The sequence below is a fragment of the Passer domesticus genome, chromosome 1, assembly GCF_036417665.1.
Source record: "Passer domesticus isolate bPasDom1 chromosome 1, bPasDom1.hap1, whole genome shotgun sequence".
In the NCBI taxonomy this organism is placed as follows: Eukaryota; Metazoa; Chordata; class Aves; order Passeriformes; family Passeridae; genus Passer; species Passer domesticus.
In genome coordinates, this window is record NC_087474.1 from 48,572,897 (window position 1) to 48,691,717 (window position 118,821).

The window sequence follows — 118,821 nt, forward strand, 5'->3', positions numbered from 1 at the left end:
CAAGTCCACAGGGTCTGCTACATATCTGATCTTTTTGATCAAAATGATCAGAAGGAGCTGTTGGTGCATTTAGCATGCTCAGCAGTGTTATGCATCAAGCAGAGTTCTGGTCAGATATCCTGTGATGTGTTGCGTTGTCTATTCTGGCCACATCCTAAGACTTGGGAGTTCTACTAAAAATGTTCATTGTGGGTTTTCCCATTTCTCCTTCATTTTTGTTGGCAGACCTGCTTCTCAAGAGTTCTGTGTCACAGAAGAAGGGCTGGTAAATGCAGCAGTCCTTCAGCATTCAACAGGCCCAAATTACAACACCTAAAATATCCAAGAATCCAGATTAAAGCTGGCAGGTGGATATGGAGAGCATGTGGGGGCATTGGTGCTCATCCTCTGCTGCACTCCATGGACTCAGTGCATTGCTCTTCTCAGGCTGTCAGCAGTGACCCTGTACTTCTGCCACCTTCAGATGACCAGACACAGCAAAAGGACTGGGCTGGGTCAGCCCTTAATGTGTCAGGAGGTGTGTGGAGAACTGCACGTCAGTGAAGTGATGGATCATGTGCAGAAGTTATTCCTGCTTGTGGCTGGTAGCCAGCATTGTTTAAGTTCACTGCAGTAGGAGGGAACACACTCTCACTTAACAAGGTGTATAGGAGAGACAGAGAAGTTGTGTACTCAAAAGTAGAGGGGCTAGAAATGAATGTCAGCACATTTCACAGAGATGTATGATGGATTCATAGCCCATACAAGCCAGGAGTATCATCTAGACACAGATAACTAACTCACTGTTATCCAAAGTCACCCTGTATTAGGCAGCAACTGCTATACAACCGAAGAGTCCAAAGACCAAACAGGATGCATCAAAATAAGAATACTTTTCTCAACTCTGTTTTGGGAATGAAGTATGTAGGGATTGCTTCTGCATCAATATAAAACTTTCTTCTGACTTTAAACTGAAAACCTCAAAACTTTAGTATTTTAAACTCAACAAAAATCACTGGACAGCAAAAATTTCCATTAAGCAAAATGTTCAGAATAGATACTGAATTCACAGTGTCTTATACTGTGCCTGATACGTTTTTCATGTGCTGTCTTTAGAACAATTTTTACTTTGTGAAAGCAAAGAGCAAAGCTGACATTTGGTCATATGTAACCGGTTATAATGCCAGTATTTAAGGTCATTTGTTGTATTTCTCAGAAGAGCAATCAGAAAAATTATGTGAGGAGTCTGATCACTATAAAAAAGATTAGCAAGTTGAGTGATGCCTTAGGAGAGTTCATTATTTTGAATGCAGCTCATGGGAAAAAAATCCAATAAAGTTATCAGGTACTATATGCTAAAGTACTTAACTTCATATCCACCCACTAGCAAAACATGAGCCTCCCCACCTTAAATTTCAGGTTGGACTTTGTATGCCATACACAAGCCTTAGAGCAAGAGATGTTTTAAATAAATAATGTTTTGTTGTTTGTGTATACAGTGCTCCTTTGCTGAGATCTGTGTACTTACTGGGCAGATCATAAAGCAAGAAAAAAAATAGCCCCTTAACAATAAACAGTACAAGGTAAAAAACTCACCTTATTTGTCCCCAAACTTGAAGGACCGTGTAACCACATACCTTTATGTCTAGAGGTTAGTCAAGGGCAGCAGGTGTGGGTGTGGGGAATATCCAGTGTTTCACAAGGCAAAATAACAGATATAGATGTATCTTGAGAAGTTTATCCTGATTTTAAAAACTCAGTTACAGTGTACTTGAAGCTGTACCCATGTACTGTTTGCAACAGATACCAGTCAAAACACAAGACTCTGAATAGGACAAAGAAAAGAAACATGGAATTATTTTGAATAATAATTAGTTTGAATAATAACTTTTTTCCTACATGTTCTATCTACTCTATTCCATACAATAAAGCATCTATTATTGATAATGATCTTGTCAACCCTTGGAGGGGGAAAAAAGGCAAAATTTCCTCTTTCACAGTGCTTATGCAGGTCCACAAGACCTGGTTGTGCTTTGCTTCTGTTATACCATCAGGGACAGTGGTCATGGTGGGATAGGCTGGTTTGTTGCAGCAGCTTCTGTGGTCACACTCTGTCAAGCGTGAAATAGTTTGCATCCCATGAGGGACACCTGTCACACAGGCCTTGGGACTTCTACCTTTTGCAAGAAGCAGGTACTTAGATCAGAAAAGCTGCCATTATTTCACCCTCCCTACAAACACCCCATCTCCTCGAGGCAGTAGTTTTTTTGGTATTATCAATGACTTGTCTGCATAAGGGTAATATTTGAAAAATCAAATGAAGGTAAGAGACTGAATGGGCACATTTGCTGTGATGCTCCTGTGTTTTATTACAGTCTTCTGTTGTGGTCAGGAGAGTCAAAGCTCTGGTAACAGCTGGGCAAGCTAATGACAGAGAACTGAAATCAGAGAACTAAAGCTCTTGCTCACTATCTGCATTCAGAATATATGGGCTGAACCCAGACCAGTAGCTGAATCTGCAACTGCTTGCCTGGGCTCCCCTGGGGTGGTTATTTTCAGTGACAGCAAATTTTCTATCTTGTTACTGAGAACAAATCTGCAACCCTGATATATGGTGTTTGTGTTACTTAAAATATGAAAATTCTAAAAGGGGTGGGAACCAAGTCTATGCTAAAGACAAAAAACAGGTGTCTCAAATGCTTTTCCTCCCAAGTTCTGTCTTGGACTTCACAAAAATAAAAAGACAAATCAAAACTGCAGTGTTCCTTCTCATCTGCATTCTGACAAATGAGCATCTGTCAAAAGCAGTGGGCTGTGTGGGGAGGGGAAAAAAGTGTTGGACAGTTTAAAGCCACATGAGCTCTGTGGGATATGCATAGAGAGGTGGAAGCCATTTTGTAGTAGAGCTCTTTGAGTGAAAGGGAATCTGTGGTATTGCCCTTTTCATTTCATAGAAACACAAGTCACAGAACAAAAAATGCCTGCCCTCTACATGGGAAGCTCTTGTAAACCCCAAGGGAAGGTTGTGAATGTGTTCTGTGGGATGTGTAGTTCTCTTCCTGAGAATAATCAGTGCAGATGTAAATGGAGCTTCCAAATAAATGCACTGCATGCATTTAACTCATTTGCTGAAATCTAGGGCTGAAGACAGAGTAGCTTTATTTTACAACTTACTGGTTTATGGAGCAAACTGGATACCAGGATATATATTCTTTTCCTACAGTCACTGAAATCAAAATAATTATTAAAAAAATAAAACAGTGATCACTGGGACATGAGCAGCCCTTTCGATCTGTGAGGATGCTTGTTTCAAGTCTGTTGTTACAGAGACATGTAAGAGGAACAAAGGAACAACTAACCTTGAAATACTCATCCAGCTCTCATCCTTGCTGGACCAAAGATCAGTTTGTTTACACTAGCAGATCTGTGTCATAACAGCCCTCTTCAAGGGGGCTGTTAAATACTCTTCAGTATTTATATGCTGCTTGGAGGAGAATAATCTCTCAGAATCACTAAGGCAGCAGTCCCAATTCTTGTCTGCTTTCCTGGGCAGTGTCAGCTGTGGGTGTTTGTTTCTCATCCCACATTTACAGTTCCTCTGCTATTATTCTGTATCATTGTATGTTGGGGAGATGATTCTGCCTCCACTCCACTCTGGTGAGACCCCACCTCCAGTGCTGCATTCAGCTCTGGGTTCCCCAGCACAGGAAGGACATGGACCTGTTGGAGCGAGTCCAGAGGAGGCCACCAAGATGATCAGAGAGATGGAGCACCTCTCCTGTGAGGAAAGGCTGAGAGAATTTGGTTTGTTCAGTCTGAAAAAGAGATGGCTTAAGGATTACCTTACTGCAGCCTTCCAGTACCTGAAGGGAACCCACAAGAAAGACACAGAGAGACATTTGAGTATGTAGTGACGGGACAAGAGGGAATGGATTCAAACTTGAGAGTAGATTTAGATTAGATAGTAGAAAGAAATTCTTTGCAATGAGAGTAGTGAGATGCTGGAACAGGTTGCTCAGAGAAATTGTTGCTGCCCTGTTCTGGAAGTGTTCAAGATCAGGCTGTATGGGACTTGGAACAACCTGGTCCAGTGAAAGGTGTCCCTGCCCATAGTACATGATCTCTGTGATCCCTTCCACCCCAACCCATTCTATGATTCTAATCTTTGCTTTTTGTTTGCATTGTTTGATGTTAAGTAAATAGAGTAAATTAAGGAATAATTGTCTGAGATGCTATTTAAAAATCCCCAACCAATTATGCTTATTTGAAGCTTTTTTGGCTGCTACATATTATTATCATTTTAATATTAAATAATTCCTTTTTGTTTCCCAGAATCTTGCTCTCTGATGTCCTGATTTTTATAGCTTGTGTATTGCCACAATATTGTAATACATTTTAGAAGTATCTATTTATAGAATGAGCTGGTATTTAAAAACAAAAAAAAACCAGAACAAAAAAAAAACCCCATAAACAAAAAAAACCCCACCAAAAAAAAAAAAACCCCAACAACAACAACAAAAAAACTCAAACAAAATAACAAAACCACCAATGAACTACTACTATTTGTCAGTAGTCCTTCCTATTTCAAGCAGAATGGGTGCCCTCTGCAGGTAACTATTTTCAGATGAGGATTTTGGATGTGTGCCTCCTATTACTTCTGAGTGTCAAGGTCTTTCCAGTACCAACCTGTACTGTGTGGTTTTGTGTGTTTTAAAATTGATATTGCAATCCTGGCTGCAAATTCCAGCAAACAAATGGCACTGAGTGCACCAAGCAGCTGGTTTGCACCTAAATATGATTTTTCCGTAAAGTGTGGGTGTGAGGAGTGGTATTGGGTTGGTGCTGGAGTAAATATTTTTCCTGCAATTTGACAGTGTTTTCATCGTTAGGTTGGGGTTTTTTTTAATCTTTGTTCATGGCAAGAAGTTAACTTATAGGTTGCAGTCTGCCTGCCAGCAGAGTGAAATGAACGGGCAAAAAGGCTGCAGTTTAAACACTGCTGAGAAGACATCTTTCTCCCTGAGAGAGAACTTTGTGTATTCCACCTTTTTTCTTTTTCTCTGCAGTCAGTCGTGCCTATGCAGGTTACAGTGCTCAAGGTCTCTGGACTGTGTGAAGAGGGAGCCAAGTGCAGTGAAACAGCCCTTTCCCTGGCTCTGTAACACAGGGTTTGCTTAGTGACACTCCAGGATGGTGTGGGGGGACAGGAGGAAAGAAACAGGGATGCTGGTGAGGTCTGAGCTGCACTTATGCCACATTGGTAGTAGAAAAGTCCTGCAGCTGGGCAGGAGCAGGAGCACAGTGAGTCTGGGGAGCAGGAGAGCATGTGGGGAGCAGCCAAAGCCATTGGCTACCTGCCTCTCCTGGAGGGAGGGACAACTTGCTGGCAGCAGCCCAACATAAGGGTCTGGGAGCAACCCAACAGCAACTGCAATCTGAATTTGCATGTTTGTTTTCTCTTTCCTATCTCCCATCACTGCAGCGACCATCTCTTAGCTGAACACAATGCTTCACCTCACCCCAAAATGCTTTTCTGGCACAGCCAGCCTGAACATTATCACCACCACCAGTATCCCACCAGTAACAACAGCTACCTGCGGTAAGTGAAGAATGGGGGTGACTTTTAATCATCATCATCATAATAATTATAATGCTATAATGCACAGCAATGCAGACTGTACGTGCAATCATTGCTAATCCACAAGTTGAAGCCTTCAAATAGAGCTGGTGATTTGAAAGTAATTGGAGCAGCAGAGTCAATATGGTGGAGGCTTACTTTGCTGTAGCCCTACAATTTTCACAAGCCATGTCACTGTATGTGCATGCTGCTAATAGTGTTAGGAATGTTTTACTGCTTAATATGATATTCACAGATGTGGTTGGTTGGTTGGTTGGTTGGTTGGGTTTTTCTAATTACATTTGCAGTCTGTAGATAAAATTCCGTTCATATGAAATAACACAGACTTAGAAATATCTTGATGTCTCATATCTACTTTGATTATTTGCTGGAGCTCAATTATCTGCAGGACCAGGTTTTGGGCTGCTTGTCGTATCAGTGCAGCTAAATGCTTTCCATTGAAATTCTCATGCAATATACAGCTTATTGCATCAGCATATTCCCGTGAGCTACGAACCTACTTAACCTCTGCATGATTGAAATATTATTTGTGTACAGTATTCAAATTTTCTTATAATTAAAAAAATGATTGTGCTTTGACAAGAGCTAGGCTCATAGATTACAGATAATCTTAATGTTAATTAAGTTTCAATTTATTATGTGGTTCATTCTTTGTATTAAACATTAGCTTATTACTTTTTGGCTAAATACAATGTACATAAACATGACAGTGTTTAATCATTTATCTTGAAGTGGCTTTTTCTATATTGGTAGCCTTACAACTACTGCTGAATCACAGCATTACTAGTTCTCCTGCAGAATTGTTGAGTAGCATGTTTTTATTAGAAATGTCTTAAGTTCTAGATTTTAAAACAAACAAACCAGCCAAAAAGAAACTCAAAGGAATTGAGGCTGTGTTTGGGTTCCAAGGTCTGAAACTAACGAAACTGCAGTAGAGTTTTATAAAATCACTCCATCTCAGTACAAAGGTAAGAGTGATTTGATATTTAGATTGGCTAACACAAATAGAGAGCAAACACAGTGCTGTTTATATTGACTCAAGCAATAAAGCAGAAATGAAGGACGGGTGCTCGAGTTCTCTGATGCAACCTTGTTTACAAGTGACATGCATGGCTCCAGCACAAAAGGAAGAAAATCACAAGAGAAAGTGAGGGTGGAAAGTGTCCACTCACTCCTCCAGTCTTCCCTTCTTCAGCCTCTGTTCAGCCACAAGGAGGTTGGTCCCCTCACAGCTTTTTTCAGGGCTTGTTTTCACGATGTCCTTGCCTTTCCTCTCCTCGCCTTTGCTCCTTATATTTGTTTCTATTTTCCCACCCTTATCTAAAAATATTCCATTTGAGTCCCTCTGAAGTTGCTCTTCCCACACATTTTTGAGCAGCTGCCTTTAGGTTTGGATGGCAGCCTGCATCTGTGTTTTGGTATTGAAATGCAGCGTAGGGGGACCCTTCCACCATCAATTACGGGCTGCGTACAGGAGCTGATCTCTAATGAAATTGCCCCTCAAGGCCAACTACCTTGAGGAGAAAGAACACAAACCAGTTCGGGCACGAGGCTTCAGTCTGGTCTGAATCACTGAGTTGCTTGGCTCTGTCCTCAGTCTACCTTTAGTGAAACAGCACACCTCAGTCCCACACCTGGACATCAGTAAGGCTGGTAGAGAAGCAATCAACCTCAGGGGAGGATGCCAGCAGCAGTGATAAGCAGATGGAGAGGCATGTCCCAGGATCCCCACATCCCAGCAGAACTGTACTTGGAATGCTTTTTGTTTTTGCAAAAGCAAAATTGCATTGGCAAAATCAGACTTCCACTGCCTGCGCTTTCTCTCCATCACATCGTGTCTCCAATTCCAGTCACTGGCTCTGCAGAAGTGGAATGGCAGGGCCACAGGCAGTGTTGTCTCTGACAGGTTAGACTTGTGGATCTGGCTTGCTCAGAAGCAGTTTGTGTGCATTGCTGATCCTCAGCTGCGGATCTCAGAATGGCACTGATCAAGGAACCTGCCCCAAAGAAACACATCACAAGCCTGTACTTTAAAAACAGCAAAAACCAAACAACGCACACCTCTACAGGAAACTTGTTGTCAATGAGCCAGGGATACAAATAATGCTGAAGAAAAAATACCTTCCCTTTAATATTCATGTTTTAACAGAAAAAGGGCATTTTGTGTCCTAAAATACGTGAAGATAACATCTCCAGAAATATTATCAGTCACTTTGTTTATCACAGACAAGCTACACCCAACTTTTAAAGACTGGAATGCAAGAGGATGGGTTTCACTCTGTCCACTCAGGATACCTTCAGGAATGACTGGAATTTAGGTCACAAGAAAACAATTCCCAGTATAAAAATCAGCAATTTATGATCTCATAACTGTTATGTAGCTATGTTGGCATAGGTCTAGCAAGCAGAGAAACCAGTTTTGCTATGCATAAATCAAACTGCATGTGGCCTCTCTGGTCTTATATCCTGTCAGAAGTAGAAAGTGCACTACTTTTAGTTTCCCACAAACCTTCTTACTTACAAAAATGGGGTTTTGTGTTATTTCTGCTGCCTGGGTATTGTTGTCATCTTGTCAGGCTTAAAAGAGGAATTTTGCCTGTCGTAATTTCAGTTCTTCTCACTCAAAGCTGTAACATAGTAGCTAGTGCCTATGTTAGTGGCCTTGAGCCAAGGCCATGAGCCCTTGCCTTCTTAATAAATTTCACTTTTTCTAAGCTTCCCCTTATATGCAAATGAACTGCCCAGATAGGCAGAGAATTCTAACAGCAATTACAGCAGGAAAAACACCAGTACTTTTTTTTTTTTTTTGAGAAGATGGCAGTCATTTTAATTTGCAAACTGCCTTTGAAGATCATAAATTATGGTCTGTGTACCTCTCTTTGAGGATCCCATATGAACATTTTGAACAACAGCTAGTATTTTGTTCACCATTAATGAAGGTAGGGCCTTCCTGCCTTTATCTTTTGCAAAACGTGTGCAATTGTACTTGAAGCATGTTACTGTAGGATCAAAATACATTTTACAGTCTTAATACTGTTCTGTAGTTTGTTCTCCAGACATAATACTTTAATGAAGTGTTTCCTAAAATTATGTAAGTATTCTCTGAATTTTTTAATATGAAGGGATTTTTTTTGAGAGTAGAGAGGGGCCTTCATCAGTATCCATCAATATCTGAAGAGAGGGCGTCAAGAGGACAGAGCCAGGTTTTTGGTGCTGCCAAGCAAAGGGATGAAAAAGGTAATAGGCAGAAACTGATGCACGGCAAGTTCCACCTAAATATGAGAAAGAACTTCTTTACTGTGTGGGTGACCAGGCACTGGAACAGATTGCCCACAGAGGCTGTGGAAATCTCCCTCACTGGAGATATTCAGGAACCACCTGGATGCAATCCTGTGCCATGTGCTCCAGGGTGACCATGCCTGAGCAGGGAGGTTGCATCAGATGACCCAGGGTGGTCCCTTCCAACCTGACCCTTGTTTCTGGAGGATCCCTTCCAGCTCAGAATATGCAGTGATTCTGTGGGGTTTGGCTGTTTTTCTGGGAAGGCTCCTCGGTGTTCTCTGGAAAAACCAACCATGCAGTGGTTTGGGTTGGGAAAGGGCCTTTAAGCTCATCTCCTTCCAGCCTCCCCAGCCATGGGCGGGGACACCTAACACCGGGCGCCCCTGCTCAGGGCAGTCAGGGCCCCGGAGGTCCCTGGGGCGATGCGGCCCGGGGCGGGCAGCCGCCATCCCAGCGCCGCTCCCGCCCCGGCCCCGCCGCTTCCGGGGCGCGCTCCCGCCATGCCGCGGGGCTGGGGAGGAGCGCAGCGGGCGCTCGCCCGTCACGCTGACGTCACCTGGCGTGAGGAAGTGCCTCCTCATTGGCCGGGCTTCCCCCTCACCCCTCCGCGCCTGCCCCTGATTGGCCGTGCTGGCGGGGCCGAGCCAATCGGCGGCGCCGATCGCGGGCAGGCGCCGCCCCGGCAGGCGCTCGGGGGTGGAAGCCGCCGCCATGTTGTCGTGAGCGGCGGCGGCGGCGCTGCGGGACGCGCCGGAGCGGCGGGCGCGAGCCCCCGGGGCGGCCGTGACCTCCGGCGGCGGCGGCTCCTCCCCGGCGGGCGCCCGCGGTGCTGCTGCTGCTGCTGCCGCCGCAGCCTCCCCCTGCGAATGATGCGGCGGGAGGCGCCGCTGGGCTGGGTCGGAGCTCGGGCGGCGGCAGAAGCGGCGGCGCTGGGCAGTGTCCGGTCGCAGGAGGAGGCGGTGGCCGCCCGGTCCCCAGCGCCCCGCGGCGGCCGGGCGGGCGCAGGATGCTGAGAGCGACCCCGCGCCCTGGTCGCGCCGCGAGGGAAGGGCCCCGCCGGGGCTGAGCGCGGAGTCGCGCCGGTGCCCCCGCCCCGCACGTGCTTTCCCCTCTCCCCCGTCTCCCGCAGCCCCCTCGCCTCCCCGGCGGCGCCGGGGCCGAGCGGCTCCGCCCCGTTCGGCTCCTCCCGCGGCGGGAGCGCGGCGGGGCCGGCGGAACATGGCGTGGGTGCTGAAGATGGATGAAGTGATCGAGTCCGGGCTGGTGCACGACTTCGACGCCAGCCTCTCGGGCATCGGGCAGGAGCTGGGAGCCGGTGCCTACAGCATGAGGTAACCCGCCCCGCAGCTCATCCCCGGCGCTGCGCGCCGCGGCCCCGCCGGCCTGCTCGGGCCGCGCAGCCCTGCCCGTGCCGCTGGGCAGGCTGAGGCTGCGCGGCAAGGAGTTTCTCCTTTTTCCCCCACTTTTTTTTTTTTTTTTTAATTTAATTCTGAAAGCTTTTCCCGAGGCGTGGGCGCGTGTCGGAGGGGCTCCCGCCCTGCCCTCCTGTGCCGCTGGCAGGTGGTGGCTCGGGAAGGGCGGGCAGCTGCCCGCGCTGAGGTGCTGTTCCCTTTCTATGCGGAATTCCTGCCCTAAAACTGGTATTTCGCTGTGCCTTCGGGGTGTAACCGGACCCCGCTTTCCAAACTGTGGTCATCTTACACTCGGTACTTCTTTCGTGATAAACAATAGGTGTTTCCTGCCAGGTTTAAAAATGTTCTTTCTCGACCAGGTAGACGTTGAGTGGTAGTATGGTTGTTGTATTTTATTCAGTCTGTTTATTCTGTATTTCTTTGTAGCGATGGGTTTTTTTCTATGTAGGGTGTCCTTAGCGATGGGTTTTTTTTTTCCTTGCTGTGTAGCTCTCTGTTCGTAGTCAACTTGGCGGTTTCCTTACCTTTTGATTGTTTTCCAGGTTTTACAAAGTTACTGTTTAAGTAGCATTTGGATGCGCGTTTTCGAAACTAAGTTAAAACTGTACTTGTTTGAGTAAATATCAGCTTGCTCATGGGCAGAATGTGCGGATTCCTGAGTGACGACTTAGTGTGAAAAAGAGAAACTGTTTTGGAGGCAACGACAGACATTTTAAGTCCAAGGTTTTCGACAGGGTTTGTTGGTGTTGAAGGATTTTCTGGAGAAGTAAAACGCTTGCGTTTGATAGTTTTGATGGCCTGGCCTTTGTAAAAGGCACATTCTGTCTCAGGGGAAACTGAAGCTTGCAGGTGACCACAAGCTTCATCCATTGTGTGTGCTTTAAGGCAGTACTTCCCAGGTAAAATGTTTGGAAGTAGTGTCTTTGCTGGAAGTTACAGAAAAGGGCTTCTGCTGGATAGAAATGAGGATAGTTCTGATAGTATTTGGTATTGCGAGTTTAGTGGGTTTATGGTGGGACATGTGTTTGATGGGGGGTTTGTTCTGTGTGGGGTTTGGGTTGTGTGTTGGTTGGTTGGTTTTTTGTTATTTTGAGGTTTTTTAAAAATTAAAAATAACGTTGAGAACTTGCCAGTTCAGAGAACAAAGTGATTCATTTCTATAGATGAGAACATTCCTGATTTTATATTCAGCTTTTCTGGATTTTATCCCACTTCTGTCCCCTTTCTGTCTTTGCAAACCTTCAGACATTCATCCATGAAGTGGTGTGCCAGTTTCTGTGGGCTGCTGTGCCTGATTGTTGCCTGGATGGGTTCTAAGAGCAGACCCCAATGGAAAATGCGTGTGCTCATGTTCAAGAACTGCTCTTCTCTGTCTTAATTCAGTTCTTTCTAGGATCTCCTATGATTAAAAGTTCTGCATTTTGACTGTTAGGTTTTTTATATTTTCCTGTGTTTTCATAACTTCATTTCTCATCCCAGTAATGCATTTACTTCAGATTCTAGGAACTGTAAGAATTATCATCCTTATTGTTGTGGGATAGATTGGTTTTTTTCTGGGCAAATCATCCTGTTATGGTGGCTGGCTTTTTGTTACATATACCTGCCTATTGGGACATTTTGAATTACCACAGAAAGAGTTGTAGCCATTAAAAACAGCACTTAAGAAGTAATACTGTATAGTCTAAGCTGTATATTAGTCTTGAATCTTGTTACACACTTAGTCTGCAGAGTATTTTTGGAAAAGATACAGAGTAGTGGTAGTATTTGTAGCTTAGGTTATGGACCCTATAGTTAAAGGAGTCACCTAATTGCCATTAGTGTTTGTTGGGCTCAGTGATTCTCAGCACGTGTGTCAGTTATTCTGTGTAGTGGTTAGATTTCTACTTCAGAGAAATTATGGCCTGTCAAGTGATGTGAGAGGGGAAAACCAAGAGAAGTGGCAAAGCACGAACAGGAAGGATGCTGCTCTGTCACTGTTCAGTGTGCCACTAGAAGTTAGTTGCTTGTTGCTTTCCAACAAGAAAAAACAAAAAAGAAGAAGAAAATTAAATATTGCCTAGAGGATAGTCCTCGGAGAACTCAAGGTATATGCCCCCTTGATTTTGTTAGGAAGATCTGCATGTAATTCCTTTAACTGTTGGGGTTGTATATAAAGGAGTTGATACTTCCTGGAAGTGATGTCAGTGCCCTTAGTCAGAATTTGTGGCATTACTGCTGTGTTTATTCTTCCTGAGAAAGTTGCACATGTTCATTGCTCATCAGTCCATTATAAGATTTTTGTTAGAAGGCAGCTAGGTGCCTCCTAAATTTCAGTTTCCCTGTGGATTCACACAGTTTTAAATAGTTTTCAAAATTTCCACATAAAGTCTCAAAACCCGTTTTTTCTGGTTGCTGTTCTAGCACCTTCTCATGCAATAAGAAACTGCCTGTAATTGCACAATTCAATTTAATTCAACTGATAGTAACAGTTGTCAGATGTGTCAAATAACACCTGTACCAAAACCCATATAAAAACATTGTACCCTTCAGTGATGCTGAGTTTTGAGTTAATTTAAGGGAGTTAATGTCCATTGATAATGGCACCCATCATGTTTTCTTATGAATCCCTCATAATATCTGTTATAACACAAAAGTAGTTGTGTATGTTTGAGGTTCACTCATGGTTGCTATGAACTGCAAACAAATGAAGGTTATTTAAAGACAAGTTTTAAAGAACTGTCATCTTTCTAGCAGAATTCCATTTTTTAATCAATCAATTATTTCATTATTAAATTACTATACATTGGGTTCATTGAGCATTAATAGACAGACAAGTACCTTGATGACTAATTTTTTATGTGTAATTTGAAAGCTTTGTATATGGATTTATTTAAATGCTTGCAGTTCCAGTGGTGTTTGTAGTGGTACAATGCAACCCTGTCATGGGGAACTTGAACATTTTTTCAAGAGTAGCTGTTTTGGTACATATTTGTAGGTTAAAACCTGAAGTGTATCAAACTAAATAAAAAAGAATGACTTCTGGTTCTGAAATGGAAAAGTCTGTACAAAAGACTATATGAAAATACATCCAGAAGAATGGGATGTATTTGGAGATCAAGTCAGTTTGACTCTGCTGCATCTCCCAAACTCTCAAGTGTCTTTGGAGAACGCAGCTGTCTTCTGCCTTGGTTGAAAAGAGGGAAAGCCTAATGCAGTCTTCAGTCTCGTCTCCTCACTGTGGTGTGGGGAGCCTTGGCTGCTGGGGGGACTTTGTGTGCCAGCCTCTCCAGCACAGTTCAGGCTGAAGTAACTCCAGGATTGTCAGTCAGGAGTTGGGGGAACATTGTCTTGCAACTCAGAGCTCACTTTTCAGGAGAGCTGTTCTCTTCCAACAGCTTTTGGGTCCATGACAGCCATTTTGGCTTCTGATAAACATGATTGGGTCATGCTGGTTACTGCCTTAACTTCATAGCTGCTGTGCAAAACCAAAAAGTAGTTATCTCATTCAGGCCCTGGTTTTGGCTGCTGTTACATTATGACAGACAAATTGCTGTTGATGTTTCCCCTAATGTCTCCCACTCTTTTGAGACTCTACTGCTGGTTATATTGGATTTTTGAAAGAGGAATGTTTGTTGATGGTATCGTGATTTTTTTTCTCTTCTTTTTTAGATGTACAAAGTGTTTTCTGCAGAGGACATTATAAAACTTCTGTTTTGGTGGTCTGTTCTATTTTTTATGCATTGCACTGTAAAAAAATAATTTCCACTCACATATAGACTCTAAAATGAAATGTCAAGTACTGATTAGATTTGGAGCTGGATTCTTTGTGCAAGCACACAAATAAGTAAATACCTGTGAGGAAATAGGCATTTGAAGGAAAAGTGTATCCATAAACCTAAGCTTCCTTGTTCTATTAGCACAGACAAAACATGTTGAAAGATAAACCTCATATTCTAGATCATTGACATTGGCTTGAGTTTTTTTGTTGTTGTTTTCTTCCAAGTTGTGTGTGTGAATACATTACAAAAAGTCAGGGGCCAGTTTAATTTTTAAGGATAAGACTTCAAAGTGCAAAACTGTCTTCTCTGTTCCCTTGTCACCGCTCATGTTGGATGGACATAGCAGATTGAGAGCAGGGCAGCAGGTCTGCCTCCATGTGCTCTTCAGGCATTCTCCTAGGTAGGAGCCATCTGTACTGGAGCCTGCTGCACATCAGGGTGGCTGCCTGACCTCCCTGTGTTGGAGGAGTTGATTTGTTGTGGTGAACATTGTTACTTCTTTTCCTTAGAAGGAAGGACGCAGGCTTTGTTGTTGGCATTTTCTTGTTTCTTTGATTGGTGGTTTCTTGTATTTTGTGCCGGACTCCCCTTAAATTGAAGCCTTTCTCCATCTGAGTTTCTGTGTGATGGTCTGTGGGATTCCCAGGAACAGCATTACATTTGCACTTGTTTCTCGTGTGTTGGATTTCTTGGACAGCTGCTGCAGAGAAGATTGTTTCCCAGAAATTAATTCCACGGGTCTTTCCCCCCGTTAAACTTGCTTTTGTGGACATAGGGGAAGTGTTAGGAAGTACCAGGTTTCCCATTGCCTTATATTTTCCTGTGCCTTGCTCATACCTCTGAACCTCAGAGCCTGGCCTTGAGATCATAACTCTTAATTCAAAGACTGCTTGAGAAAAATGTTTCTTAAAGGTATTTGTCCTCATAAAAAAACATGCTTTAAAGTTTCAAAAGGCCTGTTCAAAAGGCCTTGGGATGCCTTAGTACTCACACCCAAAAGTATACAATCCAGAAGATAGATAAGGCAGATGATTGATAGAACATCAGTTTGAATTTTGTTGACATAGTAGTTCCTGTTCTTGTAAGGACAGGAAGTTCTTCATTTGTTTTTTGACCCTATTATTATTATTAGGGAGGGGGTTTTTTGTATGTGTGTGTTAGGGGTTTTTTTTTAAATGCTTTGGACAATATGTGGAAAGAAGGTTTTAAATTTTTTAAGAAAGGTGATTGAAGGCTTACAAACACATTTCACAAGCATGGGGGGATAAAATAGATTTTTCTTGGTCTTTTTGTACTATGCTCATGTAGAGTACATGACACAGGACTTCTCACATGTGGTGCATCCCACTGGATGCTTTAGTTCAAGTGGTAGTGTTCACCTTGTTTCCTCTTCTAAGCCTTCCTGCTTTTCTATGGTGATGCTTCATGTATGCACCTCTGTAGCATAAGTAGCTAAGACTTGTTTTGGAGGATGGGTTTGCTGCCTGCACTTGGGGTGTAATGAAGACTGTTTCTGTTGGGGTTTTTCCTGGGTAAATTTTCCTCCTCCCTATAGGAAGAGAAGAATGCCTTTCATTTGAATGCTTTAGATAGCACATGCTGAGGAACTGAGATAAGACTTTTCTTACTAGAGCTAATAGTTTCAAAAACTTGGTCTCAGAGTTCCTTCCATCAGGAGAGAAAACCCTGCTAGATGTACTTTCTCGAAGGATGTCAGAAAATATAACAAAAGATGCTACTTGTCCTTGCAAAGGCTACTACTCACCCATGCAGCAGCTTGCTTGCAGTTCTAAAGTTCAGTAATGAGACAAGTGAAGTCTCATGAGAGTAAAGACAAATCATGTCTTTACTCATGAAGTAAAGACAAATGAGTCTTTACTTCACAAGATCGAAAGTTAATAATGGCAAAAAAGGAACAGAATCAGTCTCTTCAAGCTCTCTGTTCTCCTGTAGTCTGAAATAATTTCAACAGTAGCTATTTTGGAACACTTGGCTTTTCCTCCATCTGGGCTGCTCTGCCAGTGGGCACTTCAGTTTAGTAAGAGGTTCTTTGCTGTGTGAAATAACTTAAGCCAAGCTGTCACTACAAGTCCCTGTTTCTAATCTGTGCTGGCCTAGCAAAAACAAGATTTCACCAGGTGAGTAGGAAAATGACTAAAGGATGCCTACATTAGTATATGTAAGCATGGAGGCTGCCAGGGATCGGCTGTGGGCAGATGATTTGTTCTGCTGGGACATTGGCTCATTGTAATGGGGGTCTGGGAGGAAAAAGGCTGGAACTGACAGGGCTAATCTGATCTCTGTATTGTGTTTGTGGGATGTCTTTATGGGTGTTTTTTTTTATTGTTTCTTGTTGTTGGGTGTCAAAATAGTATAAGATTAGAGGTGGTAAAAAGACTGATTTAGCATCTCCATAGTTTCTGGTAAAGTTACTAATGCAATAGCATATGTTATATGCAGTTTATCATCTTTAGTTTAAGTAAAGCGCACTACTAAAAATATTAAGTTTCTGTTTCCCATTGTGAGAAAAGTCTTTGCATCTTTTCTTCACCTGTGCTGCAGTTAATTTTATTTTGTAGAAAATGCTTGTCACTATGAAATGTAGCTAGCCCCTATTTAAACTGATCCTTCAGGTCTTATTTTGAAATACTTTACTCCTACCTTATTGACGGTTTTAATTGCAGCTTTAATCTGTTTTTAGATGGGGAAACAGTGTATGTTGAAATGCAAAAAAACACCAATATTTCATTCTTTGAAACTGAATGAATCAAAATATTATTGAAATTATATTTATTTAAAGATGGTCTAGGAAGGAGTTTACATTGCACTGGCTTGTCTTTTTCTTTGGAATGTACTAGTACCCAGAAGAGTTTTATAGGAAAAATCTGCCTTGTGATATCTTCTGGAGTATATTTTAGAATGGTGACATTTAAGAATGAACATTGTGCTTTCTTTACAGCTAAATTGTGGGGTTGTAGAGCTGGATGTCTTTATTTTTCCTTCTTCTTCTGCAGTGGCAGTTAGTCATTATGCTTTGTAAGTATTAGAAAAAGCTGGTTTAAAGCTGCCTAAATTGGTGTATTTGTAGGCTTCCAATGCCATGTCTCATAGCTAATTCATTAACCATATCACACTTTCTTAAGCCAGATCAGCTACATTTTAAACTTCGAATTGTGAGTAGAAAATGAAGGCTTTAAAGATATTTTTCATGAATACACAAAAGACTTCTCTTTAATCTTGTGTGTTATGTGAAGGCAAGTGCTGCAGAACTTAGTCAAGAATTGTTTCTGCAACGGAGAATTACAGGTAATTTATTTGGTGAGATACTTCTCGTGCCTTGGTTGTTGGACTTTGACTCGTGTGTGTGTTTTAAACATTGCCATTGTTTCCATGTTCTTGCCATTTTAAAGTTCCTCCTCATAATGGCACTTGTGTTTTGGGTGCTGAAGTTTGTGGCAAGCATGGGTTCCTGGTGTAGCACTCCTGTCTTGGGACGGTGCTTCCCTCTGCTTGTCACTGTCACTGCACTCCCTCTTGTGTTGGGCTGCTCGTGCTGCCCTCCTGGTGACATCAGGGCTTGAAGCAGCTCCTTGTTTCTTCTGAGTCATCCTCAAGGAGCACCCACCTATCTATGGATTTTGCTGTCCTTACACGGATCCTTGGCTCTGTATGAGAGAACTCTTTTAAGGGTGTCCACTTCTCTGAAGTGGTTATTTCACATACTCCTTTGTAACTTACGTAATTCTCCTCTGGCCTACAGTTTGAGGAGGTGGTGTCAGAAGTAGCTCGGACACGGTTCAGTAGGCTTGTAATGCTTTTTTGGACAGTGTACTGCCTTGTCCTGCTTACATCAGTCTTTGTAGCATCTCCTGTGGTTTCTTCTTAGTGGAAGGAAACTTCTATGTGTTTTTTTTTTTGGTCTCTTTTTGGGGAGACATGGTATAGACAAATTTCTTAGACTTTTTCACCCTTCATAAATATTTTCTTGTCAATAAAATGTCTTCCAAGTAGCCCGGGGAGTAATATTCCTAACAGAATGTGGCACTTGCTCTGAAAAAAAGTTGGGGTGCCCCACCTGCACTGTGCATATCTAAGACTTAAGCAGACCAAATCTTACATTCTAAGCCTATGTGACACGAAAATATTGACTGTCATTTCATTTCTTGAATTTATTCTGATATACATTTTTTGATTCTTCAGATATGAGCTGGAATTCAAGAGCAATTAATAGAGTTTTCTTTAAATAGAGCAGGCTCTTGCAGACATTAGGAACAGTAAAAAAACAGTTTTACTTCAAAAATTTTAGTGTACAACCTGCAAATAGTAGTGCAATACAGGCATTTGTAACTGTTTACAAAATATATTGAGCACATGTTTGTGATCAGTGCCAGAGATACATACAAGCTACATGTTGGTTAAAAACCAAATGAACAGGTGAGATGGTGTGGAGACACTAATTCACATTAGAAACATTTTTAAAGAAAGTTGCATGGATATGCAGATGATGTCATCCTGAATGAAAATTCAGTGCAAGAAAAACTCCTAAAAATGTAATTTATGAAGGAAGATTATTACCAATACAGATTATTGATTTCTGTAGAAAGCAGAAGATGTGTTTGCTGGTTGTGGTGAAGCTGTGTCTCTTACCACAGCTTGTGGACAGCATGGATTGCTTTTTATTCTCTAGAAATGTAGCATTTCCAAAGTTTTTCTGGTGGTTATGCATCATAGATAAATGAAGTGAGTCCTGGCATAAACTTTATATAGCTTATGTTTTGTAAATATGCTGCTGCTTAATCATTCTTGAGCTAATCAGTGTGCCAAAGCCTAAGAAGAGCTTCAGGATGCCAACAGAATTAATAGCTTAGACATAATGGCACTAAATGAGGAGAGAGATACTTTCACAGTGTAGGTAACTTACTTTGGGAAATATATTGTTTCAAAGAAGATATTGAAAGCCTTGCTTTCATTTGCAGGTTTATTAGGCAAGTGTGGCTGTGTTGATAGGTGAAAAGTTAAGAGAAAACTTAATTTAAGTGGTGATGGAAACAAAGATTAGATTTTCCAAGGATCAGCAGAGCTGTTTGTGTGCTTAAGTCCCATGGTATTGTTTATGTATCCTAGCCTAAAGGTCTGCTGGAAAATGTTTTTGATGCTGCTCATATAGATTTTGGTAATAAAAGGAGTAACAAAAGTCTGTATGTATTTCATTGTGGGGTTTTTTAAGTCACAAATAACTTTGTTGGCCCTGTTTTGGTTGAAGTTAAAGAAAAAATCTTAAAGTTGTCTGTTTTTTTTTCTTTTCAGTGATGTTTTGGCGCTGCCTATTTTCAAACAGGAAGATTCCAGCCTTCCACAAGAAAATGAGACCAAACATCCACCTTTCCAGTATGTTATGTGTGCTGCAACATCTCCAGCAGTAAAATTATATGATGAAACTCTCACATACTTGAATCAAGGTCAGTATACATGTGTGAATGCAGCTTGTGGTGCAAGTCTGAAACTGGAGTGGTATTTCATGTTTTGATACACGTGTGTCTATATCCAAAATAAATGCATGTCAGAAATGAGGTTGTGGACATTGAGGTTGTAAGGATGCTTTACTAGTAGTCCTTTTTGTCCAATTTGTGGGCTCACAGCTATAATATAGTGTTTCTTTCCCTTTGGATTCTGGTGGGATTTCTTCCTTTGTTGGTTTGGTTTTTTGTTTTTTTTCCTGTTGTGTGTTGCCTCTCTTCATCCCCCAATAAAATCAAGCAGAGCTTTTAGGAGACAAATTTCAGGCAGTAATAGCTGAAAATTCAGGTCTAATTTGGCATTTATGTTTAAATTTGATTGAAAAGAACAAGTTAATTTGATGTATGCATGAGGTACACACAGACAGCCCTTAAAAGTCATAATAAATGTTAAAATGTCAGTCCCTGAGGTGTTGCATAAAAGGAACCACTGTAATTGCTCTGAAATTAGCCAGACATGTCTGTCCAGAACTGTATTATATTTAAACAGTTACCTTTGTAGTTCGTATACATTTACCAGAAATTAACTAGATAAATACTTCATGTGAACCAGGGTGGGTTTTTTTCTTCTTTTTTCCTGGATTTTAGTTTGCATGAAATTTTTTTTTTTTTTCCTAGAGAGACCACTGACTGCTGGGTAGAATAATCTGAATGTAGTCATTGCCATATGATAAAATCTTTCTCTGAGAAAGTTCACATTGAAAATTACATTGGTATCCTAAGTTTAGTCAGCTAGTATTCTGAAATCAAATCGTTTATAATTTGTTTTGGACCATATCAATGGCTTCATACCCTCCCACCTCTTCTTCCCCCTCCTCTGGCTCTAAAGCCCTAGGATCTCCAATCCTTTATCTAGTTCAGCTTTCTTTGTCTTGTGGATTTTGATTCTAAATCTTAATAGACTGTGATGGAATATTTAACGTGATTAGATGTTCAACTGAAGCTTATTCTAGAAGTTCAGATTCTGGAGCTTCCAGCTTCATCCATCCTTCAGATGGCTGGTTGGTCAGGGGTTTACAGGGTTCTTACTGTGAAATCTGTTAAATGGAGCTATTGGAAACATACTGGAGTTGTGGGACGATGTTTTGGGTTGGCTGCTGCTCAGCTAGATGTATCTGGAATAGCAGAAGTGGTATGGAAGAGAATTTTAAAAGGGAAGCATTCTTTGGGTTGGTTTACACAGTGCAGCAAAGCTTGGAGTTCTGTGGAAGCAAGTAACTGCTTGGGAGAGATGGGATCCAGCTTGGAAAGGGCAGTGGAGGTATCTTAGCCAGCTTGTGGCTGACCTGGTAAAGAGGGCTTTGGAGTAGGAACAGTGAGGAAGGGAGTGACTGACAGCAGCACTGTGGGGGAGTGATGGCCATGGTTGATAAGCAAAGAGTGTGTAAGGGAACACAGCATCAACTAAAAGGGGCATAAACAGGGTCATCTCCTCCATTTGGATATGAGCAAGTAAGTGCCTGTAGAGCATCATTCCAAGGAAACACCAAAGCCCTTTGTGGAGAGTCAGCATGGTGAGGTGCCTCTGAAGTGCACACACATCAGTAGTGCAAGCAGCATAGGAAGTAAGCATGAGGATTTATGAGATCTGTGTGATCTTGGGATCACAGTGACAGTGTGGGGATATTGGCTCTTAAGGAAAGGCAGAGCAAGAGATAAGGGAGGGGAGGTTAAGCATTGTGTGGGAGAACAGCTGGAATGTCTGGGGTTCTGCCTAGGAATATGTGATGTTCCAATTGAGAGCTTATGGATCAGGACTGTAGATGGATTATGTCATATGGATGACATTGTAGTGAGTATCTGCTGTAGGCCACCTGACCAGGATGAACAAGTAGATGAGATGTTTTTTGAAGAGCTGGAAGTAGCCTCACATACACAGGCCATGGTCCTTGTAGGAGGACCTCAAGTACCCTGATGTCTCCTGCAGGGACAGTGCAGCAGGGTGTGACTGGAAGGCACTGATTGACAGCTTCCTGATCCAAGTGGTAGAGGATGGCTCTGCTATACCTCATGGAACAGGGAAAGGCTCATTGGGGTTGTGAGTATCAAGGTCAGTCAGGCTTGTTTGCCTTAAGATGGTGGACTTTATGATCCTGAGAGGAAGAAGCAAAGCAGAAGATCAAGATCACATCTTTGAACTTCAGGAGAGTAGAGTCCCCTGGGATAAAGCCCTGGAGGGGAGAGGGGCCCAAGATAGCTGGTTAACTTTCAAGGATTAACTCCTCCAGACTCAAGTGCAGCAAATCCTAATGAACAATAAGTGAGGCAAAAGTGCAGGAAGCTGGCATGGGTAAGCAAGGGAACTCAAATACCAAAGATAGGCATACAGCATATGGAAGCAGGGACAGGTAACCTGAGAGGAGTACAGAGATACTGTCCAAGACTGCAGGGGTGCAATCAGAAAAGCCAAAGCCCAGCTGGAACTGGTGAAAAATGTAAAAAGCAAGATGGTCTTGTGTAAGTATGTAAATAGCAAGAGGAAGACAATTGAAGTGGATCCCCTGCTGAACAGGACATTGGCCATGGTGACACAGGCCACTGGAAAGGCTGAAGTACTGAATGCCTTCTTGGACTCAGTCCTTTCCGGTCTAGGAATCCAAGGCCTTAGAGATGAAGGGAAAGTTCTGAAGCAAGGAATATGTACCCTTGGTGAAAGAAGAACAGGTCAGGGAATACTTAAGCAAACTGAACATACATAGATCCACGGATCCTGATGGGATGCACCCACAAGTGCTGAGGGCAATGGCCTGTGTCACTGTGAGGCCACCATTAATAGTCTTTGAATGATCTTGGTGACTAGGAGAGGTGTCTAGAGACTATATCAAAGTTAATGTTGCTCTAATCTTCAAAAAGGAGGACCCAGTACACTACAGGCTTCCTGGGAAAGTGATGGAGCAGTGTTTCCTGGTAGCCATTTCCTGGTACATAAAGGACAAGATCATCAGGAGTAGGCAGCACAGATTTCTCAAGGGGTTGTCATGCTTGACCAGCTTGATAGACTTCTGTGCTGAACTGGGTGGCATGTTAGACAAGGAGAGGGTGGTAGGCATTGTTTACAAGTGATTTCCTTCAGTAAGGCTTTTGCTGGTTTCTCCCATGTGGTCTTTACCAAGAAGCTTATGAAGTATGGTCTCAATGAGCATCCTTTGGGATACTCAGAATAAGCCAGGTTTAGTGATGGGCAATTGGCTGTAGGTGGCCTTGCCTTGAGCAGGGGAATTGCCAAAGATGACCTCCAGAAGTCTCTTCCAAACTTGAACATTCTGGGATTTTTGTGAATGAAGCTGCCACAAGTTCAGTGTGAATTTAGTTCACACTGGATTCACTTACTGTCCATAGACTGTATCACTATGTTCTTCTGGCTGTTCTCTGGGAAAGAACAGAGAAAGTAGTGTATATAGGGATGTGTGTATAGTCTATAGGGATGACAGAAATCAGTGCTGTAGTGCTTTTTACACTTTCACAGTGGCTACATGTCCAAAACTCCAAAATGGAATGTATTTATTCCTCTGTCTTGAAAATTTCCAGAGCTGTTTTTACATTTTCAAGTCTCGTATTCTTTGATTTTTACCTTTATCAAATCTACTGTCTTAATACTATTTTGTACCTATAAAAGGCTAGCCATACTTCTTGAAGAAACAATTAGAATTTTTTTCTTCACCCACCTCCCTACTCACCCCACCCAAAAAATGTTGAGAAAGAACAGAGAAATATTTGAGAAAGTTTATTAAAATTGCCAGATCCAAGAAATGCTGACTTTAAATATAGTTGAACTTAAGTGTTATAGCTGTTTGAGTAGAATAACACTAGTAATTGTAGCAAAAGTTTCCTCCTGTTAAATATAGGAGGAGGAATTATATATTATTTACTCAGCTGCGCTAGGTGAACATTTATTTCATATGGATTTATGTCATCAATGACTGTATCAATGTTCACATGCTGCTTGGGTAAGGAAAGCCTGTACATGTGTAGAGTATATACATAAATATGCTTATTGTGTTTGAGAAAAAATAAAAACCCTGAAACAGTCCATAGTTGGAAGTAACATCAGTCTGTGAAAAGTGAAAGGAGATGAAGAAGTTATCTCCTCATTCACAGGGTTATTGCCTTGTAGGGCATGTCAGAAGGTCTTAAATGTGTTATACATGGGACCATAAAGGTAGCCTGAAGGGCAGTGTGGGTGATGATTTTACTGCATTTCATCTTAGCGAAGATGTTGAAATTTATTTTGTCCCATATTTTAGTTAGGGAAATATGATTATGCAAATGAATATGTGCTCACTCTGGAAGGAAAAAACAATCCTTGTGATTAAATAAATTGCTACAAGCTTTGCTTTTGAAGCACAACAGTTTATCATATTCACTGGAAAGATAGGTTTGCTTATACTGTTGATATAAACAGTAACTGTCTCTTTTAAAGGTCTATTTCTGAAATCATACAAAGACAACAGGTATATGGACAAAATTAAACATGGGAGAATAGTACTTATGTTTTGGAAAAAGTATGAAAACTCTACAAGAGTTTGTTTTGGAAGACCAGTTAATGGTTCTCAGTATGTTGCCATTCAGTATTTTTTAAAAAAAGAAAGGAATTCAGCCTTGAAATGTTTTGTTTTCAGAAAAAAAAAAAGAAGCAAGTAGTTACACTTGACACAAAATTAAATAATTAAACTTTGAAAATGTCTCTGGTTTTAAGGGGAACAAAAATGTCACTTTGTTTTGTTAATATGTATGGTGTGAAGTGCACGTTGTTATCTGGGTCTCTCAAACTCAAGTTTCAGGTACTGGTATTCTCGTGTCCTGTGAGCCAAAAGTTAATCTAAATGCTTTAAATACAAAATAACCTTGTGCTTTTGCTCTTTTAACCATGCAAATTTTTTTTCTTTAAAGGTCAGTCCTATGAGATCCGGATGCTAGATAATCGGAAAGCTGGAGACATACCAGAGATCAATGGAAAACTGGTGAAGGTGAATTTAAGTTCAATAGATAGTGTTACTAACAAACCTGAGACTGTGTATTCTATGGATTTTTTTTTTTAATGCTGTCACTAGGTATTGGTCAGAATATGTGGACCAGTGATGTTTACAAATAAAAATGTATGAATATAAGTACCCAATGCACACTTGTGTGCGCTGTAGACCTAAGTATTTATGCAAAGCTTAAGGTAGTTGTCTGTGGATTTATGTATCCAGTGTCTTCTGAACCATCACATTGTCCATTTCAAGTGATTAGGAGAGGTGAGAGGAAGGTAGGGGATCATTTAGATAAAAGTGGAGGTATTGTGATCATGTTTTTGAGTGCTACAGAAAACATGTGGAGTCAACCCGTGGGTTTTGCAGTAGTGGTATATTGGAGATAGATTCATAGGAGAATGGATCTCTAATTCTGCTGCTTGTTGAACAGTTTGTTCCACAGCTGAGCCCCTTTCCTCAGTTCCAGATTTGTCTCCTTGTGCTTCAGTGGTAGTAGAAGGTACTGTTGGTGGTATTTTATAAAGGATGAAAATGAGGCAAACTGAAAAATTAACCAATTTGGAGTGCAAATTATTAAAAGAACTGATGGAGGGGTTTGGATTTTTCTTCTAAGCACCTGATGATTATTGATTTTATTGAATTCTAAAAAAAAAATCTTATTCAGGTATTAGGAAGTAAGGGGAAAACTTCAATTAAAGTCACTTTGAAAGTGGTGCTGATAAATGCACCAGAACAGTGTGCCTGTGGGAGGCTACATCTTTACCTGCCAGCTTTGGGCTGTGTAATTTATGATATTTGGCTTGCTTATATAGTCCTAGGCCTTGTTCTTATTTGTCTGTGGGATGCTTGTTTAGAGATTATTTCAGGAAGAGTTAAGCATGAGCATAAAAGTGGGATTTGAGTTCTGTAATTAAACCTTTTACATCTTGGCACGGCGACTTGCTGTAATAAAAGCATATGGACTGTTTTGCCCCCTTAGGTGCTATTTCCTTGTGGCCTTGGGTGTCTCTCTTCTGTAATTTTCTAGCTTTGTGTGTGGGTGATGAGTCATTTAGTAGGTACAATAGGGCAAAGCAGTGTAAAAGTTTAGAAAAGTCAATTTTACCATAGCAAGGTATTGTTATGCTGCATCAATGAATTTTCCATTTTGCACAATTAAATATTGGAATCTAGTATTTTACCAAAGAAATAATTTCATGGAGGTGAAGGTGGCTACAGATATTTCCAAGTTCCAAACATGCCAGTTTGAAGTGCAGAAGGAATGGTGTGTTTGTGTGTGTGCGTTTGTTTGTACACATGCACACACATTTGCTGCCCATTATCTTTGAAATAAACCCAAGGAAGTGCAATCCATCTTGAAGAGGCACTCCATTTAAAAGTTTCAGCTTCTGTTAATACAAGGAAGACTGTAGAATAATGGAAAAAATATGCAAATCTGTCTTTATTCTGTTTGTTGGGTAACAGTCAATATATACAGTATTTTTCCAGCCTCATTGTAACAAATTGCTTTATATGTGCATTCATTTAGCAGTACCAAAATTGCCCACAAAAATAGGTATTGTTAGAGAATTGCTTCTAGTCGAATAAAATTAATCATATTGTAGTTGTTCTGGATGAATATTTCATCTAGAGTAGTTGAGAAAATGTGGAACTTTTTAATTCTATTAAGTAAAATCATAGAGTTTTTGTAAATATCTTAATAGTACTAGGGAGGGAATTTTCTATTTTATTTCTTAAAATGTGCTGTACAAGTTTACAGAATTCCCAGTGAAAGAATAATCAAGTAATATTCACCACTTTTCTTAATAAATGAAATCTTTGGTGTTTGCTTTCTAAAATAATTTGGTGCTGCCAACACAGTGTTGATACTGTGCTGCCAGTGTTTCTCAGTTCACTGTATGTAATTCATAGTGACCTTTTGAGTATCCAACCAGATGTAATTCTCCCTTTCATTTTTACCACATTTTCAAGTAAGTCCTGCTGCTCAGTTCTATTTCTGTGTTCTGGAATATTTTGGGACACTGATGCTTGCCAAATTTTTTCTGTAAATAATGTAGTTTTTAGCACTGTGGCTATTTTGGGATGGTTTAGTACTTCTGTGTGTAGTGACTCTGGCTTATCACAGGCTTGTTTTCCTCTTTGTTAGAGCATTATAAGAGTTGTGTTCCACGACAGAAGGTTGCAGTACACAGAGCACCAGCAGCTAGAAGGTTGGAAGTGGAACCGCCCTGGGGACAGACTGCTCGACTTAGGTATAAGTGTTACTGTTTGTTGACACTGTATAGAATTCAATTTCCAAATTTAAATTGATCACATTCACATTGATGCTCAGGCTGATGAAAAAGGACCAGATTTCTGGATGATGCTTTATTATAGTGTGTGTTTTGAATATAAACGTTCTTACCACTTCTACATTCTTTTCAAATTTTAAGTGCTATAAAAGTAAGATGGCAATTCTGCAGCCATACACATTTAATATCCTTTCTGATTTTGATTGCTAATTGTTGCAGTGATTAGGAGAACACAGACAGCAGTAACTTTCTCTGTTAGACTGCGAAAACGATACCAACATGGTTTGTGTACTTTGTGTAACTTGATCATTTTTGGTGCATAACCTCAGGGGCAGCAGCAGGGGAGGAGAATGAAAAAGCACCCAAAACCTTGAGCACTTTACATGTTGAATCTACTAAGATTCTTTGTATCAGTCTTAAGAAACTGGTCAAGCCACCAAAGCCCACATTTTTCCATCCTACCTTGTGTATGGTGATGTAAATCTTATATTACAATTTATTTATAGTGTTTACTTGCTGTTTACTTTTCTGAAATATATGCTGCTTATTTTAATAGATATTCCAATGTCTGTTGGAGTCATTGATATCAAGACAAATCCAAGCCAACTCAATGCAGTTGAATTTTTATGGGATCCAACAAAATGTACATCTGCTTTTATTCAGGTTTGAAACTTTATTTGACTGGATGTCTGTGTTTGGTGCCTTTCAAGTCACAAACAGCAGTATACTTGAACTACAAAGCTTCTTGGTTTAGTGAGATGGCCATTAAATACCATCTTGGTGAAAAAACATGGGTTCGTACATCTATTAGAGTCCCTAGTAAGGCTTTTCTATTTAATTTGGGTTTATAGAAAAAATTTTTTAAAAAGCTTTTAAACAACTCTTTGAAGAAAGCTGTCATAGTTAAAATATTTAGTTGTATGAAGTATAACAATTAACTTACATTCCTTTCTGTAACTCTTACTACTGCTTTCAGCAGAAGCTTGGCTTAAGATTTCAAAATTAAAAGTATTGTCCTACAAGAAAAGGGTTTTAAATCAGGCACTCAAAAGATGTTTCTTACTATGTCAGTAGGCTTTCTTGTAGGAATTCTATTATTTGTGTATTTGATATGCAGAGCAAATGAGCATGCTTTCTTTGGAAATTATTTAGACTAAATGTTTATGTTCACATTGCTTACTTTTGTCTCAGACCTGATTTCATTGTAAAAAAGTATGGCTGTGAAGTTTCAGGTAGCAAAGCTTCTTCCTCTGGCTGTCAAAATAGGTTAAATTCTATATTGTCAGGAAATTAACTGTGAGCTAGATAAAGATACTTCTTTTGGTAAGAGTTTCATCATTGTTAAAATGTAGTCTTCTTGAAGAACTGTGAGATAAATTAGGGAATAGTTTTGTTTATACATTTCCTTACAAAAGATGATAACAGACTGAAAATGGAACTGATATTATGCCACTATAGTTGGGTTGTTCTACAGCTCACTTAAAATTCCATAAGGAAGCAAAATAAATTTGGAGCACTGTCCAGTGAGATTATTCCTAATTCCTTCTATTGCCCCAATTTTCTCCCTAGATACCCTTAAGGGGTCTTTATAGCTTATAAACATAGTGTTCACTCTGATGTAGCAGCTGAAGCAATTACACCCTGATTAAAAGATCTCTGGACTTTAAAAGGAGTTGGGCGTATTTGAAAATACTCTGAGGTGAGGGTGCATGACATGAAAAACTCTTCCAGTCAGTGACCTTTTATAGCTTTGCTATATTTTTTACAAGAAACTGTTTATGTGATGTAGGTAACATATAATAAAGTTCATGGCTGAAATGCTTCTGAGGGTCCTTTTTATTTGGTCATTGTTTCTTTTCAGGTACATTGTATCAGCACTGAATTTACACCTCGTAAACATGGAGGAGAGAAAGGAGTTCCTTTTAGGATTCAGGTTGACACCTTTAAACAGACGGAAAATGGAGAATATACAGATCATCTGCATTCAGCCAGTTGTCAAATCAAAGTTTTTAAGGTAACATTAGAAAACAGATCCTTAAGTCTCTAATTTTCATAAAGATATGGGAAATGGTTTCATTACTGTTTGTAATGGTTCATGTCTGAGATCAGATTTCAGTTATAAAGCCATTTCCCAGTTGTGCTTATGTTCACATAACTGTTCATTTTTAGCCCAAAGGAGCAGACAGAAAGCAGAAAACAGACAGAGAAAAGATGGAAAAGCGAACTGCACATGAAAAAGAGAAGTATCAGCCTTCATATGACACCACAGTTCTTACAGAGGTAACAATAAAATTGCATTTGCTGACTGAGGAGAATATACATAGATACAGCACATTACTGAGCTGCAGTCTTGGAAGGGTTGGGGAAGAATTATTTCTGCATAGAGATAAACTTTTTATTTGACAGACTTGTCCAGCAAGCAGCAACGTTCAGTTTTAAGATTTTGTTTAGTAAACTTGGATTTGGATACTCAATGGATGCTGTATTAAAACACACTTTAGATTAAACACTGTTTGACTGACTGTACTGAATCCTTGAGCAAGACTTGATACAGATTTCAAAATCTTGCAGCTGAAAAGCCAAAAAACCAAATCAACGAGGGGGGACTCTTAAAGTTTATTTACCAAATTTGAGCTTCAAAGTCTGTTTTTCAGAGATTACTGAATTGAAGGCCAGAGCCTCATTAGGTTTTTTATTTAAACATCAGTGAGTTCTATGCAGTTTTCTAAATATTTCAGAAGTTTTTTAAAGGCTTTTAGATCTTTCCTCACTGTATAATGAAAAGAAATTGATCCACATCTTTGGTGTTTGTCCAGATGAGGCTTGAGCCTATAATTGAAGATGCAGTTGAACATGAGCAGAAAAAGTCCAGCAAGCGGACTTTGCCAGCAGACTACGGTGATTCTCTGGCAAAGCGAGGCAGTGTAAGGGACTTCTGCTTACCTTTTGATTATGCAAGATACCTTGTGCAGTGTTAGATATAGGAGAAACTTCCATTTTGTAAAGTAAAAATACTTTGATTGCTGTGTCTTAACTTAATTCACTTCTCTGTATCTCAATTACTCCATGTTTGTTTTCAGCAAAGGAATCCTTCCTAAATCTAACACTTAAACTGTTGCAGAGGGACTGTGTAACTTGAGTCAAGAGCTTTCAGTTTATATGACTTGAAATGAAATAGCATTTTGCTTTGTTATACATGTGTAATTAGTGGAAGTAGGAACAGTTGCATTTAGTGGTTTGTTCCTATTTCTACTTATATTCAGTAGAAGTTTTCATGTACATCAGTATTTTTAAAAAGCCATGTTGTGTTACAGATGATTGTTAGTGATTATTCCTTTAGCCATCTACATACTGTGCTCCAAGCAGGTTTAATGCAGTTCAGAAGAGTCAGCTCATCTTCATGATCTGTGTTATGTTACCCTATCTGTGCACCTCAGAGGGAATCTGGCATATCCTGTGCCCTCCCTGACATATATCCCGTGCAGTCATCCTGCCAAGGGTTAGCATTTTAGATTTCTTAAATGTTATTCCTTAAGGAGGAACAATTCTGCATCTTTCATTTGGCAAGTTGATAAGGTGACTGTGGAAGGCCATGGTTTGACTGTTCTTTGAACACAATACTGTGCTGAAACTCTTTACCAATAGTGCTTAAGCAGGATTTGGCTGGTATTTATGATCTGTGAAAGTGATGTGTAAAGTTTTACATTTTGGTTATAAAATACTTCAGTATATGCTTCTTGTTGTTTATAACCCATGTAGCTGGATGGGAAGGAACAAGCAATATTAGTCAGATGGGTTCTTTGGAGGATATTTGGATTTTCTGTTTTGTGCACCCAAAACTATTGTACGCACTGAGCTGTCTGAATTTACCTTCTAATGTTCTTGGCTGTTGGGTTTTTTTGGTTTTTGTTCTTTCTTTTAAGGTGCACCTTTATGATTCTTTGGCAGTGCATTCTTTTACTTGTTCCAGCTGGCCCTGGAGGAGAGGCAGGAGAAAACAGACTTTTATCACTTTTGCTTATAAAGCATCTTCTGAAGCTTGTCCTTGGAGGGATTTCTGTGTTTTTCTCATGCAGTTACAAATATTTCATTGAATGATTGTTGCTTATAGGAAGAATAACAGAGAAAGGTATTTTTAAACAGATTAAGACAAATCCATTGTCCAGAGCCAGACAAACTGTAGCTAAATCCTAACTAGAAGTTGTCTAACCTTTCTTTAATAATATCTTGGAATACTAAGATTCTATGAATTACCTTAATTCTACATTTCCTTAATTGTAGTGAAGAAGAGCTTAGATAGAACAGTACTGGACTTCTGTTGTCTTACCCAAAGTACACAAAGGATAATGACCCCCAGGCTGTTTTGAATAGGAGCTATGTACAGCTTCTCAGTTCTCTTAATAGTGCAGTTCACTATTCCTGTTTCTCATTTGCCTGTAATAAAATGCTGCCTTGAGATAATTTGGTCAGTTTGTTGAGACCATTTTGAATTTTATCCACACTGGATGAAATCTTTTCAGCATCACTAATTTGCTATTGTTTGCAGATTTCAACACATGCTAATTCCATCATTACAATGTTTTTTATCATTAGCAAAATTATTAGAAATCACCAAGCCCATAAAAAATGCCAAGAAACAGTATTTTTTCTGTATTCCTAGAAAAGCCTTGGTTATTGCTATGCACTCAGTACTGGTTTTAGAAGGTGAATGTAAAAGGTGAATGTTTCCTTGATGTAGAAAAGGAGTATCTGATCTACATCTTGAAGGCCAATCACTGACCTTTTTCTTTTGTCACCAGACATGCTTATTTTTGTGGGCCCTGTAGATATGGACAGGGATGATAAATGTTTCTAGTTAAAGCAGTTCTGTCCTTGCAAATCTGTCTTCCTAAATGTGGCCATCAGAAGCTTTGGCTGTTTCCAGACTTCCTCAGACGTGCAGATCAAGTGTTCTGTATTGTGCAGTGCTGTTGTCACAGAGGTGCTGAGACACAAGAAGTGAAGACTATGTTGAAGTATGACATAGACACTGTTTCACATGTTATGTGTTTCTATATGATGGATCTTTTTATTTCTCATTTCCTGTACGAACTGTAGCTCTATTACAGAAAAAAACCAAACTGGAATTGCTTGGAATGTATTTTTACTAGATGCAGTCAAGACTTAGTCAGTGCTGCTTACTAGTTGCCCAGAAATAGTACTCGGTTAGCTTTTTTGAATTTTGAAATTAATGTTGATCCTGTCTATAATTCTTTGATTTTAAAGCTGTGAATTCTTATCTTCCTGCTACACCTAACCTAACCTTTCATTAATTGCTTTTTGCATCTCATTTTGTATTTTGGCTTTTTTTTTTATTTCACCCCTCTAAGATTCTAGTGTTCGATTTGTTAGAAATTACAATTTTTTGCTGCTTTTTTTTTCCTCCTATGTGATTATTTCCAGCACAGTCACAATTGGATTTGGACAGATTGATTTCTTACTGTGCTTCCTTCAGAAAACATTGAATCTGTTTTCTTTCGAATTTAATTCTTATAGCTTTCTAACATAATGTGAGGAATTTGGTGGAGCTTCCTTTGAGTGTTCGTTCTGCTCTTCTGTCCTTTCAAAGAACCAGAGGGTTTTTTCCTAGCTACCATCACCCATCTTTCCCTTATCACTTATTTTCATAAGAATGCCATCCAGATAAGCTTTTCCATTACTTCTCTGAATTCACTGGATGTATCAAACTTCAGTGCATTCACTGCAGGTCTGCAGTGTTTCTCTCAGTGTTGTCCAAACAGGACACAGCTAGACTGCTCGTTAGACTCTTCACACTATGGAGCATTAACTTCTTCTGTAGGTATAAAAGGCTACAAATTTAACCTTGCCTTCTGGACCTCAGAGTGGATGTTTATGTACATGTTACCTTCATTCTGGGGCCACTTTATGAAGGAGGCACTTTGTTTTCCTCTCTCTTTGTATGTAAAAGTTAGTTCTTATCTAATGAAAAAGAAAACTGTGGGGATTTTTTTTCCTCTTTCTCCTGTTTTGAATTTATAAAAGCAGGAAGATTTGTGTTTTAGTAGTTAGGCCTTTGCCCTTCTTTCTGTCTGCAGTATTTTGGTTGATTTTCATAGTACTGTGTTTTATATGTCACAAGCTTGAATATATAAAATACAAATTGATTAAACTTGGTCAAATGGTAATTTTTTTGCAGATAGAGTTGATTATAGAGCACCTGGAAGTTAAAAGACTTCCACGTATAGACCTTGAAATAAACTGGAATGTTAAATAGTAGAAATGAAAGATTGCTCCATACCGTGTATAAGAAAATTGATGCTTTATTCTCTAAGGGGTGCTGTGTGTCCAAGTAGAAGTCTAAATTGGAGAGCAAATTAGACTTACTGTATTTTGGTTTTGTATTTTGTTTTCATGTTTATTTGGTCTTTGAATATAGTATAAAGTTCTTTGTCAAGGTTCAGCTTTACTCTCTTGTAAGGCATGAATTTGGGCAGATTCCAGTATATTTGAGGTAGGAAGGGATAGTACATTAAACCATGGCTTAGAATAACTTGAGATTTTGCAATTTCTCTGCAATTAGGAATGTTCCGAGTTTAAATCCTAAATGACTGATAAGTCATACTTAGAAAGATCTTTTAAATTTCTTTTTAACTCAGTAAAGCTTCATTCATGGCCTTTACAGAAGGCGGTTAGACATCTGAAACCAGAATAGTTTTTTCCTGAATTAATGCCCATTTGGAAATAAGACATAGTTTCTGCAGTATAGTGCGATCAGGAGTATTGTATCAGTGTGCTAGTAATGGAGAGCATTTAGTCTTGAGACCTCAAATACATGATCTTGGTAAATTCATCAGTATATATTAATTGCTTTTTAGAGGTAAGACACAGTGCCAACCTTCTTTCTGTTCTGTGATGGCGCTTTACAGGGTTGAATGCTTCCTTGTGACAGGGTGACATTTTCTCCTAGGTTTGTGTTACTGGTCAGGGACTTCTGTATTAGTATCATTAACTTCCTGAATGTCCTTTGGTTAACTCAGTTTTGGCTTAGGAATGTAAGAAATATCCTGATGGATCAGTCCACAAGGACAAAGTCATGATCCGTCCCTGACAGTGACAATAGCAGATGCTTTTTCAGGGAAGCAGGGCTGCTTTCTGTGATCCATTCCACTTGTAGCCCTCACCCCCTCAATCCAGAATCATCATGCTGGATGTTAGAAAACAAAACACATCCTTGCTTAGTCTTTGTAGTGTTAATGGATTTGGGTCTGCCAGGCATTTGCTTAATCCAGTTTGTGAAGTGCAGGACATTTGTGCATGAGAGTGATTCCAAAAGCATAATCAGTTCAGGCTGCTTGCTAGAAGACTTTCTTGTTCCTTGAACCTTTCAGAATTAAGTATCTCGGTGCTCAAATGCTCCTTTTCCCCTCCCCAACCTGTAAGACACAAACAAGGCGAGCAGAGGCAATAGATGTGTTGCAATAGTATTACTTACTATTTATTTTTTGGTTTTAACCAGCCTATTGAGTCTCAGTGGATAGTTAGTGGTGCTTTTGCTGGAATAGGAGACAAGGCAGGAAACCATGTTTATGGGAGAAGAAAGGCTACTTGCTTTGGGTTGGGATTTTTTTTTTTCTGAATACTTCAGACTAAATGTTTTCTGCATACTGCAAATGTGCTTCTTCCTGGATTTAAACCCAGAGCTTCGTTGTGATGAAGTTCAGCTGGGATTGAAGGACAGAAACACCGGCTGCAGTAGCTACCTTGGGAATGGCTCAAAAGGTGTTCTCTGGCACCAGTGCATTCTTCTCTGCCCCTGAATGTAAATATATGGTGGCTAGAATCTTGTATTGGAACGGTTGCCAAGGATGTGGAACTTGCATCTTGGCTTAAACATCTTGGCTTAAAATTTAGGAGGAGAATGTCACAAAATTAAAGAATTTTAATTGCACTTTTAAAATATTTCAGAAGAACAAGGTTAATGTTACTATGTTGCGCTTTTATTTTAAAATTACAGCTTTGTACCACATATTTAGGGAATGAAGGCTACTGTAAACTACCTGATGTAACATCTTTAAGGTTAACATTAAATCAGCCTGAGAAGAGAGACAACAGGTGGGAATGAATGTATAGATTTGGAGGAGGAATGTGTCACCCTACCAGGTTATAGAGGAGCATGTGTGGGGACACTGTAGCCCAAAGGGTGGCTTTGACCATGTAATCAGACTGTGGACTCTGTGGTGAACAAAAATGCTAAATCTCAGACAGATAAAGCAAGTTCCTAAGTTTTAAGCTATTTGCATGCAAGACAAATTTATTTTAATTCCATGTGCCATTCTGGGGAACTTGCCATCTGATGCTGAGAAGTGAAGAATGGGGTCCAGCACAGAAATGGTTATCTCTCTTACAGAGGGTGGCAGCTGGTATTGCCCTTATTTACTGTTTCCCCCAGATAAAGGAAAGATTTTTCAACACAAAATTGTTGAAACAACTTTCTGTTGGTATTAAGTCACAGTTGTTCCCCTCCACCCTGTTCTACAAGGCTGTGATATAAATCTGGAAATTTCTTACAAGGTATTTAGCTGGTACATGATAAGTATGTCAGAAATCTTTGTTGTCTGAACAGACATTGTCTTAGCTTACCTGATCATGGGCTGCTTGCTTGTTTTAATCATGTATTTGAACATATCAAAAATTTTGTTTGTTGTTTTTCTTTAAAATACTGGATTTTTAGTACTGTTGGAAGCACTAAAAGGTAGCCTTGTTTCGAAAAGCTTTATCACAGTGATTTCAAAAAACTACTGACAAAATTAGATGGCTTATCATATACTTGTGATGACTTAATATACATTAAATATATCCACAAGGTGCAGTCTAGCTTCATAGCTTCACTTAATATTATGGTACACTTTTTGTTGTGGGGCAGTTTAAACAGCCCTTTCATCCTGTTCAGGATAAAAGACTTTTTTCCAGCAGGTGGCTGTGGGGGTTGGTTGGTTTTGGCTTAAATTGAATAATCTGTACATTTTTTTAAAGAGAAGACAGTATAAATAGAAGTCTTCATAAAAGAACAAGATAAACAGAGCTGATTTTTACCTGGAATATCTGCATGTAATGTGTGGGATAGAGTGAGTCTTTATTTGGAAGTGCAGATCAGAATAGTCTGTGGATAAACCCCTGGCTTTAAATGAGAGAGGTGTACAATCAGAGTAAAAAAGGTTTTGTCAGGAGAAACTTAAGTTTTAATTCTTTATCTTCAGTGCTCACCATGGCCAGATACTCCTACAACATTTGTGAACAACAGTCCTACTCCTGCTCCAACTTTCACCTCTGCTCAGCACAACACCTACAGTGTCCCAGACAGGTAGGTTTCTCTTCTGTATCCCCATTAAAGGCAACATTTTAATCAGGCTTATTCAGAACACATTCTGACTAAATTCAACTGTGTTCTGTTTCCACTGGGGAACTGGGAGATTTTTTGACCTATATATTCATTTTAGAGTATGACATTTGCATCACATGGTTCAGTTATAAGGTGACTACTTCTGCCTCACCATCCTTCTTCCTTACTATACATTTTTTAAAAGAATTTCTTGTCCTTTGTTATATAGCCAATACTTTACCTTTTCACTATTGTAATGTAGTCCTTGTCTATGGAAACTATTTTTAGCTTTCTTCAGTAAGAACAGTCTTTATTTCCATCATACACAGTTAGTATAATTTGCAAGAAAAAGGTCCAACAAATATCTTCAAAAACTTTTCAACAAAAATTGCATTGGTGAAAGCATTTTGTTTTGAGGTGTTAATTAAACTACTGTAACCAAACCTGCAGTTCATCCAAAAGTTATTGGCAGTGGTGTGGTCTGATCCATATACTGTGGAATGGTCTTTCTCTTAGGTTTAACAAGTTGCAATCTTTTAATTCTTTCAACTGTGATATTTATTGTTTTGGAAATTTCAAGTTAATTTTCAACAAAGGTTAAATATTTTGGTTTATAGAATTTTAGTAATACTTGGTTTTATTTTTTAATCTGTAGCAATTCTTCCTCCCCAAATCATCAAGGAGATGGAACCTCTCAAGGGTCAGGAGATGTGAGTGTTTGCTTTCTGGTACTGATCAAAAGTGTATTTCTATAGCTGTGTCAGAATATTTGATTTACACTTGATGTTATAAGAAAGTGTTGAATTGAGGGAGATATTTTTTAATTTCTTGGATTTTGTTTGGGTTTTTTAGTATCCAAATTATTGTATCCAATCTTCTTTCTTACAGCAGCTTCATCCTTCAGCCACAATCCAGGAAACTCAGCAATGGTTGCTCAAGAATAGATTCTCTGCCTATACAAGGCTTTTTTCAAATTTCTCAGGTATCTGTAGTTTACTTTTCGTTCTTTGTGTTACTGAGCAGGTTTTTTGTGGGAAAAGAGTTCTTTAAGAACATTATGGTATACATATTTATGCGTATTTATTTACTAGTTTGCTGGTTAAAGAGCAGTGCAGTTTCCACTGTATGTGTGAACACAAGACATGGCAGTAGATGAACTGTGTGGGGCTGTGTTTTGGTGTTTGCTTCCTCAGTATTCCTTGGAATTGTGCAAAGGGTGATATGACACAGTACTCACTATAAGTAAATTCATTTTGCTTTGGTGACACTTGATGGGGACAGTGTTGTGAATGATGCCAACTCTGCCTCTTGGCTTAGCTCATGCTTCTGTCAGAATTTCTTTGTACCAGGCTTTTTCTCTGAGAAGGTTTATTATTCTGCTGCTGGTTAGTTTTTGACCTGTGCTTCTTGTATGAGTGTTGCTCAGCTTTCTTCATAAACTGTAGTACCAAATTTCTGATAAAGACTCTTGGAAAACTTTTCTTCTTTTTAATTATTATTTTTTGAAAAGTCAAATACTAGCTAGCTGGTGCTTTTTTTTTTTTTAAGCTATTAAGAAAAAAATAAAATTCAGATATGCTACACCGCTAGGTGTAGCATATCTGAATTTTATTATGCTACCTCAGGTCTGGGGCTTTTTTTTACTATAGTGTTTAAGGGCTTTGATCAGTTATTTTTTTGCTGGCTTTTATTTGTGCATTCCTGGATAGTCTGTGGAGTATTTTCATGCATAAAGACTAATTTTTCCTGTTTTCCCACTCATCTATTACAATGACTGATATTTCAGAGTGTTGTTTTCTTCTCTGACACTCATGCTGCTTCTCAAAAAATCTGTCCTCCCATTTTTGGCTTCAGCAGCACCTTCTATACTCGAGTGCATTGTTGTAACTTAAGTGCACTGAGGAAGTGATGGATGGGTAGTTGAGTGTCTGGGGTAATTCACTGCGTGACAAAACATGGAATATTTTTGCTCTGTATTTTGATTGTGTACAAAATACACTACCCTGGGGTGCCAGCAAAAATCACTGTTTCTCTAGAACAGTCATCTTTCTCCACAGAAATAGAGTGCCTTGCAGAGTTGTACTATTTCAAAGCTGTAAACAGCATAAACTGTAACTCACCACCTTTGGAAAACAGGTTGATTTATTTGGCACTCCCTAGAGCCTGGTCTGATGTCTACTTATTCCTGTGTCCCAAATTCTGTTTTTGTCATGGTGAAGTTTGGCACTCACGGTTTAAATGAACATACCATTTATTTTAGAAAGAATTTATGTGCTGCAGTAATCTTCATTAAATCCTCATGTGTTTGTCCAGGTGCTGATTTATTAAAGCTGACAAGAGAAGATCTGGTACAAATCTGTGGTCCAGCCGATGGAATTCGGCTGTATAATGCACTGAAATCCAGGTGATGTGCTGACTGTGAGGCTGAGTGGGTTTAGATGGGGGATTCTGGAACTGGGAGATTTGGGAAGTTAGTGTCAGGATGGGCCTTGGTGCCTGTGTGATCTGCCTCAGCAGCTGGCAGCAATGTGTTTAAAACTCTCCTCCTGTGCACACCTCCAGGGCACGCCCAGGTGGGCTGTAAGGCTGCACCAGTGCAGTTGGGCCCTGCCAGTGTCTTGGACATGGATGAATTTATTGCCAAGGCTCAAAACTGGTCATTTGGGAAGCTAAGAACAACCAGTGAGGCCTTTTGAGGTTACAGGTGTTGAGTGCTATCACAGGCAGCACCCCAGGGTATGTCTAATTCTGTCTGAAATGGGTGTTTGGTACTATAGGCCCTCCTGGAAGAATTGCTGTTGTTACTCAGTAGTCGTGTTACAGGAGTCCAACAAGCAGCATCCATAGGAGCTCTGAATGGATTGAAACTTTGTTTAAATTCAGCAGCATCTGAGACCACTTACTTAAGTAGAGATTAATTTAATTTTTTTGGGCTCGGTGATAAAAGCCATATCAAGTGTACTGTTATCAAAACAAACCTACAGTTGTGGCATATCAGCCCCTGTATTTGCAGAGCACGTAGCTTTTGAGTGACATGTGATTTCCTTGGCTTGCAGGTCCGTGAGGCCCCGTTTAACAATCTATGTGTGCCAGGAGCCCTTACGGAGCATCCAACTGGAACGCCAGGACACGGGCAGCGGAGACAGCAACGGTGCAATATACGGTACAGCAGGCAGTGAAACTGGATGGGTGGGGAAGGGAAAACAACGGGGAAGGGGCTGACTTGCTGCTCTTGCTGTACAAAACATCCCTGGGAAGTTGTATCACAGCAGAATTGCTGCTTTAGCAGCACAGAGCAAACGGAAGCTGAAACCTCTTGAGGTTAAACCATTGAGCGTTTTCAGTCCACTGCTAGAACTGACTGTAGTTACATGGTCATGAATGAAGGAGCTCTGGAATCAGTGCATGTTGTTACAGACAAGGCATCAGCCATATAAATGCAGGTGCATGTAAAAGCTTCTTGCAAATAAAACAATTCTTTCCCATTTTCTGTTAGATTTTGCTGTAATTTTCTGTGCAACTGAACTAAAACTGTAGAGCCTGGACAAGGAAAAACAGCCAAGTAGTGAATGTGCTCTTGATTTTAGTATGATTTCCTTGACAACTGTTGATTCAACACAGATGGAAATGTAACTGTTTATTCGTAAATCCATGTCACTCTTACAATTAAGAGAATGAAGCTATTTAAAATTATTCTTTACTTGCTCTTGGCTTTGAAAGACCTTTCTCCCCAGCGAAAATCTCCACAGGCTAATTCAATAGTGCTTGTGGATTTTCCTTTCAAGAATTGAGGTGGAGGAGGATTTGTAAATAAAATACTGCTGCTTGTCAAATACATGTTTTCTCTCACGGTATCTTCAGCCAGAAGAACGTGCAAACTTGGAGCAGCCAGGGGTTTCTTGCACTGATATCGAACTGTAAATACAGCTTCAAACTGAACAGCTGCTTTGTCTTACTGTTCTCTTTGCTGTGTTCCATTTAGCTCTGAGGTCATCTGTAGAAAGTTAATTCAGACAGTTGCAAAAGGCTTTGTTTACCAAAAAACCCAAATCTACATCTGTATTTAAAGCAGCAGCACAGGCACATAAGTGGGTTGTAGGTATTACCTGATTTTGACACTGCCCACAGTGTCTGCCAAAACCATCTTTAGGTGACTCTCTAAAGATCCATTTTTAAGACTGTTTGACTTGATTGTGCCTTTTTGTGCAGGATACAGGAAAAAATGTGGAAGGTGCTTTCAGTCTCAGAGCAAATAGAAGCCTCCCCCATTAGGGTTGTGTTTATGACTTTTCCCTGAAAGAAGAGTTAGTGCAGTTCATGCTTTTAATGAGAAGAGGGAGAAAGTAATCTTAAAGTTTTAGGTTTTAAAAATTTTGGAAGTATAAAGTGAACAAATTCAGATATTTTTCATATAGCTACTGTTATCCATTAGTACCATGCTTATGTAAATTATTTTCTTTTTGTAGTTTATCATGCAATCTACTTAGAGGAGATGGCAGCCTCAGAAGTCACACGCAAGCTTGCTTTGGCATTTAATATTCCTTTGCATCAGATCAACCAAGTTTACAGACAGGGTCCCACAGGCATCCACATTCTTGTTAGTGATCAGGTAATTGAATTTTTTTTGGCATTTCATTTGTGACTGGGAGTGGAGGGGTTTTCTTATGCTTGCTCATTTATTACTGGTTTTTCTGTTAGATAAAGCAATCCTAGTGTTTGCTGGCATTTAGAGTATTTTTTTCTTTACAATAAAATGAACAGAAGGATTCTTTAAATGTGACTTTTCCTCTGCTTGACTAAACTGGAACTATGAGAAGACAGAGGCAGCTGGTTTGTATAGTTCTGACAAGCTGCAGCAGTTATTTAGTACATATCTATTTTGAGCACACCCAAAGACAGAGAGCATTTAAATACTGTTGAACTCTGGTTGTTTAAGTGTCTGCTCCACAGAGTTCCAAAACCATGGCCAGCAGTAATAGGCTCCCAGCTGATTGTCACAAGAGTAAAGAGCAGTATTTCGATAGTAATGGATTTTAATTTGGTATATGCCTGTCACTTGCTGAACAAAACCAAAAATATGTGACTGCTCACAAAAGGCTGTGTTTAATACCAGGGTTGTTGAGAGTTGTTTTTGTTTTGTGTTTTGGTCATACTCAGGTTTTGAAACTTTTTTTTTTGTAGATGGTTCAAAACTTTCAAGATGAGAGTTGTTTCTTATTCACCACAATAAAAGGTATGTTGTCTTTTTTGACAGTCTAAAACTTAATCATTTATTCCAGCAAGGAGCTTTCTTTAAAAATTATATAAGTTTTGCATATACAGTGGCAGAAGGTATTCAGAATTCTTCCTCTCCTAGCCAGATTTCAGCCTCTGTGTAGCATCTCAGGCTCTTCTCTGAGCTTTCAGTTCAAAACCAGTGCAGGATTTGGTAACAAATCTTAGGTAAAATTCAGTCAGCCATCACTGGATAGGGATGCTGCTAATAGTTGTTGAGAATGGTGAAATTTCAAAATAGGTTAAAAAAAAATCAAAAATCCTGGCAGTAGTACTTCTGAAGTTCAGAAACTGAATCTTAACTGAGTCCTGAGAGTCAGCAGAACTGAGCATAACATTCTGTTATTTCTCTGCTAGTCAATAGTCATCTTCATTCAATAGGCTGTTGTTGACTCCCACTCTTCCACAGAACTCCAATTTATTTCTGGTACAAGGTGCCAGCAAATGGCTCTAATCAGTGGACAAGTGTGACCCTGTGCAAACTTTACCTACAGAAACTGTCTCTCTTTGAAGATTTGAAGTTACAAATCATTAATCATAACATTTCTGTTTAGCACAAGTAGGAAACCTCTAAGTTTTTGTTGTAGATGAGTTTATTTTCAAAACCAAGTCCATACTAGGGTGTTTTAGTGCACTGGCTTGTATTTCTGTGATTCTGTTCAAGAAAGACAAACAGACATTTCCTTTGGGTTTTTTTTCAGCTGAAAATGGAGAAGGCTTCCATATAATTCTGAAGTGACATCACACACTTGCTAGATTGATACTCCAACGCAGAATGAAGTCCTGCCTAAAGACTGAAGATCATCCAAAACCTTAGGATCTAACTTCACTGTATAAGATGTTTCATATTGAAAACACAAAATGACCTTTCTAATGAGCTGTTTGATAGGTGAACTTTCTTATCACTGCCATAGCTAAGTGTCCTCATGAGAGGTATAATGCCATGACAGCTTCTGTACAGGCATGGAAGACAATGTAAGCAAAGGTGCTTGCCCTTCACTGAAATAAGGCAAACTATGGCCAGTAGATACAGTTTATAGAAGCGAAGCACTGCTGCTTTTCTATTATCTGTATCCAGTTGGAGATGAATGTAAACTTATTTTGGGGCATTTACCTTTCTGTGCCAGTTTGTCTATTACGTGCTTGTACCTTACGCTGGTTTTATTTTTTGATGTTAGCAGAGCACATGCTAATCTGTGTGGAGATGAGTAGTTAAGGTGATAGTGATCAGGTTGTCAGGTCTTTGAGAGTAAAGCTGTCAAAACAGCTTCCCGTGTAAATTGTGTATAAGAGTGTATGTAAGAAGTGTAAATGCCAGAACAGGGCTTTTAAGAAGCCCTAGACAGATGCAATATATGCATGCAGCAAACTGCATTATCAGTAGTACCTTATTGGAGGGATTAATATAAATCCTATGGGGTACCAAGTAATTGTGTTTTGCTTTAATGAATTTAATGGAAAAGAATTGCCTATGCATCCTTTATGTTTAGTTTCCTAGGTTCTCTGCAGAGCACTGCTGCAGTTTTAACTCTTTGCTTGTAAAATTGTGGGTTTAAAAATACTGGCAGTGAGAAGTGGGGTTTTCAGTGGAATTATGCAGATGAGGGAAGATGACCCACTGGCACCACAGGGCTGTCATAGCTTTCAGCAGCATCAAATAAATTGCTTGAGAAACACTAAATACCTGTACACTCTGTAAGTTTCCTTCCCAGCAGGTAAATGCCCTGCTGGAGCTCCTATTCTGGACAAATCTCTTCTTCCCTTTTCAGTTGACCTTCCTGCACCCTCCATCCATCCATCCATCCATCCATACTGTACACCTGTTACAGTGCCTCTTCCACATGACCAAATAGTTACTTTTCTCTGAAACAGGCAATGTGCTTTCTTGGCATTTTGGATGTGTCTTGTAAAGTCATGGCACAGCATTTCCTAGGCGAACATTAAGTTTCAATTGGTCAGGTACTTAGAAGGGAGTATTTCCAGAGGTATTAAGCAACAGTTTCAGAGCTGTTATTCTGTGCCTTTGGAAAGTTCCAACTTGATCTCTGGCTTAAAAGCTTGGGAATAGTTTGCTTTTTATGCTGCGGTGTTCCATGTAAACTGATACTACAGCATGTAAAAAAGCAAGTTTGACTTTTTCATTTCCCCTTCCATAACTGGCTCAAGTGCTTAGCAGAAAAGCTTCTGAAAGCTGTAGCATTTTCAAAATTTAAATTCATCAAACCTAGAGTTTTTTTCCTATTTTTGGTTGGGTTTTTTTTTCTGCACTGAAAGTAAAATTTTATGTACTTAAACATTTCTGCCTATAAGTTGTTCATCTTTGGGTATTGTTTGGTCCTAGTATTTTCCTGAACTGACACTTGTGTCTTTTTAGCTCACACCATAATTCAAATCCAGATGTTTTATAAAAGTGGAAAAATCCTTGATTGGAAAGTATCCAAATATCTGATTTTAAAGAATATTGAAAGTTGTACAGTAGTTTGTCCAGCTCACTTGAAATTGGAAGTAAATTATGGCACCAGCAAATGGCTTTTGTTTTTTAATAAGATGTACACATTTCAATTTAAGTATAATAAATGTTTTTAAATAATTTTGTAAATGTGCTTTTCTTTCTGTTTACTTCTTTTTTTTTCCCACACCCACATTAGAGACAGTCCCTTGTTAAGATTTAGATTAATTGCCCGACCTGCCCTAGCAAGAATTGTAGGTCAGGGTAAGGAAGGGAAGTAAACCAGCCCTGCAGTATATCCTGCATTCACATGGATCTTCTGCTTCTAGTAGAAATCTTGCTTAGATTTGAAATAATTCCAACAAATTCAAGTTTGACATCAGCTGATTGTTTATTTAAGTGTCCTATATCAGAGTAGGTTCCATTTGTTTTTGTACATCTTCAATGCAATAGACTTACAAGGTTCATTATGGTCTTAGAAAAAAAAAATGAGCCAACAAAAGGCAACACATATTGACATATTGGTACCAATGGCTGCCCTGGTACAGCTGAGAATAAAATCTAGTTAAAACTCTCATTAGACCAGCAGTGTCTGAATGGAACTCTTAAGTATGATTGTAACAGCACTCCACCACTGTGCAAAAGAAGCCCAGATTGGCTTACTTGGTACTAGTAAAGAAATCCATGTACTGTAATCTAAGGTGTAATTTAACCCCAAAGCTGAGGTCTTAATTTACTGTCCCCTCCTCCTCCTTGTGTGAGTCCACACAGCCCAGCCATTGCTGGCCACAGAAGTTCATGTTCACACTCACTCCTTTTTAGAATTTGTTTAAAATTTGCAGGGGGGGAATGGCAGTACTGTCCAGTAGTAGCTTTTCCAACTGCTTTTTAATTTTCAGTAAACACAGGCCCTGAACTCTTAAAACACACACACAGTCAAACTTACACAAAAAAAGCTTTCTGAATTGTCAAGTAATTTCTCTCAGATAATTAAATTGCTTAATATAAAAAGTTTATCTAATTGTCTAGCACTGAAAAACTAAGGATGAAAGCATGGCCTTAAGAGTTAATACATAGATTTTTATCATCATTATTATTATCATTCAGAAGCTGACAGCTTCTTAACCAAATGTGAAGATTTTGGCTTTCTACCTTTGAAAACCACAGGTTTGGTATGGTTCAACTCCTGCCTACAGACTGATGAGCCCATATGCTTGTCCCTAAAATGGGTGGGCCAAACTGAATTCCTTGCTCCATCCTGTCTTCTGTAGCTGCACCTGTTTACCATCCATCTGTAGAAAAGCACGGGTGCTACACCCCTTCCTCCTGGAAGCGCTGCATCCTTTCCTTCTACCCCGAGGGACGCGGGGATGGTGTCAGCACAAGCACCATGGGTGGCTGTGGCAGCAGCTGCAGTAGAGAGCACAGGCTCTACCACAGTGGATTTCTCACCCCCACTCAAGGCCGATGGTGTCGGGCAGAACGTGCGTTGGCCACGGGCAAGCTTTGTACCAGCAGAGTTCAACTGAATCAAGTCCAAAAACTTGGGAAGTATTTCTAGTTCTATGGGTATCTGGAGGTACTACCTTACCTTTTGACATTACCTATTATGTCCTGTTACATAATTAAATATGAAGCTGAATCATGAAAAAGAACAAGCTGCTGTTTTACTGTAAGAGCTTATGATTGCTTTGCATTTTTTGGTCAACATCTGCTAAAGCTGATTTGTCTTCAAAACCTGATACTTGATCTGTGGTGTTATTACAGAACAGCAGGCACAGTTCCTTGGTGTGGCAGCCTCGCGCCCCACGTTACAGCGGAACCTCACACCGAGTAGTGCTGACAAATGCAAATCAACTTCCAAGTTTTGTGTATTTCCACCAAGTAGCTGCTACGCTGCAATGCCCACATGTCTGACACGGTACCGCAGTTCTCATGCCAACAGAAGGAAGAAGTTACTAATACAAACCAAAGCATCACCAACTTAGTCCACAGCTGCACATTAGTTAAGATTTTTACCTGGAAAAAAAAAAAAGCTTTTCTTGTCACAAAACTGGATGACCAAACACCACCATTAGGACTTGTCAGGAAACCAACTCCTTCTGCTGACTCGCCATCCCATTCTTCAACAACAACATTTTCTGTGTGGCTGCACTCACTGTCAGAGGATAATACAGCATCTGCAGAGGCGCTGTCCGCTCCCTCCGACCGACGGAGGGGGAGTTACTGGAGCAAAGTAAGCATGAACTTTCACGTGAGGTAGGTGAGCCTGTGGGTGAAAAGGCTGCATTATAATGGGAGAGAAAACAGAAGAGAAAAGAGAAGCAGCACACCTCAACTGTTGTGCCAGCAAGTGCTATCTCATTAAAGTTAGCTATGAAGAAAGCGTCTACACAGTGGATATAAGCCGAGCTGTCTTCTCCTCACATGGAATTCCTCTTGACCCATCCAGTAAGGCACACCAGTGTCTGGGCACTCAACTTGCACAGGGCTCCCTCTGGTTCCCCAACAAAGCACTGATGAGCCCAGACAGCTCCACATCAGGAGAGGCACATGCTTCACTGCAAGGGCAAGAGGGGTGGACCCTGGCTACTGAGGGACAGCTTCTCTGGACCTTGTCTCCCGTATTTCTGCGGCTGTTGCCATCCTGGAAAGCAGGATGGCATAAAGTTGTGCTTCTGCCTTCAATTTGAGTCTCTGTCAGGGATGATCTTTCCAGTTGCAAAAGTGTTTGGATGCAAATTTGGGATACAAAGCTGCAGACAAGTTTAACTTCAAGGCTAAAATGCTGCCTCCACAATGCAGGTGGTCCCTGACCTAATGGGTGAGATACTCAGGGAAAACATTTGGGGCTGGATTCCAGCGCCTGAGGGCCCTAGAACCCATCAACTGAAATACCCATGCAGATGTTTTAATATTGGCTCTGTGTATTAACATATATTCAGGATTTAGCATGCCACCACACCATCCTAAAAACAGAGGACTCTACTTGAAAAAAATACAGAAGGCAGAAGATAGAGCTCATCATTCCAACAGCAAAATGTCATGAGTTAGAACTGACAATTACTGATGTTTATAGAGGGAAGTTACACACATGGAGACCTAACAGAAGGACAGTCAGACGGTTTATGCAGCCTTCCATGCCTGGGACACCTGTAGGACTCCTACAATCTCTACAATCTACAATCAGTACCAACAGCTCTGGCTTTTCCATGGGAACAAGCCAGGAAACACATACTCTGATCCGTTTGATTCCAGCTCGTGTGACTTGCTGACAGTCATACAGCTCAATTCTCTCCAGGTTGTGGCAGTTCTCCAGGTGTTCCAGAGTCACATCCGTGATGAGGAGACAGTTATCGAGCTCCAGCACCTGCAGCCTCTCGTGCCCACACGTGCTGTTGCTCAGATGAAGAATCCCATCATCAGTGATCAGTTCACAGTGAGATAAGCTCTAAAAGAGAAAGGCAAACAATTAACAACGTCCCTCAGCCCTGTGTTACTCAAGCCTCTGAACATCAGAAGTCCTCTTCAACCTCCTTCACTCCAGTGGTTAAATAGCTACAAATAATACATAGCTGAAACCCATAAGAGTAAAAAAAGAAACTGCTTTACTTAACAAAATGGCTGTACTTGATTTTAACTTTGCTTCAAAACAAGCTGAGTCCCAAAACACATCACTGGCAAAACTCCTCAGGCCCCTTTGCTCTCTATGAATGTGGGAGTTCTTTTCCAATTGTCCCACACAGTGCAAACAGACTGTGCCAGAAACAACTAAGGGATGATTGAGAGCATAGGGGAATAGATGAGTATCTGCTCAGGGGTTACTGTTGCACAGCTGCCATGTTCTCATCCATACACCAGGACCAAGCCTTTGCAAGTCCACGCAGATGGAGAACAATCACAATAGACTGATTTGCCAAATAATGATTTCAAAGAAAAACAAGCCATGAACATTTGGCACCTCAGGCTGTACAGACAAGGAGCAATAAACATCTTGTACAGCTGCAGGAGCAGTCTTTTCTGCAACAGTCAGCATAATAAACCAAAAAAATCTGCTCCTCTTCAGCACATTTTTTTACTCCCTTGAATTTGAAGAACACGGAAAATGATGTTGTATCTCGGGCAGTGGCACCACATAAAGCACTCTCCTCATTTCTTTAGGGAATTCATGACTTTTGGAGAAGCACGGATGATGACAACAACAGGAAACAGACATTCCTCAGAGGCGGCTTAAAAAACCACTCTGTCACCACTGAAATGAATGCTCTCAAGTCTTCCCCAGTGAAATGTGCAGGATCTGTGAACTCTTCTCCTCTTGCCCTGGGCTCTGAGCTAGTGCCTTGCTTTATGCTCAGCCCTGTGTTTTGCCTGTACTTGTACCTAAGTCTAACTGCCTAGTTCTGAAGTAGCATTTCCCTGCCCCAAGTAGTTTTTTTCAGACAGCAACTGATGAAGAAACACTTGCAGCAGTCCAAAAGCATTTTTTAACTCAGAGCAAGCAAATAGCAGTGCTTAAAAAGGACCTGCCAATCCCCCAACTCTAACATGTAACTTTTCCCCTCTCTGGGTACAACACATCTTTTCATTCCAGCCTGACAGGGCAACCTGAGGACATCCAATTTTCTTCACCTCAGCTACAGTCATGAGCGTTTCCTTCCTGCTACCAGACCCATGGGGTCCATCCTGCTCTTTGAAACAAATTGCCCTCAACTTTTGCTCTACAGAACGAACAGGGAACCCAAGAAAGGCTGGGAGACAGGTCTGCATCTCCCCTGGAGTCTGACAGGAGCCACGGCCTCCCTTCAGCTCCAGCTTGTCCAATTTTACATGCCAAGTGTGAGCACCCAGCAGGGATTCCAAGAAACACCACGAGGGCAAACTGTCTCCAAAAGACAGCAGAAATTAAGCTCTTGCCCCTACCAGCAGTGTTTTAACTCCTGACACCCATTCAGGCAGTCTCTTAAGTCTTCAAACACATCAGCTCTCTCTTGTATCTCCTTTCTCTGTGTTCGTGCTCTGAGCGCTTGGTTTGGCTCAGAGCCTGGGGACAATCAGCAGCTGCAGGGTTAACCAACGTTCATAACAGACCTGCTGTTCCAAGGAAGGACAAGGAGGTTGTGTGAAACTGTTGGCTAATTAGGAGTGTTCCATCCCAGGAAGTAAGCAGCTTATAAAATCAGCTTTCCTGGGACACGGTATTTGGTACTGCAAGGACAATACAGAATGTACAGCTGAGTTTGTAGAACTTTGTAGAACAAATATGCCAAATTATATACACTTCTTATTAAACCACAGGATTTTTCTGACTTTCCAAGTCTGCTAAAAAGCATTAATAATGTGGAATTTTACAAATACAATTGCTTGAAATATTAAGAACAAAGAGATATGGTCAAATTCCTTGTTATTGTTGTTGTTAATACATACTAAATGCTGTGCATAAATCAAGTATGGCATGACACACTATGAGAATTTCACATGCTGTGAAGAATTCAATTGTCTTCTCATCTTCTGGACTATCATGAGTATTTCAGTTTCTCTACAAATTTAAATGTACAATTAAATACTTTAACCAGAAATTGTTTAAGTGCATGAGGCAATAAAGCACTCTAATACTGAAGATTTACCTATTTCCACCATCTACTGAGTCTCCTAACATGACAAAAGCAAATCCAGAGTCGATCTCTGCAACTCCAAAATGTTTGTTCTAACTAGAAATACACTAAAGCACAGCTGCAAAGGAGTTTATAGGACATTGGAAGCACCAAGATTAGCTCATGCACTGTTCACACACAATCTCTGAGTATGTATCCTTCCTATCCACAGTTTATATATAAAGATATATATATATATATATATACACACACCAAAGAAATGAGCTTTTCTGGTTCCCTTAGAAAAGCTGTGATGTTTTACCAATGCCACACTACCCTGTCTGTAGGCAAACACACAAAGGCCAGCAAGGAGGAGCAGGCTCAGAAAAAAATGCATGGGCTTTATGAGGTTTTATGGTATCTCTGTTGAAGCACTGACAGAACTGGTACAAAAGATGTCTCGCAAGAACTCGCTGCAGCTGGGATTACAATATAAAAATGTGTCCCATATAAATGGCACCACAGTTCCTGACAACTCATTTGGTTTAACATCAAGAATGACGGTTCAGAAGTGAAGCTGGACAGTTGATAAGGAAAAATAAAAAATCAACAACATTAAATAGTGAACAAGCTCCTTTTAAAAGCCATCTTTCCTCATGTTGCTACCTTAGTAACACTAATCATAACACAACTTAATTAAGGAAGCAGAACACCTTCCTTTAATCCCATCTAAGAACAGATTATAAAGATACTTGTTCTCTCACGTAGATTTAAGTAGTTATAACAAATCCACACTAAAAGGACAACTGGCCTGAAATACAGGAGCTCCCACTGTAAGAACAATCCAGCAATTTTAAAGTACCTTGATTGAAGAACAAACAAATTTATGTTACCTTGAATTAGGTTTGATGATCTGAAAGATCTAAGCTACCACTCCCTACAAAACAGTTCTTTGAAATCCAGTAAGCAGGGTACCCCACTCTCAATCCTCTCCAATTATGTTCAAAAGTCAAGTCCAAGGAAACCTTCCATAATTTATTATGTAAATGTAAAATAAGTGCTTGGAAAAAAACTGCTTACAGAGTGATTACATTTGTTTTCTCTGGGTGGTTTTGTTTATTCAATATTTGATGTAAAGTGTCATACTCCCTAAGAAAACCATTACTGAACACTTGAGAATATCCATAAAGGATCTAAGTGCTTTAAGTTAAATCAAATATGTAAGGAATAAAATATGAAGGATGTTAGCCATAAAATAAAAGCTTTCTGGTTTTCACTCACTGATCTGGTAACATTTTTTTAATCACACAATGCATGTAAATATTTTAGGAGTGACATGCTGCTTTTAGAATACTTATGAAACTTGCACATATTTTGCACAGTGTCACTGTACATCAGGAATTATTTCTAGACAGAGTGAACAGCCTTGTACTGCAGGAGTTGTCCCTGTGTGTCATTCCAGGGGGAGCACCACAGCAGGCCACAGACCAGGAGTTACACTTACCAATGCTTGAAGCTTAGGACAGTGTATGGAAAGTTGTATCAATGTGCTGTCAGTTATCTGGGAATAAAAGAAACCAAACATCAGCTATAAGCAACAGACAGCAGGAGAGGCAACCCTCCAAAATGGTATCTCTTTCTCTACCAGATGAGGGTTCTTGAGGGTTCTGTTATTTCTGGAAAACAACTCATCACCTGTTACACGCCTAGTATCTCCCTGTATAGAATTTCCCAATCATTATTTTTATTTCCTACCATAAACACAACACTATTTATAAAAATCAGAGAACATCTAGACAAAAGTGTTAATGTATTGCATTATTACACTGGACATTCAATATTCCTTTTCATATTAAATCTCACCAAAACACACTCTTCCAAGTCCATCTTCTCCAGCTCATGGCAATTCTACAATAAACAACAAATGAACAGATAAACAAATAAATGAAATAAAACAGCATATAGACATAAAATAATGCACAGGGCTTATAATATGGGATAGCACAGCTTGCAAGAGGAAACTGTGATATAAATCCCTTCAAAGATTTGATCACCATCAAATGACAAAAAAAAATTGTTAAAAGAAATAAACAGATGAATTAACAAGCAATACTCCCTCCCTCTGAAATATCTAAATTTCAGCCTTTCTCCTACAAAGTGAAATGTCTCCTCCTTGTCCTGTGGGGTTTGAACAGGACATACCAGTGTTCAGCAGCCCTGCTTCCCTTCTCACTCCAAACCCATGGTATTCACAGCCCGTGCACTAAAGCCAGCTCCTCTGCACACATATGAATCCAACTTCTGTGTTTATCAGCTGCACCTAACTCATCTGGAATACACTTAAGCCCATGGCACATTTCTCTTTGTTGTCATACATTAGAAAGAAGCCTTAAAACCAAATTGCTTTGCCAATAAATGCTGAAAATATTAAAATGGGGTCAACTGTAAGGGCAGAAGGAAGCTGCATGTCACACCTGCACAATTTTCTCAGAGCAACATTCTGAGATACCCCAGCAAGCTTTCAGAAGTGCTTTCAGTATCTGATCATGGCTAATTTCAAGAAAAGGAAATCTTGTGGCCTTGCAGCAGACCACACAGTGCCAAAGCTTGGCCCAATTCCCAATCTGCTTTTCCAGGAACAGGAAAAAAAAGGTTAAGAGCAGGCTTACCTGCTCTTAGAGGTGACTACCAAGAGACTGAGGATGTAGTGCTGGACAATCAGAAAACCACTTTGTTTAACTACTGTGGCTACCAAAAAAAACCCCTTTCCATTCACATTAAATAGCAGCAGCAAATCCCATTTATAGAGTATAATTTTTGTGTTCAGATTTCCTAACCAGCAAACACCTAAGTCTAACAAGAAGCTTCTGACACTACCACTATGCTTACTGTACATATTTACAGCATGAACCAGGGCACAAGTGCTTATAATGTATAATGTAAGTGATCTGTAATTTAAAGTTGTCTTCAGAACAATCAATTACGGTGATTTTTTGGATGTAAGTATCACAACAAGGGTGTGTGCCATCAATATAAGGGAAATTTGGATAGAATACATAACACGAGTTTAGAATAATGTTAAATGTAATAGACACAATTGAAACAAATGAAAAAAGAGAGGAAAAAAGTGAAAAATGCAATGATAGATGGCAAATTAGATCAAGTTGCAGATCTAAGTATAATCCAGTAATGAAATAGCTTTTTAATGCCCTCCTCCACTGGCTTCCTTCTACTTTCATTTTCCTCTTCTCATATTGCTTCCCAGCAGGACTACATCAATTCACAGCTGCTCAGCAGCAATGAAACAGGGTGAGCTGTGACCTTCTGAAATGACCCTTACCCGTGCGAGAAGGGTAAAGCCAGCATCTGTGAGATGTGAACATCTTGCAGCTTCCAAAATCCTGGAAAAGTTTCAAATGTTAAAGAAAACATTAACGTAGAGAAAAGCAAATGCATTTGAGATACAAATCTGTCTTCTGCAACTTAAAAGTTCTCAATAGTAAAAGTATGTGTATATATACAGAAATATACACACACACACACCCCCTCCCCTATTTTTCACCGTAACTTGAAATTAAAAAGCAGACTTTTAATCCAGTTTATCAGAAGATTCTGAGTCAGAAAACATTTAGTGAAAAAAAAATACACAATTAGGGTTATTTTAACCTCTTGCTTCACTAAAAGCATAGTGACCAAGTTTTCTTGTGTGTTATCTGAGGAAAGATAAGGAAAAATAAATCCTGAGTTAAGGAAAATGGAGATGAAGCCTGCATCTAAAACCTGTTATCTAAACTCAGGCTGCTGGGAAACCACAAAACTGAGAAAGTGCTTACTAGAAATCCCCTCAGAGCCTCTGCATGAAGCACAGTGAAGCAAGTTAGCAGAAAGCATGGAGCTAAAAACCTCCAAGCCCAGAGTAAGAACAACAAACTATATCAACATGACCTTAAAGAAAACTACATTGTTTTGGATTTGGAAAGATAATCCTAACACTCTTCCAACAGGCACTGGGAAGTAGTATCGAGAAAAAAAACAAAAACCCAGAAGGTCAACTGCCCCAAAGAGCACAACTAGTATGCACAACAGGCCTCCATTCCATTTGTTGTCTTTGTTTTCTTCGTGCTTTTTTTGAGGAACACTTTCCTTTGCAGGTGGAGTGAGGATCAAGATGAATTAGGGGAAACCACAGAGCCATGGGATGGGCAGCACAAACTAAGTGCAACTTACAGCAACCACTGCTGCTCTACTGAGGCTGGCAGGGAGGAAGCAGGACAAAAGAAATTTTTGTGGCAATACTGAGACACCTCCAGATCTTTCCAGTGCTTTGGGAGGCCATTGGAACACTCTCTCTAGAGAGAAAGTGCAAAGGGAAAAGCCACACTGTGTGCATGAAGGAGTTACAACCCCACCAAAGTACAGGATGTGGGGCTCTATGACTTTGCTGGATCAGCCTCTTCCAAGCCAAATGCAAGAGGGCAGCCAAGTTTAGAGCTGAGCAGCACCACAGGCTTGAAAAGCCACTTTCACAGTTCCAGTCTTCAACAAGGTTCAGAAGTATGAGGGAAACTCAATCTAAGTACAAGACAGGCATCTCTTCCCAAATGGATGGTTCTAATACCTCTGGGACTTATTTTACAGACTTACATTCAGGAATTCTGTGCCCTTCCAACAAGGGCAGTTAGCAGCCTTTCATAAAATACTCTCAGCTACTCTGAAAATTGCCTGTGATACCAAATAGGAAGGGGAAAAACAACACCACCAGAAAAAACCTCCCACAACTCAGGTCACATTTGTCACCCTTCTAACTCCTTTCATCACTTACTTGCTACAAACCCCATCTCATTACATGGCTGACTTTAACGGGGGGTGGAGAGGCAAAGACATCTGCAATGATATCCAAAATAGCAAGGACACTACTTTCTGCACACCCAGTTGAAAAGGCAACTATAGAAACAGAGGAATAAGAAACCAGAATATAAGCAGCTCTAGCTGTCCTGAAATTGGGTGTGCAGACAGGGCAGGAGAATGGGGAGTGAGCTGCAATCACACATGCTGCGCTAATCAGGCCCTAAAATGAAAAAAAACCAGGTGAGATGGTATTGGGTTGCATGGAAATAATGACCAAAGTTCTAATTTTTGTTTTTGTTTTAGTGATCATGCTTAAATACAGAGGGCTCTTCTTTTTTTTCCTGTTACAGCTGACATGAATTTCCTACTCAGTGACTTGTGAAAAAGTACCTAACGTAGGAGCTGATGAGGCAAAATGATATTCAAAGAGGATTCTCCACTCCTGTAAAGAAATGTTCTCTGAGTCAGATTCAGAGTTGCATTCATTGCCTACAGCTGCTTTTTGGGCACACCTGGAATGTTTCTGCACTCAGCACCTCCCTACTCCTGTGGAATTAGCAGCTGGTGGGGCTGAAAGGAATATGATCCTAACTTTCACAGTCCCACCCAGACAAAGGCATTCATGGTTCACAGGTGCTTTTCTTGACAAGCCCTGCCAAAATACCTACATGTATTATAGCATTAAAAAGTGCTAATAAAGAAGAAAAAAATAAATGGTACCAACCACCTGAACGAGCAAATGTAAAGAGGGATGACAAGACATTTGTATGTTGATGTGAGATAAGAAATATAGCTGAAGGGTCTGCTGAAAGCTTGACCTAAGTTTTTGTCCAAGGAGATATTTGTGACTGGTAACAACTGCATCAGGGAAATGCAGCAGTATCATGGAAAGCAGCATAGTAGGACATTCAAGATCCCAAAGTGAAGTGAGAGTAGCACAGCACAGAAAATACTCAAAAATTTCCTGACAAGGTCAGCAAGTCCAACAGAGGCAGCAGAGTTTGCTTTCACACTCAACACTGAAATATTCAGAAGGTACAGAACAAGTGTGGAATTACATTTCCCTTTAATTTCCAACAAATACTTTTTTATCCAGTACTTTCTATCCATGGTCCCAAAGTCTAGCTGTAACCAGCTGTATCCTCTGTCCTTCCATCATGCAGTAATCCTCAGCAGTAATCACTGCAAAGGGTGATTTTCTTTTGCTGTGCTGCTCCTCATTACAGGAGCAGAACAGCAGACGCCTTCCCCCTCGTGGCTGAACAGTTTTCCTACTGAAGCTGAAACAATTCCTGCTGTACTTGCACTGCTCTTGGAAAGAACTGCACAACTAGCAGCAGTTTAGACCTCCTTTTATTGCCCATCTGAGATGCTAATTGAGAAAACGAGAGAAATGGTGGAAAAAGACCAGCAGTAACAGCACAGCTTTCTACGGAATTCCAGTAAGTTTGCCAAAAGGCTCCTAAGCTCCTAATAAATGTGAACAGGGACACAAAGGGGACTGTCAGCCTGGAATTGTTTTAAGGACAGGTTTTCTACAGTAACAAAAGCTCTTTTTCACCCACTCAGCTAAAGGAACACTGTGTGTCAGCATATGGTACACTGACATCTGAATGCGGCATCCCCTAATTTTTACAGACTACTACTCATTCCTCCCCTACCTGTGATTTAAGGATAACAAGTTCTGACTCCTGCATGTTCCTATCATAAATGGCCATTTGTCATCCAGAAATATTTTTATTTAATTTACATTAACATTAGAAGTATTATCTGTCTCTGCAATATGTCTCCATAACCAGGGAGCTGCTGCATAACTGAGCTTTGGTTTTAAAGCCCACTGTAACATACATGTTTGCATAAATTACACCAATGGGGAAGCTTATATTATTTTAACTCATAAGCCCCCTATTGTTCAAAACATCTCTCATAAATATCAGTCCATGCTTGCAAAGACATGAGCACACTTTATTTCAGAGTTTAAGAACACCAGACTGTAGTGCAGAGCATATTAAAAGCACTTTTATAATAAAATCTTTTAATATAATAATCAGATACAATTTAGCTATTTTATAAGAAAAATGACTGCGTAAAACCACATCACAGTACAAACATCAAAAGAAACAACACAACCACAGATCTTCTTAGCTTTTAGAAAAGTAATGGGCTTTATATCTTCTTTTTTTCTCGCTTGTAGTTAGTACCTAAAATATTTAGCTAGAAGCACAGAATTAAACTGCTGGGTTAAGCACATCTGATTTGTTATACATTAACTCTTGTTGTTCTGATATACAGTGAACTACATTAATATGAAGCTATAGAGGACCATCCCTCAAGTTTATGTACCTAGTGTTTTGTTTGCAAATGCAGCTCATCTTCAGAAGTGAATGTCTTAGATCAGACCAGTAAGAACATGACATACAACACACTCATGACATACTCACTTCAGCCTTGGACAGTTCAGACCAAGTGCTGTGAGAGAAGCATCTGTCAGGTTGCTACAGCCTGAAACACAGAGTGACTGCAGTCTATGGCATCCTCTACAGATTTTCACAATGCCTTCATCTGAAATTTGCTGCAATACAAAAGAAGGTTGAAGTTACTTCCATATCAAGTAATCAGCCAAGAAGAAAACTCAAGACACTGCCACTGAACTGCTACTGTCACACTGTATATAACCAAGGCAACCTGGATTTTCAACTAAAAAAACAGAGTCAGGAAACCACGTACAAAGATAACACTGAAGATAATCAATATTTACAATTCCTACTTAACTACATATTTTTCCATAGACCTTAAGTTCTACTCTAAGGCAGTGTGAATCACAAAGCGAGAGTTGTTTGGTGTTGTCTTCCTCTTTCACTTTGCTTTTTGTTTTATAATTTTTCCTTTTTTTTTAAAATTGTGCTCACTTCTTGTATATCAGTGGGGTCCAGGTCTTGTGTTCCAGTGACTGTGTACATTTGGGAACAGTGCTAAAGAGATTTCAAAGCCTCACAATGAAGGAGAGCTAACTACCTAATTTGCCCTGGAGCATGAGAACCCAAGGGCAAACACCTCCACCTTCTGATAATTTTTGAAGCAAGAGTTACAAGGAAACAATTACACATAATCCATTTTTACAGAAGGTAAGTGTAAAAGTCAGATTTGTCCTACCCTATACATACCCCTTTAGATGAAAGATTTAACTCAAAGGAGGACATTTAATTTCTCAAAAACATTTTGTAGCAGATATTCTGCAAGAAGTAACTCCAAATTTAGAATATGAATAAATAGGTTTTCTCTCTGAAACAGGAACTATAAGAAACAGCCCCATTGCAGCTGCATACAAAATAGCAACAGGAACTGGATTACTGTGTGTGTGCAAATAAGATTTTATTTACAAGTCTTCTATTCTGAAAAAAGCTCTCTGTCCTCCTCCTACTCCTAACACTATGAATTTAATTTTTCTGCTCTGTGAAACAGGTTGCTTTATTTCCTGGCTTTATAATACTCTTGCAATAAGAGCAAAGACCTCTCTTGTATTTTTAATAGAAAGCCTTGTATAAGCCCCTCATTTGAATATGCTCATACAACTGTTGCATATTTCTGGTGCTATTACCACAAAAATAACCATTCCTAGATGAAAACAGGATGACAAATAGCAGTAGCTCAGCACAAAGGGACATTTATCTTATGCTTCCCCCTCCCCAGCCCAGCACTTTTTAATATCAGAAGTTTAGATTTTGCAACTAATTCAGTCAAATTATTATCAGCAGAAAATTAGAGGTCTCATTTTCTTTTTGGGAATCCAGAAGGATTTGTATAATCTACAGGTAAGAAGTTTTGGTGTTCTGTTCAAATCAGTCAGGCATTTCTGGATTTGACTCTCCAAAACCATGTTATTTTCTGGAACTGTTCTGTTTGCTTTGAGAAATACACATGATGTTGTTACTGGAAAAAGGGATGGCTTCGAAGGCAAGGACCATGCAAATTTTATTCTGCTGTAAAAAGCCCTCAAGTCATAAATGAAGATTTTCCACTCTGAAATTGCTTGTGATTTGCATACCCATATCACTGTCAGGAAAGAAAAGCATTCAGAAAATGCCTGCAAGTCCCTGCAAGTTTCTAAAATCTTTCTCTAAAGATGGTACCTTTCAGATGTGCAGTTTCCAAAGCTAATACTACAGCTCATTCCACAGCTGCTGGATCTGGCCTGGCATTTTACAGGGCCCATAAAACAGAGTCACTAGAATTACAGTGGGGCCCATATAAAGCACAAGGACACCTGCTGTGTAAAAATCCCTTTGATCATATGGAGCCTGGATGCTTCTGGAAGCATGCTTCCAAGCCATAGCAAGCAGGACACACCTCCAGTGAAATACAGCTTTAAAGCACATGTAATTAGGCAGGACACACAGACTAGCAACTCCGAAAACTCAAAGGAACAAATACTTCCCCTTGGGAGGATTTCTTGTTTGTACTATATAACAACAGACATCCTGACCAAAGGAAAGCTCTGGTGCACTTCTGTGCTAATGCCACTGTTAAGTGGGAGAGATAAGAACTGATTATCAACCCACCGCTTGAGATCCTTCCATAAAAACAGTCAGAAAAGGCTGGCCCTGATATATCTCATTAGTCTCAGGCAAAACAAAACAGAAAAAGAACTTGTGAGAAGGGCAGCAAGCAGAAGAGTAAAAGGGGAGGGAATGATGTACTGACTTTATTTAAGTGTGGTTCTGACCAAAAGAAGGAACTTTACTGCCGTTCTCTTCAAGTGCCCAGCTTCAGTGGGCACCTACATTCAGACTGAAAAATTCTCTTTCACTAAACATCAGTATCATGGAAGCTCAAGCTTTGTATTCTTATTCTTCTTATTTTCTGAAATGTTAATGTAACTTTAAATAATCCCTAACACTCAAAAATACTCAACACTTTAAAGAAATCTGTTCAGTTCAATCTTAACAAAAAATGTTCCCATGCCACATTCATTCTAGAACAATCTGTAAAACAGATTTGAAAGTTTTGCAGGTTTTTATGACACCTTCTAGCAATAAAACTAGAAAACTTTTCAAGAACAAACAAACAAAAATTATAATTTCATTACTCAACTCTGCATGACTGAAACACTAAAATTCTAATTGATTTCAATATCTTTTAAGAATGACTTAGATATATTTAAAATCTAAAAGGAGTCCTTTCCCCAATCCTGAAAAGTCACATCAGAAACAATGAAAAAGACAACATAAACCAGAGCAAAGAAAATTTGTGTTCTCTAAGTAGAATGACAAATACATGAATGATTCCCAGTCATTTCATTATTAATGAATGTGTTCTCCATTATTATTGGAAAGGCATGCCATTCTGCCACTTAGATGGTTCTGAATCATTTTCAGTTATGATGCCATTATGTTTTACTCTCTATTATGTAGCCCAGAACACGACTTCTGCGCAATTAGAAACCTTAGAATTATGAATAGACCAAAATGCTACACAGTTAATGAAATTTGAATGAATGCAGTTAATTCTTACTCTAGAGTTTACCACACTTAAAAGATGTAATGAAGGGGAAAAAAATAACTCAACACTTCAAGTCAAAACTCAGCTGTAGAAACAGCCAGCTCATTCAAAGCTACTATTTCACACAAAATCCTGTAAACTCTAGAAATGTATTATCTTACTTAAATGTATAGCAGATCAATTGATTAGCATTCAAAATGATTTCTGATTTTTAGAGACTGTACCTTTGGAAGCTTCAAATACTTACTGTACACGATTGCAAATTCAGGATTACAAGCTCATGACAGTGATTTTGAATGTGTTTCAATGCTTCATCTTCTAACTGTATTTAGCAATTAAATTGGACATAGGAAAAGAAACAAGAAATTAAAAGCATAGCAAGCAGCCCAAAAAATGTACACATCTTGCAATATTGAACAAAATACTATAACAAAAATGACATTTTTTAATTCATGGAGATTCAAAAACCCAAAATAAAATTTTATTCCTAAAGGATCACCCAAGCAATTATGTACCTGTGTGCAACCTCTAAGAAATAGAGCTTTTAGTCCACTACACCCTTTCACCAGTGCTTCAATACCATCCTTCGTAATCTGATCACACCAGGAAAGATTCAAATGTTCCAGATTTCTGCAACCCTCACTGGGAGAATTAAAAAAATACATAAAGTTAAATCCAGCCTTCAAATAGTCATAACAGTGGGAAACCCAAATTAAACACACTGTTAGAAATTAATGATAGCCAGTGGACTGTGCCAGGCCTCCACAGAAAAGTCATGAGAAAAGACCACACACAAGCACCACAGTCTACACCCCAGAAGTTTTAGATATAGAATACAGCCCCTGCTGACCACAGCACAAAGGTTCAGCACCAATATTTTAACTTTATTAAATGCTGAACAGCTCTTTAAACACTTTAACACACAACACTGAATCTTCTTACCTTAAACCTTTTAAAGAACTGTTTGTGATGGCTACGCAGGATGTCAGATCCAGATGTTTCAGCTTGGAACAGAATCTGCTAAGACTGTAACACGTGCTGCAAAACAGCAGACACACTAAAAATACCTTCAGCTACTTCTTTTTCCAAATTTTCCCATCAATCAAAAAACCTCTTTGACTTACCTGTCAGTGATTTTTGTGCACCCATTCAAATTTAAGTGTTCGATGTTTCTGCAGTTCTGTGCAAAGGTCCTAAAACACAACAAAAAGGTGAATTAATAAAACGTCCAAGGCAGTCACTAGAGCGCGCTCTGTCCCGTACCTCCTCCCACCTTGGTCAAAAAACCTGATCTTCAAGCCACAGAGTAACTGCAAAGTATGCTTCAAACACATTTGTCTCAGTGGTTGCTTCTTCCTTTTCCTACTGCAAGTTTCTGGTCTTAGGAAATTGCTGTTTCTCTCTCAAATACCACTTGGGCAAGGTGGTTAATTCTGTCATATATAAGCCAGAACTTGCTTCAAATACTGTAACAAAAAAACTCAAAGGTCATAAACAGAAAGTTTCAAGTGTTACATCAGTTAAACATTAGGTTTCTGGGAAGAGTTTTTGCATATCTCATTACTGAAGCCTTTGCAAGTCTTAATAAGGAGCTTGCTCCCACAGCAAATGGAAAGGGACACACCTGCTACAATAGTAAAGGGTGACCTAAGTCTATTGAACTACCAGTGGAATGCCCTGTAGGCTGCAAATTGCTTATTTATTGTTTTAAAAAATAAAAAGCATCAGTATGCACTACTGGGTATGAACTTTAAGGACGATTGGAGCTATTATACTGCTGAGAACCTGTATATATCATTATACTAATTAGTCTGAAGAAATGCATACATTTTCTTTTCATCTGTGCACAGTAATATTTACAGCTACATTGCATTTCAGAACATTGTTTTTATGCCCATGTTTCCTTCAGCTGCATGGATTTTATTGGCAGGAGGGAAGGAAACACACAAAAACAGTTTTGTCTGGAGGCTTGCCCTGGTTAACAGATCTGACTACACGCTCAGCTGGTAACAACTTCTGGATGGATTGCAGCATGGATTGCAAACAATGGAAAAAAAAACCCAGCAAGCAGTTATACTGGTGAGAGTTTCCACTTGAATACTCAAAACAGCTATTCCAAAATTCATATACTGGAGGGAGATTTACAGTCAAAACACTCTTCAAATCACTTGGAAAGATGTTACACTTTGGAGGAACAGCAAACTGTCTCTGAGATTAAAGCATGGGACATGTCTTGACAGACCTGCCACAAGCATTCAGTGCTTATATGGCCAGTATCTACATTAGTAATTGGCTATTTTACTCAAAAGTTGATGTAGAAGAAGGATAAATAAAGAAATTAGTATTGCCCACAAAACTAATACATCTGGAAACAACTCAACATAAACAGCCTTACAGGAAAAATCACTTTCAGAACAAGTATCTGAAAATCAATGCTGCATAAATTTACTCTAGAGACAAAAGTTATGAATTTACTTACTTATAAATTTTAGAAATAGCTAAAGGTCACAGGACACTAGCTTAATGCCCACTGATAACAAAATCTTTGTGCTTACATTTTCCACCTGAGAATGGCTACAGTATTTGAGACTGAACACCATCCAACCCAGGCTTCAGGGAGAGAGGAGGAAAGCATAACTGCAAAAAAGCCAGACCCCAAGACTTCCTCCAAATGTTCTTTGAGCCCTAAAGCACTCGTGGTGCTCCACCTTCAGCTGGAGATAGGATCTTAGGGTTTAAATACTCACAGAGGAACCTGGCTAAACAGTTTGCATTGGAAAAAGCTTATATGGATTTAAACATTCTTCTGGGAACAAAAGAATGCACAGCTCTGTTCATATCCTGTGTAAAAGAAGGGTCGCTGTCCTCTCTAGAGCCTCCCAAGATGCTGTTGTCGCCTGCCTGTTCTTATTTAGACCAAGAAAAGAATTCCAGATCTTTCCTGATTTTGTAGGCACTCCATGTAGGTACCAGTCTTTATCCTTACTCCTATTGCTAGGGTCATCTCTTGTCCAGACTAGATGATAAACAATAAAATGATCACTAACCTGGATACTCTGACTATTGAAGGAAGCCAGAGTATAGTCTGAAAATATTTTAACCACTTGAAAATGGAGCAATATCAACATAATCCTAATGAAAGAAAAAGCCACGTTTTTTAAAAGCACAGCTTTCATTTCTTGGTTCATTTCTAGAAAATAACAGAAGTTATATTTTGATCTCAAACTGATGTCTCATTTAGTCAATACTAAGGTATTTAGTACTTACCTAAGTATCCCATTTTGGTTATCAGTCAGGACTCAGAAACACAAACAAACATAACAGTACTCTAACTGCAGTTGGGGTACACATTAGGAAACAAGTGATCACTATCAAGGATTTTACTTACTTTAAAGAGGAGTCTCCAACACCAAGGCATCCTCTCAGACTAAGCTGTCTCAGGAACCCACCACACCTTTTTGATATATTTTCCACAACACGACCCTTAAACCAAATAAAAGGAAGATTTAGCTGAGTTTCATTCCGACACCATATTCCAGCCAAATTAAAAATCCCAGGAGTTAAGACTAGCCCCAGCTACACTCTACTCCACTAAGAACTGTAACTCTTTGAATTTCTTTTTCTGCTTTAAGAAAGAACAGTTACCTGTTGAGAATCTCCAGTCACACTCAGGTACTATTCAATTCAATCTTTAATTCTCTCTTCCTTTATTTCATTCAATCACACACAGCTCAACTTTTTGTCACAGCAGATCCTACCCATTAAGGCTACTAAAATGATCTTCAAGTTTTGTCAGATGAGTAGGGAACTGCCCCAGAGGTGGAATGGGAGGCTTGGCCACTCCTCAAGAGTCCCAGTCACTCTTACAGCACCTAAGCTGAAATTGCCCACAGAGACCTGCTTAGGCCAGTACATCACAATAGCCTCCAGTAAGTCCCTGTTTTACAGCTCCTGCCATAGGGATGCTTGCAACTGAAAGGTGCCAAACACCTTGGTGAGAGCAGCAACAACAGGACTAATACCTAGCAGCACAGTGCATTTTTAACACTCCCTTTATTTTTTGAAAGAAGAAATACGTGTAGTATTATAGGTCAGTGGATTTTTTGTTGCCATGTTGTTATATTTTATTGTCTTTCTCTAATACTAACATCCTGGCCATCACCATGGGAAAATATTTTCTTACCAGAGCTTGTTTCGTGGTCCATAAGCAACACTGCTTATCTTATCACTTCAAAGAGTTTACACCAAAACAAAGAAACTGAAAATCTAACTTAAATTTTTCTAAGCTTTTCAATTAATCAGTATTATTTATCAGCAAAGGCCAAATACCTTTACTGTAAGGATAAATTCTTCAATGAATAACATATAATGCAAGTTCAATTTACATTGCAGAAAAAAGGCAAATCCTAAAGAATTATTCAAAGAAAATATAAACAAATAACGAGATAAGTTGCCCAAAGTAATTTATTTCTTTAATCACGTAAAACCTCCCAAAAACCAGCATACTAAAGAAGACAACTTTTGTGCATTCAAATACATTTAGCTGTTTGAATAATTTGTCACTCAATAATTTGTCACTCAAAACACAACTGGTTCCACATACCAAGAAATACTAAGGTACATTTAAATTCAAGATCACACATTTTTTATATAAAACAAACACTTTTTATAGGGTTCCCCCCCACTTTATTCTCTACCATGTGAAGTCTGAAATAAAGAAAATTTCACAAAATCTACTTTTTTATAATTTGATATTCTCAGATCAAATACTGACTGAAAAAATCACCAAACAGCACCATGTCCAACTGAGCACAAAGTTGCCAAATACAGCTGGGAGCTTTTACCTGTCCTAAATTCACAGACAAAAAAATATGGTACTAAAACAGCTAAAAAGAGTTCTTAGACACCAAATGTGAAACTGTGTTGTTGAAAAATTTTTTTGTGAAATCATTTCTTGCTGAACACACTTTTATGAGTAAATTCAAGAGTTACGTATTGCAAATGTACTTAAATACTGAAGTAACTGAATTGCTCCAAACCACAATAGCTTTTTATAGCAATAGAAGATCATAAATTAGTTTCACTCCTTCTCCTGAATCCCATGTTACAAATATCTCAGCATCTCAGAGGGCAATAACACTAGGTAAAATATATGACAAAAATATTGAAAACTTGAAAATACAATTCTGTGTTTCTAAACACCAAAATGACTGCAAACACAGAAAAGGCCTATCAAAAGGAAGGACTGCAGACCTGTGGGATTTTACTTTATTTCTTGGCGAATGAGGAACACAAGATTAAAGGCAACTGAAAACATGACATTAAAGCTCCAAGTCTTCTTTGACACATTTAGATTAAGGCAGATGCCAAAAATCTTTCTCCTAACTCTGCAAGATCCTCTTGTTTAAGCTAAGTAGAGCACAGGAGTTGGCAATAAAGTTTTAAAAGAGTGGTGAAAAAAAAATTACCTTCTATGTTACTGTAAAGCTTTAGGAACAGTTTGTACCATGGTAAGCAAAATACAGCAAATGAAACACATCTGGATTTTATTCATGCAACTAAGACGCTAAAACACAAAATACAGAAGCAAATCGATTATTGTAGTCTACATTTAATTTGTATCAACAAATAATAAATCAGTCCAGATTGAATCAAGGAATTGTTATTCCCCACTAATTTATTTTCTTAATTTTCAGATGTCATATTTTATTTGTTATGCACATCTATGATAGCATTAATGCAGACATATTTTTCTTACAGAAGACAAGCCTGCCCTTAAACCTTTCATTATACACTGGAAAGGACTTTACTTCACATATACCTGCATTTACACAAGGTTTAAACCTTATGAAACAAATGGTCATAAAATGGTAACCAGATACACACCAAATCAAATCCAGGCAAGTCTGCAGTAAGAAAAGTTGTCTAGCATTTTAATGCCTCAATCTCCAAATGCTGTAGCCAAGTGTCCAGTGAGCTTCCAGCACTAGATGGCCCCCTCATAGAAGGATTTGGGACTAGCAAAACTATCCATTAGATTGTAAAAGCAATTCCAAGAATCTCACTCCATCCAGAGGCACCGTTTACACCTTTCCTTTCTGGAAATGAGCAGGCTTGAATTTCTAGAGCCTTATATGTATGTGATATATGAAAATCATCTGATACACAGCTGGCAACCAAAACTGAAACACATATCCAAGAAAAAAGAAACAACAAAACAGGCAAATACAGAGTTCTTTTTCATCTGCTTCTTCACAGTACTATTTTCGTGAACTTAGTCTTTAAAATGTGTGAAAACAAGCACAGTTATGTCGGGCACTCCAAATGGGCTATGCTCTTCAACATTTCCATAGGAATAAAAAATGCCCTTAAAATGAAAAAGACACTAACCTCTATATCCGTTTGGAAGTTAAAGAGGTCTATTCTTTGCCAATTGCTTCCATCCAGAGCTAAAACATTCCATGCCTAAAGAAAACACATACAGTTTATTTATTATCTCCACTGCCCACTGCCTTCATTTTCATCTCAGTAATGCAATTACAAACTTGACAATTTCAGGCAGCATTTAAAAAAATTGTAGATATTAGTACTCATACATAGCTAAAAATGTAGAATTTACAGAAATTAATTGCAAATCTCCTAAATGGATTAGACTTCAAAGGTTAACTTGTTGCTACAAAACATATGGCAAAGCAAGATATTAAATGTGAAGCACACACAGAGAAAGATTTAACCTTCCATTCTTAAAAAGCTTTTGTAAAGTTTTCTAATTGGTTAGTTTTGCTATATCTAAATGGAAAAAAGTAGCTGCAGATGAGATTCCTTTCAATAAAACCACAGTTCCTCAACCTCACTAGTTACTATTCTAGGAAAACAGAAACCTTTCAGAAAACTGCTGACTTCCCACTATTAGGACCAGGCCTTTCCTTTCCATGTGCTAAGTTACATGTACATGTTTGAGAGCTTGTCCTTCACTGTCAAAGCAACAGTTGTTCAAAGTAAAGCAAAATTAGGAAGTCAGAGAAACACAGATATATGCAGAACATGAGAGAAAAAAGAATACCACGTCCAACTGACAAGTTTTCAAAGATACAATTTATTTAATCACCTTGGTTTTCTTTGCAGTTTTGTAGGTTTTAGATGAAACCTGATGTCACCTGACTCACAAGACTTACTGAAGTTGCAGGACAGAATAATTACACAATTATACATTAAAACAACAAATCAATTAAATCCCAAATCAAACCCAACTGTAAGAGAAGGAAGAAAAATATGAAATTAAGTTCATTTATGTTGTATAATAATATAGTTGTATGTTGTATAATAATATAGTTCATTGTATGCAGCTGATGTAGAAACGGAGTATTATTCATTTTATTTCAAGAAGAAAAAAAGGAAGACAAGCTAAAAATAAAAACTTACTTAGCATGCCTTCACTAATATCTTGTGTGTGCCTTTTTCCTCCACTAGTAGCCCATCTACTTTACATCCATCTACTTTTGTATTTGGCAAGAAAATGATGGATCTACTTCTTAGACACATGGTGCACATTAACCAATTCCATACATGGAATTTTAAGCAGCAATTACACCTGAAAAATAGTGTTATACAGCCACATGCTTTATAAAAAGCAAATGCCATCATGCCAAACTGGGCTCAATCTCTTCTCTAGATACAGAGCAAACAGGACTGGATATCTTTTCCACAGCCTTTAGACAGAACTCCTGTACACAGCAACTAAGCCCACATACACATACAAAACTGGAACCCCTGCTCATTTGCTCTAATAAAATAAGAGACTGAGAAAACTTCTTTTTTTTTTTTTCTTTTTTTTTCTTTTTTTTTCTTTTTTTTTTTTTTTAGATTGCAGTGAATCCCATGATTTGGATGTAATTAAGACAATAGCATATGGAACAAAAAACTCCAAGATAAATACATACCTTGGAAACTTGTGCACAGCGACACAAAGTAACTATGTCCAAGAAAGAAAATATTCTAGAAAGAAAGGAAAACAAGTACAATTAAAATGCTTAATTGTAAGCATGTATGTATTCATGTTTCTGTAGTTCTATGGAAAGACACTAGTCACACAAGAAACAGACTAAATGCTATATGAGTGTTTTACCAAATTATTTTTGGTTATTGAGACTTACAGAATAATATAATAGCTATAATCTAAAGACAGCCAACACCAACATATGAGAACCCAGCAGATACTGCTTCTGAAAATCTATTTTCTGTTCCCTCTCCCTACAATAACAGATATTTTTTTCTTCTTAATTCACAGAAACTAGCTTATATTCCTTTAATTGTGCTACAATTAAAGAAATAACTTACACAGATATTGATGAAGATTTCAGAGGTTGGGGAAGAGTAAGAAATAGATAAATCCAAGTTCAAGAATCTAAGGGACAAATACAAGGGACAATGACCCAAATTTCTGAAAGGGTTCACAGTGACTGCCAAGTCTAACATAGTATCTTTTTTTTAAATTTACTCTACAAGAAACAACTAGAGCTGAAAAATTCAGATTTACTATTCTGATCATGGAACCAATTTTTCAGGGCTGTCAGCTCTTAATAGTTTACAGAAAGAAATTTTTCACTGTCAAAATGAATTTTGCAAAATACCATCTCCAAACACAAACAAAATTGGTTTAGAGAACGTTCTCAGTGAAAAAGACATCATTAGCTTAAGCATAAAATATAGATCCCATTAAAAATAATTTTCTATTACAGAGAATGAAATCTATGAAATATATGAAAGATGTTCCTGTAATTCACTGATAAACTGCTATTTGATTGCCAAGGAACTTTTTCAGTCATCACAATCATGAATAGTAATAAGAAAAATTTCATATTATAGTTAGATGTTAACATTGAGGAGCAAACAACTGATAAGAGATGTTGAATTTAATCACATAACATTCTGGTTACTGTTTTTCAAATGAAAATCTGAAGCTAGAGCTCAAAGCCTACATCTTAAGCATTGTTTTAGCTGTGATAAGAGCAAAAAATGTAATGAAAGTACTTCTTAATCATAACAACCTTCTGGAATTTATTATGATCACTTCAGATAGTAGTCTTCCAATATTTCATTTGACACCTGGAAACTTTTTCTTCTCTTTTTTACTATAGAGTAATATACTTTCTCAAAACAACTAATAGCCAAGCAAACAGAAGGAAAGATGTTTTCACAAGCTATGAAACAGTTTATAAAATCCCGTCAATAACATTTATTTTGATAGCATCTATTTTGACATTTGAACATCCTTTCTGAGGCCTATCCACTTCAGGAAACTTAGCGGCATTGAATGTACAAAGTACACAATGTGCTCAGAAAATCACTGGACTGTTCAGATGAACATTGGAAAGTGTTCTCTCTCTTTTAAGAGCAGCATAAATATCAGCAAGTCACCAGGAACCCTTTTCTGACATCACCTTTCTCCCCACCATGAGGGAAATGTCAGCAGATGAGGCTGTGGAGATTACATGAGAGAGAGCTGCAAAAGCTTCCTGGCTTGCAGAAGCTTCCTCATAGAACCACTGTGAGAGTGGAACCTGAGGGTTATCTCAGATTTACAGAAGCACAAAAGACAGATTTCCATGTTATTTGCACAATGAAAGAACTTGCGACACAATACTCTTGCCTAAATAAGAATGCGACACGCTTTAGAAGCAAGGTATCCAGTTCTGCTGAAATAAGAAACAACAGAGGAAACTGTAAAATGTTGAGAAAATAGTATTTTATACACCCCCACCACTCTTGAGTTGTCTGGCAGTCTATCTTCATGTTTCATTGTTTATTGCTGTTAAGAGATTAATACTGATGCAGGATTTCTGCTAAAAAAAAAAGTTAAACTAAAACCAAATGGAGAACAGATGTATTTATTTTTGCTTCATTCTGTATGAAGTGACTTTCTAAAAGGTAAAAACTGAAAGTGGTTATTCATATTAAGAGAAGAAACATTTTAGCAAGTGTAAACATTTGTGATGCTTTTAGGGTTTTTTTTTTTCTGGAGAAAAACCTTTCCTTCAAGACAGCCGAAGCTGTCCCCATCAAAACAGGTAACAACATTAAGATATATTATCAGCAATCAAAAGCACAGTTATTACCCTTCACTTATACAGTACAACAGGCAAGAGATGCCAGTAAATACCTTTAGAATTCCAAAGAGGCATCTTGCACATGTGCTTGAGAACACTTTTTTCCATGCTCTTCTATTTATTTACCCTCTATAATCAGTCTTTCATGTGTACCGCTAACACGCACTTGCTTGTCTCCTTGCAGTCTCACAGAATTACTAGCAAATCCTTACCAGTCAGGAAAACTGGTCAAGAAGACACAAGACTCTGAGGTTTAAAGTCATTTCACTCTTAAAAAAACTTCAGAGTCTTTAAAGACTTTAAATGCAACCAACAAAATGAGACGGGAACAGACAGTGACATTGTCTGGCATTTGGGTGAAGGATCATCAGCAGGCACTTGCAATTTTAAAAAGTGGAAAAATCTACCAAGCAGGGCAGCTGCTGGTTGTATAGCACTTCTGTCCTCTATGACCACAGCTACATAGGTAGAAGCAGCCAGCAGCAGGATTCATTTCCACTTCAGTCTTTGGCATGTACTAACACAAGGAAATGGAAATTAAGTTAATAAATTCACAGTAACGTTTAGGATCATCTGTTCTGAGTTCTAGCGTCCCAGGCTATTCAATTCTCCATAGTTAGCCTGTATTGAGCTCAAGAAGGAAAATACACTTACCAACACTTGGAGCCCTTCAAGCCTTTTCATCCCTAGGCACACACCACTCTGGACACGTGCCTCATGAGTTTGGCCTTGGAGACCTTTCAATGTTAACAGTCCCTGCAGCACATGTCAGCTTCATGCCAAAGGCACAAAGAGTTGTACAAGCTCAGAGTTCCTCAACTCCCTCATGGCAAACCAGCATTTGGCCAAAGCCTAGCTTACAGAAAAGGATCTATTCTTCATTTGAAAGCCTTCAAGACACGGAAAATCATCACCTTCTCTGGTAGTTTGTTCCACTGGTTAATCACTCTGTCAAAATGTTTCCCTTATTTCCAAGGTGAATGTCTGACTTCCAGCTCTATGCTGTGTTCTACTTTTCTTCACCAAATTAAAGAGTGCTTTAGCAGTTCATACTTTATCCTCACCAAGTTTAAAAGCCACTTATCATGTCATCTTTAATTCCTGTTTTAACAGTTGTTTTACTTCTGTTCTTTAAATATCCTTTTCTCTGCCCATTATTTTTTCAGCATGTTTCTTCAAATGTGGACATCAGAAGCATGTGCAACATTAAAAAATTAATTAGTATCAACAAGGCTGTACACAGACATGAAGTATGATTTCATCACCTCCATTTTCAAAGCCATTTCAGGCCATTGTAACAGCTTTTTTGACACAGCATCAGACAAGAATCTTACAGAATCTCACCCATTTCCTGCCTGCTTAAAAGTGCTGCAGTTAGGATTCATATTCTTGTACTCTGGAATTTGCTTGATACCCCAAGACCCACCAAAACTCAGCACAAGAGGGCCACAGACCTAGGTCACCTTTTTGAGATACTTTCACTGCAATTTATATGGTTCTGCTGAAGTAGTTATCTACAGTCTCCAGCATCTTCCCATGTATTTCCCACATGTGCTTCATTATTCCCTTGTGCTATAAATAGACTGCCCAATGTCATTCCAAACAGAGACAGCTGAATCCTGTTTCTTTCCTTAAGGGGTAACAGAAAGAAACAAGCCATTTCTTAAAACCCCAACTCTGTACAGTGTACCTCCTACAGAGGGACAAATCAATTTGTGCAAGAGTCAAAATGCTTCTCTCTTGCTTTTTTCAGGCCCTTCCACATTTGATCATATAAAGAATAAGTTTTTGAAGTAATACCCCAGCAATTACTCATTGTAGGTATTTTGATACAATGCTATAAGGATTGATAAAAAATGGACAATGAGATGCATGCAGTGAATACCACACACAGCCACTTGACTTCCTAGAAATTCTGGCCATACCCCCAGAATTTGGTATGACAGAAACACCTGGTAATTTCTAAAAAGCTTCACCAAAAAACTAAGATATGGGTTTTTTTATAACTGACTTGTGAATAGAATTCCACAACTAGAACTTTTGATTTTCATGCTGTTTAAATTTATAGTGGCTTTGCACACAAGGACGATAAAAACTTTATCTAAATGAAAACTAAAGTAATAAGGATGAGAAATGCCTCACTGAAGACAGCACATCAACCAGATAACTTTCTTAGAAGACCCTTTCAACGTTACCACACTGTCCAGTTTTCACAAAACATGCACACAACAAATCTGTTATGTCGTCCCCATTTTAGACTATGGATTTCTTATGGACTTGTACACTTCCTTGCATAGCAAATCTGTTTGCATTACAGTCCTTCACATGCAATATGGAAGAGCAAAGCCTACAAGCCTGGAAAAGTATCAGGAAGAAAAAGTACAGCTTTCACAGCTTGGATTTTATTTTTTCAGTAGTTTTTTCTCAGCATTTTCTCCATGCCTGCCCAAGTAACAGTGGAAGTGGGTATCAGACACTCTTAGTTCACTATTTGTGAACACTAATTGTGTTCAAACACATATTGTGTTCAAACACATGCAAACCATATTTACAATTCTTTATACATGGAAGGTTTCTCTTCACCTTCTCTCCTCCATTTTACTAAACACCCCACTGAGGTAGAAGGCATCTCATGGTTAAGTGTAGTTGAGCAGTGTGTACAAACACTAGAATAGGCCAGAAAACATGCAGGTAAGATAAATAACTCATAGCCATAATTCAGAAAAGAAGAATCTTTAATAAATATTAAATTCAATAAATAAACTTATATTATTAAATTAGCAATGTTAATGCTGGTGTACTTTTGAACTTCACCAACTTTGCAGCTAAATCCTGTAATACCTTATTCAATAAAACTACACAATAACACTTGTACTGGAAAGATAAACAGAGAGGCATATTTAAATCTTAAGGAATTTGACTATTTTCTATTTAAAAAAACCCAAGTATCTTATCTCTCAGGACTGTTTCAATAGCAAAAGGCTGAGGAACACCAATTGCTACACAAAGCACACATCCATTGACTCATCTAATGCTTGACCTTCCAGGTCAATTATTAAAACAAACCCCTTTTCACTGCAGATGAGCTACTTTTGTGAAGTAAAGCATTTAAACTAGGAACTATGTTACATGCTCCAAAACTTCCCAGTAATTTAACCCTGCAGTTTCCACTTGTAAACAATGCAGATCTTTCTCAGGTGATCTCTATAAAAAGTCTTTCAGTAACAAATGCAACAACAAAAACCACTTCTTCACAAGCCAAACTTCCTTTTGTTTCACCAAGGAACTTATTACTAAAGAATATCGACATAAGTATTGGCAATTGCAAAATACTACGTTAACTAGAGGATCTGACAGCTATTTTCCATTGCAACAGAAATCAGTTTTGCTGGATTCATTTTAGAAAGGACAGCATCTAACCTTTCATGGTCTACATGTTACTTGCAAGACAAGTGGATCCTATTATTCATTCTTTGAAAATGAGTTTTATTTATTTGTAAAGTATGACCATGTATAACAACACGACAGCAACCTTTTCACATACTCTCAGTATCTGAAACAAAATGCCCAGTGATAAATTCAAAAAGGGCCAGTTCTGTTTAATTCTCCAGCCTCAGCTACTCTATATTTTTTTATATAGATTTTATTTTTATGAAGTGATTTTATGAAGTACAAATTTGGCAACTATAACACATCCTACTAAATAAAAGCAGTCAGCCTAATGATTAGTTCACAGTGGTTGAAATTGAAGCACACAGTCCTGGCCATTCCAACTATTTTACAGACTCTTTTTTTCTCATGAGTGAAGGGATTATAATCTGGGCACCAAACAGCCAAAAATCCACCATACCCACCCTGCACATTAGTGCCTAGCTAGAGAAGTGGATAACTAACATGATGCACTGGTGACATGCAGCCTAGGGACACTCCATAAACTCCATAAGATATTATGTGCTTTGGTTAGTTGCTGGAGTTGGATTCAGCAGGCCTGATCCAACCTGTAGCTCTGTTACTGGCCTGAAGGATGATTTGAACAAAAGACTTTTCCTCCTGATGTCTGTGTTTGCGTAATGAAAACACAGATAATAATGTTCATCTCTTCTGTAAATACTTCATGAATTACATACCAAAAACTCTAGGTCTTTTTATGTATGGTTTTCTATTTAAACTGTCTAGCATCAATATTTAAGAAATTTTTTTTTCTTTTCAGAAAGTACGAGTATCTTTTGACTGCGTTTTTGTTCTTTGAAGGCACTTTTCACACAGAAATTAGAAAGAACATTCCCCCCTCTGCCTCCATATAAAAAGCAGATTTCATTGTATCACTAATACTTCTGAACATTTAGTTCAGATAATGAACGAATTAAGAGACTGAGTTTAAATAAACTCCAGTTTCAAGGTAAATAAAGCCCTGCATCGAATTAAGTCTTCACTAAATATGAGATTCCAAAAAGAGGTTTAGTAGCAAATAAAAGAAAAACAAAATGAAACAAAATAAATGGTAAAGTACAAATCAAAAGGTAGAGTAAATCACTGTCCTATTCCTTTGAGCTATTACTCCTCCTTCAAATACTTACTTTTGTTTTGTTTGTTCCAGTGTGACTAATCCTTTATCACAATCATGTTCTTACTGAGAGATAATACCTGTAACTTGAACCAAGCTAAAGCACTCCATTTATAAGGAAGCCCCAAGCAGAAACATTAAAGAAAATACTTGCTTTTCAAAATTCACAAATTTTACCTAACACCTTGACACAATAAAACCCCACTTCCATTTCCATACCTCCTCTTCCTCATTAACACAGTATACAAGAGCACTAGTGAGCAATTTTCTGCATCTGTTCTTCAAGCTCTAACTCACATTTTTAAAGGAATTCCATCTGAAATATCACTGCCCAAAACATTCCATTTTGAGCTTACACTGGCACTTGTTTGTGAACAAAACCAAATCACTTCAAAATACTGAATAGAGGATGGCAGCTACCTACTCCAATTTCAAACTGAATTGTTTATATAATCATTTGCAAATGCTTAGCATCTCATACAAAGAAGGCAAAAATTGTGTACAAAGTGCCGACTGGTGAGGCAAAGAACTGAAAAATACAAACTTGCATCTGGAACTGATCTTGGTAAGAATGTCATAAGCAGGCAAACAATGCATGTAGCAGTGTAAAAAAAAAGGTCAACATGAGACCTTCTCCACATTCTGAAGGGAGTATACTGACCACCAAGCATTGATTCAGCCTTCAGTTTCCTCAGGCAGAGCCCAAGTTCTGTCCTGAACATAAGTCACTGGGAAGTTTTAGAACACTATCCCTCTTCAGAATAAAAGGAAATTTTTCTTTAAAAAGCTGATTAATGAGAAAATTGCAACTTACTGCATTGTCTGTGTGTATCTGAAGTTAGATACACTACCTTGAAGTCTGAAGACACAGAGAAACTAAACGACTATACATTGTAACATTACATAAACCATGTTAAAACAAAAATAGCATTGATAATGTGATATTATTTTTTAAATTGCTGCCAAAGCACAAAAGTATTCTGAAAGAACCCTGTATATATAGTCCTAAAATAATTATAATACTGTTGTTTTTATAGCTAAAGATCAAAAAGTTTAACTAATTTCCAAAGGCTTTATCTTGTCCATGACCTGTGCATGTGGCTCATTCAGATCACTTAGTTTAATTTCTGATCACTTTTTCAGATGTAAGGACCACTGGAAATGAATATATGACTCCATAGAAGTGTCAGGATTTGCTATTGTGCTGTCATCTTGTTGCATTGTTTCTGCTTGCTTCTTGTCAGTGTTAGCCTCCACATTTCTAGCTAACAAATATTTAAAGGATACTCACACTATACTGAATAGTGTGAATTAGTGCTCTGCACTAATTCTTTGGACAGATGTATTTCAGGCATGTTAAATTAAAAGACAATGAAAATTACTTGTATGAGGCAATATTAGAATTTGCTTTACAAAAATCATAAATTTGTGAAAATATACAGAAATTTTACTTGCATAAGAAATATAATCCCTTCAGTTTAAAATCTGTGAACAGTTTACATATTTGTATCAATTTGGCTCTTTCTAATTCTAAATAGTTTAACTGTAATTGTTTGGCAAACTACTATAGAGGACTTTGAAGACTTGCAAAACACTGTAAAATCAGAATAAACAATTGCATGTGGATTATAAAACTGGAATGTTTCCCTGAGACTGTCAAACACTAAACAGCAGTCTCAGCTATTCAGGGTGAAATATTTCCCTATTTAATTATACAGATCCTTGTAGTGGGGAAAATAATGTCTGAGATGACAGATTGTTTTTTCCTTTCCCCTTCAAAACACATATATTGTTTTTCTGCTTACAAAATTCTTACCAAGCAAGAACTGCTCCAGACAAAAGTTTTATATTTTTCAGTTCTCTGACTCACTAGTCAGTACTCTGTATGCTAAGATACAGCAGCCAAACTTTACAGCAACTGTGGGCCATCCAAGCAGCTCCAGGACCTAGCCAAGAAATACCCATGGCATTATTATAATGAAAACCATTATCAAAACTTTATTGCATGAAAAATTCAACTCTCAAGCTGCATGTTATTGCCTAAAAGGAGAGCTGCTGCTGGAATGCCACTCCTGGGTTCCTCTCCTAATTTCAGTCCCAGAATTTTACTTATCCTCTTCTAAATCTGACTGACCACTCAAATTTTGAGACTAATAGCTAAGATCTACTCTTAAGTATATGCACTCAAAAAGTATGGTTTACAACAAAAGCCACAACAGTTTCTACATTTGAGGTACAATTTATGAAGTTGGTACTTTGTAGGTGGAAAGAAACTGAAAATTGTTTAAGCAGATTAAAGGGACAAACATCTCTGTTCCTTAAGCTTACTATTTTGTAAAAAAACTTACCGTTTTCACAGCACAGAGCATTATCAGGTAAAATACAAACGAACAAATGTTATCCATCTTTCTACATGCCAGAAGAACCGCACTTTTCAAAAGTTGCATTAGTACTTTTTATCAATAACCCCCCCCCCCCCCAAAATATCAGGACATTCTAACACAGACTTTTTTTTTTGTTTCAATTTATTTTCAAATGCATATGTAACTGTAATAATCCATTGTTTTACGATTTTTCCCCAGCAATTAAAAAAAAAAAAATGAGCCACTTTAAGACAGTGACATCTTACTAGAAAAGTTACCATTAAAATTGCATTATTGTATAAAGTAGCCTGACTTTATTTCTCATTCTTCTGATGACAGGTAAGAGTTTATTAACTTCAGACACCAATACAATTATATAATGAATGTCCTGTATATTCAATTGATGCTTTCTCATAAACACATAGGCTAACAAAAAAAAATACAGCTCCAATCATCCAAAAACTGTTTAAATTACACTATTTATAATACCACCACACGATTCTTAAACATCATACAAATGAGCACTTATTCAACCTTTTACTTCTTGCAATATGTAACAGTAGAGGGATATGAGCATTCCTTGCCAACTGGCAAACTAATAGCACTTCAATAGCTAACAGGGGTGATAATTTTTCCTTTAGCCTGAATAGTACAAAAAATTTTTTAGAAGCAGACTATTTCTTTCACAGGTAAAAATATGCTCCAACATTACAAATAAAAATGAATGTCCATAAACCAGAAAAAGTTACAAATTAAATACCTCCCTTTCTCCACTCCAGCTATACCACCAACCTCAAAGTATAACTGACCCCTCCAAACAAGGGTCTTCTTCAAAAGCACCACTGTCCATATTAATCAGACATCCTCTTCCTCCTCAGCAAGTTACCTGAGTCTGCTTGAAAAAGAGCAAATCACCTCTCATTTCTTATCCTTTCAAATGAGTTTTGTGCCTGAGAAGCTTGGGGTCTCAACCATTTACTTAGAAGCATAGTAGTTACTCCACAGAAAAGGTGCAACGCACATGACACTGGCTTGAAAACCTTTCAATACAATTCTGGTTGTTACATTAGTAATAGCAATAATTGCAATCATAGTATTAAAAGTGATGATGATGATGAAGCAAAAGGCCAAGGGATAACTGAAGCAAAAGGCCAAGGGATAACTTTGTTCAACTTTAGAGTATGCAAGTATAGCAACATTATTCTATGAATAAATTTCAAAGTGGTTTTATTTTGTAAATCTGCCATCAGGAAAAAGTTTTTCAATTTTAGAGGAAAAAATTGGACTGACTGCTTGTTATAGCCAGATTACATAAATTTAAATACTTCATGCAAATGAGAACAAGACCAATTCTGGAAATAGAAGAAACTGTGTTTACATTTAATTTCCAGGTATTTGTAACAAGATATTAATCACATTTTTTCCCACAAGTCCAATAGGGTTTTTTTAAAAGTGGGCTGTAGTGCTAACAGCTTTCATACATATCTGATACAAGCAAAAAGCAAAATAAGTGCATTTGATAACACTTTCAGTAGTATTTACTGTTCAGTTCCAGCTCTCTGAGCAAAGTGTTTCCACTGCAACTGGTTTACTCTCCTTTTAATTAAAAGGTAGACTGCATAGCTAATAAAGGAAAAATAATTAGAATATTAATTACACCCAGTGCAGCAATATTTAAGCTCTCCTGTCATTGTCTTGCCATAGGGCAAGACAATTTTAAAACATGTTGCAGCATGAACAGATACTTTCAGGAGTCGAAAGGCATTGAGACTCAGGCTTACATCAGCCTTTACGTGCCGGCTCATAAAACAAATTCTCCACTGATAAACCTTTAGCCAGGCAGGTCTGTGCCCTGAAACTTGCTTAGATATCTACACCCTGCAGGGATGAGAGCCCAGATGCATATCCCTGTCTCTGACATGCTCTGCCATTGGCCTTGTGAGTCTGTCCCTGCAGCAGTGCAATTTCAAAAGGAGATTTACAGAGCACCTCTCTCACACTTCTCATTCCATTTCAAAACCCTGGTGATCACCAGTCTTGTGGGTACAATGAAATATGCATTTCATTTCTCTCTGGCAGAGCAGACCCATGAGATCATCATGCTCTTTATGGAGAAAGCTGACAGTCCCAGTTCAGCTTCTCAGATCATCAACTCTTCTAGCTACATCTGCAACACTACTTTAGTAAATCACCATGCAATTGCTAAAAGGACATTCGTGCACAAAAAATAGATGGTTGGCTGAATCAGTTCCGCATATGCTTGGCCTGGGATATTTTATGTTCTTTTCCCAGCCCCACGAAGCCTTTCAACCATGCAAAAAGCTTCTTTAGACACTGCTGTAACAGTGGCAGAGATTAGCTGCACCACTTCCTCAAATCCAAACTAAGCCTCAAGTTTCTTTGTACTAAGCTATCTTGAATATAAGAACAAACAGCTAAGCTGCTGGTAGAGTCCAATTACTTGGACTTGTTTGGATTTTATTCCTGCTGAATTCTTTAAAATCAGAGAATCACAGAATGGGTCAGGTTAAAAGGGAACACAGAGGGTCATGCAGTCCAACCTCCCTTTCAAGCATGGTCATCCTGGAGCACATGGTACAGGATTGCATCCAGATGGTTCCTGAATATCTCCAGTGAGGGAGGCTCTACCACCTCTCTGGGCAATCTGTTCCAGTGCACAGTCACCCACACAGTAAAGAAGTTCTTTCTCATACTCAAGTGGAACTCCCTGTGTCCCAGTTTACACCCGCTGCCTCTTGTTCTATTGCTAGGCACCACTGAGAAGCACCTGGCTCCATCCTCTTGGTATCTTCCTTAAACACTGATGAGGGCTCCTCTCAGTCATCTCTTCTTGGTGCTGAACAGGCCCAACTCCCTCAGCGTCTCTCTTAGGAAAGATGCTCCAAAAGGGATCCTTACTATTTCAGTGCATTATATTTTTCACTACCTAAACCATATAAACAAATTGTAGTCAATTACATAAATTAGATACTTAGCATCCATAACAGTGAAAAGGATGGTAATTTCCACAAATATTGGGAAGTCCTAATGCTTGCAGATTTTTAGCTAAGGAGGCAGCATCCTACATTGACTTTTATCTTGTGGTTCATGTGTGGCATTGACATCAACAAAACAAATGTAAGAGAATTCCTGTTCAGGGCATCCTTCAGTGACTGTCTTTTTTCATCACATTTTCTAAACAGTTCTAAGAGTCTAATTAAGCCTGCCACCATATGGAATGTATCTCAACAAAAATGAAAAGCCTTTTAAAATTCAATTCATTTAACAACAGCCTGCTTTTTTAATACCATTGAGAAAGCATTTCAATAGTCACAATGATTTTAAGAGCATTTTCTCTGTGCACAGGATACACAATACCATTGAGACATTCTTCCAGTACAAATCAGACTGAAGCAGTGACATACGCACAAGCTGACCCAAACATCTCTTCAGTATATTAAGAAAAAATCATCAGCTCTATTTTAATAACAGTTATTAAAATACTACACCACTACTAAAAATTGTAATTGCACCATCATAACCAAACATTTTTTCTTTTTCTTTTCTTTCACCTTAAGGATTAGTCTGTAACAAATCCTCTCTGTAGGTACAGAAGACGTTGTTGACCTGATTCAGTTCCAGCTCTGCAGTGGCCACATCCAACCAAGCAATAACTCCACATTTGGCAATTGGTTTATTTTATGCTTGAAATCAACTTTCAACCATATGAGATCGTGAAGACATCCACCAGTCACGGACTGAAATTACAGTACAGATCCTGGTGTTCTAGGTAAATTTTGCAAAGATGATGTACTCACACACCAGCAAGCTGATAAAATTTACGAGTAACCAAATGACTACAGTAAGAAAGATCCCTCTGTTGGTTCTGCCTTATACAACACAGACTGGCAGTCATGGTAATAGATAGAGCTTTTCACTTTATTATTTAGACAGAGCAATGACTTTTTTGGAAGGTCTGACACAGAATTTGTATTTTATTTTGTTATAATAAAGTTCATGGGACAAAGAGTGTGAACTACATTAGAGAATTAGGCTCTTCAGACAGCTATAAAACATTGAGAGTGTGGAAAAGCTGACTACTTGGTACACCAAAGTCTTATGGACATTTTATTTCACTTCTTTTTCTGACATGGTACAGTATAACTTGTACACATTAAAACAAACCAAGGCAACAAGGTCAAGAATTCCAAGAACTCAATCAGGTGTGTTATTTATTTCAAGAGGATTTAAGAAAGAATGTATAGCACTTGACAGCCTGTAAGACACATAAGCAATGTACAATCCTCAGGTTTTTAACTCCTTAAAATGTTATGCAGAATTACCTTAACAGAAGTTCTTTGGGTAGTTTTTTGTTAATAAGGGCTTCATCATTATTTGAGAAAACCTAGAAACAGAAAGAAAAAACTCTATTTTAAAAACCAACAAGAAAAACATTTTTTGAAGAGGCTATTCACCTTCTACTTAGGTGCTTAATTCTCTTCAATTACTGCTAATATCAAGTTTTCAGTATGTTAGTTGTCAATACTACAAAATTATTTCAATGCACAAAACAAAGCCACAACCCCATATACACCTGCAAATCCTTAGTGCTAATTCAACCACACAGAAATTGTGAAGCAACTTAATAACTACGAAGCAAGCACACTTACACTGCACAAAGAAGTATTTCAAGCAGTAGGGAAACTTCAAGCAAGACATGTACAAACACACCTGGCAGCACAGTTCTAAAACTGTCCCATTACAAAACAAAAAAAACCAAAACCTGGACACTTTCCACTTATTCAAGTCCCTCCTTTCACTGTCTACAGTGCAAATACTTTGGCCCAGGCATGTGAATATGGATAAAATATAACTATCTGCACATTTAAAGAATTTAGTGCCAGAGATAGGGCAGCAACTGCTATATAAGCAAAGTAAGCAATTCTAGAAATACTACAAGAAAACCTGAAAGTACCTCTCACCCAAACTTCATATTATTAATACATATCCTAAGAGGGGGAAAAAAAAGAGAGACTAAAAGAAAACACCCAAGGAAAAAAGCAGGCAATACTAAGGTTATATAGTCAACATCCAAACAGAAAAACTAAAACAAAGATGTTGACCAGATTTACAACTTATTCTAAATATTTAAGTTTGAGAAATTTTATCACAGGAACACAGCACTAAACAAAACAGAAGGTGAAATGGAATTTAAAAGACCATGGCAAAGACTGGAAGATGTCAAAGTCACAAGCAATCATTTCCTGCGTTAAGAGAAGAGCTTTTGCTGTCCATAATGCCATAAACAAAAACTAGGAAGAAGGATCCAAAACAGACGAGTTTTCTGAACGCTAAAAGGTAAACATGAATATCATACAAAACATTAAAACAACTGGAAGAAATCTTCTCCCTTTATTAAGCATATGCTGGACTTGACATCAGGGTATTGTTGTTCATCCTACTATCCACACACATTGAATACTTGGAAACTATCTGCTTTGCTCCTTGTTTAAAATAAAAGAGAAAAGGTCCATAAAAGCAAAGCAAAAAAAAAAAAAGCCAAATATAAGCTTGGCTCTGTCTTCATAAAAGAACGGAGATGGCAAAAATTACACACCTGGGAATTTTGAAAATATCTCCCCAAAAAATATTGTAAGATTTGAAAACTCTCCTGGCTGCTGCCAAGAACCTTTTTTCTCATCCAGTACATCCTAGACTGATTTCAAGTTTAACTGCATACTACTGTTTCAATTTTGACACAGATTTCTTCACCCACTACCTCTGTGCATGGCTATCCACACCTCTAAAGACAATAAAGCTGTCAACTTTCAACAGGACTGACAAGTTTAATCAAGCTTCCTTTTTCAGCAACTGGAGCAGCACATTTATTCACAGACTGGGGACTACAGATATTCAAAGCATAAAACAACCATGAACACATATTTCAATAGGACAATTCCAGCTCCTTCAGAGGTGAGGCACTGGCATTAAGCAGTTCCACATGGCTGACCATAGGCTCAGCTTTGCTCTGGTTGTTTTAGATCCAATATCCATTGCTGCTGATACTTTCAGCCTTTAGGCTGAAATATACCATATACATCAATGACATTTTTAGAACTGGTTGACTGCTTCTGACTTTGACAACTCATAGGTTTATGAATTATCCACATGTGTGCCATTTTTATATTATATGCTACTCAAAATTTGCAGCTTGGGGCCTGAATAACAGCACATATTGGAAATTTTTTTTGTAAAGAATAGTCTGTATGCCTAATTGTGTTTACAGCAAAACTCATTCAGAAAAAAAGGGTATATATGCCATCCTCATAGAAGTTAGGATCACTAAAGAGTCAAGTAGGGAAATATTCCTGTGCCTTGTAGGTTAGGAACACAAATAACAAAAAAAGGATGTCATCTCCATGAGAGCATGCAAAGTCCATGGCAAAACAGGCAAGTTAACTTACATCTCATTAATTCTGGTTGGGAATCTGAACATTCAGTATCACAGACTTAAAAATCCTCTTTTAACTTAAATTATTTCATAGCTGCAGATAATGCCTCAAAAGTTACATCATCTAGCAGACACATACATGCATGAGCATATATTTTTAAATAAAGCTACTTTTCAGAATGCTACTAGTTTACATGTGTACTGTCACTTTGCCTGTATAAAAAATCTAAGTATCTTTTTTTATTAAACTACAGATTCTCAAGTACACAGTAACGTGGAGATATATATATATAGAGAGAGAGATATACACACACACACATATATATATATACTCACTGTGTGAGGATAACACAGGATTTGAGTTAGTAAGGTATGAGACAAGTTGCTCTAAAGATCTGAGCATGCATTATAAGCTCTCTGTGTTAAATAGTATGTTCAACTACTTATCAACAGAAGCGAACTGGCTACAAATCACAGCAAAGTAGTAAGTATTGTCCCACTGAGGCCAAGCTGAAAAGCTAAACCTACAACGAAACCAGCAACTCTTAGGAAAAAAGCTTATACTCTTTAAATATTCTAAAGTTAAAGTTGGATGGACAAACTATTTTGAATACATGACAGCTTATCTGATCAATATGGTTAATTTAGGAATCCCAGTGCAAACTGGAAAAAGCACAGCTTTTCCTACATACTACAAGAAAAGCGTGACCTGCCCAGCCACACAAAATACCACGCCTGCTACACCAGCCACAGATGAGGCCACAAAGACATTCAAAGCTGTCTTCCCTCAAACAGCAACTTTTGTGTGTTCTTGTATGCATTAGCAGCAGTTCTCATATAATAACGTATTATCGCTATGGAATAAGCACATCTGGAAAAATGGAAGTGTCTCTTTATGGTACTCTTGTACTCTGTGGAAGTTTATTAGCCTCTACAGCCATTTTCATCTCAGAAGAAGAGAGGGGCTGCTTTAAAGGCTCCTCAATAAGTTTTCCCCCAATAGAGAACAACTAGAGTAGTCATTTTCTAGATAAACATTTGTAATATGATTTCAAATGCATGCAAGCAGAGAAAGAAGACAGAATGTACAAACAACATTATATTCATTGTTCAAACATTTTCTGATAATTTAAAACTGCCATTAATGAAGCAAGAACCCTAGTATATTCATATACCGTTATATTTATTTTTTACTTAATTTTTATCACATAACCTCTAGTTTTCTGTCTCTATTTATGAAAAAAAAATCCACCAAAAACATTCAGTTAAGGAAGTGTCTGTCACTGTAACAATATTATAGTATTCTTGCCAAATATATTTTTTTTCTTTACGTATAGACCGTGCTGATAAGGACATGCCCTCAGAATACCTGTACACAGTAATCCAAAAGAATAATTAAGAATACCCTGAATGTAGAAAGAATATTTCTCCTCTCATTGCTTTTGTATTTGGCAGCAAGTTTGACTGTATTAATGACAGAGTGTCTCAAACTTTACAAAAGTATGGTTTTAACTGTATAAAATCCCCAAATCCAACCGACAAATCTGTGCACAAGGAAAAAGGATGAGATTGAGCATATGTAATAAATGTTACTCTAAAACCAGCTTTAAATTTCCTGTAAACACAAGAAGAGTTACAGAAGATCTCTACATTCTAAAAGAATTGCAAGAACAAATAACAAAATCAAAATCTACAAGAGAAAACTGTAATTCCTTATTACTTGAATCTTGAGCCGTTTCTTACATTCCTTAACTGATCTCTCTTGGTAATATCTTCACTGTACTTTTGGAAGATTGGTTGAGCTAAAAAGGAGAGTATTTTCTCTAAAAATTACCTGATAGTTTCTTACATTTAATTTCTTTAACAACTACATTTTTAAAAATGTCTTTATAATATAAACAAAGCACCCATTGTGTAAATTTGTGAAACCCAGAAAGGATATTTTCTCCATTTGAATTCCCTTTCTATATTATTAAACATTCTAATTGCCACTAGTCCTAGAATATAACTTCTTGGTACAGCACACTTAGAATGCCACCATTCTCTCAGCACATTAATCTCTTCTGGTCTAGCAGCTAGTGATAAGGGTCTCCTGTTTTCACCAGAATTAATGAGATGAAGAAATCTTTTCTGATAGAGTTATTCCAAGATCAAAATAAGGTTATACTAATAATTTTGGTGACAGTTCTTATGTATCTTTTTTTTTTAAGCATGCAATTTCAGTTGTCATTCAGTTCTCTATTGAAGAGGACTATTTTCTTAACAGATGAAACAGTTTTGGTAGCAGCTCATCCATTATGGCTCAGTTCCACTGAGATATTTATGTATCTAATTTCCACTGAAATCAGAGTAGATAAGGACTTTCAACCTGTCAACTTCTCAAATCAAACGTTATTAAAAACCCAGACTCTCAAAAATAGCCTTGCTTAGTAGCATGCTAAAGGAATTATGGGCAAAAGTAGATTTGGGGAAGATGAAGTGTGAAACACTCTAAAGAGCAACAGCAAAAGGCATATATACTGAAAACAAGGCTGAAGTATTTATCAATCCAGCAAAAAAAACAACATTGTGTCATTTTCGCCAAAGGAGACAAGAGGCTGGAATTAAATCCACGTATTTCCTTCCCTTCTATGGTTGACAGGGCACACATCCTATTTAAATTGTAAACACAGCCATATGTATAAAGCATCAAGTCTTTCAGGTTTTCATGGGCAAGAACAATTTTTATTAAGTATTATCCATGCAGTAATAGGCACGGTAAAACCAAAGTCTAAAGGAAAATCCTGAGAAAATAAAATTAAAGTTTTATTCAGTACCTTGATGTGCAGATTTTTGTTGCCAAACAAAACCCAGCAGCTTGATGCACACCTCTCCTCTATTGAGACACCTAATTGTTGCCTGTGCAATTTTCTTTTTGCCATGGTAGTGAAAGCACCTGGTGCTATAGTGGTAGGAAAGCCACCAAATTGTCTTTGCTACCCAGAGCAGATCACAAGCAAACTGAAGTAACGAATGGCATCCTAAAAAGCTCTCTATTTAAATACACCACAAAAATGGAGGAGGAAGAAGAGGCAAAACAACCTTCTTTTACCTTAAATTTCAGATTATCCTACTTTACACCCCAGTACAAGTATAAAATTCTCTGATGCTCAGGGAATTGCTGCTAGCTAGGGCTTCCTCCAGAAATGTACAATCAATGCATCAGACAGGCACAACCATTTAACACCATGCAAGTGGCAAAACGTATCCAGGCAACAAAAGGAGCGTTAGACAGGATATTCATTGCTGACAGAAGTGAAGTAAGTGATATCGAAGACACAACAGCTGATGACACAGGACTGCTGCTAAACTAGAACCCATGGTAAAGCTTTCTGTATAATCCATAAAAATTATAACACACCAAAATTAATCTTGAAATGCAATCCCATCTTGAACCAAGCTTGTCTATAGCAGAGACAGACTGGCAAAATCTTTTATTTCAACACACAGACACTGTCTGCCCTCCAGGCTCTTGTTCCTATGCTCCAGCTGCTCACCCTGCTCTGGCTCAGGCTATGCCTTTGTGCATTTTAAAATTCAGCCTTCCCGGCATGCTGTGGTTGCTAACATTTTCTTCCCTTTGGACACACACTAGTAGAGCCCAGGGCATGGTCTTCAGGAGCCTTACAGCTTCCTCCTGGCTGCCAGATACTCCTTGGGTCTTTTGCACCGGTCTTTCCTTGGGATATTTTCTCTTCTAACATTGTGATGACAAATTGAGTGAACAAAAGCAACACCCCATATCAAATACTTCTGTTCTTACTGTGCTGGTCATCTTAAAGGGTTAAGGCTCAACTTCAGAGAAGATCAAATGCACCTGAGCACATCTCTCTGTTTTTCCTTAATGTTTCCCAGTGACCTAAGGCTGCTTATAAGGGCCATAATGCTTTTAAAATTTCCCCAGAATAAGGGCTGTTTAACATAATAAAACCTTCCAGGCAGAAGCAGTTGGCCACACTGCCCACTTTGCTGTTTGATTCTCTTCCAGAAAAGCAATCATTCTCGTTTTGCCAGTGCAGGTATTCATACCACATCATTCACATTTTACTGGAGGGCATCAGCCTGGTTCTCAAGGTTCTGTTCTTACTGGGTGACAGAACAAGGTCACTTGTGAACTTCAGAGCTGATGTCCACAGCTGCACAACTCTACCTCAAGGCCTCTGGCTGTTCCAACTCAAGTGCCTCCCAGTGCAGAGCAGGAAGTGCTTGGAGATTACCTTTCCTGCTGCCTCGAGCACACCAGCCCATTGTTTGCTGCTCAAACAGCTCTCATCACCCTTTCCTGTGTGTTTTTCTGAAGGGCTGTCACCTATTGCCAACAGCATACTTGGAAATCACTGCTCAAGCCTTTCATTCCTGCAAGCAGCCAGGTATTAAGGTCTAACAGGTTAACCTGACCTGTTAGCTGAGATGCCCATACCCTAATGCAAGACTCACCCTCTCCTACTAAGTCACCAAAGAGACAGCAATCCTCTGACTCCAGTGGGATAGCTCCTATTTTTGCTTGTCAGAAAGGGGAAATCCAATGGTTCGCAGATTAGTGATTGACCTGATTACTTGCAGGCCTAAAATTCAGTTGAAAGATAACATTTCATCAATACTTGCTATCATGTAACTGGTGTTTGGTAGCCAGCAGAGCAGAAAACATTATGTTCAATCCCATACTTCACTAAAAGAAAGAGGCATTACACTTTATTGGCAAAAAAGCTCTGCTTTCCCTACACTAGTCTGAGACAGGAGCTACATGGAAGACTAATCCTTCATTCAGGCACACCCAGCTCACAACTGCCTTTCAAGGCATCTAGTTCTAATCACTATCAGTGATGGCAGAACAAACCTAAACCGCATAGAAAAAGAAACTACTCCTTACCTAATCTTCCATGATTAGACACTAGTTCAGATCAGGAAAGAAAAAGAAATAAAATAAAAAATCCAACTACCACATAAACACTAAGAAGTTTGAAAAAAGCTGTTAACTGTATCCCCATATATTCTTTAAACATATGCAGAGAGACAGCTGAAAAAACAGGTTTGACAAAGTTTTATCCTCATCATCTGTTAGTCATATTCTGATTGGCAAATCTTTCCTTCAATTTGCTTTCTCTTCAAAAAATAATAACTGAACATTTCCTTTTCCAGATAATTATCCATTACTTATCTTTTAAGATTATACCCTTCCAAACAGTACATGATGATGCATTTAGACATCATTCCTAAAAAAACTAAATTAAAATAAAACATTTAATTAGCAGTCCAATGTATAAAGTACTTTGAATTGGAATATGGGGAAATCCATATCATCATCTTTATGGGCTTGGAAAGCAACAGACCCATTAATTAATGGGAGAGTGGCAGAAAATTAAAAATCAGATGGACTGTTGTTGCCTGTAACCCATCACAAGGGTACAAAGTAGCCCCTCACAATGTTGATTATACATCATACAGATTCTGTATTTCTTGACCAGGCAAATGACAAATCCCTCTTTTAGTATCAAGCAGAGTCTCAATGGAATTTACAAAAGCCTAAGTTTGAAACACCTGAGAAAGGTTCTTTTCTTTGACCACTCAAGTAACTTTGAGACTGTAAGCAAAAACACTGGAGAAGATTCTAAGGTAGTTCCATCACAACATCCACAAGGACTGTGTGCTCAAATTACTAATTGTGTAATCACAAAAATAATCCAGCTGGTGTCATGCCATTTTGTAGAATCATGCTATAAATACACGTTCTCAATGGCATTCAGAACATGATATGTTCCTGAACAAAATCAGTCCAAGACAAAAGTTAGTACCCATTTATTTCAATGTAGCAACATTTGCCTAGGGATAGCTATGTCATTTCAGCCATCCAAATTTAATCCACATCACACATTCAGAGCCCTTAGGAGAACACCTATCAAAACTTCTCTGAATCCACACTTCTACATATAGCTGTTTTTACTGACATACATATGGCTAAGTTTTATTCCCAGTCTTCAATATCAGCACACAAACAGGCTGATGGCGCGACAACAGAGACCTGAAATCCTCCTGGAGTGTTCACATGGAGATTCTTCTGCAAGTCCATTTCCCCAGGAGTTTGCACCATTCTAATCTGAACTGACAGAGTCCTCCCCCCAGTCACGCAATCCCATATCCAGAAAGGCAATTATTCTTATTGCACTTAGCTCAAACTGTAAATAAAATCACAGCTTAAGTACCGACTGCATGCTTAAAGCAGTGAGAACCCTTGTTCTAAGCACCTGTGAAACAGAAATTTTGAGTACCAATCCTCCCCCTCCATAACTGCTCTTCAAAAACACATTTCAGACATAAAAGTTATGGCTTATTACAGGAATAGCTCTATAGTTTCTACAAAGCCATTTCAAAGCAGTGCTTGATCTGCCTCATAAACACTATGCCAGAGGTTTTCCCTATTACTGAGCATGAAATCTTTACTATGAAGGGCAAATCTTCTCTGCAAGGCAAATCTCTCTAGAAAATGAACAAGAAAGAAACAAGAAAAAAATCTGCTTTATGGCTACGTATGCCATATATGTAGAGCATAATTAATAAAAGCTGCTATACATGTAATGCATTATTAATAAAAGCTTTCAATTATAAAAGACAAAACTAGGTACCTCTTCATGGTTACAAGCATTAATTACACTTGACTTCAAAGGAAATAGCATCATAGTAGCATTTCCAAAACATCTTTTTCAAACTGTTTCAAGAAAGGTAACAGGTTGAGATTTAGAAGAGAAACTGGACATTCAGTATTTGCCAAAATGTATGTTTCTACAGAAATAAAATTATCTTGATACTTTTGTTTCAGAAGTAGTTCTGAAAATAGTCTATAATCTGCAAGCACACTTGGACATTTTGCCCCTTAATATTTATATAACTACCATGTAACATCAAGCTATGATATGGAAATGCCTTTTCTCTGTGAAGCTCTGACCTCAATTTCAACCTCTGAAGACAGACAAACTTGACATACTGGTAGAGTTTCACATTTATGCAGATTTGATTATGTCCTTGTCTCCTTGATTTAAATTTACAGAACATACTGGGTAACCAGCTGAACATCAATCAAATCCAATGAAAACCAAATTTACTGTTTCCTTCTCCCTACCAAGGAGAACACAGGAAAATAATGGAATACAAAAAGAAGAGTGTAACTAGAATTAAGGCAAATATTCCGAGTGTTGCAGCTTAATACCAAATATTGAGTACTTTCTTGTGGGCTACACAGCAGGAGTTCATAGCTCCGAACAGTCAAAAATGCGCATGTCCAGAAAAGGGCAAATTTCCAGTCCTCCTCTAGCAGTGGTTCCTCCAATGCAAAGATAAAAACCCAGGGGGAATCCCTCAAGAAATTTGCTGTAGTTGATTTTGTCAGCTGAGGTGCCCTTGTATCAACTATTGCTGCATTTCCATTATCTCCCTGTACCCAACAGAAATTATTTTACTCCTTTTAAACATTTAAATTCATGCTGCAGTTTTGTTTGGATGGGTTTTGTTCTGTTTTCGTTTGGGTGGGTGGGGGCAGATGCATAAGAGGGACGTCATTTGAGACAGCAAAAATTAAGCATTTACAGATCATGTGCTTAATTTTCCTTGACCAGGGATTTGTTATAACAAATCCCTCCTTAAGTATCAAACACTCAAAGGCAAGTTGCAAAAGCCTACATTCAAAACACCTGAGGAAGATGCTTTCCTTTGACCACTCTCAGTAACTTTGAGACTCTACCGAGACATACTAAGGCAGCTTCCACCACAAAATGATTCATAGGAACTACAGTTGCATTTTGGATTAATTTTGTCACAAAAATAATCCATCTGATTTCACACAGTGTTGTAGAATCACACTATATACTCAGACATTCATAGTACAGCACATTTTTTTGAAAAATTAGGCTGAGAAAAATGTTTGATCTTTACAAACCATTTGTTCTTAAGTCTCAAGAACAATTACTTTAAGCTTTGTGAGACATGCAAGTAATTTACTGATCCTGAAAAAAAAATTGAATTGACAGAGGAGATACCAGTATGTAGTGAATTTTAAGTTCATCATTATACACTTTTAATGCCTCATTCTATATATTTTTCTGCATTTTTAAGAATGCAAATCTGATTTTCACCATATAGAAATTACTCTGTGTTTATAATCTTCCATCTCAGAAGCTTTACAAAGAATGAGAATGTCCCACTCTGCATTAAAAGTGGGAAAGTTGTTTTGTAAAAGCTCAGAGGAACAGCTAGACTCAAGCTCTATCACATTCACATCAAGTCACCCAAAATACACAGGTCAGGTATGATGAGAAATTTTAATAGTTCTTGCATTGTCCTAAAACACATGGAGGGGTTAAAACAAAACAAACAAAACAAACCCAAAAAATAAACAAAAAAAACAAAACCAAACCAAAAGCAGAAATCTATGGAGAATATGGATCACCTTCCTAAAAAGATTATTAGAAAGAATGCAAGTGGATGTTGTGGCTATTGTCTAAACTAGCTTGAGGGAGAACGCCTTGGTGTCACAATTTCATCTGGTTTTGTCCTACTTAGCATATCGCATTTATGTGCATTTCTAATTCAGTAGAAAGACTGCCAGAATTACCAGTTGATAACAATTTATATTAAATTAATGCAGTCATTCTGACTTCCAAATGATGAAACAGCTGAAGTGCTGTCAATGTGTGGCTTTCTGCAGGGATTCAGATCAATATTGTCACAGTGCCAAGACTAGTACTACTTTTCTACACCTACCTAAAAATAGTTGCCATGCTTCACAGAAAACCTGACTTTTATTAGCAACTTTCCACATCTGCTAGCCCCTCATTTTATCTAGGATGACCAAATATTCCAGTCTGTTGTGAAATAAGCAAGCAGTAAGCTAATAGTCCTCCTGGTTTTTAAGAACATTGATATTCCCTGTACTAAAAGGTCTGGTGTTAGTTGCTCAAAATTAATTCTATGAAGCTATGAAGAATTAAGAAGGAAAGAACAATTTGAATAGGACTAACCCTATAAGACAGAAAAATTAGAGTACAAGCATGCATTGAATAAAATACTTGAGAATTTTTAAAATAATACAAAAAATGGTGGTTAACAGCTTAACAGCTGTCAAGTGCAACTAAGAAGCTGCCCAGTAGAAGAATCTGCAGAGCAGATGGTATAATTTCTGAGATTTCCCCTGTGCAATTACAGTACTGATGCTGCTTTGCAGATTCCATGTCTGCTGAGTTTAGACTGCTAAAGGTATCTCATTGGGAATGTCAAAATGGACCACAAATAAAACCTCCATGCCTGGAATTCGGTAAGTGGAAAATATTAATTTGTAGAATAAGAGAATCATTAAGAATAAAAAACATCTCCAAGACTGAGTCCAGCCTCTGTCCTAATACCTCCATATAGTCAATTAAACCATAGCTCTAAGGGCTACAGTAGTTTCCTGAACACCTCCATGGATGGTGACTCTGCCATCTCCCTGGAAAGCCCATTCCAATGCTTAACAACCCTTTCAGTGAATGAATTTTACCATTTGTCCAACCTGAAGCTCCCCTGGTGCAGTTTATAAACATTTGGTTAGTTGTTTTTCAGTCTAATCTATCTTAAATTTAGAACATGAGAGAAATCCATTTTCTTGAACTGACTTAAGATACTGCATCTTCTCTGATGGAATATTAATGTGAAGCAGAACATGTCACTGAGTCACAATCATTCCACCTTGCTACACCATCCACAGCCTCATTCACGGACGTTTACTCCTCCTTGTAGCAACAGATACATCCTAAGACCTTTGCAAAGCAAATCCAAACTGATTCTACACAGAAGCATACTGCAATCATGCACAGTCTATCCATATTTTTATTCCGCCTCACATTTTTGTTTTCAAGGTTGCTTTGTTTGGGTTCAGAACATGTAGGCAAGAATTGGGAAGGAACAGAAGGCAATGTGCAGGGGAAGAAAGAGTGCACGAACAAGCCTTCATGTAAAGGACAAAAAGTTGCAACACCACAGGAATATAGTTCTTCCCTTTGTGAGGCTGAGTGCTCCCTCCGCCTCCCCAGAACCCGATCCAGAAAACCTACTATCATTACACACACGTAAATATACACATGAAGTACCGTGTACTTCCTCATGTGGGAAAGGCCAGCAACTGTGCCTTCTTGATGCATCTATCATTGTAACTATCACTGTGAAGCAGTAAGGCATCAGACAATTAAGTTGTAATTGAAAACAGGGCTCAAACCAATCATCTTTCCAAACATGCTGTGCCTGTCCCTACACACTCCCCCTTACGTGCCTTGTCATCTTCCTTTCACAAACATCTGATGCATCTCTGCCCTGCCACCCGTGGCACACACGTACTGTGTCACATCCCCACATGCTCTCCCCACAGAGCAAACCACAGCTGCTCTTCCTCCTCCGCTGCAGCCCTCGTCACACATGTGCTCCGTGTCCTGCCATGCCCGCATACAGGTGAAACAAACCCTGTGCCCACCACACTCACCCCACAAATCTATTATAAATGCATCTGTGCCCACACATCACAACATCACAGCCATGCATGCTCACACACCCAAGCCACTGCTGCTCTGTACACACAAAATACATTACCCTGTATCTGCTACGTACATACAGGACGACGGATAATCCTTGCCACACCCATAGCATACATGCCTTTAAAAATATCCACAGATTATGCCACACCCAATATTCACTATACGTGCACACAGGAACAAGCCCGTACCAGACAGCAGCAGGCAGACACAGCCACATACACACGATGCCATGTCACGGCCCTGCACACAATGTCACACATCTCTGCTACAACACAAACACACCATACCCGAAGCCCAAATCACAGCAGATACACACAGAGCCACAGCACTACGCTCATTGTGTGTCTGCTATCTGCACACATCCCAGGCCACACCCTGCCTCACGGCACATGCATAAGGATACAGCACAGCGCCCAAACCCAGCATCCCGTGCATCCACACGGTGACACCCCATCCCTGCCCTGCGCACCGACACACGCCCTGGCTTTTCCTCTCGACTTTATACGGGGGACGGCACGCCTGCATCATTCCCCAGCCGCCCTACACACCCATATAAACACACCATCCCGCCTGTGTTATCCAGGCGGACAACACACCTGACTCGCGTCACACGCCAGGCAGAGCCCTGCCATGGCCGCTCCGGGAGGAGGCGGCAAGGCGCCCGTCACACCTCAGCACAAGCAGGCAGGCATGTGCTACAGCGGGGGACAGCGCGGCCCCACCTGCAGACAGACAGACAGCGGGACAGACAGACACTCTCCTTTCCCTTCGCCTACAGCGCGGGTGGGCGCAGCCCCGCGCCGTGTCGGGCCGCGCGCCCGGCCCCGCATCCGCGTCCGCGCTCCCCCGCCCGCCACCCTCGCCTCGGGCTGAGCCGCCCGGCCCCGGGGCCGCTCCGCACGGCCCGGCCGGCACTCGCTACCCTCCCCGGGCCCCGGGCGGCCGGGCCAGCCCGCTGCGGCCGGGCGGCGGGGCCGTGCGGCGGGCTCCTCACCATGGCAGAGGCGCGGCGGCGGCGATCCCGGTTGTCCCGGCGACGAGGAGCCCCGAGGAGGGCGCCAGGTGCCCCCGCCGCCGCCGCTGCCGCCGGAGCCGGGGCGGGGCCGCCGCGCGCCCGCGTGACCGGCACCGCCCCTGCGCCGTGGGGCCGGCCCGCCCCGCGCCGCCTCCCGGGGGAAGGCGCTGGGCCCCGGCGGGAGCGGCCCTGACGGCGGGCGGGGGGCCGGGGCGGCTGCCCGCCCTGCCGGGGCTCTGGCGGCCGGGTGCTGCCAGCGCAGGTGTGGCTGCGCCCTGCGCCTCCTGTCTGCAGCCTGGCGTTGGATTTGTACTGGGTGCAGTGACCTCCTGGAGACACACTGGAGACGTAGAATCATGGAATCGCCAGGGCTGGCTAGGACCTTAAGGATCATCAGGTCCAGCCATCAACCCAGCGCTACCACTGGAACCCCTAGACCGCTAAACCACATCAGCGAGAGCCAGATCCAGACACCTCTTAGACACCTCCAGGGATGGGGACTCCACCACCTCCCTGTGCAGCCTGTTCCAATGCCTGACCACACTGACAGTCATCTTTTATTTTCTAGTATCTAGTCTAAATCTCCCTGGTCTCAGCTTTAGGCCATGACATCTGGTTGTCTCCCTGCAAGGAGGTAGAAGAGGCCAGCTCCCACCTGGGTACAGCCTCCCCTCAGGTAGTTGTGGAGAGCGATGTAAAGCTCGGCCCGAGATGCCGCCGTGGCCACCGCGGGGGCTGCAACTTGCAACCACGGCTGTAGATGACCGGGGGACCATAACATCCTAAATCGCTACGGAAAAATCCACAAAAGCCGGTCTGTCAGCCAGCCAAGAGTTTTCAGGCAATGCGTGCTGTCATAAGAGCACGGCTTGCTTTTGCAAACACTCTCTGCGTAAAAACACTGTCAAAGCCAAATACAACATTGTTAGTAGCGCACTTACGGGTCACATCTGTTCAGCAGTCACAATACCCCATGCAAAAGTGAGGAGATGGGAAAAATCGTGAGGGAAAAATTGCCCCAGCAGGTATTGTTTTCTGTTGATTCAGTCCTTCAGGTTTCTGAGAATCATAAGTGGTCGTTGCAGAGGAACAGGAGTTTGCTACTTGGAACGGGCTGTGTTCATTCCTTTAAGGAATGAAACATTCTGGTTTGATTAACAGTAAAAAATAGTTTCTTATGAAAGTGTCCTTTCTCAGAACCCGCACGGAAATAGTTGGTACATGCACATATCATTTGTTGGCACACCTTTGAATCTGCTGTCTTCTACTCTCCAGATTTTGGAGAATGACCTGGTTGATACAGCTGATCTGGTTTGTATAGTAGGGAAGAAAGCCTCAGAAATGTGAAATATGTGTAAACAATTTAGGCATGTTCAGAAGGCCCAGATTAGCAGTTTCTAAATTATATTGGTTCACATTTAGAAAAAGGAAAATATTACTACCCCCTGATACTTTTTAAAAAAAATTTATTTTGTATGGCAAATGTCTGGACTGTACTGTAAGGATAGTGACAAATTTCCCTATCACTACAGTAAAAATAAAGAAATCTAGGGAATTAGAATCAGTTATAGTTGCAGAACCTGAAGGAAAAAAAAATCTTATTTTGCAAAAAGAAGGGGCATTACTGAGGAATCCAGTGTAATTATCTAAATTTGGATGTGTTTTTGCAAGAGACGTAAGACAGGAGGCAAATGTGTGAGCAGGCTCTCCATTGCCTAATATCACTTCTCATTTGATTGAAAGCTGTCAGAAGGAGCAAATTGTTGCAAAATAGATTTAAATCAATATTTTATGTATAAAAATATTATAGGAAAAAAGATTTCTTTTTTCATCCCACAAGAAGGAAAAGACAGCCATACATTTGCCACCTATGTATATACTTAGGATGTGAGAGACAGAAATCCGGTCTTTTGGGTCTGGACCAACTAGTGGTGTTATAGCACCACACTGCTGACTTTTTTTACTCCATTTTGTCCATATTGTGGTATCACCTGAAAATTAAAAAAAAAAATTAATCAGAAAACCCCTGCAAGTGGAAAAAGTCCATCAGCTGGGACAACCACAATCTCATACCTAGAAAGTAATTTTTATAAGAGTTTCAAATTTAAGAGTAAATTTATTTCCATTACCTAACTATCTAGGAGATCCCCAATGCAACACCTGGGCAGAGGCACCCAAGCAGAGACACAGACACTGTTAAACTCGATCCATGCTAGAGGATCACTTGGCTGCTGCTCACTCAGGCTCATCAAAAGTTATTCCCAGCTGCAACAGCAATTTACAGTCATCTTTGATGGTTTTCTGCATTTAACCCATTCCTCCCAACACTGACAAAATGGCACGGTGCATCCTCAGCCACCTAGATGGTGAGAAGTGTGTCACTTGCTGCCAGGCAGGGCAACCATTCAGAGGGGCCTTTGCAAGCTGCAAAAATGTAACCTCAAGTGCTGGTGGGAATCTCAGGACACTAAACAAAGGCAAATCCAAATCCTGCATCTATGATGAGGTATCCCTCTGCAAGAGCACAGGCTGGGGCAGTTCTGTCCATCTCTGGTGAGCAATGAGCTGGACATGAGTCAGAAATGAGCTCTGCATTAAAAAATTGCATTAGCAAGGGAGTAGCTTGGAGGCTGAGAGAAGTGATTGTATCCATCCATTCAACACCCATGAGACTGTGTCTGAAGTGCTGTGAGCAGGTCCGGGTCCTCATCATCAGAGAGATGTTGACAGAATGGCAGAATCAGGTGTAAGAGCACTACAGTGTTTGAGGGCTGCAGACTATGCCAAGCAAGGGGAGACCTAGTGCTCATTTAATCTAGACAAGACATCCCGGTAGGATCTAATTGCAAGCTTCTACTACCTAAAATGGGGGTTGCAGAGAAGATGAAGCCAGACTGTCCTTGAAGATGTCTTGTGAAACACTAAGAAATAATGTTCACATGTTGCAAAAAGGAAATTCCAACTGGATATAAGAGGGTTTGTGGCAATAAGAGTGGCTGTGCGCTAGAACAGGGATCACAGAGACAGTGGTTGTTGTTGGAGATCTTCAGCATGTGGCTGGAAAAGGACATGAGTAACCTGCACTTTCTTACAGGACTTACAGGAAGCCTTCTGAATGTCAGATTGTCAACCAGACAGTATTTTCAGGCACAGATAGATGATGTGTGAAAGCTTTGTGTTTAAGACATTTCCATAATACCCATTTTTCCTAGATTTGATAGGCCAAGCGTGGTCCTTTTGTGTTCTCATTATTCTAGAAAAATTCAAAGTGGTGTTTTTAGACTCAGTTTTGTGTTAGTGAATCTTTGCAGCAGAAAATTACTTCATGCAAAAAAAGAACAAAAATTCAACCAAATTCTTTGAACTTTAGTACAGTGACTCAAATAATAATAATAATGAGTTGCCAAAGTTTGACAGTTGTCATCTGTGTGAGAGACTTTGATAAGCCATGGCATCAGTCCTGTAAATGTCTGTGTGATTGGTTACCCTTACCTACTGATATAGTTCAGTAAGACAAAACCAGAGGGCTGCTATGGAGGTTCCCCCATATCCAGCTCCAGAATTTTCTCACTATGTACTTCTTCTAACATGGTATATTCAAATTGCATTTCAGAGCACACTTTCATTTGCCATGCAGAAGGATCTCTGCTTGAATGTTTTTAATTTAATTTCCAGTTTAAGTAAGAGGTGTTGAAATTTCTATCACATTTGCCCTTAGAAAATATTTGTTTCGGAGAACTAGTCTGATAAAAGTTTAGAAAGGTAACCTGGGTTCCAGAGAAGGGAATACGTTTAGCTGCTGTTGCATATGTCTATCAACAGTACAGAGGGTACAGACATTTGGTAGCAGTGTGACCATGTATGGTTTCCCCAGTAGCCTAGCGTAGCTGGCTTGGAGCTATGTTTAAATAAATGAAGTGAAATTAGAGGTATAAAAAGTCATTGTTTTAAGATTTGTGTGGTTGCAAATAAAAATAATACTTAGGTTCACAAGCAGAGTGGTATTTTATTGCATATCCTAATGTTCTGTCTATGTCATAATAAATACCAATAAAACTGACTGTTTAATACTCCTTTGAATTAGTTCCCATTTGTTGTAGTCATGTGATTATATTAGGGTGGCAGGAGCAGTGATGGAATGGGACACCCTTTGCAAAGTACAATAAAACCCTTTGTTTATACACTGTGCTGCAGTGCTTTTTGGGTTTTTTATCTTTTTAATTTAAAGACATTTATAAGCCACTCACTAAAGGATACAAATGTGAACTCTTAAAGATGCTTTGCTTTCTTTCTTGACTTTGTATTTTGGAGGAACACATGTATATTTATTTGCATAAAAGTACTAGAAAAAAAAAAATCTCAGCTTGTTGCACTCAAATTATTCATAAAATTTAGCAGACCTAACATTCGAATTTAGGTTATGTGTGTCATGGCTTCCAACAATTCAGCTGTTTGAAAATTATGTTTGATAAACCCATTCTAGGCTGTAAATTGTATCTTGGAATTTTCCAATCATGTTAGTTTGCAACTGTGAAATAAAAGCCTTTTAATATGGTTGGTTAACTAAACTAAAATGTCTGTTTTCTCTTGGGAGGTAGATACCTGAATGGAGTTTTATTGGATAAAAGCAAAGGAGAAGAAAAATGCTAGACTTTTAAACGAAGAATGAAAATTATTGTGGTCAAATGCCTAGGCAGGGTATCTATTTTCTCTAAACTTTGAAAACATTCTGTTGCTTTAACAGAAGAGATATTTCATGCCTCTAGCATTTCTATTATCGTATATTTCTTATTTGAGATTTCTTAACTTTGAAGAACGTGCTCGGTTCTTTGAAAAATCAAACATTGTGAAACCCTGGACTCCTTGGATTAGACTTGAATGCAGAGAGGTCCTTCTCATCTGGCTCACCAGTAAAAGGTTGGAGCACAGCAAAGAGCGCAGATGAAGAGGAAGAAAAGATACCTAGTTTATATAGTCATTGCTCCTTTTGGTAATGAGGCTTTCCCAAATTACCAGTTTGAACTTCATGCCTGAGGTTTTTCTTTTCTTGGCATTCAGTTGTTTCAATGCACAGTTTTGGACACAGCTGAGTTTTAAGCATCTAAATTAGCTGCTTAGGCTAGAAGAACATACTGTCTTTATAATGACCTCTGAAAAGTAAAGAATCCATGTGCTCCCCATTGACTGTATAGGGAGGCTGGAATTACATACCTCAAGATGCAAACACAAATATATGTACAAAGTGAAGCATAAATATTAATGCTGTCAGGATGTTTAGTGTATAGGGTAATGGACCCCTGGGTGGGACCGTTGTATACAGAAACAGTAGGAATCATAAATGGGATGCCCATTTAGATGTCCATATAGAAATGATGGATAGGGTAAGATTTTTTGAGTTTTTTTCTTTTCATGGGTTTTCAGAAGAGTACATTTCCACTGAAAATTTCAGTGTATTTCTGTCATTGGCACTGTTAGTTCTCAAATTATCTGATGGAGCATTTTGTTCCCAAATTCCCAGGAATAGTTTTTGTTTCTGTTCTAAATCAAGATAAACTGCAGCATGGCCCAGTGTGACCCCTGTTCAATGTCATACAGCTGGGCAGAGGCAGGGTTAGAACTGGAAGGATGGCATTACTAAACATGGTGTGTACACTTCTAGTGTGAAACATGACCTGCTTGAAAGTCTTCCCAAAATTAAATGAACATTTGCAACCTCATCTCCAGCCCTCCAGACTCCCATTACTAGGTAAAGTACTTGTACTTTGATTTCGCAGGGACTATCAATGGCAGCAAGCACTACTTTGGATAGCAAGTGTTTGCAGATGGATCCCTAAATTGCCTTCTGTGGAATAAAAATGAGAACAAGGGTTTTGAGGGAGGTTGAAACAACTGCTAAACCTATTACTAATGGTTGATTGGAAATGTTGTAACATATCCAAAAAAGTGTGCAATAATGTAGAAGAACATGCAAAATCAAGGCCAAGACCATATTTCTAAATAATTTCCATAATTTCTACATTTTTATGTAGGAAATATCTCTTAAATATTGGATACATAAGAGGTAGAAATAGCTTTCAGTTTGATTTACATGAAATGGTGACAAAATCCTAACAGCAATGCTGCAACTATCTGTTGTAATAAGCACATTAATGAAAGAATAATAAATTGTGAAGGGTGAATCACACTTCATATTGAATATGTTATTTAGACAATACAGGGATCTATACAGTATATATTTTTGTGTCCCTTTACTGCCAGAAAAATAAGGGCACACCAAAATAATACAAAATGTATCAGTTTTCTTTCCTCAACAGTCACAGAATTAAATTAATCTGCATTCTAATTCTACTGGCATTTATGAAGATAGTTCAGGAATTCATATTCTGCAATTCATTTTTTTTCTTTTGGTTGTACTTTATTTGGAAAATAGAAAAGTATGGTGCTGTTTTAGTTTTCTGGAGGACAAGCGCTTTGCAGGAATAGAGATTTTCCAGAATAACATCAAGTAACAGCCACAGTGTACCTCATATAGAGAAAACATTTCAGAGATACAGAGTGGAAAAATTAATTGCTCTGGGGAAAAAGATCCCTATTTCAATAAGTTCATTGAAAAAATGGCAGACATCAGTGGGTCAAGGCTTGGCATGATTTAAGATTTCCTTGGAAGTCCATGAACATTTTACATGCAGCGCTAAGTGATAGAAAAGCATTTACTCATGCGTGGAGGGATCCTGATCCCTTCAACAATTGCTGTTGGTCCCATCTGACATAGGTGTGATGTCCCATGACTCCATGGGAGGAGGCAAACAGTTCCCTCAGTTGTTCCTTGTAGCATCTGAACATCACCTGCCTCTAGAGAAAATGTGACATCTGCAGACAACACAGATGTTGGGTGTCATTCAACTACAATGTCCCCTTTCTTATGCCAATTAGTGTGTTATTTAAGGTCACTTGCTGGAGCGTGCCTTACCTCCTGTGTTGTTCATCTGTAGGATTATTGCAAAGTCTGTGCATTTGTTGCATCTGTTGCGTAGGTTTTCTGCAGCAGACTGATTGACCTTACATGCTTCCACTTCCTGCCAGTCACAGTCGGGCTAAAAAGGAAGTCAGGAAGCAGCCAGAAAATGAGCAGGCTTGGGATCTCTGAAACTGTGGGGAGAAGAGTCAGAGTTTGAAGGAGACTGAGGATGGATGAAAACCAGATGTTTTACAGAGGAGTGGTGGCAGCGGGGTGAAGCAATAGCAGATTTCAGACAGAAATAGTTATCATTGGTAAAAGTGTGAGTTTGATGCTAGGAGATTAATAGCAATAATGTATAGTGTGACTTTGTGTAGTGCAATCTTCTGTTCTGAGAAAAAGTATCAATCCTAAAGTGGCAGTGAACAAGGTCGTCTTATGCAAAAGAAGGTAGAAAAAAAACTTTTTACATACCAATTAAATTACTTGGCTTGGAAACACTTATTTTATAACATTCTGCAGCGTTATTATTTCTTCCTGATGTTTTCCCTCTGATTTTATGTGGTTGAACTGGAATTATCCATGGTCATCCTTCTGCTGTATTCCTGGCATTTACAGACTACAGCAGCAGAACAGGGTTGAGGTGTGGATTAGGGAGATAGGATGTTGGAAGAAAGAAAATCAAATGGAAACGCCAGAAATCTCTACATTTCCCAAGAGTCAGCTCTACAGAGGTTATTAATTGGGAAGAAAGGCATGGTTTTGGACTAGCCTTAAAATTTTTCGGAGTGCAACCCAGCATTCTTCTGAGTGCAGAATGTCAGACAGGGTAAAATCAACACATAGGAGGTAACTAAAGTGTCCTTTTCCAGCAGCTGTTTTTCTGAACAGCACACATAATGATTTAGTATTACAGAATCACAGAGTAATTCAGCTTGGAGGGGATCTCAGGCGGTCATCCTGTCTGACTTGCTGCTCAGAGTAGGATTGGCTCTAAGATCAGAGCAGGTGGCTCAGAAATTTAGCCAGTTTGGTCTTTAAAACCTCCAATGACGGAGATGACACAGTCTTTCTAGGTAATATATTCCACTCCCTGATTACCCTAATCAAGAAAAAGGATTTCCTAATATCTGGTGAAAGCCTGCTTTTATCTTGTAACTGCTGTCTCTTGTGCTTCCATCCTGTTCCACTGTGTGAAGAGCCTGTCTCTACCTCCTCAACAGCCTCACAAGAAGTATTTGTAGTCTTCTATTAGTTCCAAATTATGCTATCCTCCAGGCTTAACAAGTTGTGATCCCTAAGCCTTTTCCCACAGGACAAGCACTCCAACCCTCTCTAACAATTTTGGTGGCTTTTCCTTGAGCTTACTCCAATTTATCTTGTACTGGGAATTGAAAACTTTATGCAGTACTCCAGATCTGGTCCAATAAGTGCTGAGCAGAGGGAGATAATAACTTCTCTGAAATTACTGGATGTGTTCCTGTTAATACAGCCCCTGATGCAGTTGGCCTTCTTTGTTGATTTGCCTTGCTGACCACCAGGACAAGAGAGCTGTGACCCATATGAGAGGATGTTACTTTGTTCTGGCTTTACTTCTCAAACCTACCTCTTTTGCTTGCACAGTCCTGGAGCCTGAAGGTTCCAGCTGTCCTGCAGATGGTTGAATCAAAAGGTGTTTCTTCTCAGAAAATGAAAGAATAGTCTAGGGCTGCAGATATTGCCAGATGAGCTGCAGCCTTTGTGTAATGGACATCACAGAAGTACGTGTTGCATGTGCTAGCTCTACACACACAGTGTCTGTGTTCCCCCTTTGTAATGAATGGAGACAGACAGGGTCCTTGTTCAGTAAGGCAGGAGTGAGGCACTGACTGTCTTAATTTTTCTTAGCAACCCCTTTGCTCCCACCATTTGATTTTCCTCAGCTGATCAAAAGTCTGAGAATCTTAATTTCACACCCTTGTTGCAAATCTGATATTGCTAACAAACAAACATCAGTTCCACTTTCCTTATCAATTTTTTAATTTTGCGGACATATTTATTTTTCTTTGCTTGTCTTTTTACCCTTTTCGGATGAAAATGACACTTGGCAGCAAGAATGGCCAAGCTACAGAAATGAGCTAGGAAATAATACTGAGAGGCAAGGCGTTTGCGTAAGCATATTTGTAGAGAACTAGGCTTTGGGTGGGTGGAATGTGCCTATTGCAAATGTTCTGTGGTAGAATTTACTGGAGCATAACATGGAGGATTTGAAAGACACAGATAAGCCAAACCAGTGTATGTGTTTGTACTGTTTAGAGTGACAATTACAACACAGGGTGGTAAACCAACCTCATTTCAAAAGGAACCAATTCTCCAGACACCATGTAGATCAGCAGGAAGTGAAGCCTATGCTCAGAAAAAGGCCAGAAGTGAAACTAGTTCATTTTGATGGACTACCCAGCACTGCACTGGGGTCATGACAGGAGTGAGCAAAGGAAAAGCTGGAAGTCAATGTACTTAAAGATCAGAGAAAGAAGAGCAGAGCAATTGCCTTTAGATCCCATGGTAAAATTTTTCACCTACCAAAAATGTATTTCTCAGTAATATTACATTGAAAACAGTGAGGTATTGTGGTGACAATATCCTTTATTAAAAGTTATTTCCTGTCAAAACCAAGGTGTTGTCTGATAATTTTATAGTAACCAAAGAATGAATCAGCTCTTGTGTAGCACTTAGCCTACTCAGATACCAGAATACATCATACTTCAGCTCACACTAGGTGTGGTCACAGGTAGATGTAGCTGTAATATTTTTTCATTGACTTTCACCAATTTAGGAGCACATGACTTGGCATTCACAGTAGTTGTTTAATTAAAATGTTATTAAAACTACTCTCATTTGGTATGCCACAACTTTACACCATGCATTCAATTCTCAGAGGTGCTATTAAATTTAACAGTTATTATTTTCCCTGTAGTTAGAAGTAATACAGACAGTCCAAACATCTGCTACAAATTATACATTAAATTACCTAAACCTGTCATTCAAATAACTCTTTCAACTTCTACAAACCAAACAGTTGTATCCAGTCTGTGTCCAGTTTGAGGACAGGTGTACTTGCCCATAAGATTGCATGTACAGCAGCTATGCATGGACATTTAGGCTGAAGTTTTAAAACAGGAAAAATTACAAAGATATTGAGACCTCTGAAGTTTGGAAATCAGTAGTAGGTAACTGAGTAGGTGCTGACTTATGAGTCAACCTTCTGACTCCTCCTGCTCATTGTTAGAAAATGGTTTGTTGCTGGTGTTTCCATAGACATGATTTGTAGTCAGTTCCAAAGTGTAGCAGAACCTACATGCACACAAAGAGAGTTTATTTTACAATGATAAACAAAGTTTATTTTACAATGATAAACAAAAAAACAGCTACTTCAGACTGGTGATTATATTGCACTGCAAGTCTAGGAAGATAAAACATTGACTTCCTAGCACCACTATTTTCTTTCAGAACCACCAATTTCTTTCTTGCTTTCGCACTTTCTAATCTCAAACTTGTTTTTTTTTTAAATGGCACAGCATTTAATGCTTTTCATCCAGAATAATGCCAAAGTGCCATACAGACCCAGCATTGTATTAGAAAAGCTTCACAACAAATGCATGTTTCTGTATTAGCACTCTCTAGAAAAAGGACCCTGCATACGTGACAGAAAGTATGTCAAGAAGAGGAGAGCATGTATATTCATGTGTGATATAAAGTGTTATATCAAGAGTGAAGATTAATGTACAACCTCCAATGCTGTCTGTATTCACTTTCCTTTTAATGGTTCAAGTGTGTTAAAGACATGTTAGTTAAGGTTTCATGATTTGTAGGATATTCCTGGCTTCTCTAAATCAAGGGAGAAAATGAAGTACATAAAATGTACTATTAAAAAAAAAGAGAAAATTGTCATTTTGAATTTAATCTCACCATATAAATTGGGTTTTCATTTGCCTTTTTCTTCTTTTGTTTTTTTTGACAATAGATGTCTACAACTCTCCTTTTTCTGTAAAGGGCAAAGAAGCACAGATTTTATGATGATTGTTTTGTAAGCGAAATTAGAATTGAATACTTTTTGTTTTGTATTTAGTGTCCAAAACATTGTTGTAAGGTGTACAGCAATTTTAAAAGGATATGATATTACAAACCATATGATATTACAAAACATGATATTACATATAGCTAAGGCTTGCATTTTTTGAGTGTTACCTATATTTCCCCATAATTACTCATAAACCTTGCTGTTGGTAAGTCCTCTGGGATATAAACAAGCTGAACTTTGCAGCTCTTTATTGTCTCTAGAGGGGATTTAATAAAAATCTTGAATAAAAGCCTCTCAATTTCAGGGAATTTCAGTTCTAACTTTGACCCTAGTGTTTCAGCAAGGTCTAAACCAGGCTGAATATCTATCTCCATAGTTACAGTATTACAAATGCAGCTCTATGCCCTTGTCATGACGTGAGACTCTCTCCTTTGCTTGTATTTGAGATCTCCAAACTTTTCATAGAAAATCTACTTTGGAAGGAACCCCTGAACAGACCAACCTTGCCAAAACTGTGGGGACCTAAATATGTAGCACCTCTGCAACTTCAATTTCACCACACAACAAGAAATGGCACACACTGTGTCTTGGTATACTCTTTGAAAGTATTTCGGAGAGTATACCAAGTATGTCTGTTTGTACAGCCACCTAATAGTTCTTGCCCACCTCTTGTATCTCCGCTGTGCCATTGTGTGCCCATGAGAACTGGTCATGAATAACACATTTCCATGCACTCACTTACTGAGACACACCAAAAATTTAAAATAGCATCTTAACAACAGGTCTATCATGCTGGAATGAATTTTCCCAGCAATGTCAATTGCTAGGCAAAACTCTGAACTCCTTATCTGTAGTGATAGCCCTATTGACACAAGTACAAGGCCAGGCATTCAGCATTGTTTCCTCATCCTCATAAGCAGAAATGCTCAGTGGTATAAAATTAAATTCCTTGTCACAAGTGTGACAAAACTGGACCTACTCTACCATTCTCTGCCTTGTGGTTTTGATTATTTGCTCAAAACTCTGGTGACCTTTGCAAGGATAGGAAGTTGCTGTGCCATGACACAATGGCAGCGATCACCACCATCCTGCTTAGTGGTTTGCCTGGAAATTGCTTGCAGTTTAGGAAAGCTTTCCTTTTAATTTAGTGCATATGTGAAATAAATTATACTATGGAATGGTGCTGTCAAATATTTATTTAGTATCTCAGTACTTTAACTCACTTGCCAATCAGATAAAATTAGTTTTGAATTCTTTTGTACTGACATCATTTTCCTAACTTACAAATTCCCTCTCAGACAGAGAAGTAACAAATGTTTGCATTGGCCTGTTGTGAATAGCAGCGATGTTTAGGAATTTTAATGTACAGTTCAGTGTTTTCATAATGTCACTGTGAATCAGTGCTTAATTTTAGCTGGAGACAACTTTGTCCTTAAACAACTTTCTTCGTGTATTTTTCTATTTTCTAATTCAGCCTGAGTGTTAATGTTGGCTCCTTTTAGGTTATTTGCATGGGGTTTCAAAGGCATAGGGTTTCCCAAGACATCACTAAGCAGCAACAGTGGCTGCAAAGCCAAGTGTATATTGCTGGATCAACAAGATTGGCTTCTAACAATCAAACAGAAAACATAATTGAAAATAATGACTAGTATTTTGAGAATTGTTTTACTGTATGTGTTACAGTGCCAACATATTTCTGCATAATCCTGCTGATTATCTCTTATATAAATAGCATATTAACTCGTGAAGTTTATGAAAATAAGGTCTGCTCTAGAATGTGTTGAAGTCCATGCAACCAGTTTAGCTTTTCTTCTATGATATTTTCTTCATACAGGATGATAAATTGCTGTCTTATACTTTAAGCCTTTATTTGAAAAATTTGTACAGAATTAAGTTAATGACATGCTATACAGAAGTTGTATCTTCGATCCACTTTGTATTGCTAAAGGTTGTTCAAAATCCAAAAACTAAACACCAACAAAAATTAATCCACATGGTTTTGCTGAATTTGCTTGCTAAAACGTAGTAAATCTTGAACACATAAGTGTTCTAATAACACTGCATTCCTACTGTGTATTTACTTTTTTCCTTTGTGTTTTGCATGACAGAATTTTATCGCTGTCAACTTTCAGTCAGAGGATAGAACACATTTGAATAAGTTTTGCATGGCCTATATTAAAAAAAAAAAGAAACTGTGCATGAAATTACGGGAAACAATTCATTATGAAACTCCAATTTTCAGGTTTCTGGTTGGATTTTGTATCCTAAAGTTTTGCCTCTGTGCCTGCCTTATTTATGCCTACGTCACTACTGAGGGATCACCAGAGCAGATGGGTTCTTGGGACCGCTGGTGGGAAGGTTCCTGAAGTCATTAGTGATGAACAGTAGAAACACAGGAAGGTGAAAACATCCCTGCCCCTTGTCTGCCTGGAGAGAAAGTGAATCTCTCAGTATGTATGCTGACTGACAAAGGTAAAACTTGAAAGATTACGTTAATTTGGTACCTAGTAAAAAAAGTTACTTTCTTGAGTGTGTCATTTTTTAGAAAGAGGCATCACATCAAGTCTGTAATTCTAATAGTTATTTTACTCTTTGTTGATCAAAAGTCCTAACTGTGCTTTTATAAGGACTGATTGTGTTTAACTGAGCCATATCAGCTGTGTACTAGAAGTTATAACGGAAACAGAAATTAGATCTAACTTGGCTATACAGCCTAACCTGGTAATAGAATCCAGCTTCTGTGGGGCCATTTACATCCATGGTCATATGGAGCAATCTGTTAAGGGATTATCCAAGAGCAGATCAGAGCTCAGGCTGAAGAAACCCCAAATAATACTTTTGTACTCTGAATTTCTCAGTCATAAGGAAACATGTAGCTTTTTTTTTTTCCACAATATGTTCTGCACAGCCAGACCATAGAAAATATTGCTTCCACCATTTACAGTGAAGAAGGCCAAGAAAAAAAAGAGACTGAGGAACTGAGGAGCTGAAACTGTGGTGTGTGGATGGACTGCTGAGCTTTTTTTTTTTTTTTTTTTTTTTTTTTTTTTTTTTTTTTTTTTTTTTGTGGTTCATTGAAAAAAACATTTAAGAACTATAACATTGTAGGTTAAGCTACCAGCACTGGAAGGGAACTGGGTCTGCAAGTAGATATTTTCCTTACAAAGTGGTCTGCTGACTGAAAATTTGGAGCACCATCAGAGTTCAACTAATTGAGCCAGACAGCTTGTTAGACTGTCTTATAAAAGCTGGATGTCTGGCTAGATAACTTTTGGCACTTTGAAGAATAGGGAGGCAGATTTATGATCTGGACAAATGAGTGTTACAGTCAGGAATTTTTCTAACAGCTTGGCTCTATCTCTGAGAGACCCTTTGACTCTCGAAAAGGTGCTGCTTCAAAGGCTACTTTCTGCCAGCTTTTAAATGCACCATTCAGCCTTGGGTATTACTGTAGATTTTAAGCACCTTATCTTCCTGTGCAGCTCAGGAAAGGAACAGGGTGAGTTTAGAGCCAGTTTTATTCCCATTTACTCAGTAACATGAAAACATAGAAATGACAAGAATGTTTAGGAAGGAGACAGGTGTGCCTGCACACAGAAGAGGAACGGGCTGACATTAACATGCAGAAACATCTTGGTCCACTTCAGCAAAAGTGAACCTGAATCTGTGATCTCCTAGCATCTCTGAGGCTTTAGAGACATCCATCTTCCTCACGCCATGTATGCAGCCATGGCAGGCACGCACCTCTGCAGTGCACCCACAAAACCCTCATGCTCTGGTCTGCTTGGACAGGAATTGCTGAACCCCTTCCATGGCTGGATCTCAGCAGCCGGGCCCTAACTCGCCCGCTAGCCTCCATATGCTCGACCCCAGCAGGAGCCCACAGCAGAGCTGCCAAGCTTTCTGCATTTGTTTCTGCCCTGACGGTGTTGCACGTCATTCCAATTCAGATCCATCAAACTGTCCGCCGCAGAAACTGAAACACCGTGGGCAGAGGAATACACAAAATTAGAATTTCTTGGAAAAACCCCAGTCGCTATAATTGTAAATAGCTGTTTTTCTTCTTTGTGTGCTATTTCCCTTATGGATTCCACAATTTCTGATTTCTGAGCTTTAGATCGGCTCAGAATGGAAGAGATAAATTCATGCCTGGAAGGGATTAAAAATAAGATAGCAGCTGCACAGAGAGGCACATGTCAGGGGTATTTTCAGTATGACCAGGGTGCCAGACACCTTGTCTACACAAACAGTAGGAAAACAACTGAGAACTGGAAACATCATCACGGGCTTGTAATTTTTCTACTCCCTCTCACAATAAAACAAAATAGAAAATACAAAGGTTGATGAGAGTTAAACACCCATCACAAAGATATTGTCAAGTTTGGGGAAGTTTTTTATGTAAGCTAAGCTGATACCGAGACATCTTTGAGGCTGTTAAAAACAAAGCTAAGCAATACCCCTCACACCCAAGGTGAAGATAAATGATGCTGTGGCTTAGCATGTTCCCTTTTCATTCCTGAGCTCAAATCACGCTCACTACTTGCCAGTGGTGTCACACTGCCACTCTTTTTTGCCATTATTTGGTCTTTGTGACCACAAGATGACAGGTGGCCTGGGGGACCAGCCACAGAAATGAGGCAGAAGAGTATATTGTTTTCAGAGCCAGACTCAGAGCCCATCCACACTTGGGAATTGAGAAAGGAGGAAGCAGGACAGTCACAAAATTCCTCTATTCATAATTTCAATCACCACTTGTTTTCACAGATTTTCAGGGTACACACTGCTGTTTTGCAGGCAACAGATTTTAACAGTCAGTCCTAAAAAATCCTGCACTAAGATTTAAGGTAAGAGCAGAAGAGGAAGCAAATATATGGAGAAAGCTCAGACTGATTTTTGGCAAATCCTCTGCTTGATCCGTGCTGCACTCTTGCCAGCTCTAAGTGTTCCAAAATCATACGTGATGAGGGTGGCTTAAAAATAATCAATTTGGAGTTACTTTTTATTTGCCTTCTGGCTTAAAAATAATCAATTTGAGGTTCCTTTTATTTGCCTTTGGTTTCTTAGCCTTCAGGGTAAGTTCAGATAATGTTTTCTCAGAAACCATGTGTGCTAGAAAGCTGCTTTCTCTTTTCCAAATAAAAATTACTATTTCTCAAGTCCAGCCCTAGCCCTATGCTAAGGTTTCATGTACCAAATAGCATAAGATGTGCAATAAACTCATTGCAGGTAAAATCATCCATCTGGTTCACCTCATGTTTTGTTTTGTTTGCTGTAGTCTAGGGCAGAAGAAGAAGAAGAAAGTGGACAAGTTAGTATGAATAAAAACATGAGAACAGAGAGCTAGGGAAGGAGAGGCAGCAACTTAAGGAAACAAAAAAGAGAAAGGAGGGCAAGGATAGAAACCAAGATGAAGCAGGAGGATGGAAATATTTGCCATGGGAAAGATTTAGGAGGAGAAAGCAAAGCTAACAAAGAGCAAATATAATTCTGCCCATACCTGTCCTTTAGTATGACAGCAGCTTTGGAGCTCTGGATTCTATTAGGGCTGTAATTAATTTTTTCAAGTTGTGCCAATATTTAACTAGGAATTTGCTGCCAAAGCAAATGGGCAACAGCAGGTGGACTTTTGGAGACCAGCTATTTTCAAACTTCTAAATGCTGCATACTTGTGTAGTTCTGCATTTATGTGTCTTCTACAGGGCCAACTTGAAATTCAGAGATCTTTAGAGAGTTGGGTTGGAGGGCTAGTTTTAAAATTCTTAGGTCTGAAATTAAACCTGCAAAATTTGCTTTCTTTAGCAGGTAACTCTGGTGAGGGCTATCACACTCTGATTTTTGATAGTCTGAGTATATGTGATACATGACTTGCAGATGATTTGAAGGAACAATTCAGCAAAACACAGAAGTCTGGATATTTCTTCAAATGAAAAGCTTCTTCTCTATTTTAGAAGAAGCTTTCCATTTTACTCTTCTGTATGTTTTTGCTACTGTGTCTCCCATAGCATTATTATCCCTTTCATGTGATGTCGAATTGTCTTTCCGTTGCTCTAACTTTTTTATGTTCCTCTCTCTTGCCCAAAAATCAGAGCCGTCCTACTTAATGTACATTGAGCTGCCTCCCATCTTCTTTTAAATATGTCAGGGAGTTTGCAAGATTTCTGTAACATGAGTTATAACATGTTCTCTTTGCTACCATTTACTCTTAGAGCTTGTGAAATAGGTGTGTCACATTTAGTACCTGCTTAGCCACTCCATATGTGGAGTGTCCCTATAGAATGAAGAGTAATTAACATGGTATCTAGTTAGGGAGGTTGGATTTAGCTTTGTTGTAGTTGGTGAGCCATATTTAATCTTGGTAAATGTCAGGACTTTACCCTTCTCCCAGATTTCAAATGCAAAGCCAAAATTAGAATAAGGTTCCTTGTATACAGTCTACCTGGAAGGAGGTGTTCTCACTGAGTGATGAATACATAACCAGAGAAGCACTGATTCTGTGACTTGGATAAAAAGCTAAGATGGATATTGTGATATAACTTTGACCAGTAAAAGGTTGAAACAAAAAAAAAACCTTGAATTTTAATTAACTTCTCTCTATTGCACACAAAGGTGCTGAATATTTGCCCTTGTCATTCACATGCAAAGCTCTCATTCATCTCTCCTCCCTTAAGACTGCTTGGCTTAGTAGTAAGTACTGGTTGTGCTCTGCAAAGGCAACAAATAGACTGAAAGAGACAAAAAAAGATCAGGCAAATAAAAAGAAAAGATGGATTGATAAATATGCTATTACCAAAAACCAAACAACATTGAGACAGGACTTATTTCAGGCTTTATGTGTTGGTCAATAATTCTTTGCTGGTCTAAAATTGACTTTTAGTAAAGTAACTTGGTCGGCAATACCTCAACTACTGAAACTAGATCATATTTATTGTATAATTAAATACTGGTTTATTTATCAAAATGGGTATTTATTAAATATCTTGCTATTTAACCTTCCTATCCCATAGACCTTTTTTCTTTTGTGATTATTGAACTTTAAATCTAACTTAATTTGATCCTTTAGAGCACTTTTTCATACATTTAATGAAACATATCACGTGCTCATGAGGCACACAGGAAAAATACAAAAATTACAAAATACAAAATACAAAATACAGAGAGGGAAGCCTTAGCCACATATGTAATTTAGGCATTATCAGCATATAATGAAGTCTGCACCATTAGATCCTGGAAATCACCTGTTGCCAGTTTCTGAGCTGCAAAAATAAAGAACCAAGGAAAATATTTCTCCTTTTTTCTCTCCCTCCCTCCCTCCCTCCCTCCTTCTCCAACACCCACACGAGCACACCCACCCACACGTGTGGGTGTGTGTGCATGCATGCACGTACACACAAAAAGCTTCTGTTTCAATTCCCTTCTCCCAGCCTCTTTGTACAATTACAAACTGCAGATGTTCCAAACTTCAGGGCAGGGCTCAGTTTTGTTTGCAAATCAAATATATGATTAATATGTTAAAAAAAATGCTCATCTCCTTAATAGGAATATTCAACCCTTGAACTGGCCTAGGAATAGAGATTTATTAAAAAATTTCCTTCTACTTATGGAGTAAAAGTGATCAATTCTTTGAGGACACACAGTGTTGACTTTTCTTCTTTTTTTTTTAACCAAAAGAGGGATAATAGGTCTTTTTTTTCTAAATAAATATCTTAATATCAAAAAATATCCTGGCTACTTCCACTGCTAAAAGAGCATGTTTTGGTGTCCATTTAAATTTCATGTAACAACACATTTATATTTTCATGGGGTTTTTTAGCTAATAATAATCCACTACTATTTTTGTAGTGGGTAATAAAAATCAATGGTTGCAATGTTAGTAGCCTGGCATTTGTGGGCACACCAGTTACAGTTCCTTACATTATTCAACTCAAACCCATTCGCAAGAGCTGGCCAATTCCAGGGGCCGACAGTAGCTCATAGACTTTTAAGACCATATTTTGGTACACAAGTTCTGTTATTGCCCAACCCCCATCACCATTAGGGGATTGTGGGGTTTGCCTTAGCTATTCCATTGTTAGTCTGCTCCTGATGACTGGCCTAACTGCAAGGATGGAAGTGTAGTGAACTTCAGGTGTTTTGGATGGCGTTTGTCATGTAGTATGAACATGGTTTGAATGTAGAGTACCCATTTTCCTGAGACAAACTGAAGGGTGCTTTGAAAGGGAGAATATGCAAGGTGGTGCTTCCAAAGCGACCCCTAACTATTGTAAAACTGATGGCAGGTGGGTCTGCTGATATAAGTGCCTGGGTGTTTGACACACCCCACACCCACACATCCCACCAGAAGAGCTGAGTGTCACCATGAGACCCAGAAATGGAAATGTTGGAGGAAAGATGCAAAAAAGATGCTGGAGAAGAGATTGAGAGGAACCTGATGAATGTATTTTCTGAAAAGATGGAGGTGGGGGAATTGAGAAAACAGAAATTAGGCTTCCCTAGCCTAAGAGGAAAAGAGCTTGATAATTTTCCTTCTAGCCTCTTGTCCATGCTTCAATTCTCCAGACTCTCACAATAGCTTGGAAACATCTGCATCTGCATGAGCCTTTCTAATCTACTCTCTGTTATGCTAATTCTTCCAATGATCTTACATATCACTCAGAAGCCTGATGCTCCCAAATGCTCATTTCTGTGCTTCTCAAGTACCTGTGCATGCTGTGTGGAAAAAGGGAAGATGGGGACAGTGGAAGGTTATTTTCTCCCCAAGTAGAAATGAGCAGCTATGACAGGAACGACTTAAAGCTCCTTCAGCATTTCCCATTTTCCTAGTCTCTTTTGTCTTACCAAAAATTATAGTGACCTTAGTAATGACATGCTTGGCTTGTGCAAGGAGGGAAGGCGTTTCAAATATTGATATCAACAGTCTTGCTTTCAAATCTCTGTACTCAGTTCTGCAGAGTTAGGAAACATGACAGTTTTATCCTAACTGCTACAGCGCATTTAAGCAATGTCATTTTCCCCAAGTGGAATTAGGAAAACACAACACTTTAGAGTCTGCATAAAACTCTACTTAAAATACTGCTGGCTTAGTGCAAAGCACTGTCACAGGTTCTTGCATAAGGTTTGCAAACTGCGAAGCATCCAGGCCAAAACTCACTTATATTTCCTGACTGTACCATGGCTGGTTACTGTGACAGTCTGCCATAAGAACTCTCTGCTTCAGCAGAACCCTGTACTCCCTTTGGCTCAGCTGTTCCTTTCACTGGGACCTTTAATTCCAGGTACTGAAGTGAAGAACTTTCTCAGTTGCCTTTGCTCAACACAGCACTTGGTCACACCCCTGGCAGCCAAGAACCTGTGGGGTGGATCAGAGCCACAGGTTGATCCACTTAAATGTGCAATAAATAGATTTTAGTTGAACCGGTTGGTGCTGTAAAATGCTGGGGTTTAGGCAGGCTGTGTTTAAGAGGTTTTCTGTTTAAATGATTAGAAATAGACTAGTGACCCACTCCCAGGAGGCACAAAAAATGTCAAGTCAGTTTAGCCAGCTTGTAAGTTTCTGGAGGTTTAGCGTTTGACCAGCCAGCTTTTGAACACCAGCCATGGTCTGTGACACACCACCCTGTGTCAGACACAGCACCAGTGAGAGCTCAGGAAGGGATTCTCTTTTACCTGGTTATTGCCCTGGGACTGTGAGAAGATGAGCCACATTCCATACTTGCTCATGCCATGCCATATATCCACAGTGTGAGGCATTCAGCAACTATAGACTGGGTAGATGCAGGCAGCCTTGATTTAATTGCTCTCTCTCATCTAACTTCAGGTCATGGCTAGTGAAGGTTGGAGAGTGTGAGAATAACTGGATAAAATAGTAAAATGGGAGTGTTTTGTCTGCAGGCACAGAAATCTAGGCAAGGTATTAGGTTCTTATCCACCTAGACTGTTACAGATACCTACAGAGAACAAAGATAAACCATTTGGGTAAAATTACATCATTTGCTACACTGCTACATTTGAACTGATGCAAGGCCTTAAAAAAAGAAGAAAGTAAAAGCTACCACACTCCCCCAGCCAAATAACACCAACCAAGAGCAGCCAAAAGTTTGGCTTACCTTTGTTTGGCTTACCTTTGTTTGTCAGAAAAAATAATTGAATTAATTTTGTATATCACTAATATTGCAGCTGCTATTTTATGACCAGATACCATCATTCTTTTCTTGAGACTGCTCAGTCTCCAAGAAATGAAGTGTGATTTTTACAGTTTACATGGCAATGATTTATATGAGGGTCATGGCCGTCACATGACAACACCTGACCCCACACAGCATGATGTAAGTGTAAGAATCACACTATTTCTTAGGGTCAGCAGCTCCATGACACAGATCCCTGTGTTCAACCTACCACCCACAAAGTGGGGGAAATATGTCTTTTCCTTTTCAAAAAAATTTTCTCCTTTTTTGTCAGCTCCCTGAATTACTTTCAGGTAGTTCTGCACATTTCTACTTTTTCATTTAATTAGGTGCAAACACTCTGTATAAATAAAATAAAAAGTTCTCTGCAGCTAGTAGACTGTTGCAGACTGCCAGACACTGAAAAATGTTTGTCTGTGTTGCCATTGCCTAATAATTCACATTTTATAAACAAAGAATTCTTTCTCTCCCACTTTTTTTCTCTCACACTTCCAGTTAGCTTTTGGGGGTTAGAAGCTTGGATCCAGCTGCAGAATAAGTTTGGATCCCAGTATACAGTAGGTGTACTATCCATGGAAACAATAGGTGTACAGTACTACCAAGGTTCCCTGCCTGCCTTTCAGTCACACAGACTCCATATCCTTTAGGAGATGTCATTGCAGTGCTTGTATGTAAATGCTATATAATCTGTTAGGTATTTCGGATCCCTTTACGTGGTCCTTGGGAAGCCAAGTCATAATTCTTTATGTCCTTTTTCTAGCAGGGGCACAAGGCATAGACTTCCCCTATTACAATGATATGGTACTATGGAAGTATCAACAAAGAACTTATGTTGATTCACTAAGAGCATATCAGAACAGTGTGTAAAGTTGGTCATCTCTGTTTGTATGTGAAGAGAGAGAGTCTGGAGAGGCTGTGCAGGCTTAGGAGTTGATGTGCTACTAAACTGCAGAACCCAAATCCTCTTGGTTTCCACAGTCCCCCATTATCTACAGAGAGCCATTGTCAACATGTCTGGCCCATAGGAAACCAGTTATTTGGTCGCATTTATATATGGATCAACTGGTATCTGAAAGCTGGAAAATGGGAACTCATACCTGGGCATGGTATCACTGCAAATAGTTATAGAGTTATCCTATAGTGCCATAATTCCGTGTAGATGCTGCAGCTGAGTGTAGGGCGCTGAGAAAACTTTATGCCTCAGTTATTTGTGCACTTAGCTCCTTTCAACTTCAGCTCAAGACAAGACTTCAGAACTTCCAGACTGTATTATAAATTCTAGTAACCATGCTGGTTAGAGCAATTTAGTTGCCATCTTGCTGTCTTTCTGGATCTCTTTCTTAAAAAGAAAGTAGTGAAAATTTAGGATGATAAGTAAACCTGAAGCGTATATTTAAATTCAGTTCTTCAAGATAAATTGTGCAGACTGTCAGCATCTATTGAAGCTATTGCATTATGCAGAGAATCAAGTGAAACAGAATCACATGCTTTAGTGATGGAAGAGAGAGGTATCTTTTTCTGAACATAAACTTTATTTCTATTGTGCTTTACTCTGATAAAAGTGACCATTCCAATGGTTTTCCAGCATTCTTTCTTCAAAGACCAGTTTGTTGGCCAGTTGCAGCACTTTAATACATCTCCCAACATCTGCCCAGCTTGGCTTGAGATAGCAAATGTTTCGGAGTGTCTATGTGTTCAAGACTTTAGGACGCTAGTCCTTATCTTGAAGAGGCTCAAGATCAGTGTTAGAATCTGCAGAATTGGAGCAATGTTTACAGTATATAAATTCTCAGTGTCAGAAAGTAAATATTCCTAGTAGTAGATATGATAGAAATACAATACAATACAATAATATCTACTGCAAATAAATATGTTGCTGTTTGCAAATGTGTCTTTATTCACTTTCATTTTTTTTAGGTGTTTTATTTAATCTCAACAATCCACTCTAACTTGTATGACATATTCCAGATGTAAATGTGCACAGATGCTGTTCAGGTTGTAGATGTCCAAACCTTTATTGTGTGCTGCACAACACACAAGTGTCTTGTGTGTGTGCACTAATGCGTGTGTGTACATGCTTTATAGCCCAGTGCCTTCCCGTGTCTTACTCACAGCGTAAAAGTTTGCACACAATGAAACACTGTTTTATAAAATATCCCCACTGGCACCTTCACTGCTGCCAAGGCAGGCACAATCTATCAGTGGTGTAAAGCTGCAGGCACAATTAATCTTTTGTAATCTGTTATAATACATTGTATTTGACACACTGAAGAGTCTGAATGATATGTTACTATAGTGCCATGAATGCCAGAGGTTCTGAGCAAAAGGTTATATCTGTTTTTAAGCATCTTAACTTCCAGATCTCATTCTGAGATTTTGGTTCCAAGAAGGATTTGATTCTAAAAGCAGGATTTTTTTCCTTGATTAATGTTGATTTCAATGCAAAACCATGCATATCTTCTAAGTATAAAACCTCTGCTGAGCTCTAAAAAAATCTTCCAAAATACACTAAGGCCAGGAATTTTTTGCTGGAATATAAGACTGGAAGGACAACTCTTTGGCAGTGAAATACTTACCTTCCAGGAATTCATAACTGGTAAATAGCCTTACCTTTCCACACTTACAGACTTCCTTTACAGTTGAGG

General features: G+C 39.0%; 2 protein-coding genes and 2 long non-coding RNA genes across 8 annotated transcripts; 1 reads left to right on the forward strand and 3 right to left on the reverse strand.

The window, feature by feature from the left end:
* Positions 1-6,233: 6,233 nt before the first annotated feature.
* LOC135300032 (uncharacterized) lies at positions 6,234-9,314 on the reverse strand. Its single transcript, XR_010361900.1, has 2 exons — positions 8,996-9,314; positions 6,234-7,614 (listed from the first exon to the last, which is right to left on the reverse strand). It is a non-coding gene; the product is annotated as an uncharacterized LOC135300032 (long non-coding RNA).
* A 280-nt stretch (positions 9,315-9,594) lies between these two features.
* UBP1 (upstream binding protein 1) lies at positions 9,595-44,101 on the forward strand. Of its 3 annotated transcripts, none has more exons than XM_064419338.1 (16): positions 9,595-10,230; positions 19,377-19,528; positions 24,476-24,552; positions 26,705-26,810; positions 27,406-27,512; positions 28,711-28,863; positions 29,019-29,129; positions 29,666-29,773; positions 36,107-36,210; positions 36,884-36,938; positions 37,120-37,210; positions 38,542-38,632; positions 39,285-39,391; positions 40,695-40,837; positions 41,410-41,461; positions 42,204-44,101. In XM_064419338.1, exons 1-16 carry the CDS (start codon positions 10,118-10,120, stop codon positions 42,239-42,241), a joined length of 1,608 nt encoding a protein of 535 aa, XP_064275408.1. In that variant the 5' UTR covers positions 9,595-10,117; the 3' UTR covers positions 42,242-44,101. The 3 variants fall into 3 exon arrangements, with proteins under 3 accessions (XP_064275408.1, XP_064275407.1, XP_064275409.1); XM_064419337.1 differs by having other exon boundaries at positions 9,596-10,230; positions 37,117-37,210; XM_064419339.1 differs by lacking the exon at positions 29,666-29,773 and having other exon boundaries at positions 9,597-10,230; positions 37,117-37,210.
* On the reverse strand, positions 29,025-31,801 carry LOC135300092 (uncharacterized). The gene is made up of 3 exons (XR_010361976.1): positions 31,630-31,801; positions 30,720-30,825; positions 29,025-29,420 (listed from the first exon to the last, which is right to left on the reverse strand). It is a non-coding gene; the product is annotated as an uncharacterized LOC135300092 (long non-coding RNA).
* Positions 44,102-44,317: 216 nt separating the features above from the next.
* Positions 44,318-95,119, reverse strand: FBXL2 (F-box and leucine rich repeat protein 2). Of its 3 annotated transcripts, none has more exons than XM_064419343.1 (15): positions 94,957-95,119; positions 81,266-81,327; positions 67,830-67,884; positions 66,280-66,354; positions 63,278-63,372; positions 61,014-61,082; positions 60,832-60,927; positions 60,405-60,531; positions 60,137-60,211; positions 56,832-56,962; positions 52,883-52,943; positions 51,406-51,450; positions 51,047-51,103; positions 47,190-47,402; positions 44,318-46,220 (listed from the first exon to the last, which is right to left on the reverse strand). In XM_064419343.1, the coding sequence occupies exons 1-15, from the start codon at positions 94,957-94,959 to the stop codon at positions 46,113-46,115; spliced, it is 1,272 nt and encodes a 423-aa protein (XP_064275413.1). In that variant the 5' UTR covers positions 94,960-95,119; the 3' UTR covers positions 44,318-46,112. The 3 variants fall into 3 exon arrangements, with proteins under 3 accessions (XP_064275413.1, XP_064275411.1, XP_064275416.1); XM_064419341.1 differs by lacking the exon at positions 94,957-95,119 and adding an exon at positions 94,559-94,609; XM_064419346.1 differs by lacking the exons at positions 66,280-66,354; positions 67,830-67,884; positions 81,266-81,327; positions 94,957-95,119 and having other exon boundaries at positions 60,832-60,946.
* Between the last annotated feature and the right edge of the window lie 23,702 nt (positions 95,120-118,821).

Excerpts from the sequence above, each read along its gene's own strand:
- UBP1 (XM_064419337.1), top strand. The coding sequence starts at position 10,118 with ATGGCGTGGGTGCTGAAGATGGATGAAGTGATCGAGTCCGGGCTGGTG. Across the intron at positions 24,553-26,704 it reads TCAATGGAAAACTGGTGAAG|AGCATTATAAGAGTTGTGTT; the intron begins GTGAATTTAAGT and ends CCTCTTTGTTAG. Across the intron at positions 41,462-42,203 it reads CTTATTCACCACAATAAAAG|CTGAAAATGGAGAAGGCTTC; the intron begins GTATGTTGTCTT and ends GTTTTTTTTCAG.
- FBXL2 (XM_064419341.1), bottom strand. The coding sequence starts at position 94,594 with ATGGCAGGGCTCTGCCTGGCGTGTGACGCGAGTCAG. Across the intron at positions 60,532-60,831 it reads AGTTCTTTAAAAGGTTTAAG|TGAGGGTTGCAGAAATCTGG; the intron begins GTAAGAAGATTC and ends TAATTCTCCCAG. Across the intron at positions 51,104-51,405 it reads ACTTGGAAGAGTGTGTTTTG|ATAACTGACAGCACATTGAT; the intron begins GTGAGATTTAAT and ends TTTTATTCCCAG.